Source organism: Artemia sp. Qi Xiang Cuo, chromosome 19, assembly GCF_049724085.1.
Source record: "Artemia sp. Qi Xiang Cuo chromosome 19, ASM4972408v1, whole genome shotgun sequence".
NCBI classification, from domain to species: domain Eukaryota; kingdom Metazoa; phylum Arthropoda; class Branchiopoda; order Anostraca; family Artemiidae; genus Artemia; species Artemia sp. Qi Xiang Cuo.
The window spans coordinates 29,221,985-29,335,775 of record NC_142812.1 but is presented as its reverse complement, the minus strand read 5'-3'; the positions used below and the strand labels follow the sequence as shown (position 1 = coordinate 29,335,775).

At 35.2% G+C, this 113,791-nt stretch overlaps 4 protein-coding genes across 7 annotated transcripts; 3 read left to right on the top strand and 1 right to left on the bottom strand.

The window, feature by feature from the left end:
* The first annotated feature begins 34,891 nt into the window (after positions 1–34,891).
* On the top strand, positions 34,892–35,491 carry LOC148940704 (uncharacterized). Its single transcript, XM_089105045.1, has one exon. The coding sequence runs from the start codon at positions 34,892–34,894 to the stop codon at positions 35,489–35,491; it is 600 nt and encodes a 199-aa protein (XP_088961171.1).
* A 718-nt stretch (positions 35,492–36,209) lies between these two features.
* Positions 36,210–54,693, top strand: LOC148940703 (vacuolar ATPase assembly protein VMA22-like). Of its 3 annotated transcripts, XM_089104724.1 has the most exons (3): positions 36,210–36,414; positions 48,115–48,329; positions 54,170–54,693. In XM_089104724.1, exons 2-3 carry the CDS (start codon positions 48,123–48,125, stop codon positions 54,614–54,616), a joined length of 654 nt encoding a protein of 217 aa, XP_088960850.1. In that variant the 5' UTR covers positions 36,210–36,414; positions 48,115–48,122; the 3' UTR covers positions 54,617–54,693. The 3 variants fall into 3 exon arrangements, with proteins under 3 accessions (XP_088960850.1, XP_088960849.1, XP_088960848.1); XM_089104723.1 differs by lacking the exon at positions 54,170–54,693 and having other exon boundaries at positions 36,223–36,414; positions 48,118–49,529; XM_089104722.1 differs by lacking the exon at positions 54,170–54,693 and having other exon boundaries at positions 36,225–36,414; positions 48,115–49,528.
* Positions 54,694–60,725: 6,032 nt separating this feature from the next.
* Positions 60,726–61,661, top strand: LOC148940702 (vacuolar ATPase assembly protein VMA22-like). Its single transcript, XM_089105228.1, has one exon. The coding sequence runs from the start codon at positions 60,740–60,742 to the stop codon at positions 61,181–61,183; it is 444 nt and encodes a 147-aa protein (XP_088961354.1). The 5' UTR covers positions 60,726–60,739; the 3' UTR covers positions 61,184–61,661.
* Positions 61,662–61,828: 167 nt separating this feature from the next.
* LOC148940701 (MSL complex subunit 3B-like) lies at positions 61,829–107,408 on the bottom strand. 2 transcript variants are annotated; one of them, XM_089105226.1, is made up of 11 exons: positions 107,293–107,408; positions 98,369–98,440; positions 95,579–95,676; positions 90,266–90,557; positions 87,884–88,017; positions 79,035–79,237; positions 71,380–71,509; positions 69,558–69,629; positions 68,146–68,258; positions 65,724–65,808; positions 61,829–63,020 (listed from the first exon to the last, which is right to left on the bottom strand). In XM_089105226.1, the coding sequence occupies exons 1-11, from the start codon at positions 107,371–107,373 to the stop codon at positions 62,966–62,968; spliced, it is 1,335 nt and encodes a 444-aa protein (XP_088961352.1). In that variant the 5' UTR covers positions 107,374–107,408; the 3' UTR covers positions 61,829–62,965. The 2 variants fall into 2 exon arrangements, with proteins under 2 accessions (XP_088961352.1, XP_088961353.1); XM_089105227.1 differs by lacking the exon at positions 65,724–65,808.
* Positions 107,409–113,791: the final 6,383 nt, after the last annotated feature.

Sequence of the window (113,791 nt, the reverse complement as noted above, 5' to 3'; positions counted from 1 at the left end):
CATAGCCCTCAGAACAAGGGTCGTAATTTATGTCCTTGGGGTATATAAGGTTTGTATGGAAAGTTTTGTCGTAGCTGCTTCCAAAAGGCTCATTCGATTGGAAATTGAGAGACTAGTGCCTTTTTTGAACGAGATCAGAGGGCAAATTTTGATATAGCCATTCTGTTCATCCCATCAGAAAGGTCTAGAAATTATGGTTGAGGATAACAAATTTCCCCAGACCTAAGGGCAATGGTTGTAAGTTACGCTATGGGGACATATAGGGTTCTTATAGAAAGTGTGGCCATATAAACCTCAGAGGGGGTTCATTGGATTGGCAATTGGACACTCTAGTGCTCAAAGTAATCAGAGGGTAAGTATCAGAGATCAGAGGGATCTAGTAAGAGTCAAAATGATCAGAGGGCAGCTACCCCCTCCACCCTACCCACACGTCGTATTGTCCTAAAGTGCGTCTACTAGAAATTTTGAGATACCCCTTCTATTCAAAATAGTCTCAATATCATATAACAAGACTTTTGGGGTTGAAACAGACCCCAGAGACTAGGGGCAAGGGTCATAGTTCATGCCCAGGGGGTATTTAAGGTTCTTATGGAAGGGATGGCTGTTTAACTTCAGAAGAGGCTCAATCTTTCTCTCTGAAAAAAACTATGTCAATATAAAACAAAAAAAATTAATCACAAAAACTTTTTGCACAAAATAAGTTTTTCCAAAAAAAAGTAAAGAACTCCATTAAACCAAAAATGAAAAAAGAATAGAATAAAATAATCTACCAAGCATACAACTACCATATATCCGTATCAATAAATAAATAAAACCCAAAACAAACAGAAATTAAAATAAGTCAAACACAAAACGAGCAGAAATTAACCTAAGTAGGGTTCTAAACTTTATGCTTTCTAAAAGCTAGAATATAATTTGTACTTTACTGAATTTTTTTTTTATTTTTTCACTTTTATAGAATGATTTTATCGTACAAAAAAATTATAAGGAAACTGATCTTATTCATTTCCATGAACTTGTTGCTGTTTGAGAAAGGGAAGAGCAACTAGCTGCTTTGCATTGAAAGATGTCAAATTTGAAGCAAAATTTGAAGCAAAATTTGGCTTATCAGGATCGTCAAAATGTTGAGGTTTGGCCAAGAAATGGCCTTTCAAATGGAGTTTTAAAAGTATTCTACTTTCGATAAGGGCAAGTCCACCTTTTTTTATACTTTAAAACAGCTTTGTCACGAAGTTGATTATATCGTGCCCAATTTGTTTTTGGCATTGAAGGTATATGAACCGTCTTCTGAGCTTATAGGATCACAGTTTTGATTCGGTCACCTTTGGGGAAGAAATTAAAGAAACAAAGAAACATGCATTCGTGATCTTTCTTGTGGTAAAAATGTTAAATTCTGTATTTTGGTATATGGGGCCTTGAAACTTATAAAGTAGGGTTATATCTGACACCACTCCGGCTAAGCACGCTGAATTTCTTTATATTGAATCGTCTGCCTATTTTGTTCAAAGTACTTTAGAGGTAATATACAGTAGCAAAAAGTCCTATACTCCATTGAAGATTATTTAGTTGTCGGTACAAATGGAATGCTCGATTATTTAGTTGTCGGTAAATTTTAGCCCATTTTCTCATATCATCCCAACAAAACCCAGGAAGCACTTCTGGTGCTAAGGAAGGGTCTTACCTGATGTTAGCACAAATTGTTTGGAAGCATAACATAATTTTTCAAACACAATAATAATACCTACAGACATAGAAGTAATATCTCTTTGTCAAGTTGAAACCGACCCAAGTAACAAAAAAATTATTTAGTCCACAGTTCTCACTGACAATTAATAAAATAACATAAGCGAAATGCTCGATTATTTAGTTGTCGGTAAATTTTAGCCCATTTTTTCATATCAACGCCATAAAACCCACATAGCACTTCCAGTGTCAAGGAAGGACCTCACTTGCTTTTTGCAAACTTGGTTTGGACGAATAGAATTCTTGTACAATCACAAATCTAATCCACCAAGTCAGACCCGTAGGATACACCTCGGTGCCTTTGCAATAAACCAAAGTTTAAAACTTATTCTCTAGGCCGCAGCTCTCACTAATAATTAGCAAAAAAACACAAGTGAAATACTCTATTCTTTAGTTGTCGGTAAATGTTATCCCATTTTTTCATATTACCCCAACAAAACCCAGGTAGCACTTCTGGTGCCAAGGAAGGGTCTTTCCTGCTCTGAGCAAAAATTAGTTCTCACTGACAGTTAGCAAAAAAAACACAAATGAAATGCTTGATTATTTAGTTGTCGGTAACTTTTAGCCCATTTTTTTAAATCATCCAAAAAAAACCCAGGATGTACTTTTGTTGTCAAGGAAGGGTATTTCCTGATTTTAGCAAAATTGGTTTGGAAGTATAACATAATTTTTCAAACCAAAAAACAATAGCCAAAGACAGAGCAGTAAGATACCTCTTGGTCAAGTTGCAACCGACCCAAGCGCCATTAATATTCTCTAGGCCGCAGTTCTCACTGACAGTTTGCAAAAAACCACAAATGAAATGCTGGATTATTTAGGTGTCGGTAAATTTTAGCCCATTTTCTCATATTGCCCCAACAAAACCCAGGTAGCACTAGTGGTAGCTCGATTATTAGGTAGCACTTAATGCCCAATTGCATTATTTTATCGTATCAAAAAATTATAAGGAAACTGATCGTATTCATTTTCATGAACTTGTTGCTGTTCGAGAAAGGGAAGAGCAACTAGCTGCTTTGCATTGAAAGATGTCAAATTTGAAGCAAAATTTGAAGCAAAATTTGGCTTGTCAGGAGCGTCAAAATGTTGAGGTTTGGCCAAGAAATGGCCTTTTAAATGAAGTTTCAAAGTATTCTACTTTCGATAAGGGCAAGTCCACCTTTTTTATACTTTAAAACAGCTTTGTCACGAAGTTGATTATATCGCGCCCAATTTTTTTGGCATCGATGGTATATGAGCCGTCTTCTGAGCTTATAGGATCACTGTTTTGATTTGGTCACCCTTGGGGAATAAATTAAAGAAACAAAGTAACATGCATTCAAGATCTTTCTTGTGGTAAAAATGTAAAATTCCGTATTATGGTGTATAGGGCATTGAAACTTATAAAGTAGGGTTATCAAATATGCTGAATATGATGCTGTAATTTTAATTAAGATAACCTGTTTGTGTCGATTTCACTCTTTCAGACATAGAACAAACTTTTACTGGCTCTTATCTTTTGATTGGTATCATTAAACTTAATTAGCCTTATATTTTTGCAATAAACTTGAATATTCAATTATCGGTTGAATCTATTGTTATCAAATTTTTTTTTATAGTTTTGATTATAGTTTTGATTACTATTCAGCCGTTTCACTTGGTACTTACAGCCCGTTGCCATGAGCAGTTTGATATAATGGAGACTGCGAGAAGTAATTTTCCAATATTCTTTTCATTTTGCTTTTAATTTTTAAAGATAAAAATAAATAATTTTGTATTTTATGCTAATGTTCTTCTATTGGTTCGTGTTATATGACAATTATTGGTTTGTATTTTATGACCATTCAATTTTTTGTTGACATGGCAACTAGCTCTCTGTTAAAAGGTAATTCTTTGTAGTTTTGCTTCAGATTAAAATACCAGTTACCTTAATAATGAATTTGCGTTTTGCCTTTGCCAAATAAATTTTTCAAGGGTATTTTCCAGCAGTATTTTTATCATGAAAAACAAAGACACGTTCCGAAGCAAAAATTTGGATTCAAAAGGGCTAAAACCCAAGCCTTTAAAAAAGCTGTTAAAAAAAGCCCTCTTAACATTAATTTTATTCTTTATTCCCCAACAAAAAAAATATTTGTCCCTGTTTTTGTTGAATACAAGAGGAATTTGGTTGTATTCACGAAGAGCCAAAGTCAAGGAGGTTTTTTCGTAGAGGCAACTGCACAACAAAATCTGATCTTTATTATCTATAACTTTGAAGCCAATCAATGAAAATAATTGCCTTGCTTTTTTTGCGAGAAGCCAGAAGTGAGCGGTGCCATCAGAGGGATCACATTCTCCTTTTGTACCACTGATAATATAGAAGTAAAACTACTGCATGGTACCGCACCGAAAATAGTGATTTAGCTAAAAATTAGAAGACAGAGGAGATGTCCGAAAAACCAGGTGTTGGAACCCTGGTCCCAGTTTGTTTAGATAAATGTCCCTCCCAGATTCCTTTCTTTTGGCCCCTTAATTATTTTCCTTCCCCGAATATTAAATATTAATTTTCCTTTTATTTTGTGACGCCATTTTGGGTACTTTTAATTGCGTAGTCGCTTAATAGACCACGAGGTAAGAAATTGCGCAGTTAGGGAGGTTGAATAGTAAGTTAGTAAGTCCTAGAATTGGCTGGAAGAATTAATTTACCACCCCGTACCCCATGTCGCAGTCATGCGGCTAGCGGAGCGGGCTGGGATAAAGAGTCTTTTTTTAAATCAGTTCTTATACAGCGTGAAGTGAATACAGTAAGACTTTTTTATACTATGTACTCTTTTAACTTTTCAGCCTTGGTCAAGTCTATAGAGATAGTTAGAAATCTTATCGGTAAACCTTGGCTTTTAAAAGTGGCCCTGGACCATCCGATCGCGCTAGTATATACGGAACCGTTGGAGTAACCGCGGAAATCCCACTATTTTGGGCCGACGAGGGATCTCCCCCTCCAGTAAGTGGCATAGCAACCCGTTTGCACCATTTTTGCCTTAAAAAGTGCTGACCCCCGTATTTTAATCCTCCAATACCAGGGGACAACTTTTTCCTAAGTCCTGACAATAGAAAATCCTTCACATTTCCAGCTCAGTGAGATGATGATCTTCTTAACTTTCTACTATCAATTCTAAGGGAAAAAAAACATGTACATTTTATTTTTGTTTGTTTTCAAGCTTAATCCTATCTTTGTTCGTTTTTTTACCGTGTCAGGACAGGATTATATTTTAAGAAGTGATATATTCTATAGAGCTTACTTTAAGCATTATTTATCCAGTTCTTTTCCCCATAATTAACTACAGCAATGAAACAATAGATCCCGCGATGGTTCCAAAAGCGCTTGTCCACTTAATGAACTTTTTGGAATAAGCAGATTTAGTTAATATTACCGTATTAAGAGTTATTTATTAACATTTAAAAATATGTATGTTTTATCTTATATAAAATTTGACTATAATAAATACATATCAACTTTATAATATTGCTGTTTCTTCGCTCCAATTTCTTTACTGTTTAAGTTCCACTGTTTTATTACTCTAAGGTTCAATTTCTTTGTAAATGAATGATTTATAACATATCAAGAGGTAGTTGTAATGCTAGTAATGCTATTCCTTTATCTGTGCCATAAAACATAGTAAATAAAACGAGACACTCAGTCCAATTTGATTAGACTTAATTAATGTTGATGAAAGCATCTACGGGCATAGGAAAAATGCCTTTTTTTCGATTCACGAATTTTTCTATTGATTATATAGCAATTCAATAAGAGCCATCTATTTTGTCAACTGTTATCGTCTTCCAAAGAGTCAAAAAGCAATATTGTATATGTTTTTTGTAGTAGGTCAACAGTAAGTGGCTTATTGACGTCAAACAATACAGCCTAAATGTATTACAAGGTATATTCAATTATGGTTAACATTTGCAGCAATTATAATTTTGAAGTCGCCCCATCCCCAAAACAAAGTTAATGTTAACTTTGGGGCTCTTAAAAATACGAGTTTTTCTTTGCCAAATATATCCGATAGGTCAAGAACTCATTCAGATTCAATACTAGCTGTAAGGATACTTACTTATTCAAGTTAATGCTCTCTAAATTGTTCACATAATTGCCCTAGTTCTAAAAGTTGGTTGTCAAACAAGTACAATACATGGCCATATTCAAAGATTCAATTTCTAGTTTGTGCTTATTTTTATTCTATGAACTATAGCCACTTTACTATTTAGTCTTTGTTGTCTATGGGTTACTTCAGAAACATTCTGCAAAATAAAATGTATATTTTGGGGAGAGATGGTTTAGGTTTCCATTAAAGCTCCGTCTTTGCCTAATTACAAGTATATGAAAACATCAGTAGTTAATTTTTTTGAGATAGTTATAGATTCGTTGCTTAGAATAAAGATCAATAGAAAATTTGAGAATAACTATGATTAAGAATATTCTGGTAATTGATTATCCTTCAAAACGAACCAAAAATTGTATTCTTTAAAACATTCGAATAACAAAAGTCCCATTGGAAAAAGCAAACTACCATAAAGAGGTTAAAGGTTTGTAACCGTAACCCTTTTCATTTGCAGGACCATCCCTGTTCATTTATGTTTTGATGACCGTTGTTTATTTCATTCAAAAATCCACTTCGTTATATTGCATTCAGACTTTTACCTTATACTATATTTAGTTTCTTATACTATTGAAGCGATTAATTAATTAATAACAATATTTTCAGGACATAGGGGTTCAGAAAGATCCTAGAAGATTACTGGAAAGAATGAATGAAGAACGAAATAATGCATAATAATGGCTGAAGGTTTTGAAGGAATGTAGTGAAATTTTATTATCGGAAATTTTATAAGTTGCACATTTTTTTAATAATGTCCTTTGCTTAGCAAAGGACTTTAAAGAAGCTGTGGCGTTTTTTTGGCCTTTTTATTATGTGTAAATCTCTATTTTAGTTTCGACTTATTAGGTTAAAGATGAACTTTCAAAACGGACAATCAAATTAGGTAATTATAGGTTCAAAGTAAATATATTTTTCATCTTAACAAAAGTAAATTCGTTCAATGAAATAGGTTGGTTTCATGCTTTGTAAAAGATGCAATCTATAAGGGTTATTTTTAAAATATAAATACTTTTTTGGAACACATTCAGATTAGGAATCATAGGTTGAAACAAATCAATTTAGTCCATATTTTGAGTTTTAATTCTGGTCACATTGTGGGAATTAAAAAGAAAATATATTTTTGTATATCCCCAGTATTTAATAAAATTTACATCTGACAAAAAATTTGTTGCATTCAATAGAAATAGCCTTTTTATAAGGTAATGACGTTGAATGCCAAATTAAATGTTCGAAAATAGGTGTTCCAAAAAAAAACAGAATATTTTTTTTTTGTCACGTACTTAATTTCTCTTAATATTATTCCTTTAAATTAAAAATACATAGTTGTGACTAATTAGGCAAAGCACAAAAGTTTTATCGTAATCTTACTACTCCAATCGGTATTTTCTGACTTACAAATATTCTCCGCACAATTTTTCTATATTTTTGTGTTAAAAAAATAAATTATTTATGAAGAAAATGAACAAGCAAGGACATGCTCTTTGGATAAAATTAACTTTAGAAACTAGTTGATAACAGCAACAATTAGCTATAAATCAGCTAAAACAGTATAATGATTCGAACCTACTGTTTTTATCTTATAAAATACCAAATTGCTAAAGTTAGCTTTAAAACAGCTGTGGCAAAGGATAAGTGAGGTTTTAGCTTCACAATTAAAATTTATAAATGACTCGTTTTTATTTTTATAAATGATTTTTCCATTTTATTAACTCTCAGAATAACAGAGCAAATCTTCTTTAACTAGGCTAGTACAAGAAATTCAACCATAGAAAACCATCTAAGATATTAAATGCCAAAATTGTGTGGAGAAGATTATAGTTGTAACGTTGACAATTTGAGAATAATTACGATTACAAATGTTCTGATAACTGATTCTCCTCTAAAACAAACCACGAATTTTATTGTTTAAAACCAACACGAATAACAAAAAGTCTTAATGGAAAAAACAAACTAGCATAAAAAGCTTAGAGGTTTGTAACTATGACTCTTTTCATTTACAGGACAATTCCGGTTCATTTATGTTTTGATAACCGTTGTTTATTTCATTCAAAAATCCACTTCGTTATATTGTATTCAGACTTTTACCTTATATTATATTTAGATTTTTTTTTACTTTATTCAAAATTACGATGACAAATATTTTGGTTTTAAAGCTCATTACTTCCACTTACAAAACTCAGTTTTCCCCTATTATATAATTTAATATCGTTATTAATACTTTATTTAGGGTTGTCCTAAAATAACAGATATTTCTCCTCCCTCAATATACCAATATTTACTAATAATTTGAGAACAAAGACCTACTTAAGGTTATAACAAAAATTGAACTTTTTTTAATTATCCGTTTTAGCCTTCAAGTATAACGTTTTTCACAATTCCTGCCACGCTGTAGCTTTTAAAAACGCAAGGACAGAAAGTAAGATTCAGTGAGCCTTGTAATAATCTTAGTCACCCCCCGCCTACGATTACTATTCATCTGAAACATCTCAAATAGGAAATTTAATCATGTGGCCCCATTGACGGCTCAGGTACTATACCTTCAAATTTTGGACTCCAAAACCACTTCACGTTATAATTTGGCGTCAGTAACCGGTCGATTTTATTGAATAAACAAATGAAAAGACAACTTTTTTCAACTGAAAGTAAAGAGCAAGGTTTAAACTTAAAATGAACAGAAGTTATTCCGTTACAGCCTCATCCTCTATCCTCGCTCTTTACTCTAAAAAGCAAGTTATTTAAAAATACTTCAAATTCAACAGCCCTTGTGTTCTATGACTCATTCCTAAAGGAACGAGTCATAGAGCGAAAACGAAAACTAACTAGCTTATAGAGCAAGGGTTGAGAAAGGAGCAGCTCCACTCATATTTAAAATGGCTCTTGTTTCTCTTAAGCTTAAAACTTGGTTTTATAAATGGAATTTCTGATTGTTTTCAAATTTTGACAAGAAACCCTTTCCCGCTTTCTGTGTAAAATTTGCCACAGAAATTTCCCTGAAGCTTACCATGAAAAATTATTCCCCCCGGAAGGGCTTCATACCGCTCAAGGACCCCCTTAGCACCAAAAAATACCGCTTCCCATTATAATTTTTTTCATATTCTGCAATAAGAAATACTATGTGAACGGTGGGCAAACTGCGTAACTTGTAGTTCCTTCTTCTGGTACTATAAGGGATCATTTCCTCCCCAAAGATAAATTATTGGACCTTTCTACTGTTTAAATCAAATTAATAATGCCAAATTTTGATCTGTCATTATATGGGTAAAAAGAGGCGCGGAACAATTGTTAGCTACCCTCCAATCTTTGGTTATTCTCAAAGGTCACTAATATTTGTGATTCACGATCAAACAAGCTCTCTTCTAATCTTCTCGGTTTGGTTTGCTATAATTGGGTAGGGGGAACGAAACCTATAAACTCGTATCTCATCTAGTAAAAAGTACAAAATTCAAGATTTTAGATAGAAAATAGGAGTGAAAAACTTCTACACTAAGGCTCTCTAATATGCTGAATATTAACGTGCTTTACATTTCGATGCTGTTTCCTCCTTTGTCAAAAATCAGGTGAATTTCATCAGGCCCTTAGAGTCTGAGGAATAAATTCTATTTTTTATTTTGATTGTTGTTGGACCGAGTCACTCTTTCCTTACAGATCACTAACACGAAATACTTGATATTTAAATACGTTCTAAGACCAGACTGGCTAAACTTGACATATGAAACTCAGAGAGGAAAGAAAATAATAAAATGAAAAATAAAATCAAAACAGGTGAGAAAACAAGGATTTTGTCAGCCAGTGGCAAACCATAATGACGAAGAAACAAGCAAATATTTCTACAAGGACCTCCTTCAAGTTGTCCTCAGTGCTAAACAAAAAAGAAAGAAGAAAAAAAACAACGAAAATCTAACCTTTCGAAGTTTACCCGACAACAACAAAACAGACACTCAAAGTGTCTATGGATTTGACAGTGGAAGAAGGCACAACCATGTATTTTATAAAATAATCTCTTATTTAAAATAAAGTGTTTATCGATTCAACGTTTCTTGTTATTTTTTTTTCTATATCAATGAGTACTAGATAGGAATGATACAAAACGCTAAGTAGAAACAGAGTTGAAGGTATAGAGTGAAAGGATATAAGGATAAAACAATAGCTCCAGAGGGAGCTTTTTAGAGGGTTAGAATCACCCCTTTCCAATGAATATAGCCATTTAAATCCGTTTTAACAAGAGCCCCGCTTGATATGAAACCAGTGATAAACAAAATTTCTTATTTGAACGAAAACCATCAAAAAATTTTAAATAAATGTCTTATACAATCTCCTTCCAAAAAATATAATTTATACATAAAGGAAACAAATATATTTGCAAATAAAATGTCTACTTTTATTTTTGTACATTCTACACCTTAGAAGTAGGTATTTATAAATCCTAAGTTGAAAAGACATCCATTTTTTAAAAAGGGGTTTATCTCTCACTGCCATCTTTATTTCAAAGTACTTACTCTACCACTGAATTCCAATAGATCCTTAATTATTCAATGCAAATGAACTTTTGCCATTGGTTTCATATTAGCTTATAGAACAAAAACCAGTTTTTTGACATGATGCCTATACGTGCCACATTTCGATAGAGTCGTTTTTGGTTTAGAATTGGCATGTCATCACCTTCGTATTAGCTGAAGAAAAAAAACAAGTCTTGTGACGTCAGCCCTTAAACATACCCCTTTTCGACAAGAATTCATTTTTGTTTCTATGCGGCCATGCCGCATCAAACCTGTTTCAAACATGCCACAAAGCGGCTGATCCTGTTTTCGACCGACCCAAATAAAAGTCAACTGAGTTTGATCAATTAACCCTGAAACAGTAATATTGAAAATCAAAGGAGAAATAATGCTTCCTTGTCTCAGCCCCCTACATAACTTAACATTATAATCACTAAACTGATTCTTCCACTTAATACGAATACGAGAGGAGCCATATCACTTTTTTAAAACCAAAACTACTGGTAGTGGGACATTATTCTTCAGAAGCGAAGTCATAGCCCAAGAATGGATAATTGAATCATACGCCGCCGCAAAATCTAACGCAAGCGTATAAACTCTATCCAATTGCTTACAAAAGGATATTATTCTTGAAAGGAGGGTATGAGCAACATCCATGCTTAGACCCTTGCGGAACCCAATTTGATTCAGGCCTTGGTTAAAAGAATCCAAATGCTTTAATAAAACTAACTCAAAAACTTTGCTAATCTGGCACGATATAGTAATCGGCCCGTGTTCTCCCATTGCCTTTCCTGTGCTCCTTAAGACCAGGTCTATCAAAATAATCCATATAAAGGGGGATAGAACACAACCCTGCTTAACTCCTGATTTAATACAAAACCAGCTGCTAACCTCATTTCCTACCTTAACCGCAGCAGTGTTTTTCTCGTACATAGTAATAATCACTTTAATGTATTTGTCTGGTATACCATACAAGGATAAAACCTTTACTAAAGCTCTTCTATCAACAGAATCGAACGCTTGCTCATAATCTACAAAACTGAGGAACAAAGGTGTTTGAAAACTCAGGCCCTTCTCAATTATTAACCTAAGAGTGAAAATTACGTCGACACATTCTCTATCTCTTCTAAAACCGCCCTGTTCTTGTCTTAAAACTTTGTCTACGGCATCTCTCAGTCTAAAAAGTATCATATTACTAAGTAATTTACTACCTACAGAGACCAGACTAATCCCTCGATAATTACCACACTCACTTTTATCACCTTTCTTATAAAGTGGCTTCATTAAGGTTTTCCTAAAATCGTTAGGTACTTCCCCTTTTTCAAAAATCATATTCACAATCTTAAGTGACTTATTTCTAACCTCAAAGCCACCATATTTAAGAAAGTCATTTACCACCCTATCAGCACCTGGAGCCTTATTATTTTTTAGTCCTTTTAGTACTGTCGCTAATTCCTCCTCACAAAACAGATCTTCCTTCACATCCAAGGTAGCACAAACTTTTCATTTTCCTCTATACCTCTTCCTTCAAATCTATTTCGGTTAAGCAAATTCTCAAAATGTTCGGCCCATCTCTCTTTAGTTTTTTCCTTATCGCTAATTGCGGCACCATTCCTATCTTTAACTGGGCCAAGTCAGCATTGACTACTCCCTCTCAATTTGTTAACATGCCAGTGCAATGTTTTACTATTATGCCGTTGTAAGGTTGCCCCTACTTAACAGGGCTAATAAATTTGGTAGCGTGATATAGACTGAGGCGTTGGATAAGAATCGGTACTCAGAATTCAGTGACAACTGATTTTATTTTAAAATGAAAAATATTCTAATTCTATCTGTTGGCTATTTCCAAACCTTTTCTAAGGTCAAAAGATCTACTTGTTCACATCCACCGATGTATACCGAAAAGAAAAAGATTAAGTTAATCCTAAGCTAACAAATGTTTCAACTTAAAAGGGTTGCACTTGAACAGCCAGTCAAGGCTTGAGTTCTGGGTTATAAAATCCTTTAGTTCAAGCTATTTTTGAGCTAAGCTAAGAATAACCGTACTTGGTTTTAATTCCAATTTTCATTAACCCAAACCAAGAGATTTTTTTATTATTTCTTGATAGGATTGTGTATTCCTTTGACCTTTATTAAGCTTTAATTTTTGCAGGGAAACTTAATTGAAAATATCTGGACATAAGGTTTAGAAATTCTTAAGCTGGTAATATTGTTCCCCTTTTTCCCCTGACCTTTCCTGTATAAACATTTAAGGTTACTTTTGAATAAACAAGCAGTACGGGTTAACGAAATGAAAGAGTGATAAAAAGGAAACGGTGTTCCTCTTCGTATAAACGTCTGAGGGTTGCACAAAAAGGGGGGGGGGGGTGTGAATTTATTTTAGTGTCCCATAATTACAATTTTGTATATAAAGTATTTAGAAAGTCAAGATAAGCCTCAAAGGACTCTAGGCTGAAAAAGGGAGAGCCCAAATGGCTACTATCTTTCCTTTCTTCTTGGTTGAGGTTTCCTTCTTTCTTTAAACTCTCAGTTATTCAAAGCTTAAATTTCTGGGACGAAATTTACTTTGGCTTATTCTAACCTTAAAATAATGCTGTTTTGTCCAGATGGTTCAAGCCTTGTTTAGGTGAAAATACGAAATGAAACTATAAGTCCTAAGATCATCAATTTCTCTTATATACGTATTAAAATCTTCGTTCAATTTCCGTAAAAATCTTCAATCTTCGTAAAATCTTCTCTTCGTTCAATTTCCAAAAAAAGACTACCCTGTTTCCGTTCCTCAATCTCTATTTTAAGTTCTATCTATTTTGTTCTTCTTTCCTGTCATTGGTCAGAGACCAGTTTGATGTCATCCTAATGATACTTCTTTGTTCAAAGATTGGTTTCCACTTTCTCTATTAAAAAACCTTGTTTTTTGGTCATGTGGTTCAAATCGCGTAATATACTTGTCGTTGACCCCTTGAGTTTGAAACGGCAGTCCGCTAGTTGTATTTGCATTTTATGGTCCTTGTTGACAAGGGTACAATTGTTCAAAATCCTTACACAAAGAAATTTAATACTTCGTTACTGCAAAAGTCATACTTTGCTATCTTTACAATTTATTCAGGTTATGATGGCTTTCCCACATTTTTACACCGTCTAGCTGCATCTTCCAGATCCTCGACAATTTTATCCATGGCTTCTATTTCACACCTTATTAGTTCATATTTTAACATTTCCTCCATTTTCTTTACATTCCTTTTGTTTTCGTATGATCTATCATTAATGTAATTCTTGTACAGGTCCTTTCTCCTTTCTATCAAACATAAAATTTTTTCACTAATATTATTAGCTGCAGTTCTAGCTTTCTTCCCTAAGACACCTTCAGCAACTTCATAAATTACTCTTCTAAAATTACTCCAACCATCTTCCACATTATCAAATTTTAAACTCTCAAGTTTAGCATTCAACTGTTCCTGGAAGGTTTCTCTCAAATTCTTATCCTGGAGTCTACCAACATCATAACTTCCCGGAAGGTAGTTACTCTTCCGATATTTCAGCTTTAAATTAGCCCTTGACACTACTAGATGGTGATCTTTACTCTTAACATCAATAACGGCACTCCTATATACCCTAGTATCTTGTATTGATCCTGCCAGTCTTCAGTTTACTATAATATAACCAAAAAGGTTTGCTGTCTTACCATCACGTGAACACCATGTTAACTTATGAGCCATTTTATGACCAAACACTATATTGGTTACAATTAGATTGTTATACCTACAAAATTGCAAAAGTCTGTATCCATTACTGTTTTCTGTTCCTACACCAAAATTACCTAGGCTAGGGTACCATCTATCCTTATTTCTACCCACCTGGGCGTTAAATTTCTTTATATCTCATTCTCGAATCAATAAAGTAAAATCGAAAACAGAATAAAAACAGTTAGAAAAGAAACAGAAACAGGACAAAAATAGTTATTATAAAAACAGAAACAGAATAGAACAGGTAAATAAAAAACAGGTCATCTGTTACTGTTCGAACAGAAAAGAAACAGGTATTTTAAAAACAGAACAGAAACAGAAAACAGAAACAGTGCCCATGCTTACTTACAACTGGTTTTGCATCCCATTTCCATCAACTTGAAGGTGCACTCTAGCTACCCAACTGCTGTTGGTAGAAAGAAAAACCATTTAAATATAACAACTTGTTCTTGGTGTTTTGTATTGGTAAAAAAGTTTAAACTATTATGTCTTTGAATAATACGGAAATTAAAACAGCAAAACAAGGATTCTAGTTTAGCATGAAGAACATTAAGCTTGGTTTAAACCAGAATATTTAATCTTTTAAAAATTACTAAAAAACAGAAGGTGAAAACTAAGCACAACATAAAGAAGAAGAAATAACAAAAGAAGAAGTTGATACAAAAGAAGGTGAAGGTGAATTAACAAAACGTAACAATGATCTAGGTTTAAAATAAAGAAAGTTAAAATTGGCTTCTTGCTATAAGTTTATCAAACAGGCAATAGGTCGTGTATGTTGCATCCTATTATCATCAACCTGAAAGTGACTCTAGTTACCCAATTGTTGATCTGAATAGAACAAAATCATTTAATTATATTAACATGCTCTTGTTGTTTGAATTGATAAAGCAAAATATAATACAACCATATTTTCACAGAGCAATGATTTTAGTCTAACATAAAGGCAATTAAACTTTGTTTAAAACGGAATATTAAATCTTTGAAAATTGTTTAAAAAAGATAGGTGGAAACTGAGATAAGCTTGAGTCAGTGCGAGTATATATAACTTTAGTTATTTAATGCCGTAGCTTAAATCCTCTGCTCATACCCCTTATATACATTCTCTTTCCAGCCTCATCTCAGTCTAGCAAGATTTTATTTTAACTTAATGAAAGGTAAACTTTTTCTTAGTAAAATATAATCAAACGGACAATAGTTCTTGTATCCTACTTCCAGTGTCGGCCTTTGGGGAGGGTAAGTGGTAAGACCATGCATGGCCCCGCACCTATTGGGGTCCTGTGCTACCATGGCCAAATATGTTATGAATCATAATCACACGAGTGATTCTGTGACTTCGCTAGGGGCCTCACAGAAAAGGCCGTAGAATGTAGGTCTGGGGTTTCCAAATATGTGGCCTCCCCTTATGTGGAGTGGGGTCAGCGGTTGTAAGACAGTCAAAACTCCCTAAAACTGTCAAAATCCGCCTTTGGTAGGGCCTTTTGGACATGGTTGCCAACTAAATATCCTTTTAGTTTGCTTCTTTAGTTAATTTAAAGTATCCCCACTCTGGGAATCCCTGTGGCACCCCAGCCCCCTTTTTTCTAATTTATAATCTCTGGTTTTTCCTTTACGTAATATTTTTCTCCCCGATGGATTAATTAGCCTATAGACTATTATACAGTTCAATGACTCTCCTTGAGTTAAACATATTTTTGAAACGACTGATTTGACGGGGATGATTTAGTTTGTATGGAAATCTTTTACGTCCTATTCTGGGAAGGCTGGGATTAGTTGGTCACATGGACCCTGTTGCGGGTGTTTTTTACCTTTTGTCTGCATATGATAGTTTTTAGTTCTGTCCTTTTGTATACTTTAATTTGATGAGAAGAAAGCTTATTCTTTCTAATTTGTCTTCTTTTGTTCGTTTAGATTGAGATAGGCTATCTAACTAGAGGGAGAGTTTCATTACAGGGAGTGTACTGTGATAGATATCTTTCCTGCGGGGAAAGAACAGTTTCCAGAAGATTCTTGAGCTTGTTGCCTGTGGGAAACAGAGTGACGTTTCGGGTCAATTAGAGTAGCACATATATACCACGGAATTACACTTGTCAAATCCCTACTGGTTATCGGAAATCGGCAATAGTGGAACCCATAAAATCCGTGGTGAGTTAGAGTTGATTGTCGTACCGATTTACATTAGTGGCATCAGAATGGCCCCTGGAAGCCCATTAGTGGCCGTTCAGACGCTGGATTCTGTCTCAGACTCTGTCCAAGTTTACTGCCCAGAATCGTTGAAAGTCCAAGGTATTTTCAGAAACAGGGAATTCATAATCATAATTGTCACCTAAATAGCTGTTTTCAGTTCTGAAAATGTTGCTTGATAGTTCCTATTTTCAGCTTTCAACCATTCTGAGCGGGAAACTTGTACAGAGTCTGAGATAGAATCTAGTATCTGAAGGCCCGCTTAGGCTTACGATTATTAATTGCAGAATAGTCTATGAGCGATTGTGTACCACTCAGCAACTATACTTTACTCTAGTGGAAGCCAGTAGGGGCACTGGGGTACAGTGCCATATACGCTGGCATTGCCAGAGCTGAATTTGTTGGCAGTTACTTAGCGGAGCTATCGAAGTACCGATAGTGAAATGAATACTTGTTTCCAAAGGTATGGGTGGATTTAGCCTATATAGTAGCCTATAAATATTGCGAGGGAAAATACAGAATTACACAATACACAATTGCTAATTAAAAATCTAACGAGCCTGGCTCTTCTTGGAAAAAAAAATTTTTTGAGTAGAACTATATTAAGCTTTTACTTTGATTTAAAATTTCTGTAGAAAAATATCGGAAATTAGGTAGGCTACCATTAGAAAGAGTAAAATTAATGATGGATGAATGCACAAGAGTAAAACGTTCCAGCTCTCTTAGGACAAAGAAACTGTGTAAACTAAATACAGGAAATTATAGGCTAAGAGTGGAATTAACAGGAAGTTCGCTTCCTGCAGTACCAACAAGGGATGATTAGACCCTAGATAGGGAAAAAACTAAAACACTCTCGAAAAGTATGGAAATAACGTCACCGATTGACAAAATTCTATTTCAATCTGCGAATAAAATAATTGATCCATACGTTGGAGGGAACTTTCGAACAAGCTCAAGAATAGAACGATCCCCAGTCCAAAATGGAGGGCAAGACCAGAATAGACTGCAAACGTAACAAAAGTTATTCCCAGATAGAGGATACCCAAATAGAGAAACAGAATTGAGAGTAGAGAGAATACAATCAGGGAATAGCAAACCAAACTTTGTTTGGCAAACAGTATGAGACAGTACCAAGAGGATACGGATGTAAGGAGGCCTTAATTTTGTGTAATTTCGTAACTCAATTTCAGTAAAACTTCGTATACCTTTTTTCTAATAGATCAGAAGTAAAACGACAATTTCGAATTAACTTGAAATCGAAAATAACTTCGCTTTGAGTAACTAGTCATAAATCTTGTAGTGACGTTTCTTTGTTCAAGTATCGAACGACTTTTGAACCCGTGATAAATATTTGAAGACCTAATTTACACCAGTTTTGGTATAAAACAAAGAGGAACGCAAGGCCCTGAAATACTGGAAAAAAACTACTTTTTAACAAAAAGTTGTTGATTGGCTAAAAGAGCAAAGGAAGGTCACTAAACAGATCAAGTAGAAAAATGAATATAACTTACAGATGAGAGACAAATCGGGGTAGTTTGCCTCGGAGCCACGAAATATGAGTAAGTGTTTTCTTTATAATTAGGATAAAAAGCTAACACAAAGTCTGTCTAGATTCCTCTTTGAGAATAAAATTGAGATAACAAATAACTTCTGAAAGATTTCAGCCACCTGGGCTAGATCAAGCCATATACTAAATAAATTTAATACTTACATTGGAGACATAAACTGATACTGGAGTCAAAGCATAAATTCCCATTGGAGGATTGTCAATATACTTTTAAAGGTTTTATTAATTAAAGGATGTGTAATGTAACTAAAATAGATTAGCATTAGAGAAATGCGCGCGAAAATAGCATAGGACTCTAGAAATTTCATTATATTTTGGTGATTTGGGTGTATAATTCGGTTAGAGTATATAAATTAACCAAGGCTTGGGCACTCTAGACAAAGTACAGCATTCTTAAGGATTATAATAGAAAAAAAATTAGTTTCGTCCCAGAAACTGAGACTTGTGAATAACCTAAGGTTTAGGTAAAAGAAAAACCCCTTAACCGTAAACAATACTTTAAAAAACTTTTGCCTCCTCCTTCCTGCTTAGTGACCCTTGGAACTTGCCTGGGGTTTATTAAAATCTTATATATAAGAAGATTGAAACTATAGGACAATAACAGTATTTCTCCCTTGTGTATTCTCTGACGTTTATACGAAAGGGGGACTCCATTTCTCTTTTTAGTCTCTCTTGCATTTTGTTGACCCGGGCCAGCTATTTATATAAAAGACATTCTTGATGTCTTACAGATAGGCCAGGAGAAAAGGGGTATTAAGTTCTCAGATTAAGAACTTCAATCTCTTCCCGTCGAGATAGATTCAATTTTCTCTGGTAAAGTTTGAGTTTCTCAAAGTTCCAAAGTGCATTAATCTCTTTCATAGGCAGCACGCTAGGACTGCCTAAGTAAGGAATGATGTGGGCACAATGTGTTTTTTTTTTCCCCATACCGGGGCACTTCGTATCGAAGAAGTTGTCGTAGAAAGTTTGAAAAGGGCTCATTCGACTGGAAATTGGAGTGGCTAGTGCCCTTTTTAAAAGTCGAAATTGATTGGAGGGCTACTAGCCCCCCTCCCCCGCCCATCATTCCCCCAAATACATCCAATTAAAATTTTGAGATAGCCATTTTTTTCAACGTAGTTGATTTCCAGATGGAAAATATCTTTTTGAGGAGGACACTCCCCCACAACCCTCGGAGCAAGGGGTTTAAGTTATGTCCTGGGGGCATATAAGGTTTTTATAGAAGGCGTTGTCGTAGAAACTTCAAAAGAGGCTCATTCGATGTAAAATTCAAAGGGCTAGTGCCCTTTTTAATAGTCGAAAGTGATTGGAGGGCAACTAGCCCCCCCCCCCCTCCCCAAGCCCATCATTTCCCCAAACACATCCAATCAAAATTTTAATATAGCCATTTTGTTCAGCGTAGTTGATCTCCAGATAGAAAATATCTTTTTGAGGAGGACACTCCCCCACAATCCTCGGGGCAAAGGTTTTAAGTTATGCCCTGGGGGCGTATAAGGTTTTTATAGAAGGAGTTGTCGTAGAAACTTCAAAAATGGCTCATTCGACTGGAAATTCAAACGGCCAGTGCCCGTTCTAATAATCGATAGGGATTGGAGGGCAACTAGCCCCCCCCCTTGCGCCCATCATTCCCCAAAACACATCCAGTCTAAATTATGAGATAGCCATTTTGTTCAGCGTAGCTGATTTCCAAATAGAAAATATGTTTTTGAGGAGGATACTCCCCTACAACCCTCGGGACAAGGGTTTTAAGTTATGCCCTGGGGGTATGTAAGTTTTTATAGAAGGTGTTGTCGTAGAAACTTCAAGACAGGCTCATTCGATTGGAAATTCGAAAGGGCTAGTACCCTTTTTAATACTCGAAAGTGTTTGGGGGACACCAAGCCCCCCCCCCCCCGCCCATCATTCCTCCAAACACATCCAATCAAAATTTTTAGATAGCAATTTTGTTCAGTGTAGTTGATTTTCAGATAAAAAATATGTTTTTGAGTAGGACACTCCCCCACAACCCTCGGGGCAAGGGTTTTAAGCTATGCCCTGGGGGCATATAAGGTTTATATAGAAGGTGTTGTCATAAAACTTCAAAAAAGGCTCATTAGATTGGAGGTTCAGAGGGCTAGTGCCCTTTTTAATAGTTAAAAGTTATTGGACGGTAACTTACCCCCCTCTCACGCCCACCATTTCCCCAAACACATCCAATCAAAATTTTGAGATAGCCAATTTGTTCAACGTAGTTTAAAGTTCTGGAAATTAGGTCTTTGAGGATGACAAACGCCTCACAGCCCTAAGGACAAGGATTGTAAGTTATGCCCTGGGGGTATATAAGGTTTATATAGAAAGCGTTGTCGTAGAAACTTCAAAAAGGGCTCATTCGATGGGAAATTGAATTGGCTTGTGCCCTTTGTAATAGTCGAAAGTAATTTGAAGGCAACTAACAACCCTTCCACGCCCATCCTTTCCCCATACAAATGAAATCAAAATTTTGAAATAGCCATTTTGTTCCACGCAGTTAAAGTTCAGGAAAGTATACCTTTGAGCAGGACACTCCCCTCACAGTCTTCAGAGCAAGGGTTATAAGTTATGCCCTGGGGCCATATAAGTTTTTATTAAAATCTTTATCTTAGAAACTTGAAAAGGGGCTCATTCGATTGGAAATTCAAAGGTCTAGTTCCCTTTTTAATATTCGAAAGTGATATGAGGGCAACTAGCCCCCCTCTCTCGCCCACCTTTTCCTCAAACACATCCTATCAAAATTTTTAGATAGCCATTTTGTTCAGTGTTGTGGATGTTCACATAGAAATTATGTTTTTGAGGAGGACACTCCCCTACAGCCCTCAAGGCAAGGGTTGCAAGCTATGCCCTTGGGGCATATAAGGTTTTTACTGAACGTGTCGTCGTAGAAACTTCAAAAAGGGCCCATTCGATTGGATATTGAAATGGCTAGTGCCCCATTTAATAGGCAAAAATAATTGGAAGGCAACTAACACCCCTTCTTCGAACACCATTTTCCCAAACATATCCAATGAAAATTTTTAGATAGCCATTTTGTTCCACAGAGTTTAAAGTTCAGGAAATTATACCTTTGAGCAGGATACTCCACCCACAGTCTTCAAGGCAAGGTTTATATATTATGCCCTGGGGACATATAAGGTTTTTATTGAAATGTGTGTCGTAGAAATTTGACAAAGGGCTCATTCAATTGGAAATAGAAAGGGCTAGTGCCCTTTTTAATAGTCGAAAGTGATTTGAGGGCAACTAACCCCCCTCTCACGCCCACCTTTTCCCGAAACACATCCAATCAACATGTTTAGATAGCCATTCTATTCAACGCAGTTGAAAGTTTTGAAAATTAGGTCTTTAAGAATGACAACCCATCCCCCCCACAACCCTCAGGGCAAAGTTTTTAAATTATGCCCTGTGAGAATTTAAGGTCTTTATTGAAAGCGATGTTGTAAAAACATCCAAAAGGGCTCATTCAATTGAAAATTGAAAGGGCTATTGCCCCTTTAATAGTCGAAACTGATTGAAGGGAAACTAACCCCCCTCTCACGCCCACCATTTCCCCAAACACATCCAATTAAAATTTCGAGATATCCATTTTGTTCAACGTATTCGAAAATTCTGGAAATTAGGTCTTTTAGGACGATAACCCCATCAGAGCTGTCAGTGCAAGGGTTTTAAGTTATGCCCTGGGGGCATATAAGGTTTATATAGAAAGTTGCTGTAGAAATTTCAAAAGGGTCTCATTTGATTGGAAATTGAAATTACCCTTTTTAATAGTCGAAAGTGAGTGGAGAGTAATTTACCCCCCTCTTATGCCCTCCATTTCCCCAAACACATTCAATCAAAGTTTAGATATAGCCATTTTGTTCAACGTTGAAAGTTCTGGAAATTATGTATTTAAGGATGACAAACCCCCCAGAGTCCCCTGGGCGAAGATTGTAAGTTGTGCCCTAGGGGCATATAAGGTTTTTAATGATATAGTTGGCGTAAAACCTTCAAAAGGTGCTCTTTCAATTGGAAATTTCGAGGGCTACTGCCCTTTTTAATAGTTGAAATTGGTTGGACGGTAACTAACCCCTCTCTCACGCCAACCATTCCCCCAAACACATCCAACCAAAGTTTTCATATAGTCATTTTGTTCAACGTAATAGAAAGTTCTGGAAATTAGGTCTGTGAGGATGACAACCCCCCAGCCCTCAGGGCGACGGTTGTAAGTTATCCCCTGGGGGCATTTAAGGTTTTTATTTAAAGCGTTGTCGTAGAAACTTCAAAAGGGCTCATTTAATTGGAAATTGAAAGGGCTAGTGCCTTTTTTAATAGTTGAAAGTGATGGGAGAAAGACTAACGCCCCTCTCACGCCCACCATTGTCCCAGACATATCCAATCAAAATTTTTACATAGCCATTTTGTTTAACGTAGTTGAAAGTTCTGGAAATTAGGTCTTAGAGGATGACAACCACCCTCACATCCCTTAGGGTAAAAGTTGTAATTTATACCCTGGGGGCATATAAGGTGTTTATAAGAAGAGTTGTCATAGAAACTCAAAAAGGGCTCGTTCGATTGGAAATCGAAAGGCTTAGTGCCCTTTTTAATAGTCGAAAGTAATTGGAAGGCTTGACATTTTTATAGCATTAATTAAAAAAAAAACTTTCCGAAAAATAAGTTTTTCAAAGAAAAGTAAAGGTCATTTTAAACTTAAGCTCAGTTGATACGAATACCTGTCAAAATTCAAGCTCAAAACGACCAGAATTGACTATTAAAGAATAAATGAAACCCAAAACGAACAGAAATTAAATAAACAATCATAGCAAAAAACATACAACAAGTAATAATATAAATGAATAAATAGATCTTAAAGCGAGTAGTGCTTGGATTGAATATGAAAATCAATCTTAAAACGAAAACAAATGTTTTGCTATTAAAGTATAAATGAAACTTAAAACGAACAGAAATTACATACACAATCAATGCGAACAAACATACAATATATATTAATGTAAATGAATAAATAAATCTTAAAACGATTGAAACTTAAAAATAATGTGCAAATCAAGTTTGAATCGAATAAAAATAACTACAAACAAGAGTTTGGGTATCGCCTCACTGCAGATGCCTAAAACCTACTGCGTCATTGGCGCTTTACTGAAAACAATTCTTTGAAATGTTTTCACTTTTGTAACTTTAAGAAATCAAAAATTAACTAAAATTTTAAGCAGTAAATATCAGCATATGTAAATTAAACTGACAATGCGCATTTTTTTCAGTAAATTCATTTGACTTTTTTTTTCAGTAAATTACAAACTATATTCTGGCTTTTAGAAAGCATAGGGGTTTTGAACCCTACTCATATTAATTTATGCTCGTTTTGAGTTTGACTCTAATATTTATTTTAATTTTGGTTCGTTTTGGGTTTCATTTATTTATTGATACTGATTTGGGGAAGTTGTAAGCTTGGTAGATTATATGATAGTCCGGACGCCAGGTGTTGAAAATGTGAATTATACCACGACGGAATGGGGCTGCTATGAGAATTAGCCTACCCTGCACCCTCTAAATTGACCATGCGGATTCAAAAATACCAATGGCACTCGCTTGCGAGTGGTGGAACACTCTGAAACTTGACATTTTATTATATTTTGGTGTTTCATGCAAGAAAATGCATGTTCCACAAAGTTTGAGGTGCAGTTTTCCACCTGATAGAAATGCCTAGAAGCCATAGAATGTTTTCATAACAAACTAACACGATTAGTTAGAAAAAATGGCAGAGTTAAAAAAAAATGGCAAAACTATATGAGTCTTGAACAGTCTTGGAAAGTATAAACAAAATCAAATTGAATATTAGATATATAATGATATTAATTGTTGAAAGATCCATCAGTTCTAGTTTTTTTTTCACTGTAATTTTTATTTTCATTTTCAATGCTGTAAGAACTGGAAAATAATAAAGTTGTAATATACGAGTAATTCGTTTTCAGTGAAGCACCAATGACGCAGAAGGCTTTAGGTTTTTACAGTTAAAGAAGGGGGCAGTATCCAAATTTTATTGTAGTGAAACTATATTTGTCTTGACCAATCTTCAAAAAAACTATCAAATTAAACTGAATATTTGATGCATAATGATATTAATTGCTAAAAGCTCATAAGTTCAAAATTTTACTGTAATTTTAATATTTATTTTCAATATTAAGTACAAAAGAAAACATTTGTAATATAATTCGTTTTCAGTTTTACTACTGCGCCAATGAAGCAGTAGGTTTTAGGCTTCTGCAGTAAGGGGAAACCCAAATTCTTGTTTATAGTTATTTTTATTCGATCCAAACTGGATTTACATATTATTTTTAAGTTTCACTCGTTTTAAGATTTATTTATTCATTTACATTAATATATTGTATGTTTGTTCGTACTGATTTTTTATGTGATTTCTGTTCGTTTTATGTTTCATTTATACTTTAATGGCAAACATTTGTTTTCATTTTACGATTGATTTTAATATACAAATTAAACATAACTCACTTTAAGGTCCGTTTATTACATTGTGTTATTGATTGTTGTATGTTTTTTGCTATAGTTGTTTGTTTAATTTCTGTTCGTTTTGGGTTTCATTTTTTTTTTAATGTTAATCTTTAGTTGTTTTAATTTTGAATTTTAACAAGTATTAGTATAAAATGAGCTTAAGTTTAAAATGGTCTTTACGTTCCTTTGAAAAACTTATTTGTCGGAAAGTTTTTTTTAATTAATTTTTGTTCGTTTTTGATTGCAAAAAGTTTCAAGTTTTTATGGCATGGAGGGGGGGTTACGTACTCTCCGATTATTCTTGACTTTGAAAAACAGATCTAGAACTTTCAATTTAAATCGAATGAGGCTTTTTTTCAAATTCTATACGATTACCTCTTTGATAAAAACCTTATATATGAACAATAGACAGCTTGCATAACTTGTGGACAGCGATTGACAACAATGAATGGATTGAAAAAACAGCTCCAATAAGGGGGTTTAGACCATTTCACTTACTGACACAAAGGGATCACGACTGTTTGGAATAGACCTTAATAGGATTTTGTGTGCCAAAGCAATTTTGTATCTATCACAGAGTATGTATTTTAACCTTAAAGTTGGGTAATTATAATGCGTCGTAGATTTCCTATGTGTTCTTCCCAAACAAAACCCCTTCCCATAATCTATAAACCCCCCTTAATAAGTTTATGCCCCAGGGCATAACTTAAAACGCCTACCTCTGGGCCCTGATGGGCTGTGTCGACACCGTAGTTTTTGTTATCAAAACTTTGAACTATTTTAACAAATGTCTATCTCAAAATTTTTATCTGATATATTTATGGCTCGGAGGAGGGGGGGGCTAGTTACCCTCCAATCTCTTTTGACTCTTAAAAAGTGAACAAGAACTTTCAATTTTCAGTCAAATGACCCCTCTCTATAGTTTATACGAGCATCCCTTCCATAAGAAATAACGGGAAGGATTCGGAGAATTCTTAAATTACAACCCTTGCCCTGAGGGCTGTGGGGGAGTTGTCATCCTCAAAGACCTAATTTCCAGAGCTTAAAACTACGTTTAATTAAATGGCTGTCTCAAAATTTTGATTGGATGTGTCTGGGGAAACGATGGGCGTCGGGGGGAGGGGGCTAGTTGCACTCCAATCACTTTCGACTATTAAAAACGGGTACTAGCCCTTTAATTTCCAATCGAATGAGCCTATTTTGAAGTTTCTACGACAACACCTTCTATAAAAAACCTTATATGCCCCCAGGGCATAACTTAAAACCCTTGCCCTGAGGGTTGTGGGGGAGTGTCCTCCTCAAAAATATATTTTCTATCTGGAAATCAACTACGCTGAACAAAATGGCTATCTGAAAATTTTGATTGGATGAGTTGTCGTAGGAACTTCGAAAAGGGCTCATTTGATTGAAAATAGAAAGGGCTGATGCCCTTTTTAATAGTCGAAAGTGATTGGAGGAAAAATAATCCCCGTTGCACGCCCACCCTCCCATTTGACTTTATGTTTAAAAATTAAATGTTGCCATAAGATTAAATCAAAATGCACTGTGTTAATGCTAATTCCCAATAAGGTATCTCAGCAGTATCCCAAGAACGACTGAGGGCTCAAACTTTTGGGGCTGCTTCTGCTCTTAAGATTTAACCAAATCAAAATAGCGTAAGTGTATCCAAGCTATCTAAGAAAGAAAACAGATTTTTTTTGCGAATGGTATCAAGTTTCCCATTTCAGGTCAACTAGACGAGGTATTAAACTAAATTAAACACTTCTATTTGTATCCAGATTTTTAAGAGGGTGTAAATAAACGAAACCCAAAACGAACAGAAATTGCAATAATTAACCGAGTCAAACTCAAAACGAGCAGAAATTAACATAAGTTGAGCTCAAAACCCCTATCCTTCCCAAGGCCAGAACATAATTTGCACTTTACTGAAAAAAATATAAATAAATGTGCATTGTCAGTTTAATATACAAGTGTATCCAAGCTATCTAAGAAAGAAAACAGATTTTTTTTTGCGAATGGTATCAAGTTTCCCATTTCAGGTCAACTAGACGAGGTATATGCCCCCAGGGCATAACTTAAAACTCTTGCCCTGAGGAGTGTGGGTGAGTTTCCTCCTCAAAAATATATTTTGTATCTGGAAATCAACTACGCTGAACAAAATGGTTATCTCAAAATTTTGATTGGATGTGTTTGGGGGAATGATGGGCGTGGGGGGGGGGGAGGGCGCTAGTTACACTCCAATCACTTTCGAGTATTAAAAAGGGCACTAGCCCTTTAATTTCCAATCGATTGAGCCTGTTTAGAAGTTTCTACGACAACGCCTTCTATAAAAACCTTATATGCCCCCAGGGCATAACTTAAAACCCTTGCCCTGAGGGTTGTGGGGGAGTGTCCTCCTCAAAAATATATTTTCTATTTGGAAATCAACTATGCTGAACAAAATGGCTATCTCAAAATTTTGATTGGATGTGTTTGGGGGACTGTTGGGCGTGGGGGAGGCAAATTGCCCTCCAATCATTTTCAACTATTAAAAATGGCACTAGAACTCTCGATTTCCAATCGAATGAGCCCCATTTGAAGTTTCTACGACGACCCCTTCCGTATGGAGTGCCTCTGGGAAAAAAAAATAATAATAAATAATAAAACATTGGAGCCGTATGGCCTTTACTATAGGCAACGCTACAGCGTTGCCTCTGAAAGATCGATGTGGATATATTGTATTATTTTTTTTGTTTTTGTTGTTTAGACAAGGGCACTTCGTATCGAAGGAGCTCTCATAGGTACTTCGAAAAGGGCTCATTTGATTAAAAATAAAAAGGCTTATGCTTTTTTATAGTCAAAAGTGATCGGAGGAAAACTAATCCCCCTTGCACGCCCACCCTCCCATTTGATTTTATGTTTAAAAACTAAATGTTGCCTTAAGATTAAATCAAAATGCACTGTGTTAATGCTAATTCCCAATAAGGTATCTCAGCAGTATCCCAAGAATGACTGAGGGCTCAAACTTTTGGGGCTGCTTCTGCTCTTAAGAAGCATAGCGTAAGTGTATCCAAGCTATCTAAGAAAGAAAACAGATTTTTTTTTTGCGAATGGTATCAAGTTTCCCATTTAAGGTCAACTAGACGAGGTATTAAACTAAATTAAACACTTCTATTTGTATCCAGATTTTTAAGAGGGTGTAAATAAACGAAACCCAAAACGAACAGAAATTGCAATAATTAACCGAGTCAAACTCAAAACGAGCAGAAATTAACATAAGTTGAGCTCAAAACCCCTATCCTTCCCAAGGCCAGAACATAATTTGCACTTTACTGAAAAAATACAAATAAATGTGCATTGTCAGTTTAATATACAAGTGTATCCAAGCTATCTAAGAAAGAAAACAGATTTTTTTTTGCGAATGGCATCAAGTTTCCCATTTCAGGTCAACTAGACGAGGTATTAAACTAAATTAAACACTTCTATTTGTATCCAGATTTTTAAGAGGGTGTAAATAAACGAAACCCAAAACGAACAGAAATTGCAATAATTAACCGAGTCAAACTCAAAACGAGCAGAAAATAACATAAATTGGGCTCAAAACCCCTATCCTTCCCAAGGCCAGAACATAATTTTTACTTTACTGAAAAAAATACAAATAAATGTGCATTGTCAGTTTAATATACATATACTGATATTTAGTAATCAATATCTTAATATTATTTGATTTATTAAAATTATAAAAGTAAAAACACTTATATTTTTTTTCTATAAAGGGCAAATTATGTTCTGGCCTAGGAAAGGCATAGGGGCTTTGAGCCTAACTTATATTAGTTTCTGCTGGTTTTGAGTTTGACTCGGTTATTTATTGTAATTTCTGCTCATTTTGGGTTTCATTTATTTATCGATGCTGATTTGTGTTAGATTCACGCTTGGTAGATTATTTGATTTTATTTTGCTCATTTTTGTTTAATAGAGTTCTTTATTTTCTTTGAAAAACTTATTTTGTGGAAAAAGTTTTTTTTAATTAATTTCAAGATAGAAGCATAAGAGCTTGGGTTAGTTTAAACAAATAATTTCAGATCTAATAAAAGGGTTATTCCTAGTTTCCGAGAGACAATAATTCGAAGCAAAGAATTTTAATTATCTTGGTACCCAAGTCTTGTCTAATTATTTAAGAGCAACACTTGCGATTAGAAGTATCGATAGCTTAAAACTAACTTAATCCTTTTATTTTCGGTAAACATTCGTGGATTGAACAACAGACCCACACCATATTAATCAACAGCCGACCTAGAAAAGGTGTTAGATGAATTCAGAATAATTGGAAATAGAACATTTTTCCTTTTATTCTATTTTATAATAAATATCAGTTGTCACTGGATTCTGATTACCGATATTACCAACGCCTCAGTTATAACACGCTACCAAGTTTTAGCCCTGATAAGTAGGGGCAATCTTACACGTAGGCTATAACTCATGAATAATATAAGAGTAGCTATTTATTAGATGAAAACACACGAAAATCTATTCAAACTCACGCCTCAGATACCAGGCAAAATTAAGGGGAGTCGCCAGTCAGAAATAAAACATATACTTGTCGAAGAAGTATACAATGAACAGACTACAAAAATGAATTAAACCGTTTGACTACGAGGAAACAACTTCAGTTTGCCCATGAAGCCGCTGGAGGAACTGTATTATCATCCGAACACACCTTCAGAAGTGGATACTTTCTTTTCAGAGTAGATCAAGCACTGCTGCCTATGCAGAAACGCTTTGAATAATTGCAACACTACTTCCAGTTCTTTGGATTTCTGTACGATATGCAGAAACCACGACAACTGAATAATGAAGATTAGCTAAAGTGCTGCATGAATTTGGACGTCTCCTTACCGAGTGGAGAAGCGCACAATTTGGATGTGACTGATTTGTGTACAGGAATAAAGATTTTTTTGAAACTATTCAAGATGACATAAAAACATCCAGTCAATGTCTCCAATATGTTTAGTCTGTTCTGGACACTTTTTCCGACATTGCTGTCGCCCTCAGAATTATAATGACAGTGCCTCTCATAGCTGCAAGTGTGGAGAGAAGATTTTCCTTGTTAAAGATAATAAAAAATCACTTGCGGTCAACATTGTCGCATGATTGGTCGTGTGGAGTGGCTCTGTTATCCATTGAAAAAGGCACTACAATTATCTTGGACTATGACAAAATAATAAACAAATTTGCCCCAGCGAAGCAAGAAAAGTAAATTTTCTTCTTTAGGGGAAAAAAATCAAGTAAAGTGGTAAGTCTCCTACGTTTTTTTAAATAATAAACGCATTTATTTTGTAGCGTTATACTTCCGTCCCTTGCGCGTGCTGAAGTGAATCCTAACTGATGTTCCATGACATATAATACAGTTCAGAAATATGTTGAACAAACTTAAACTTGAATGACGCTGCACGTACGCAATGCAAAGCCTTGATGCTTAAACCCGTCGAAGTGCCAATGAATGAACATTAATAACTAAACAGACTTATCTTAGAAAGTAAAAAGTTTGTGATGCAAGATATTTCCCATTGTAAAAAAAAAATAATATTACGTGCGTAATAACACTCACGTGTTGGAGTTTCACGTCATAAGTTAGCATTATAAAACGTTTATAATGCTAACGATTAAACATTATAAAACGATTAATTAAGCTAACTCAGTTAACTTTATATTTTACTTCTTTTACTGCAGCGTAGAAACGATTTTACATGTTTAATTTATTCATTTTTTATAACCCAAAATGTTGCAGCACAAGCTCTACTTTCAGCGTGAACAAAAACTTATAAACGAAACGACACACTTAGCAGCCAGCCTTTGTCGTTGCATGGTTATTTTCTGTTGTTTTGCTGAAACCAAAACGTTCTTGCTGAACCCTAGGAATCATATTGTAACCGCTTCTTCCGAAGGCTACACTATTATTTCTCCCGCTACAATATGACTACACCGTCAGGCCCCACGCAGTGGTGGCTTCACAAGGCCCCTTACACCAGTAAGGCGGACTTGGCATGTTTCTCTGAACTTGATAGTGTATTCTAGTTACCCAGTTGTTGGTTTGAATACAGTATAACCATTTAACTATAATTACATGATTTTTCTGTTTTGTATGTACAAAACAAAACATAAAACTATTATATTTTTGACTAAGACAGAAATTAACATAACAGAACAAAGATTTTAGTTTACCGTAAAGAAATGACAGTTACTTTTTTCAATAAATGAGAATAATGAGATTATCTTATAAGTTTGGAATATAGAGTAGGTAACAAAATAAACATGCATTGAATTCTAAATCAAATGGTATGTTTATTATTCAACTATCTCATTATGGTCCTATATTCCAAATAACCCATAAGCCTTCATGTTCACAACGCCAAGTCCCTAACACCGACATCTACAAGACAAACTCAATAAATTAATCCTTAGCTTTCATAGCATGCTTTCAAAGAACAGTTTTTAAACTATTACTATTAAGAGAATATAATGAACACAGGAAATGGCACCAATACTTGTTGAAATTTCTGTGATAAGATCACCTGTGATTACAACATCAATGCTTCTGGCCAAGACTCTAATTTATTCTAAATTCAGATTATATTTTTGTGCTCAACTTGCCTTTTGTAATATATAAACTTACTTTCTTGAAAAAGTTTCCGAATTCTTTCAATAAGTTTCTCCATTGTTACGTTTCTGTTGACGTAAAGTTGAGCAAATTTCAACGCTGCCTGATGCGTAATGTTTCTTACGTTTAATTAAAAAAATGTTTTCTACAAAACAAGTTTTTCAACAAAAAGTAAAGAAGTCCATCAAACCAAAAATTAACGAAAATAGAATCAAACAATCTACAATGCCCACAACTTCCACGAATAAGTATCTATAAATAAATGAAACCCAAAACAAATAAAAATTAAAGTAAATAATAGAGTCAAGCTCAAAACTAGCAAAAATTAATACGAGTAGGGCTCAAAACCCCTATATTTACTAAAACCTAGAACAAAATTTGTACTTTAATGAAAAAAAATCAGAAGAATTTACTGAAAAAATATGCATTGTCAGTTAACTATACATATGCTGATATTTATTCTTTAAAAAATGATTTCTTAAAGTTATAAAAGTGAAAACATTTAAAAGAATTTTTCAGTAAAGCATAAATTATATTCTGGCTTTTAGAAATCATAGGGATTTTGAACCCTACTCATGTTAATTTCTGCTCGTTTTAAGTTTGACTCTGTTATCTATTTTAACTTCTGTTCGTTTTGGGTTTCATTTATTTATTGATACTGATTTTTGGTAGTTGTATGCATGGTAGATTGTTTGATTCTATTTTCGTTCACTTTTGTTTGATGGAGTTCTTTACTTTTTGTTGAAAAACCTATTTTGTGGGAAAAGTTTTTTAAATTAATTTACGTTCGTTTTATGTTGACATAGTCTTTTTCAGGGAAAAAGAAAATAATAGTTTGAATCTTTCCGGCTTTCCTTTAAGAATCTATAGTTTAGCCTGCTTTTTATCGGCTGGAGAAACTTTTTCAGAAATTTCTAACAACATAAACTCTTTTCAAAATTATGACACAAATAGTAGTGTTTAATTTTTTATTTCTTCAGCTCATTTTACGAATGAGCTCTTTTAATACGTTGAACAAAATGGCTATCTCAAATTTTGATTGGAAGTGCTGGGAGAAACGATGGGCGTGGGGGGGGAAGGGTCATTTGCCCTCTGATCACTTTCGACTAATAAATACTGCACAAGTCCTCTCAATTTCCAATCGAATGAGACCTTTTTGAAGCTTCTACGAAAAAACTTTCTATAAAAACCTTATACGCCCCAAGGGCATAACTTAAGACCCTCTTCCTGAGGGCTATCGGGGGAGGGGCGTGTCATCCTCAAATTTCCAGACCTTTCAACTACGTTAAATAACATGGATATGTCAAAATGTTGATCGGAAATGTTTGGGGAAATGATGGGCGTGGGGGTGGGGGGGGACTATCCCTCCGGTTATTTTCGACTATTAAAAAGTACAATAGGCCTCTCAATTTCCAAAACAATTAGCCCTTTTTGAAGTTTTTAAGACAACGCTTCTTATAAAAACCTTTTATGCCCACAGGGCATAACTTACAACCTTAGCACTGAGAGTTGTGGGGGGTCATCATACTCAAAGACACAATTTTCAGACCCTTCAACTACCTTCAAAAAAATGGCTGTATGAAAATGTTGATCGGAAGAGTTTGGGGAAATGATGGAGGTGAGGGGGGGGGTGTATTCGTCCTCCGATTCCAGTTCCAATTTCCAGAACTTTTAACATAATGGCTATCTGAAAATTTTGATTGGGTGTGTTTGGGGAAATGGTGGGCGTGAGAGGGGGGTTAGTTACCCTCCAATCACTTTCGATTATTAAAAAGGGCACTAGCCCTCTAAATTTCCAATTGAATGAGCTCCTTTTGAAGTTTTTACGACAACGCTATCTAAAAAATCTTATATGCCCCGAGGGTATAACTTCAACCTTTGCCCTGGGGACTCTGGGGAGTTTTCGACTCTAAATTATATAATTTCTAAACTTTCAGCAGTGTTGAACAACCTGGCAACCTCAGAATCTTCACGAATCGGGTATAAGGCCATGACGAGTGTGAGAGGGGGGTGAGTTACTCTCCATCCACGGCCGGCTATCAAAGGGGGCATTAGAAATTTCAATTTTAGAACAAGCGAGCCTTTTTTAAAGTTTCTACGACAACACTTTCTATAAAAACCTTATATGCCCCTAGAGCATGATTTACAACCCTTGCCTTGAGGGCTCTGAGGGGGTTTTCATCCTCAAAGACCTAATTTCTATAACTTTCAACTACTTTGAACAAAATTGATATCTCAAAATTTTGATTGGATATGTTTGGGGAAAAGGTGGGCGTGAGAGGGGGGTTAGTCCTTTTTCAAGTTTTTATGACAAAGCTTTCAATAAAAACCTTACATACCTCCCAGGGTATAACTTATAACCCTTACCCTGAAGGCTGTTGGGGGAGTGTCCTGCTCAAAGATATAATTTCCAGAACTTTCAACTGCACTGAACAAAATGGCTATCTCAAAATTTTGATTGGATGTGTTTTGGGAAATGATGGGCGTGGAAGGGGTGTTAGTTGCCTTTCAATCACTTTCGACTATTAAAAAGGGGACTAGCCATATCAATTTCCAATCAAATGAGCCCTTTTTGAAGTTTCTACTACAACACTTTCTATAGAAACCTTATATGCCCCCAGGGCATAACTTAAAACCCTTGCGCTGAGGGCTGCGTGGGGGGGAGGGGTGTCATCCTAAAAGTCCAGAAATTTCCAGAAATTTTGGGGAGAAGGTGGGCGTGAGAGGAGGATAATTTGCACTCCAATCTCTTTCGACTATTAAAAAGGCACTAGCCCTTTGAATTTTCAATCGAATGAGCCTTTTTTGAAGTTTTTTACGACCACACTTTCTATAAAAACCTTAAATGCCCCCAGGGCATAACTTACAACCCTTGCCCTGAGGGCTGTGGGGGATTATCCTCCTTAAAAATATAATTTCTATCTAGAAATCAACTTGGCTGAACAAAATGGCTATCTCAAAATTATGAGGGGATGTGTTTGGGGAAGTGGCGGGTATGGAAGGGGGGTTAGTTACCTTCCAATGACTTTCGAATGTTAAAAGGGGCGCAAGCAGCTCGCATTTCAAATTGAAGAACCCATTATTGAAGTCTCTACTACATATCCGTCTAAACGAAGCGCCCTGGCCTAAGACCAAGAAAAAAAATAAAATAAAATATTACATTTTGGCAACACCATTCTTTACTTAGGCAGCGCTATTGCGCTGTCTGTGATACAGAGCGTAAATTCGGACCGCAAGCAAAATTTTTTGTTAGGAAGGATCTTGGGTAGATTTCTAGTGGGCTATATCATTTAGCTAAGATGAAAGTGAAAACGTCATTTGACGCCTTTTTTTTATACTCTTTCCTAATTCAAGAATCGCTTCTGGGGCTAGTTCCATCTTGAGCCCTTAAAGGGGCCCCAAAGGTATTTCATTTTTGCAACCACACAAAGAAGTTATCCACACTAGTTAAGCTATTCCAAAGTCGTTAAAAACATATCACTAGCTTATAAATAAGTTAATCAAGAGCAATATATTCCAAAAATGCTTATTTATAACAATTTAAACCTCATTTATTAGGCAACTCAAATATAAACCCTTTTCCTACCGTTTCAAGTTTCTCGAATGCCGTCGACAAAAATTGCGTTGGATTTTGCGATTCGAAACCTTGCCGTCCACAATTCAGGGTATATTCCAATTTAGGGTATATATCTGCACATTAGGGAGGTGGGGTGGGTAAATTTTAACGTTAATTTGCAGTTGTCCATATAATTTAGCTAGGATGAAAGTGAAAACATCATTTTATGTTTTTTTTTATGCTCTTTCATTATTCATATAAAAACCTTCGGGGCCCCTTTAAGGGATCAAGATTCAATTAGCCCCAGAAGCATTTATTGAATTATTAAATAGCACAAAAAGGCATGCCAGGAATATTGACAACTGAACAGATTCATACGATCAGACAGATCGTTGAGAAGACACTGGAATTCAGCAAGAAGGCTTACATAGCTTTCATTGACTTTTGTTCTGACACTGTTGACAGGCAGTCCCTTTGGCTAATCCTGAAAGCTGCGGGCTTACCAACAAAGATAGTCAGCCTCTTTAAAGAACTCTACACAAGCACAGAGGGCACCGTACTTGTTAACGGGAAGCTTTCTTCATCCTTCGCCATCAATGGTTTAAGGCAAGGATGCGCTGCTGCACCTGAGCTGTTTAACTGCGTTATCGACCACATTTTGAACGAGACAAACCGTGCCCACCCTTTTGGCATAGTTTATGCTTGGAGGACTTTGTCTGATGCTGACTTTGGTTGCAATGTAGCCGTCCTTAGCGAAAATATTCACCAACTTAAGTATGCGCTCGAGACGCTCTCCTCCGCTGCCTCCAGAGTTAGGTTGCAAATAAAATGGAAGAAAACGAAAACCATAATCATAAAAAAAACCGCATCGCCATCACCCTTATCTGTTGCGATAAACGGCCAAGCTATTGACTTGGTAAAACAGTTAGCGTATCTCGGGTGAACTATATCATCAAATGGTAAACTTGACGCTGAAATCTAAACCAGATCGGCCGAGGCAAACTCTGTATTCGGACGGCTCTTGAGAGCAGTCTTCCAGAAACCGCAAATTAGTCGCCTTATAAAAGCCCGTATCTACAACGCCACAGTCTCAAGCATCATGATGTACTCTTTTGATACATGGCCGATAACCCAGACAAGGCTAAGAAAGGTTAATGCCATCCAAACTCGACACCTGCGTTGAGTTGAAGACTTCAAATGGTATGACAAGATCCACAATACTGAGATCCTGTGTAGCATCAAGTTAGTGAAACTCTCCACTTAAGTAGAAGCTCGTTCTATTAGAGGTTAAAGCCTCGTTCTCTGCCTCCCCCCACCGCCCGCTGAAAGTAGAATATCGGAATAAAAGCCCTATAGTGTCATTACCCGTCATCGAGGCTGGCCGCGAACCTTATGGGATGATGTTCTAAATCAACGCTTCTTCAACCGCAACATCGACCCACATTAGGCCCTATCCCTAGCCCTGGACAGGGCTGCTTGGAGAAGACTGAGAGCGCTGTCAACCAGTTCCTTCTACGCTGACGACCCTGCTGAGCAAGAGCGTTATGTCAAGTAAGTCAAATATAAAAGGCATGAAATGATGTTTTCACTTTCATCTTAGCTAGATTAGCCCACTAGAAATATACTGACTCTTGAAGCTTCAGTAGTCGAAAAAAGGGAGGGGAGCGGGGGTGGCTTTATGGATTTAATTACTGAAAACGGTGACTTTCAGGGATTTTTCACCAGTCTTTTAAGGATTTTCATAAATATGAAGGGAAAAACAAACAAGAAAGCATTGATTTTAAAGAAAGAGGAATAAGTAAAATTCAATACTCTCAAACGGGATTTTCAGGGCTACTACGAGTTTAGCTGCATCCTAACCAGGGGGTATGTGCCACTACAATATTTATTTTGAAATGAAATAGGCTAAATGACCTAAGTCTATAAACTGTTTTCATTTTCTTATTTTTAGGCTATACAATTTTTGAGAATAGCCTATATGAACCCTGCTACCACGCATGATCCTGCCAGCCTCCTCAAAGTATCTGGATATAACCCTAAGTTCTATTCTAACAGTTAAAAAGGGTGGACATAGGCAAGTAACATGGCAATATCTTCCTAGAGAATGTTTTAGGCCTGGGTAAAGATTTACCAAATCATATTATTGAGTAACAACTAAAGTGAATATACCATTTGATGGCTTTTTTTATGCTGATTACGAATATAATAATCATTTCTATAAGAAATGAATTTTAGCCTCCCCTTATAATTGCCAATTCAGGGTATAGGCCTATATTTCTACATTAGGGGGTGGGGGGGGTGGGAGAAAAGTTTAAACTTACCTCCCCTTTACATAAGAAATAAAATTTGCCCCCCCCCCAAATGTAGATATATATACCCTGAATTGTCATATATAGGTGAGGGGGGGGGAGGGCTAAAATTAATTTCCGATAGAAATGATTATTATATTTGTAATCAGCATAAAAAAAGACATTGAATGGTATATTCACTTTAGTCATAACTCAATAATATGATTTGGTAAATATTTACCTAGGCCTGGATTCATTCCTTAAAATTTCATTGACCTTACTCAACTAATTTTCAAGATAGCAGGAAGCCCCTAAACTAGAATTTTAACATGTAGGCTATTATACTGGAAGTAACTTTAAAAATAAAATAGGTTGAAATTATCTGAATCCTATCAAGCAATTGTTTTATGATAAAGTTTAGCTCAGAATTAGGGTGTAAATATAGGGTTAGTCCAGTACATAAGGAACATGTTAAGGAATCAAATCTTACTTCATAATATGCAGAATAATCCTAGTTAACACATTTTGCAGGGGGAGAACCTTTATGTTGACTTCTTTCACTGTTATACAACTTTTTTTAAACAAAATTCTGGAAAATAAACATTTATTTTCTGTTTTCAAATAATCTATATCTGTAGTTAAACTTCATCAGTGACATTTACCAAAAACATACTAGTAGCCAAATACTGATAAATTAGGTTAATTTAAGTTAGTTTAGATTACTTAGGCCTACATGGCACTTAGGTGTTTGTTTATAAATGATTTTCATGAAATGGGTAGGCCTTCTAGTGTATTATATTGACTACACTGAAGAAGTGAAGTTAGGTTAATGATAATGAAATATATTACAATATGATGAAAATATACTACTACTACTACTACAAACAACTAACCACAGCACCAAGCCACCTGAGGCCAACACAGCTATATACACTCCTCCATCCCAATCTATTCAAAGCCTCCCTCTTTACATCCTCCCAGGAAGTTCCCATTTCCTTTAAATCTTTTGGTACTGGTGCATTATGCAGGCATGGCAAAGAAGTCAAGTTTGGTTAATGCTAATGAAATAAAATAGGATGAATATATAATACTTTAGAAACAGTTTTTAGCTATATATTTGCACATTAGGGGGGGGCAGGTGGGGGATAAAGCATAGCATATATTAAATACATAACCTAACCTAGGTACCTTTTCCTCCCTAAGCCCCAAAAAATAATTGTTTAAATATTGGAACTCATCAAGAAACCACAGCTTTGCAATCATTTATCTATAACAGTCTTTTGCAAATAGCCACTTTGACAGGTTTCATGACTGATTTCCTTTATACAGTGTACAGCAGTGCCTGCATAATGCACCAGCACCAAAATTTGTTTCTAAAATATTATATATTCATCCTATTTTATTTCATTAGCATTAACCAAACTTGACTTCTTTGTGATGCCTGCATAATACATCAGCACCAATCTTTTTTTATGATGTTCCTTCCACCTCAGACAAGGACAACCTGCTTTCCATTTAGCCCTAGACTTTTGGCCAAAAAGGACAATCTTTGGCAATCTGTCATCCTTCATCTGCACAATGTGCCCTAGCCATATCAACCTTTCTTTCATTATAGCCTTAGAAGCAGTATCGGACCACATTTTTTGTACAGTCTACTGTTTGAAATACAGTCAGGTCAGCCAGGTACCCTGAACAATCTGTAAGCAATTTCTCTGGAAAACATCTAGCAAATCTTCATCCACTTTTCAGAACACCCATGCTTCAGAACCATATTTGACCACCATCATTACTATAGCTTCAAATATTCTAATCTTGGTTTGCAGACTTATCTTCCTATTCTTCCAAGCTTTTTTTAACTGTGAAAAAAAACCTTTGAGTCTTGGTTTTTCTACTTTTAACATCTTCACTGCTCTCACTGTCTTTACTAATAATACTACCATACCAAGGTAAATGAAGCTGCCCACCTGATCAATCTTTTCATTACCCAATGTCAACTTTTCATCCTCACTTATTCCTAGCCTTAGTGACTTAGTCTTCTTAACATTAATTTTGTAACCTATTCTAGTACCTTGAACTTGCACAACCTTAAATTCCTTTCATTTTGCTCACACTTTCATCTAGGATGCTTAAATCATCAGCATTATCTAAGTCCAGGAGACTTTCCTCTCCATTTGATTCCATGGTCTTGCATTGCCTTTCCTGTGCTTCTTAAGACAAAGCCCATCAAAATAATCAATATAAAGGGGGATAGAACCTAACCCTGACTATCTTATTTTGTTGATTAGAAGTTAGTTATTTTTTTTAGATATTGTATGGATAGCATGCAGGCCCAGATAGAATTGGTGGAGGGTCTGGTATATTTCATTGTGATTAACCTAATCTCACTCCTTGGGTATGGCTGATATAATGTATAAGTACCTACAAATGTTTTATATTCAGTGTTTTAAATAAATTTTTTTTTAAAGTATTCTTGCTTCTCAAGGGGGGGGGTATTTATCCCTGTTCCTTCCTGCTTGTTTTCAGTGTTTAAATATAATATGGGGACTAGGACTCTTTATTTGATATGAAATAAAAAAACTTTTTACACAAAATAAGTTTTTCAAAGAAGAGTAAAGAACTCCATTAAACAAAAAATGAGCAAAAATAAAATCAAATAATCTACCAAGCATGAAACTAACATAAATCAGTATTGATAAATAAATGAAACCCAAAACAAACAGAAATTACAATAAATAACCAAGTCAGACTCAAAACAAGCAGAAATTAACATAAGTTGGGTGCAAAACCCCTACACCTTCCCAAGGCCAGAACAAAATTTTCACTTTTGTGATTTCTGTTCATTTTGGGTTTCATTTATTTATTGCTGCTGATTTGTGCTAGTTTCATGCTTGGTAAATTATTTGATTTTATTTTTGCTCATTTTTTGTTTAATGGAGTTCTTTACTTTTCTTTGAAAAAACTATTGTGTGGAAAAAGTTTTTTTTAATTAATTTCTGTTTGTTTTATATTGACATAGTCTTTTCAGGGAAAAAGAAAATGATACTTTAAATCTTTTTGTTTTTTTAAGTCTTTAGGGTTTGACTACCTATTTGTATGCTGGAGAAAAATTTTCAGCAATTTTTAACATCATCCACCCTTTTAAAAATCTGGACACAAATAATACTGTTTAATTTAGTTTCATACCTCCACTAGTTGACCTAAAATGGAAAACTTGATACCATTTGCAAAAAAAAAACTGTTTACTTTCTTTGATAGCTTGGATACACTTATGCTATTTTGATTTGGTTAAATTTTAAGAGCAGAAGTAGCCCCAAAAGTTTGAACAAAATACCCTTAGTCACTCTTGGGATACTGCTGAGATGCCTTATTGGGAATTAGCATTAACACTGGGCATTTTGATTTAATCTTAAGGAAATATTTAGTTTTTAAACATAATGGGCAATTGTGAGGGTGGGCATGGGCGGGGGATGAATTGCTCTCCAATCACTTTCAACTATTAAAAAGTGCATCAGCCCTTTCTATTTTCAAGCAAATGAGCCCTTTTTGAAGTTCCCATGACAACTCCTTTGTTTGTTGTTGTTTGGGGTTTGACATGTTCAACCAATAGGTGATATGCGTTTGTATCACTTGATTGTTCTGTGCCTTCTGTAATCACTAGCTTGCTTGGGTGTCACTTTGGTCAACATTCACTGAACCTGATCATGTATCACTTATCTTGCTATTGGTAGGGAGTAATTCACCTGCAGCAACTGCCTGCATTGAAAAACAGGAATCAAAATAATGCAACTGTGCTTTGTCATACAGCAATTAAAGTACATATACAACACAATTATAATAGATAATACATTTTTACATTATAACCTTTTGCATACCTCCATATATATAAATTTAATCAGTTAAAATATGAAAAGATAGATAAGGATAATAAAACAAATAAAATAGAAAAGGGATAACTCTAAATTAAAATAATATGGGAGGGGCCTCATGGTCACCAAAATTTAAATAATATGGACCCATCTACCATTTATCTTACTTATTATAGGGGTTAATCTCCATCAGCACCTGCCAACAAATATAAACAGGAACCAGAATGATACAAATACCATATCAAACAGCAAATACAAATTTTATACAAGTCAATTATAATAAATAATACATTTAATCTGTAATCTGTAACCTAGATCAAATTTTAAACAAATAAGGCAATTCTAAAAAAAAGAAACATGCAGGAAAAAAAAATTAGGGAATGAACCAAACCAGTAGTTTTAACCAAATTACTTAATAAGCTTGTGCTTAGTCAACCATGCCCAACCCAAGGGAAAACACTGGAGATATGGCTAGTCAATTGTTTGAGGAGGGGCCAACCTAGGTCTGGCCCTAGGTTGTATTGTAGCACCTTCTGGGCTAGGTACATACTCCTTTCCTTTATGTTTGCTTTTTGCTTTGCCAGGGCTACTGGTAACTGCTGACATGGTGGGAAGGCTTGAACCTTCTATGTTTAGGTTTTCAACTGAGTTATTCAGGCCATGGACTGTTTCTTTGAAAGTATGCAGTGCTATTTGAGAAACCAGCTTGCAAAGTGAAGTTATAATCTGGGTTAGATCAGAGATCAGCTTTGCAACACCTTCAAACATGGCCATGTACATCATGTTGAGATCCTCAGCTGTAGGTTGATTAGGAGTCAGTGGAGGGAAAGAGTCTGTGTGTTCTGTATGTTTAGGAAGTCCTTTCTTCAAGATCTCAGCAGCAGTCCTCATGGGGACATTATTGGTGAAAGAGTAAGTTACAATTGCTTTCTTCTCCATGAATACTGGGCACTCCACATATTCAGACTATGAAGATAGCATTTCTGTGATAACTGAGCAATGGCTTGGGAAACACGGTGGAAATTTGTAGGCAGTTTGAGGGAGGGCAAAGGGAGATCAATTTTGGGTTGAGGGGAGTGCCTAAAAATTTTAAACCTATGATCCACTAAAGACTTTATAACACTAAGCCCCTATGGAAATAAGAATCTATTCACGCATAAATAGCAAGGTAAATCAAATGACACTGTGTGGTACCATGGCATGAAATTGAGTATTTGCTATATCTCAGGAATGGCTTGGGGTATCAAGTTGAAACTTTTGGAACTACTAGGGGGTAAAGTGAATCTCGAATTGGGAGAGTGAAGAGGGCAGGAGGGGGGGGGGGTTGTCTAAAAATGTTCTCTGATCAACCTAAACTTTTTTGTATTATAGGCCCCTATGGGAATTGTCATATGTTCATAGTTAAGTAGCAATGCTAATCAACAGAAAGTATGGGTTGCCATGTGATAAAAGCAGTATATCTTCAATATTCTGTGAACAGCATAGGAATCAAGTTGAAGCTCTCAGGAAGTTGGGAGGGGCAGATGGGAGAGGGGCTATAAAGGTTCTTGTCTTAAGGATCTAAGGCTTTTGGCTTATTTTTTTTTACTGTTAGCCCTTGTGTGACTACAATGTATCCCTGGTTATATAGCAGTGTAGACTGAAAGATACAGTATATACCAAAGCTATCAAATTTGCAAATATGCATTATTTCAGGAATGGCTTAGGGGGGATTAAGTTGAAATTTTTTAGGGAGTGTTGGGGGCCAATTGAACCTTGAAATTTGAATTAGGGGAGGGAAAGAGGCTAATTGATTGAAAGCACCTATCTAGGTTATCTAAATAGCACATCTTCAACATCCAGGATTGACTTTTGTGGATTGAGGTGAAACTTTTTGAATGTGGGGGGATGATGCAGGGGGCTTTGCATTTGATGTTTACAGATAGGGGATGAGGTGGAAAGCAAATTTGTGCCTCCCATTATTTTGAATGTTTTGGCAATTAAACCCAGTGGAACTTCGAGTACATTCATTGGTGAAGCACCAAAACATTTTTTGCGATATTATCCAATGTTTATCTACAATAGCAATTTAATCTAAATTCTCAAAGTGTAATTTAATGTATAAAAATATTGTTTTGTTAAATCTATTCAACATCTAAAATTTTTTATAGAAATTTGGTTGTTATAGAACTTTTGGTTACTATGGGCTGTGGTTTGCTCTTTGCTATATGGCTAAAGCGGCTGAGAGGGATAGCACTAAAAATTTAGGACTGTAAACCTCATGTTAATGGTTTTGACACCGTAGATTTGCATGGTACCCTTTCAGGCTTCCCAGTATTTCCACTCCAGAAATTGCACCAAAAGATGCCATTTTTGGTGCAATATGGAATTTTATCATGGAGATATTGAGACAAATTTACAAAGAGCACATTGCTATGATCAAGAGCTTTAAAATTAGTCATTAAACATCTCTACGATGTTGAAATAGCCTGCTAATTCTGCTAGTCAGCGTGATTTATGAAACTTACTAGGGGGATGGGAGGGAGAGCATACAAGAGGGAAGATTGTAAATTTCGTCATTAAGGTACTCTTTTTATTCTTCCTGGTCTTTCCATTCAAGAAATGGTACCTAAAGTGCAGTTTCTAGGGGCCACACAACACTTTATGATGGTGTTGTTATTGTGATTAGATATACAAATTAGCTTTTAAATTGAGCCCTTAGGTAGCTCTCTATGAGGTTCCAGTGCTCTGTTAGCAGTGAAGAAGAAAAAAAAGAAAAACGCAAGGGCTTGCCTTGTATTGCATATCACTAAGATAACTAGCTCCAACACGACTACCTTACTTTGACCTAATAAATACTGGTACATAAATATGTGAGATGGTCTAATATCTGTGGCTGCATAAACAGAGGGGGTTCTTGTGGTTGTTTGTAAGAACTTCTTGAAATGTTTTAAATTTAGTCCTAAAATTGTACTTTATGAAGGCTTCAGAACCGTCCCTGCTATGGAAAAAAATGATCCTTTTCATTACCTCTAAAAAATGGTGATCAGGAGTAATGCTGTACCCTCCTGTTCTCCTGGGAGGATTCTTTCTTGAGGAAGAACCTAGATATTCCGTAAAATAAAGATTGAAAGCTTAAATAAACAGTGATAACAAAGAAAGGGAGGGAGGAAATAAAAGAGTACAGATACACAAGTTTTATAGGAAAGTTTGGCAGTATTTAATTTAATTAAAAAGAAATTAACAATCCTACTAAACATAAATTTGACCTAGAGGAAGTATGCGGTCACAAATCAATTATAGCTCTTATACCTGTTGGTGACAAGACGTTTGTGTATATAGATGGAATTGTGGCATTGGATTTCTCTGCTTCTGTCCAAACTCTGCTTCCGTCTTCTACTGCGAAAGTCTTTAATAAGAAGCAATATGGACTTGTGAAAGGTATTAAGAACGATTTGACCTTGCCCTATTCAAAATATGCCCAGGAGTACTTGAAGCCACCCGTCTGGGAAACTCCAACTCCATCAAAATCAGTTTTTGTGACGCACGGTTGCTGGAGCCTGCTCTTAAAGATGGTATTCGAGTAGAGTACAAAAACATTCGAGTCACATTATTCCATGACCTCCCAAGATGCTGCAACAATTGCCGATCACCAAGTCATCTTTCAGCTGCATGCAAAAGCCCAGTGAAGAAATACTTTCGATGTGCAGGTCCACTTGAGTCTACACGTGACTCCCCTCGTCAGTTACAATCTAAGTGTGCGAATTGTGGTGGACTTCATGTTTTGTTTAGCCGTTGTTGTCCCATATTACATAATATTGTTGACAGTAAAAAGAAGAACCCCGGTTCTAAATGACTACACTGGAAGTATCTGTAGTCTCATATAACATAAATGGCACTAAGGATAAAGACAATACTAGTGATTTTATGCTCTCAAATTATGATATTGTTTTCCTCGAGGAGCACCTGCTTATGGCTTCTTCTGTAAATTTCCTCCAGCGTAGTTAAAACCACGTTTGTTTAATCACAAATGCTTGAAGAACGAAGGGCCGACCCTCTGGTGGAATTGCCTGTTTAATAGATCTAAAGCTTTTAGTTTTATCCCAGCACGATATTTTTCAAATAATAATCTTTTGGCAGTTCGACTTGGAAACACTGTGCTAATTAACTCTTATCTTCCATGTAATAGAAATACTGTTGTTTCTCTAAATAGCTACGTCAAAGCTTGTAAGCAACTTCACGACCTACTAAACAATATCACTTCTAATGGACTGTGGCGGATTATCATTGGCGACATAAATTCACTTTTGGATAAAGACCTGCCCTATACGTTTGTGCATCATACAGGATCTACATCTAACCTTGATCATTCAAGTCAGTTAAGCGTGTTAAATCAAAATTTATTGATATCGATGTTATTTGCGCCCAAAATGTACGTCCTGATTCAAAAGAACCAATGTTCCATTTGCAGTTGCCTTTTCAGATGTGTTTGTGTGTTTCCATTGTACCGGATAGCTTCCTTTGTGGATTGGTTACATCAATTTTAAAGCATGGAAAGAATTCTGGAGATTGCAGCTCATGCTGCCCTGTTACTGTCACGTGTGCATTTAGTTAGATCTCTGAATATATACTTCTTCCAACTGTGACTGAAGATGCGATTTTTGGTGAAAATCATTTCGGTTTTGCTCAAGGAGTTAGTTGTGCCCATGCTCATAGGGCACTCGTGAGTATACTTTGCCAGGCTGCCGATAAAAATGAGCAGATTCATCTTTGTTTGCTAGATGTGTCTAAAGCTTTTGACAGTGTTGTTCACAGTCAAGCTCTTTATCACTTCTTGTAAATGGTTTTAACACTTCTCTTATTTTTGTTTTGAGGTACTGATATGGTAATGCATATTTGTGGTTAAAGTTGAAAGGGGTTAATGTCCAAGAGATTGTTCGTGTTCGATGCGGAGTACGCCAAGGAGGCGTGTTATCCCCTTATGTTTTTAAGCTTTGTATTGCTAGAGGGGAGTATACCCAATGGATAATATCTAAAAATTTCTATTCTATAGAATGTAAGAATAATATCCAACCATACTTAGTTATTGCCAATATTATCCAACTAGTTAGCTATCTGAAAAATCCTTTTAAGCAAATAAGAAATTATCCAACTAGTAAAATAATTAAAATTTAAAAGAAAAATAATTTTACCTTGCTAGTCAAATGTAAAAAATCATAAGGCCATCTTAACAACTCTAGCCAGGTAGATAATATTATTAATGTAATGCTTGTGATATATATCTAACTTGACCGAAAAGTAAATCCTGCCTGCAAACTAGTGGTAATAGCCAACTATTAAGACAATTTTTTCTCTTAGACATAGCATAAACATCTAACTTGGTGGATACCACTTTGTCCTAGCCCTTCTAATATTAATCCAACTAGGTAGTTAAGTAACTTCCTGCCTAGTTAAATATATATCAAAAGATTTAAGACTCAGCATTATCCACCTAATTAGATATTCTTGCTCTGCCTAAGAGAAACAATTTATCTGGCTAGTTAGATATTATCCCAAAACTGCATAGCCTAATGGAATTTACTTATCCTCCTAGTTGGATATATATCAGGTGTGTTAAGACTTGGTATTATCCACCTAGTTAGATGTTCATGCTGTGCCTAAGAGAAATAAATTATCTGGCTAGTTGGATATTAACCCCAAACTGCTTAGAGAATCTTCTTATCTGCCTAGTTGGATATATATTAGAAACACTAAGCAACATTATTATCCAACTAGGTAGATATTCTCTCTGCCTAAAAGAAACAATTTATCTGGCTAGTTGGATATTAACCCCAAACTGCTTAGAGAATCTTCTTATCTGCCTAGTTGGATATATATCAGAAACACTAAGCTACATTATTATCCACCTAGTTAGATATTCTTGATGTGCCTAAGAGAAACAATTTATCTGGCTAGTTGGATATTATCCCAAAACTGTATAATGGAATTTACTTATCCTTTTAGTTGGATATATATCAGGAGTGTTAAGACTTGGTATTATCCACCTAGTTAGATATTCATGCTATGCCTAGAGAAATGAATTATCTGGCTAGTTGGATATTAACCCCAAACTGCTTAGAGAATCTTCTTATCTGCCTAGTTGGATAGCCTATATATCAGAAACACTAAGCAACATTATTATCCAACTAGGTAGATATTCTTGCTGTGCCTAAGAGAAACAACTTATCTGGCTAGTTGGATATTAACCCTAAACTGCTTAGAGAATCTTCTTATCTACCAATTTGGATATATATCCAAAAGACTATGCTATGCTACTATCCAACTAGGTAGATATTCTGTATATTGCATAGACAGTCAAATATTCAGCTAAGTGGGTAAAGGTGCAAGAGTCTTAAAAATGTTATTATCTGTCTAGCATGATATTTTATCTTGATACTAAGTGTAGTTGGATATTATTTTTACATTCTATAGAATATTTTTTTTAAGAATATCCATTGGGCACCTTCCCTTGCTAGAGTGCTCTCTAAGATAGCTGATACTTGCTTTCTTGGTTTTTCTGATGTATCGTATATTGCTTACATGGATGACATCCTACTTATTAGTAGGAACAATTTGTTAATGTCTAAAATGGTGGATAATATGAGAAAAGGTTTTTTATATATTGGACTTAATTTAAATATGGAAAAGTGCGAGTATCTTTGTTTCAATGGTAATGCTACGAATTCTCCTTTGAAATGTAATTATTCTTCTATATGTTCAGCTGATAGCCTACGTTGGCTTGGCATTACTCTTTGTAATAATATGTTTTGTTTTCGTGTCAGCTGTTAGGGAAGCTATTTTGCTATTTTGTACCTTTCAGGTATTTACATTTTGCTTAGGAAGAATGACCTATCTAAATTAAGGAAATGCTATTATCGGTATTGCAAATTTTTGTTGTATCTTACGTTGTCATTTCGTAATCGCCGTATTATTAAAAAGTATAACGCACATGATATAATTAAAAAACGTCGTGATTTACATATAAATCTGTCTGCAAATGCCTATGAAAACCTGTCTCCTCACCATGGTCTCATTCGTTTGTTCTACTGATTTTTCTTTTTATTTGTCTATTTATTTAATTTAAGTGCTGTGTGTGTCTATTTTTTCTTTCCTTTTTCTATTTATTCCACTGTTTTTCACATTGTTTGTGCAGTGGGTTATATATAAATTATTATTATTATTATATTTTTTTTTTATTTTGGACTACCAGAGGTTGACACAAAAAAAACTCCATCTTTCCTGTTGTTATTCTTCTGTAGGGCAGTAAGGATGAGAATACAAGCTATAACCTACATAATTAGAATCTTAGATTTTCCTCCTACATCTAAGGGGAAATGGGTTATATCCCCCGTCTGAAAAAGCTGTCTGATAAATTTTTCATGAAATTTTTTCAGCAGGTAAGATGATGAAATGTGGTGTACTTTTGATGTTGAGAAAAGGTTCGCCGTTTTGTTCATCAACAATAAAATTGCAAAAAGAAGTAATAAACGCTACCGAAGAGCTGAAATATGAGGCTGAGCAACATATTGAAGATCAAGAAAGAATCTTAGCGTTAAGAAATAAGTCAGGATTAAGACACAACCATCATGCTATTGAGAAAGGACAATTTGTAAGCAGTCAAGATTTACCTTATTTCCATTCTGTTCGGTTTCAAAGGAGATTGGTAGCAAAATTTGGTGTAGATAGTGGTGTTAATATTGGAATTGCATGGGATACAAAAGAAGAGCTCAAAAGTAAACTTGAATATTGGTCACTTGCTGAGGAAGGCAGTGGAAAAGAATTGATAGAGAAAGCTTGGAAGGAACATAATGATAAGATAGCTGCATCCCTGGAAGAAGACAGGAAAATACAGAAAAGAGTCGCAAATAATAATAAAGAAAAGGAAAGTTTTTTGGATAGGTTGAGAAAAAAGAATGAACAACAAAGGACAGCTAGAGAGGAAAAAGAAAAGCTGATGGCCGAAGTCAGAGAACACTTTGGTTACAGTATAGATATTAGGAGTCCAGAGGCAAAAGCAATGCTGGAAGAGAAAGCAAAAGAACAGAAGAAACTTGTTAAAGAGGCCAAAAAGAAAGCTAAATTTGAAAAAGCAGTTGCTTTATCTACTTTGAAAGTATCACAGCAACAGCAGGAAAGTGAAAGTGTCACACCCAGCAAAGGAAAGAATGAATCTTAGTTTAGTATTTATAAGATAAATAAATAATTGAATCGTAATTTTAATTTAGTATTTATTTAGGTGATAAAACAAAAAAATCTTATTTGGCCTATTTTAGAGGAAATATTGACATTTCTAGGGGGGGGGGGCTGGAGGGAGTGAAGCTATCATTAATGCGAGTGATGAAAGAAAGGAGAAAAATTAAATCTTCTCTTCTCTTCATTGACACACTTTTGTGTTTTGAAACTAAAATGACTTTAGGCCTACACTGTCTTCTTTTTTAAGAAGTGTTGCTTTTTTTTTTTTTTTAATGCAATTATCTCAAGATTTTTATTTCTCGTTTACCGAGAATTACAAGAATCTTATCTCTTGTTTTTGGATAGATACTACCTCTATTCGTTTTACTGTATTAAATATGCTATCAAATCTTTATTTTTATGTTTCATTTCTATGGTAGGTTGTCCTTACAGCCCATCTTGAATCTAATTCTCATTCCACAATTGGCATCAAGTTATTGTGCCAAGCATCAATTGGCACAATTGGCATCTCTTTGTACAGGCCAATGAGCCTTTGAGGGATTAATAACATGTAATATTGTATGTGTATTTAATGAAGAATAAAACTTATCTTATCTTATGCTCATAAGCTCGTTTTCTCATTATAAAGTATCTGTCAGTGAAGTATACAGCCACTTGCAAGGAGAAATTGCCCTAGTTGCTACTCTAGAAAAGTTAGGCCCTGCAACTGATCAATGAAGTGGGTTGTAGAGATCAACTTTTTGTCATTCAAGGCTTAAAAGAATTATGAATGCAATTTTTTCAAGTTCAATTTCACGCATACCACCAGATCCAAACTGCTGTTCTAAGGCATGTATTTGGCTTATTATCAGACTATCTAGTGTGGTGAAGTAAAGAGTGAATCTTCTGAATAGAAACTTAAGCTCTAAAAACGAAAGTTTTATAACATTGGATGGATAGCTACGTATGCTCAAAGCTAAATCGTCATAACAAGATTAGGAAACTTGCAAAAATGTGTTGCGCTCAAGCAATAATTACAAGTATAAAAAACTTCGTTTACGTTTGTTTTTGATAAATATGGCTTCGTTAACAATTGTTCCTGATTGTTTAAGTACATAGGGATTTACGAAATTTAGAATATCTGGAAATAACTGGTCCTCTGAAAATTTCCTGTATAATGGTGATGCTCTTGACAGCTTCAAAGGTAATGGTATTAATCATCATTAATAATGCCGCACATGAGAACATGTCTTTGAATTTTGATAATCTGGAAACAAACTTTTGTTAGATTTGTATTTGCTCTCCTCCCCCTCATTCAGAATTCGAGGTCCACTTGGCTCTCCAACATCCCCTAAAATTTTCATCTCAATCCTCCGAGTGACTTCTAGATGGAAAATCTTGACATTTTTTTTTTTTTCAAACAAACAACAAAAATCATTCCACAAATAAGTTTGCCAATCCTACAAAGACTCCATGGCTTTCAAAGAGGAGGATAACGAAACGAAATATTTAAACATGAAACATCTAAACAGATACTATTTAAAACATTCAGTCATGAAAAAGACAGGGGGAGAAACAGAGAGAGTTCATTTAAAATTAACGAACCTACAACTCAAATCAGGCAGAACAGCACTCTGTCACGATCCACAGACTCAGCATTTTTTTTTTTTTTTTTTCGTACTGGCATTATTCCAGTTCAAACAATTTTCGACATTCTAACATTTTGCGTTAGGACCTATTTCCTCTGGGACTTTCTTGGTCATGGAGGCATAACTTTCAATTATTCTGGTCAAAACGGCTGTTATGAAATTTTGTTTCCGTGTCATAGGGGTGGGGGTGTAAAGGGGATCCTTGGGCGCATAAACTATAGAAGGTTTGGAAGCTCACAGACCCAATTATCTTTTCCAAACACGAATATTTGAATTCTTTGCAGAATTCTTGTTTTAACAAGATCTAAAATGCCAATCTCTTCTGCTAAAAGGTACTTGTGAAGAATGGGCCAGTTACATTATCTTGGACTTTTCCCCCATGAGGTATGTGGATCGTGACATACCCAAACACATTTTGCTCGAAATATTTGGAGCAAAACGGTTTTCTTAGATTTTGATTCAACGCCACGGGGGCTAAGGAGTTGCATGGAACAAAAAATTACGTGGGATAATGGTTGCACTCCAATTGCTTTCGACCCTTAGAAACTACATTATAACTTTTAACTCTTGATTGAATTAGCCATCTACCAAGTTTTTACGATCACAAATTCTATATGAAGGGATCAGAGAAAAAAGACTGTATGATAGCAACATTGCTCTTTTACGATGTCAAGGTTAGTGATTGACTCTGATTCTACTCGGTTTCTTTGTTTTGTAGAAAATATTTAGGGGCACCGAAATCATAAATGAATAAAATTAAAGAGTAATGTAGAGTCTCAAACGGGATCATGTAATTTCTCTTTTAAATTGTTAGGTAGAAGTGGAGAAGCCAGTGATTTATTTCCAAGGGGCACCGCACCTTGAAGGAGGAGTGGGGAATGGGGTCGGGAGCTGATCGCCAGCTAATAATTGAAAAATTTGTTATTGCATTATTATTAATCTATTTCCACTCAAGAAAAGCAAAATACAAAGTGAAAAAAAAATGAAACTCAACTCACTTCAACAGAAAAATCACAATATTCTATCAGTAATTATATTTAATGATACCAATTGTGAATTGTATAGTTCTTCTTCCAACAACTGAGAAGGGATCTGTAATATAGTTCTTCTTGAACATGCTACTGCGGGAGACGCAAATGGAACTTGTCATATCTATAAAAGGCACTTCGCATGGCCTTCTTTTCCGTTACCGTGAAATTTTTCTAGAAGAGTCATAGCTAGCAAATTAAGGTTTATAGTTGTGGAGCATTAGTAATACGGAGAAGCAAGAAACGGCTAAGACACTTCTTGTTGGAAACCCGATATCCGAAGGTGGGAACAGTAGTGGCGACTCAGAGATGAGATTCTGCCCTTCATTGTGGCTAAAATAGGGTTATTAAGAGCTTTCTCTACCTTGACGCACAACTTTCTTAACATGCACTATTTCCTTAGAAGGACGAGAGCCTGAGGGAAAGGGACGAGGATAATACCCATGAGCTTACGATAGTATACTCAGGCGATATGATAGACCACGTTACACTGTGTTAAATAGTTTGAGCAAATTGAACCCATGAATGCCAGACTCAGAGGCTCACATCAAGCAGTCCTTGAACGAGATGCTCGTCACTTTTGGCTGGAACAACACGAAGATTCGCAATGACGAGTTGAATATGTCCCTGTCCTGAATACATATTAGAAAATGTGTAACTATAAGGATATTTTGGTTTGGGGTATTTTATTTGCATTTTTGGTCACAAGAGAAAAATGCTTATTTTAGTTCAATTGCTATTTTATTACAACAAAAAAGAAAACAAATGGGTTTGGGCTTTTAACGAATAATGTACAATTTTTTTAATATTTTCTCAAAAATACGGTTTGGTAAAAATATTATACTTTAAAAAATGGAAGTTATAAAATACCCCCCCCCCCCTAATGAGTAAAATTCATCAAAAGAACATATAAGACAGGTCAATGGTCACATTCAAACCAAAAATAAATATTTAAAATTCTAATGTTATATGAAGCAGAGCGATGGGTTATATCTAGCAAAAGGGCAGCAGGACTTGCCATAATCAATTGTTCTTAGACAAATCTACATATAATCCGCCATTTACTTTCAACTTAAAACTTATTCTGGCCGAAAAGAAATTTTTGAGCCTTAAAAGTGTAAATTTACTGTATTAAGAACAGCGAAAGAAAAAGGAGGGGCTCTAACTTCCTAGGTTGAGGGGCCAAGGAGCTGACGCTTTGTATCAGCTAAATTTAATGATGTCAGCTAAATTCGGCTAAATCTAATGATGTAGCTTTTTATTCTCAAGCTCTTTCCATTTCTAAACTAAATCTTGACACTATGGCACCATCACTTCCCACACTCAAGCTTTATGTGAATAAAGTTTGCTGGACTCGAGATATCATTCTAAATTAGTGTTTGTTTCACTAAAAAATTGTCCTTTGTAATAAAAAAATGTACAAGGATTTTATGCTGAATTTCTCAAAGGAAGAGCTATATTCTCCCAAGTCAAGGGCCCCAGGAGGCCGAAAATTCCAATACTAGGGCATGCCATACGAGGGGGTACTCAAAAGAAACCGAACTTATATTGTGGAGAGTGGACTTACTGTAGAACTGGTTTCTCGTTGTTAGGAGCGCGTAGAGCTACTTTTCATTAGTCAGTGTGCCAACTGCTGTCACTGTAGAAGGTTGCGTTCTGTAACGAATTTAATGAGTATAGTTTTTTAAGTGCTTAGCTTTATTGAGTTTCCTACAGACTAATCAGCAATCCGATGTTGAAAATAAGGCTATAATAAACAATCTGATTAGTTTTTCCGATGTTGCAGCAGGGGCAAATGCGAAGACATTACTGTGGTCTAATTTTGAGTCTGGCAGACTTCTGAAACGCACTGGTCAAAAATCCTTTAGACCAGTATTATAGAAGTTTTGACAAGTTTTATAACAACTTAAAAGACATGCTTAAGATTCGGCAAACGCGTGCTAATGAGGACTACCCCTCTATATGCTACTTAAACCCTAGCCAAGTCCCATCTTATTGCCATGATATTTTAAGAAGTAATGAAATTTAAATCCGCAAAAAAAAAAAATGGGGAGTGGGCGTTATCCCGTCTATCGAAGTATTAGAAGTACTTCTAGTACTAGAATTCTCTGAGCCACCATAACAATTTCCTGTAGGTCTAGGGCAAGGATTTTCCTTGGAGATGGTTGACAAGACTGAAGAGACCACGTTTTAAGCATAAAAAAAAAGATTCTGCTACCATGAAAATTTCAAACTTTTGATAATTAGTTGATGAGTACACATAAAAACAACTGGGTTCAACTTTATTAGACTCATGGGCGTAGGGAGGGGGGCAGCTGCCCCCCCCCCTAGACCTTCAAATTTACATTTGATATGGCTGAAAAAGCAGATGGTTTGGAAAAAGCAGTTGATAAAACTCCATCACAATATCGACTGCCCCCCCTAGACAATATGCTGCCTACGCCCATGATTAGACTATTGGTGCTTGATAAATAGTTGACCATCTTTAACACTAAATTAATTCCTTTTGTAACTGAAAACATAATATAAACTCTTTAGAGACCAGGTGCCAATATACCAAATATTTTACTAGATTGCTATGTATCTGTTTCAACTTTCAGGACATGAATGCTGACGCTGAGCTTAATTTGCTGTCTTTCGAAATATTGCGCCTAATGGACGAGTATATCACGCTTCAAAAAAATCTGGAGAGTCGAATGAACCACGGATACCTTCATTTAACCAAAGCACGCTACATAATGGGAGAGAAACATTTGTCCTCAACTCAAATTCCATACAATGAACTTACTGCTACAACAAAATCCTTTAGAGATTCGAATGAAGATGGAACTGCTTTTAGGATCGGTGATGAAAACACAAAAAGCGGGATTCAAAATATCATTAAAAGACCTATTAATTGGTTTGGGCTTCTAACCCCTCAGAGTTTAAAATCCGCCGACGATTCTTTTTCAAAAAGTATTCAACTGGCTGGAGATTTAGCATCTTTATCTGTGAAGCTACAGAAGTCAATTCAAAACTACGAAGAACTTCTGGAGAAGCAAGCGTAATTGAAGAAAATCATGAATATTTACCAAGCCACATTCCAAATACAGTAGTAAGAGCAATTTGAAAAAAAGAAATGGTTCTTGCAGTTTCCATGTAAAGTTAAGTTGAACATTAAAGTACATGTTTCCCTTATTATTTAGTTTAGCTCTTAGAGTAATATAGCACTGGCCAGTTTATATACGAGTTTTAAGAGAAGAACAGTGCGGTTTTAGGAAGGGTAGAGGATGTGTATAGGACCGCTTTTTAGGAAGGGTAGAGGACCAAATATTCACTCTTATGTTAATAATTGAGAAGTACCTGTGTTATCAAACACCTTTGGTCATCAGTTTTTTTCATTATGAGCAAGAGTCTGATTCAGCTAGTAGAAGAGCTCTACTGAGGGTCTTATTCTTGTAAGGTATACCAGTCAAATAGATTAAAATGATTAGTGCTACGTATGAGAATAACACTGCTGCAGGTACTTTACAGGAACAGTAGTACTAAACTGGAGAGTTTAAGATTTGAGAATGTAGAAGATAGATTGAATAATTTTAGAAAAATAGTTTGTGAAGTTGCTAATGGTATCTTAGGGAAGAATGCTAATAACGCAGCTGGGAATATTAGTAAAAATGCTTTATGTTCAATAGCGAAGAGGGGGGGCCTGCCAAGGCCACAGAAGAGGAGCCTTCCACAGTTGAAAAAAGTTTCGAAGAATAGGAAGATAGTCTTCGAACCAAGAATAGAAATTGGAAGCTACAGTGATGACAGTGGTAATGTTTGAAGATCTTTGAATATGTACTTCTTCCAACTGTGACTGAAAATGCGATTTTTGGTGAAAATCATTTCGGTTTTGCTCAAGGAGTTAGTTGTGCCCATGCTCATAGGGCACTCGTGAGTATACTTTGCCAGGCTGCCGATAAAAATGAGCAGATTCATCTTTGTTTGCTAGATGTGTCTAAAGCTTTTGACAGTATTATCCATAGTCAAGCTCTTTATTCGCTTCTTGTAAATGGTGTTAACACTTCTGTTATTTTTGTTTTGAGGTATTGGTATAGTAATACCTATTTACGGTTAAAGTTGACGGTTAAAGAGAATATTCGTGTTCGATGCGGAGTACGCCAAGGAGGCGTGTTATCCCCTTATGTTTTTAAGCTTTGTATTGCTAGAGGGGAGTATACCCAATGGATAATATCTAAAAATTTCTATTCTATAGAATGTAAGAATAATATCCAACCATACTTAGTTATTGCCAATATTATCCAACTAGTTAGCTATCTGAAAAATCCTTTTAAGCAAATAAGAAATTATCCAACTAGGAAAATAATTAAAATTTAAAAGAAAAAAAGTTTTATCTTGCTAGCCAAATACAATAAAGCATAAGAGCCAACTTAGTATCTCTAACTAGTTTGATAATACTTTAACTTAATGTTTCTGATATATTGGCTATCTAACTAGACAGATAAGTAAATTCTTCATGCAAACTAGTGATAGGCCTAATATCCAACTAGTCAGACAATTTTTTTTCTTAGACATAGCATGAACATCTAACTTGGTTGATAACACTTTTTCCTAGCCCTTCTGATATTAATCCAATTAGGTAGTTAAGTAACTTCCTGCCTAGTTAAATATATATCAGAAAATCTAAGACTAAGCATTATCCACCTAGTTGGATATTCTTGCTTTGCCTAAGAGAAACAATTTATCTGGCTAGTTAGATATTATCCCAAAACTGCATAGCCTAATGGAATTTACTTATCCTCCTAGTTGGATATATATCAGGAGTGTTAAGACTTGGTATTATCCACCTAGTTAGATGTTCATGCTCTGCCTAAGAGAAATGAATTATCTGGCTAGTTGGATATCTGGCTAGTTGCGCTCAAGCAATAATTACAAGTATAAAAAACTTCGTTTACGTTTGTTTTTGATAAATATGGCTTCGTTAACAATTGTTCCTGATTGTTTAAGTACATAGGGATTTACGAAATTTAGAATATCTGGAAATAACTGGTCCTCTGAAAATTTCCTGTATAATGGTGATGCTCTTGACAGCTTCAAAGGTAATGGTATTAATCATCATTAATAATGCCGCACATGAGAACATGTCTTTGAATTTTGATAATCTGGAAACAAACTTTTGTTAGATTTGTATTTGCTCTCCTCCCCCTCATTCAGAATTCGAGGTCCACTTGGCTCTCCAACATCCCCTAAAATTTTCATCTCAATCCTCCGAGTGACTTCTAGATGGAAAATCTTGACATTTTTTTTTTTCAAACAAACAACAAAAATCATTCCACAAATAAGTTTGCCAATCCTACAAAGACTCCATGGCTTTCAAAGAGGAGGATAACGAAACTAAATATTTAAACATGAAACATCTAAACAGATACTATTTAAAACATTCAGTCATGAAAAAGACAGGGGGAGAAACAGAGAGAGTTCATTTAAAATTAACGAACCTACAACTCAAATCAGGCAGAACAGCACTCTGTCACGATCCACAGAATCAGCATTTTTTTTTTTTTTTCTTGTACTGGCATTATTCCAGTTCAAACAATTTTCGACATGCTAACATTTTGCGTTAGGACCTATTTCCTCTGGGACTTTCTTGGTCATGGAGGCATAACTTTCAATTATTCTGGTCAAAACGGCTGTTATGAAATTTTGTTTCCGTGTCATAGGGGTGGGGGTGTAAAGGGGATCCTTGGGCGCATAAACTATAGAAGGTTTGGAAGCTCACAGACCCAATTATCTTTTCCAAACACGAATATTTGAATTCTTTGCAGAATTCTTGTTTTAACAAGATCTAAAATGCCAATCTCTTCTGCTAAAAGGTACTTGTGAAGAATGGGCCAGTTACATTATCTTGGACTTTTCTCCCATGAGGTATGTGGATCGTGACATACCCAAACACATTTTGCTCGAAATATTTGGAGCAAAACGGTTTTCTTAGATTTTGATTCAACGCCACGGGGGCTAAGGAGTTGCATGGAACAAAAAATTACGTGGGATAATGGTTGCACTCCAATTGCTTTCGACCCTTAGAAACTACATTATAACTTTTAACTCTTGATTGAATTAGCCATCTACCAAGTTTTTACGACCACAAATTCTATATGAAGGGGTCAGAGAAAAAAGACTGTATGATAGCAACATTGCTCTTTTACGATGTCAAGGTTAGTGATTGACTCTGATTCTACTCGGTTTCTTTGTTTTGTAGAAAATATTTAGGGGCACCGAAATCATAAATGAATAAAATTAAAGAGTAATGTAGAGTCTCAAACGGGATCATGTAATTTCTCTTTTAAATTGTTAGGTAGAAGTGGAGAAGCCAGTGATTTATTTCCAAGGGGCACCGCACCTTGAAGGAGGAGTGGGGAATGGGGTCGGGAGCTGATCGCCAGCTAATAATTGAAAAATTTGTTATTGCATTATTATTAATCTATTTCCACTCAAGAAAAGCAAAATACAAAAGACAAAGTGAAAAAAAAATGAAACTCAACTCACTTCAACAGAAAAATCACAATATTCTATCAGTAATTATATTTAATGATACCAATTGTGAATTGTATAGTTCTTCTTCCAACAACTGAGAAGGGATCTGTAATATAATTCTTCTTGAACATGCTACTGCGGGAGACGCAAATGGAACTTGTCATATCTATAAAAGGCACTTCGCATGGCCTTCTTTTCCGTTACCGTGAAATTTTTCTAGAAGAGTCATAGCTAGCAAATTAAGGTTTATAGTTGTGGAGCATTAGTAATACGGAGAAGCAAGAAACGGCTAAGACACTTCTTGTTGGAAACCCGATATCCGAAGGTGGGAACAGTAGTGGCGACTCAGAGATGAGATTCTGCCCTTCATTGTGGCTAAAATAGGGTTATTAAGAGCTTTCTCTACCTTGACGCACAACTTTCTTAACATGCACTATTTCCTTAGAAGGACGAGAGCCTGAGGGAAAGGGACGAGGATAATACCCATGAGCTTACGATAGTATACTCAGGCGATATGATAGACCACGTTACACTGTGTTAAATAGTTTGAGCAAATTGAACCCATGAATGCCAGACTCAGAGGCTCACATCAAGCAGTCCTTGAACGAGATGCTCGTCACTTTTGGCTGGAACAACACGAAGATTCGCAATGACGAGTTGAATATGTCCCTGTCCTGAATACATATTAGAAAATGTGTAACTATAAGGATATTTTGGTTTGGGGTATTTTATTTGCATTTTTGGTCACAAGAGAAAAATGCTTATTTTAGTTCAATTGCTATTTTATTACAACAAAAAAGAAAACAAATGGGTTTGGGCTTTTAACGAATAATGTACAATTTTGTTAATATTTTCTCAAAAATACGGTTTGGTAAAATTCTTATACTTTCAACACTGGAATTTATACAATACCCCCCCCCCCCATAATGAGTAAAATTCATCAAAAGAACATATAAGACAGGTCAATGGTCACATTCAAACCAAAAATAAATATTTAAAATTCTAATGTTATATGAAGCAGAGCGATGGGTTATATCTAGCAAAAGGGCAGCAGGACTTGCCATAATCAATTGTTCTTAGACAAATCTACATATAATCCGCCATTTACTTTCAACTTAAAACTTATTCTGGCCGAAAAGAAATTTTTGAGCCTTAAAAGTGTAAATTTACTGTATTAAGAACAGCGAAAGAAAAAGGAGGGGCTCTAACTTCCTAGGTTGAGGGGCCAAGGAGCTGACGCTTTGTATCAGCTAAATTTAATGATGTCAGCTAAATTCGGCTAAATCTAATGATGTAGCTTTTTATTCTCAAGCTCTTTCCATTTCTAAACTAAATCTTGACACTATGGCACCATCACTTCCCACACTCAAGCTTTATGTGAATAAAGTTTGCTGGACTCGAGATATCATTCTAAATTAGTGTTTGTTTCACTAAAAAATTGTCCTTTGTAATAAAAAAAATGTACAAGGATTTTATGCTGAATTTCTCAAAGGAAGAGCTATATTCTCCCAAGTCAAGGGCCCCAGGAGGCCGAAAATTCCAATACTAGGGCATGCCATACGAAGGGGTACTCAAAAGAAACCGAACTTATATTGTGGAGAGTGGACTTACTGTAGAACTGGTTTCTCGTTGTTAGGAGCGCGTAGAGCTACTTTTCATTAGTCAGTGTGCCAACTGCTGTCACTGTAGAAGGTTGCGTTCTGTAACGAATTTAATGAGTATAGTTTTTTAAGTGCTTAGCTTTATTGAGTTTCCTACAGACTAATCAGCAATCCGATGTTGAAAATAAGGCTATAATAAACAATCTGATTAGTTTTTCCGATGTTGCAGCAGGGGCAAATGCGAAGACATTACTGTGGTCTAATTTTGAGTCTGGCAGACTTCTGAAACGCACTGGTCAAAAATCCTTTAGACCAGTATTATAGAAGTTTTGACAAGTTTTATAACAACTTAAAAGACATGCTTAAGATTCGGCAAACGCGTGCTAATGAGGACTACCCCTCTATATGCTACTTAAACCCTAGCCAAGTCCCATCTTATTGCCATGCTATTTTAAGAAGGAATGAAATTTAAATCCGCAAAAAAAAAAAAAAAATGGGGAGTGGGCGTTATCCCGTCTATCGAAGTATTAGAAGTACTTCTAGTACTAGAATTCTCTGAGCCACCATAACAATTTCCTGTAGGTCTAGGGCAAGGATTTTCCTTGGAGATGGTTGACAAGACTGAAGAGAACACGTTTTAAGCATAAAAAAAAGATTCTGCTACCATGAAAATTTCAAACTTTTGATAATTAGTTGATGAGTACACATAAAAACAACTGGGTTCAACTTTATTAGACTCATGGGCATTGGGAGGGGGGGCAGCGGCCCCCCTCCCATATAAATTAAATTTTGCAATATATTTTGATTAAAAATCATTTGTTTTGGAAAAAGCTTTTTATAAAACTCCATCACAATATCAACTGCCCCCCCCCTAAACAGCATGCTGCCTACGCCCATGATTAGACTATTGGTGCTTGATAAATAGTTGACCATCTTTAACACTAAATTAATTCCTTTTGTAACTGAAAACATAATATAAACTCTTTAGAGACCAGGTGCCAATATACCAAATATTTTACTAGATTGCTATGTATCTGTTTCAACTTTCAGGACATGAATGCTGACGCTGAGCTTAATTTGCTGTCTTTCGAAATATTGCGCCTAATGGACGAGTATATCACGCTTCAAAAAAATCTGGAGAGTCGAATGAACCACGGATACCTTCATTTAACCAAAGCACGCTACATAATGGGAGAGAAACATTTGTCCTCAACTCAAATTCCATACAATGAACTTACTGCTACAACAAAATCCTTTAGAGATTCGAATGAAGATGGAACTGCTTTTAGGATCGGTGATGAAAACACAAAAAGCGGGATTCAAAATATCATTAAAAGACCTATTAATTGGTTTGGGCTTCTAACCCCTCAGAGTTTAAAATCCGCCGACGATTCTTTTTCAAAAAGTATTCAACTGGCTGGAGATTTAGCATCTTTATCTGTGAAGCTACAGAAGTCAATTCAAAACTACGAAGAACTTCTGGAGAAGCAAGCGTAATTGAAGAAAATCATGAATATTTACCAAGCCACATTCCAAATACAGTAGTAAGAGCAATTTGAAAAAAAGAAATGGTTCATGCAGTTTCCATGTAAAGTTAAGTTGAACATTAAAGTACATGTTTCCCTTATTATTTAGTTTAGCTCTTAGAGTAATATAGCAATGGCCAGTTTATATACGAGTTTTAAGAGAAGAACAGTGCGGTTTTAGGAAGGGTAGAGGATGTGTATAGGACCGCTTTTTAGGAAGGGTAGAGGACCAAATATTCACTCTTATGTTAATAATTGAGAAGTACCTGTGTTATCAAACACCTTTGGTCATCAGTTTTTTTCATTATGAGCAAGAGTCTGATTCAGCTAGTAGAAGAGCTCTAGTGAGGGTCTTATCCTTGTATGGTATACCAGTCAAATAGATTAAAATGAATAGTGCTACGTATGAGAATAACACTGCTGCAGGTACTTTACAGGAACAGTAGTACTAAACTGGAGAGTTTAAGATTTGAGAATGTAGAAGATAGATTGAATAATTTTAGGAGAAAAATTGTGAAGTTGCTAATGGTATCTTAGGGAAGAATGCTAATAACGCAGCTAGGAATATTAGTGAAAATGCTTTATGTTCAATAGCGAAGAGGGGGAGCCTGCCAAGGCCACAGAAGAGGAGCCTTCCACAGTTGAAAAAAGTTTCGAAGAATAGGAAGATAGTCTTCGAACCAAGAATAGAAATTGGAAGCTACAGTGATGACAGTGGTAATGTATGGTTCAGAAGCGTGGGTGCTTCAAAAATGGAGGAGAATTTGCTAGATGTTTTGTAGAGACATTGCCTACGGGTTGTTTTGGGTACCGGACTGACTGACCGTTTCTCAAACTGTAAGCTGTACAAAAAATGTGGCTCAATCTCTCTTTCTAAGGCTATAATGATATAAAGGATGAGATTGCTAGGACACGTCCTGCAGATGAAGGATGACAGATTGTCAAACATTGTCCTTGTCAGCCAGCCATCTAGGGGCTAACAGAAAGCAGGTAGTCCCCGAATGTGGTGGGAGGATGTCATAAGGAAAAATTTAAGGGAAATAGGAACTTCTTGGAAGGGTGTAAAGAGGATGGCTTTGAATAGATTGGGATGGAGGGGGAGCGTGCGTAGTTGTGTTAGCCTCAGGCAGCTTGGTGCTGAAGTGAGTTGTTAGTAGTAGTAGTATATTTATCTGTACTGTTTTTTTTTTATTGAAAACTGTGCTATCTATGCCTTTTTCAATTTTACAGTAGTGTAAAAAATAAAACAAAATCAATATCTCCATCAGAAATGCCAATACTTAAAAGTGAATGGAGGTTTATTGGTAGTTGATGGATTCGAGTACCTATATTTTTACTTCAACACTAAATAACAAGTATTTAATGAAAGTTACGCTTAGAATATCCTGGTATTTCAATTTTGTACTTAAGTAGTACTTGAATTACAATGAATTGAAATACTTCAAAACATTGAATTTAAAAAGGATTTAATCTTCTTAAGTCAAAATCTTACAATATTCTGATTATAACAATTAAAACGTGTGTTGTTTTTTTCTGATTATAACAATGCAAAACAGGAAATAATAAAATTTAATTTTGTCGCACAAAATTAAAGACAAGCAGCAAATACAAAATTTAGTTTACTAACAAAAAATAAAAAATCATAACTCTCTTAAGAACTCTGAACTTCGGCATAGCTTTTTCGCCATTGCGTTAAAACATAAACACAACTCATACCAAATGTCTAACTTAGCGATTGTAGTACAAGTTCCCTTCAGATCCTTTCTTCGTTCACTTTACTTAGCAAACTCGTTTGACTTGATATGTACCTGTAGAAAAGAAAAGAGTTTAAAGCTCTTAAGATAAAAATTGGACCAAATGAGGCAAAATTAACACTTTATTAGTACTTGATACTTCATAATCAGACGGGTGATAAGGATCTTGTTCACCTCTTACTTTTTGATAAGAACTGAAGGAGCTTGAGGTTTCATTTCTTTGACGTACATGATGAAGAAGCTAGGTTTGCCGAAAACATTAAGCAGCTGGGATTTTGGGACTATGAAGCAAGGGGATAAGTTTTTTCGAATGTCATAGAATATAGGGAGAGATTATACGGCGTGAAAGTAGGTAAAGCGTTATTCCTATTTTGAAATAAAATGTTATTGATATTATTTGTACTTTTAGTGTTTAGGGTTATTTAGTGTTTGCTGTTTACTTTTTGTAGCCATGGAGCATGAGGCTTCTGTTCTAAATAAAGCTATTTATCTATCTATCATTGTCGTATATCTGCCACTACTTCACTGTAAGATTGATTTTATGCGTGGTGGCAGCAATGGTTGCGAGAGACGAAGGGAGGGCCAGTAAAAGTTCAACCTTGATAGAGTAGACCCATTGCTGAAAGGACTTTTCGAACAATAAGCAAGTTGAAAAAATGACTAAAAAGTTCAAAGCTTGTAGCTAAATCTCTTCTTTCAATAGATATCCTAAAATTTCAAAGACTACAGAATTTCAGAGTTTAGTTTTTTGTTTGGTATTATGATCCACAGAGATATCCAGAGTTGTGACAGCAATTGTATTTTATGCCTCTCTACCAAACTAAGATAGAATGCAAACTTTTCTTTTCGAACAGGGTTCTTAATCGCGGGTTTACTTTAGTATTCATGGTGTCAGAAGAAACATGTATGCTCAGAAGATAGATAAATTGCAAAGCATGCTTTTTGGTATCATGATCTAAAGAGATATCCAAAACTTTGATATTTTTTCAAGATAAACACACCTGAAATATCTCTCTTTCTACACCAGAGTGATACCAGAAGCCCTTTTTTGCGATATATCCAAATCTACAGAGAAATGGAGTATTGATCTAGGTTCCCTTTTAGAGAATCCTCATTTTTATAGAAATACCACTTCCAGTACTAACAGCTCATGAGACTAGTCCTTGAAGCCACGACAAATTTTAACAGGGTGGAGATGGACGTAATTATACGCGATAGTGGTGATTTTTTTTTTTTTTTTTTTGCTGCGCGCCTCCGAAAACTGATCAGTGGCTTTCGTTCTATGTTCTGCAATCCTTCGGTTATTTTTTCAAAAATTTTGAAAACCAAATTTATATCAGTTCTCGTCGGAATTACTTTTTTTTTCTAATGTACAGTTCTTGAAATCCACAATTCCTTCTCAGCTTCATTAGCAGGACCAAATATCGGACAAAATAAAGACGAGACATCAAGCTTAACTTCCCTCAAGTATTCTTTTGATCCGAATAATCGAAAGTGACATCTTAAACTGTCTGAGGACTGAACTGATTCGACAAATTAGGGAATTCCCTTGAACCATATGTCTATGCCTGCTTTGTAAGACCTCAAGAAAATCCGATACGACGTCTTATACCAAGTCTGGATTTCCTGGTCTTATAACCTGTGTTCCACTTCTTTTACTATAGCTCTTTTCTTAATTGCTGTAATTTTTGCTTTATTGAATCAGAATAAAATCGAGACGCGTAACTAGAAATACAGACTCAAACACTTCCATCAAAAGCTTTGACAGACTTATATTTGTCATGTATAAAAAAAAAGCTTGTTTACACGGTATGTAGCCAGCATTCAATGCTTAGCAATAATTATTGGTCCTGCACCACTAAAAACTCTTACTGCTCCATTCAACTATTTAGAGCCTGTATATTTACAATGCCAATGACATGAATTTACTATTTATTTAAAGATAAAGTTATTAACACATAATATGGTCTATATACAATGAAACAATTTTACAACAGTGCAGTTTTTGTAGTAATCCCTTATATTCATAAATCTATCTATTAAGAAAAGGGAGATTTCAAAATTATAGCCTATGAATCTGTTTAAAATATAACAAGAACGGTCATTAAGCTCCAAGCCTATAAATCTGTCAAGCTAAACAAATATTTTCGAAATTCTAACCTAGAATTTTGATGAGCAAGGAGAAAAGACAATCAAAGCTATGAAAGCCACTTCCGCCCTTAATAGAATTCCTAATCCACCACCGCGCACTGCCAGGGTTGACTGGTGATTTGTGTACGAATTCAGCGATTTATTTACTATTTGATTATTTTCCTTTGTCAGCGTCAAAAACAGGCTGTTTTTTTTATTTATCCCAAATGCGGTTAATTATATTTAGAATAGCTGACAATACTTGTGCTTTCAGTATTAAGGCTTTTTTGTTAAGAAGAAACTGTAGATTGACACAATTACGTTAAGTTAGACATGCGTCTTCATTTTTTCGCAGGTTTTGAACTTCGATTTCTATTTCATTAGTATCAAAAGCTGGAATTTTCAGGTTCTTCCCATGTTTCCCTGTATTTTATATATATATTCAATCGTCGCGATTTTGTTGGTGGTACGAATCAGCCCCTTCTGGAATAAATCCATTAGCACATTCTTCTATGCCCCTCCATGGGGTAGTCGACCGAGATCTATATAATGTTTTTTTCTATGGTGATATTTCTTAACGATTTTTTTCACTTTTTACATTAGAAAAGGAAAAAACACTGTACTTACTCTAGTAAAGCTTCAGAATAGCTCTTCACAACAATCCACTTTTCTTCTGATAATCCCATGTCTGAGAATATTTCTGGCATTATCGCTAAACAAAAGAAGAACAAAACAGATAATGATATGGCTAATCAACATTCCCAAGCAAGAACTACCAGGGGGACCCCGATTAAAAAAAAAGGTCCTCTAAAATTGGGCCCAAAAAACAGGCAACACTTTCTTTCAATTAGATCGAAACTCGAATCTTTGTTGGGTTAAAGGGGACCACAAATTTTCGTTGGAAGGGGGAGGGTGTAAGAGGACCCGGAAACGCACCAAAAATTTGTCATCACTGATTAGTTTGAAACTTATAGTCAAAAGTTCCTGAGTCAAGGGGAAGCTAATGTAATAAAAAATTAAATTGGGGCGTGGTCCCCCAAAATTGAGCGGCCGGAACTTTTTTTCTGATCGATTTCAAGAACGTAGCTCCTGGCCAACTAGACGGTAATTTGCAAGATTAAGTTTCGGCTTGTTCTTCAATACTTGCGGCAAAAAAAACAAAACAAATTCTTCCCGATTGGTTTGGAACTTCCATGGATCGTTTCCTGGAATATTCTTGAAATATGCTTTAGATTAGCTTTGCTCAAATGGGCTGCAGTAGTTTGAATTTACTTACTACGCAAAACTGAACTTACTCCTCATCCCCAGTCCTAAATCTTAACTAATAATAAAAAGCAATGTAATAAGTATTCCAGACATAATTTTTATTTAAAGAATTTAAATAATTAATAATGATAAAAATTGAAAGTTAATTTCGGCAGTATCAACTCGTGAAGCCGGAAACTTAAAGGATATGTAAATAGAGCGCAGTAGACCTTAACGAATACAAAGCACTTTGAACTTTGATTTTATCGATATTTGACCCCTGAAACTAAGCCAACAAATCTTGTATTCTCCGGTTGGCTTAAACTTACACGACATGAAGACAGGGATGATGGGATCTCAATGAAGACAAAATCTATTGAAACAACTCCCTAAACTTTAAAGGCCGTGACGTGATTTACGGCTTACTGAAAACAAAATGTATTTTGAACATTTCGTCTTTTACAATTTTAGCATTGAAAAACCAAAAAGCTGATTGTTCCAGAAATTACTATCGTTACGTATTAACAGTTAGTCTGTTTAATCTTGATTATTATGGTGATTTTCTTCTTCTTTTTTTGTCGACGTTACGACACACAAAAATCACAATGTTCAGAATATCGTTTCTTTGAACATTGTTTTATATACATAATATGAACGAACTTATCGTTTTCAATAAACGATAAGGCCTATTCCCTAAACATAGATGACCAGGAGTCAAAAGAGATACAGTCTACATTTAAGTGCAAAGTTGAGGGTGGGAGTGTTAGAGGAGACACAGGCCATAGGACCATCCAGGTGTGGAGATTGTAATTTTTGCATGATTCTGATCTCAGTAAGGTATCACATGTTAACTACTTGAAAAATATTTACTTCAAGGTTTTGATTTTACATATCTGCGTTGCACGATTAGCCTTGTATTTGTAATCAACGGGATCAGAAACCCTAAATACCATTTTGGGTGAGAGTCAAACACTATCCCTGAAAACTTATTTCTCTACACTTTAGAACACTTCGCTTGCAAATTCTTTGCGATAAAAACAAACGACATTTGTGAAATATGTGACATATCGTGTATCCTTCATAATGAAATCGAACAGCATTTGTGAAATATGCATCCAATTCTTTTTGATTTAGGATATTCATACTTCAATTCACACCAAAGCCGGTCAAAGACAAAGCAAGCGCACTGATGACCAAAGAGCGTCAGAGAGGAGTTTAAACCCTGCTGCACAAAGAGGATCCGAAACAGACCGTACGCAGTCTTCACCCAAAGGAATTCCTAGATGGAAGACATGCACTATTTGCCATTCGAGCTTGGAAAAAGTACGCACTTGTTACCACAATAAAAGTATTCCCTCAGCATACCCACTGCTGCCTAAAGGAAGTCGTAGGCGAAAGTGTACGCACTATTAACCAGGGCGATAGGGACAAAGCAAAAGGAAGCTGAAGATAGAACGTATGCATATTATTGACCACAAGGGTTAAAAACCAGATCTTACGTTGTGTTTACCAAAGGATTTCAAATATGAAGCGTGCGCACTGATTACCAGAGGTTTAGAGACGGAATGTAAGTGCTGTTGACCGAGGGAAGTCAGAGACAGAGCAAACGCACTGTGTAGATGACTGGGCTGGAAACGAAGCATACGTACTTTTGACCATAGAAAGTGAAAACAGAAAAAGACCTTATTAATCAAGAAAGGTCGGAAGAGAAGCCCTTGCCCTATCCAAACATTTTTACTGATGAATCACATTACTTAATACTAGAAAACTACAAACTTTAAAAAAATCAGACAAATTCACCTACCTAAGAGCCGTATAAGGTGAGTGACACCATAAATAAGACATGGATATACCGGTTTTTGAGTATATGCGGTTTCTGGAACCAAAGACCAATTATTCACATCTTCAAGAAGTTTGCTGAAACAAGATTTTTAATATTAGGATAAGGAGATCTAAATAGAATCACTAGCCACAACAACGAATTTTATCACAATTAGTGGAATATAAAATCAAATGATTTATAGTGACCCTACCACTAAAAATAGAAACATCAGCCACCAGCAATGAACTGCTCATATTACTAACTTTTTTTTTCAATAAAGACAATAGTGTCCCGTTGTTTCCAGTCGTCGAAACCATTATGCTAACCGCCCGAGATTAGGATTCCGGCTTTAATACTAGGTCTTTTTATATATCAAATATCTATTCAAATTTCTATATTAAGAATTCTATATCAAATGATAAAACTAACAATAAAACAAAAACACTTCACATTACCTCTGCAAGCCTTTAAGGTCAGGAAATACTACAGGAAAAAAAAATTAAGAATGAAAAAACCCTGTCACCCGTCATTCGACAAATACAAAAAAAGCCGAGTAATATGCATAGCAATAAAACCTTCATTTTGTATATTTTACCCTGACCCGAAGACATCTTCTCTCATCGGAAGAAACTGAATAAGGATAATAATGAAACAACACTATACTTGTATATATATAAAAAAAGAAAACCAGTAAACCAAACAATTTTTTACTATTTTTGAAGATAAGAAGCGAGCAACATTATCAAGCCAAATCAGTTAGAGGATTCACCTCAATACAATGTACCGTAACAGGATTGGAATCTGAAATTACAGGTCAAATTAGAGCAATTTGAACACGTTATTTGTTTTATGAAGGTGATAGGTAGAATGGTTTCAAACAAATAACGGAGTACATCTAAGTGCCTTGGAGACATGGTTAAGTAGTTGAAGAAAAATGGAATATATACTTGAAATAGAACATTTGAAATCGTTTTTTTAAAGAAAAAGAAACAGTTAGGGTTCATACAATCCCACAGTAACTGACACAGTAAGACTGAATTAAACAAAAATATAGGATTTTCAGAATCGATCCAAGGAAACTACACTCAAGCTATATTGAACAATATTTTATGGGAGGTCTAGTCAAGTGGTTAGCATGCTATACTTGAAATCATTTGTCCGTAGAGTCGACGCAGCTCTAAATGGGTACTTGGAGAAATCTGACGAAGATAAACAGGAAGGGTGGATAAAAGCACAATATGGTTGGCCCCCCGCCCCCACTGCACTTCCTGACTGAAGGGCCATGAAACGGAGATCAGTACCACCGGTAGGAGTCACATGCCGCATTCTTTACCTGTACCTATTGGTGATATAGCTATAATATTGGTAGTATAGGTAATAAAATATGAGCTTACCATTCTCCAAGTGCCGTTAATGCTGAAAGACGAGGGTCGTGAAGAATATGATTATTTTCCTGGAGGCTTCCACTAAAATTAATGAAAAGAACTAAATAACGCGAAGTTACTTGGTTATCGCAAGCGTTTACTGGTTATAATTAATATTAGTTTATAATAAAAATAACATTTGAAATCCAGACAAAAAATTGAAATCGTATGAAACATGGGGCCCTATTGACCTGAAAAAAAAATCATTAGTATCACCAGCTCCAGATTATATACATTCTTTGCATCTACAATTGCTTTTTTCTTAAAAAACAAAAAATGAAAATGCTGTATTTTTGGCTCATCAAATCCCACATAGACAGTTGTTCTGGGTTTGATCTACTTAATATTTCCGATAATATAAAACCTATCTCATTGTCATAAAACAATGCAACTCGCAATTTTTATTCCTTCATTTAGTGTCCTAGATTAATCATGACTCTATGCCAAACGAGAACGGCCTGTGATTTTCCTTGATCTGTTAAATATAAACAAATGATAGCAAATGCAAGTTTATAATTGGCATTTTAGGTTTCAAAATTTAGAAGAGCATTTTTCTTTTCAATACAAATATAATTATTTAAACAGTTTGGTGTGACTTATACGTCAGATTTACCACAGGTTAAAATGGAGTCTCAATTAAGTTTGAGAGAAATCACCCCACCGATTCCTAATATTTGAAATGTTATGTGCGTAATACTTCTGATCATGCTTGCCCCATAGGAAAGAACGAAACCTAACCCATAGTAGCCTAAAATTTAAAAACGCGTCTTGAAAATACTGTCAAGTCAGGAAAAATCACAATTTGAAGCTGATTCGGGAGTGAAAGACACGACACCCTTTTTTAAATTGATGTATTTTTCATTGCGATCTGACGCCATTTTTGAAGGGTTTCAGGCTATTTTTCGAAATTCTTATAAATCTGGAGAAAAATTCACTATAAGAACAAGTCGTAATCGCTACTCCCCGTTGCATAAACTCCACAAGCAATATATCTTTTTGGTCATAAAACAGGTGGCAATAGTGACATAATCTTGTAGTTTTTGAAAGTTTGTTTAAAATTTCGCATTTTCCATTGTTGTTCCTGAAGGACGAGTTTCAGAATTTCTGTTAGTAATATTCAACGCAATGTTTAAGTTATACAATGAAAAACCAATTCTAACAGAAGTTACCATAAATAAGAGAGGGGTTGTCACCTGTCACAAAGGTCATTTGGACATTAATGAAAAAAAAGAAGACTAATCAAGATTTCAGGAAAACAACATTAATCTAAACACATTTTTGACCATTAATTTTGTCTTACTATTTCAAAAACACCCTTGTTTTCTTCAATATTTTCTTCCTTTTAAATCCATCCATTGCTAATGCATAGGAACAAACTCAATTGGAGAAACAAACTTTCAATATGAGCAATTCATTCAAAATTTTTTTTGGTTTCCTGAGGCAAAAGAGACTTTCGGCGTAAAATCAAAAATGGAATAGTCCAGCAAAAGTCAAGCGTTATGTTACGTATTTTGACGGTTCTCTTTCAAAATGAACCTGGTCCATTTTCTGGTATCAGAGTACCGACGCACATTAGATAGCAACCAAGCTCGAGAATTTACATCAAAATTAAAAATAAATGATTGAATTAAAGCAATAATCAAGAAAATTTCCCAATTTCAATTAGAATTTCAATTAAACCTCACTAGAATAGTGGTCTCTGGAGCAAAATCAGAAGCATTAGAAACGAAAGTAGACGTTTAGGATTCTAAAAGAAAAGTTAGAAGCATTAATAAAGATAAGAAAATCTAACCTGAAACTTTTACTACCGCTTTTCAGTTTCATAGGAACTGTGTTTCTTTTTGCCAAGGGCCCGACGTTTGACACCAGCGATTCCTTTTTCCTCTTCTTTAACAGATTACTTATGGGCATTGTGTCTTGATCTAATGAAACAAAAATGATGCAATGATATTATAAGTTTACTACACCAATGAATCCTAGTGCCTTATAGGAGAAATGACGTCTGGAATTAATCTCCACTCCACATAGAAAGCATTAAATTTGTAGATGAGTTATGTTTATGTTTCGGCAAATCTCAGAAACAAAATCCGTTTGTTAAGATCAAACTTTCGAGTAATTAAATTTATTTTGTCTTTAGCAGTCATACTTCTAGGCTGTTTTTCTTAGCAGTCATGAGCAATAGAAGTCGAGTGTTCGACTGAACCTAGGTAAAACAGTTTTCAGATTTATTTTGACTATAATCTTAGCAAACAAATATATTTTTTACTGCCGATATCATAGCCACATTTAACAGCTTTTTCAGATTTATTTTGACTAAGATCTTAGCAAAAAAATATATCTTTTACTGCCGATATCATAGCCACATTTAATAGCTTTTTCAGATTTATTTTGACTATAATCTTAGCAAACAAATATATCTTTTACTAATTTTTTTCATATATGAGTTGATATGCATAAAGAACTTTAGAAAGGCTGGGTTTGTGCGTGGGTGCCTTTCTTTCCACTTTCAACCATATGCCGTTAGATATACAATGAATAAGGCTAACAAAGCATCGTAGTTTGTCAAAAACAGTAAAATTGATGGGAACTAGGATTATTCTTAGAGTCCCCAAAGCTTAGCTGGAACCTATCCGACTTTCGACTCAAGTTTCATCTGGATTAAATTCGTAATGGGGACAAATTGACTAGTTTTTCTAATATATCCACTAAACTACTGGAGTAACGTAGTACCGACAGTGGAAGTTTACCCCTTGATTCTATCTTATTGAAAGAACATTAAGAAATGCATAGGGCATACTGCCGATATCATAGCCACATTTAATAGCTTTGATGATTATCAGTAGTTTTCACAAAGAACAGCTGCATTCCACTATAAATTACAAATTTAAATACAGAAGCAAGGATAAATGTTCGCGTTGTGGAGAATTTTCAATATGATATATACAGTATGATATACAATGTTGTAGTTGGCTTGCATTGAATATTAACTTGTTCGTTGCGTCATTGGTACTTTTTGTATAGACTTGTTGCATAGCACTGTATAATTGACTATATTGATCATATGTGATGCTGACTATATGCACTAATAAAATACATAGCCATAAGCTAATACATTTTCACCTAAGATAAAAAGAGCAAGAGGACAAGTATTTTATATGACAAATGAGATATTCAAATATGTAATACATGTTGAAACGCCACTAATGAGTAAAAAAAAATAAAATGGATTATTGTAAAAACGATTGAAGAAAAAACGATTTTACCTATAGTAAAAAAGCGATATAATCGAAAAGGTAAGCTAATCTAAAATTTTAACCCTAGAAAACTCTTTCCCCAGTTCAGTTTTACAAGAACCTTTTTGTCTTAACAACCAATTTTCCATTTACCGCTTTTTGCTCTAACCACCTTTTCCCCCATAGCTATTTTTGTGCGAAGTTCAAGAAAAGTAACATAAATTATGCATTAAATTCAAACGACTAATCCAAAATTTGGTACGTAAAAAGTGACCATTACCAACAATTAATTAAAAAAACTTTTTCCACGAAGTAAGTTTTTCAAAGAAAAGTAAAGAACTCCATTAAACCAAAGTTGAGCAAAAATAAAATCAAATAATCTGCCAAGCGTGGAAATACCACAAATCAGCATCGATAAATAAATGAAACCCAAAACGAACAGAAATTACAATAAATAACCGAGTCAAACTCAAAACGAGCAGAAATTAACATAAGCTGGGTTCAAAACCCCTATGGCTTCCCAAAGCCTAAGCATAATTTACACTTTACTGAAAAAATATAAACGTTTTTACTTTCATGCCTTTAATAAATCAAATAATATTAACATTTTGATTGCTAAATATCAGTATATGTATATTAAGCTGACAATGTACATTCATTTGTATTATTTTCCGTAAAGTGCAAATTATGTTCTGGCCTTGGGAAGGCATAGGGGTTTTGAGCCCTACTCATTGATTTTAGTAGATTAATTCCTACTCATTGATTCATTGGTAGATTATTTGATTTTATTTTTTGCTCATTTTTGTTAAATAGAGTTCTTTACTTTTCTTTGAAAAACTTATTTTGTGGAAAATATTTTTTTTAATTAATTTCTGTTTGTTTTATAGTCTTTTCAGGGAAAAAGAAAATAATACTTTAAATCTTTTCTTTTTTTTACGACTTTATAGTTTGGCCTGCTATTTGTAAGCTGGAGCAAAAAATTCCAGCAATTTTTAACAACATACACCCTTTTAAAAATCTGGACACAAATATAAGTGTTTAATTTAGTTTCATACCTCCTCTACTTGACCAGAAATAGAAAACTTGATACCATTCACAAAAAAAAATCGGTTTACTTTCTTTGATAGCTTGGATACACTTATACTATTTTGATTTGGTTAAATTTTAAGAGCAGAAGTAGCCCCGAAAGTTTGAACATAATGCCCTCAGTCGTTCTTGGGATACTGCTGAGATGCCTTATTGGGAATTAGCTTTAACACAGTGCATTTTGATTTAATCTTAAGGCAACATTTAGGTTTTAAACATAATGGGCAAATGGGAGGGTGGGCGTGGGAGGGGGACTAGTTGCCCTCCAATCACTTTCGACTATTTAAAAGGGCATTATCCCTTTCTATTTTCAATCGAATGAGCCCTTCTCGAAGTTCCTACGACAACTCCTTCGATACTAAGTGCACTGGTCTAAACAACAACAAAAAAATAATAATACACTGTACCCAAATCGATCTTTACTATAAAAATGTCAAGCCTTCCAATCACTTTCGCCAATTAAAAAGGGCACTAGCCCTTTCAATTTCCAATTGAATGAGTCCGTTTTGAGTTTTTGCGACAACGCTTTTTATAAACACCTTATATGCCCCCAGGGCATAAATTACAACCCTTGCCCTAAGGGCTGTGAGGGGTTTGTCATCCTCAAAGACCTTATTTCCAGAACTTTCAACTACGTTTAACAAAACGGCTATCTCCAAATTTTGATTTGATGTGTTTGGGGAAATGGTGGGTGTGAGAAAGGGATTAGTTGCCCTTCAATCACTTTCGACTATTAAAAAGGGCACTAGCCCTTTCAATTTCCAATAAAATGAGCTCTTTTGAAGTTTCTACGACAATACTTTCTATAAGAAATCCTTATATTCCCCCAGGTCATAACTTACAACCTTTGCTCTGAGGGTTGTGGAGGGGGGAGGGTTGTCATCCTCAAAGACCTAATTTCCAGATTTTTCAACTACGTTGAACGAAATGAACATCTAAAAATTTTGATTGGATGTGTTTGGGAAAATGGTGGGTGTGAGAGGGGGGTGAGTGCACCTTCAATAGATTTCGACTATTCAAAAGGCCTTTACACGTTTCAATTTCCAATAAAATTAGTCCTTTCTGAACTTTCTGCAGCAGCTTTCTCTATAAAAACTTCATGTACCCCCAGGGCGTAGATTACGACTTTTGTCTTGAGGGCTGTGGGGGGGGGGGAGGTTGTCATACTCAAAGACCTAATTTCCAAAAATTTCAACTAAGTAGAAAAATGGCAACTACGTAGAATGAATTGAAGTTATCAAGTATTTTGCAGTAGGTTGCATCAAGACATGGCTAATTGTAGACAGAGAAAATCTCAAAATTTTTATTGTATGTGTTTGGGGAAATGGTGGGCGTGAGAGGGGGATTAGTTGCCCTTCAATTACTTTCGACTACTAAAAAGGGCACTAGCCATTTTAATTTCCAATCGAATAAGCCATTTTTGAAGTTTCTACGACAACGCTTTCAATAAAAACCTTATATGCCCCCAGGGCATAGCTTACAACCCTTGCCCTGAGTGTTGTGGGGAGGGGGGGAGTGTCATCCTTAAAGATCTAATTTCCAAAACTTTCAACTACGTTGAACAAAATGGCTATCTAAAAATTTTGATTGGATGTGTTTGAGGAAAAGGTGGACGTAAGAGGAGGGTTAGTTGCCTTCCAATCACTTTAGACTATTAAAAAAGGCACTATCCCTTTGAATTTCCAATCGAATGCACCCTTTTTCAAGTGTCTACGACAAAACTTTCAATAAAAACCTTATATGCCCCCAGGGCATACCTTATAACCCTTGCCCTGAAGACTGTGGGGGGGGAGGGTCCCGCTCAAAGGTATAATTTTCAGAACTTTCAACTACGTTGAACAAAATGGTTATCTCACAATTTTGATCGGATGTGTTTGGGGAAATGGTGGGCGTGGAAGGGGTGTTAGTTGCCTTCCAATCGCATTCGACTATTAAAAAGGGCACTAGCCCTTTGGATTTCCAATCGAATGAGCCTTTTTGAAGTTTCTACGACAACACTTTCTATACAGACTTTATATGCCCCCAGGGCATAACTTGCAACCCTTGCCCTAAGGGCTGTGGGGAAGTTTCCTCCTGAAAAACGTAATTTATATCTGGAAATCAACTACGCTGAACAAAATGACTATCTCAAAATTTTGATTGGACGTGTTTCGAGAAATGGTGGGCATGGATGGGGTGTTAGTTGCCTTCCGATCACTTTTGACTATTAAAAAGGGCTCAAGTCACTCCAATTTAAAATTGAATGAGCTCTTTTCGAAGTTTCTACGACAACTTCTTGGATACAAAGTGCCCTGTTCTAAAGGAAAGAAAATAATAATACATTGGGCCAACATCGTTCTTATACGCCCCAGGGCATAACTTAAAACCCTTGCTCTAAGGGCTGTGGGGGAGTGTCCTCCTCAAAAATATAATTTCTATCTGCAAATCAACTACGCTGAACAAAATGGCTAACTCAAAATTTTGATTAGATGTGTTTGGGGAAATGGTGGGCTTGGAAGGGGTGTTAGTTGCCTTCCAATCACTTTCGACTATTGAAAAGGGCACTAGCCGTTCCAATTTCCAATCGAGTGAGCCCTTTTAGAAGTTCCTACGACAACTCCTTCGATACGAAGTGCCCAGGTATGGAAACCAAAAAAAAAATCAATAACACATTGTGCCAACATCGTTCTTTACTTAGGCAGCGCTATTGCGCTGCCTAGGAAAACAGAAACTCTTACGCCGAATCTGATTTTTATGCTGATACGGCATACGTCAAATTAATTAACTATAATATACCCATCGACAGTTACTAGCATAAGAAATGTGTCAGTTTTCAGAAAAAGGGAAAGAAAACTTAAAAAAAATGGTATGACCCCGTTGAAAATCTCATCGTCTTGTTTATAACACTTGAAAATTCTTAGACGGAGGTTTTAAACCCCTGTCTAAAAAAAACAGAATATTTCCTATTTCATGAGGACGATGGTTCAATATGGGCAATATTTTTTTCTTTTGTTTGACAGTATTGAGCCAGTGGTCAGAGAGTGCGTGAGAGGGTATATTCAAACGTAAACTTAGAAGTTTAATACCATTTTCAACTAGTACAAAAGACGGGCCACAGAAAAATTCCAAGTTTTGCCATTTTGAGTAAACAAACAAGAATTTTGGCCTGACTAGGGTTAAAGCGCTATCGAGTAAGCATTTTGAGATGGCTGATAAATTTAGAATTACTAAAACGCTATTTATATAGCCTTCCAGTTTTAGAGACCATACTACCCTAAGGCGGCATATTTTTATCCTATACATGAGGGGGTCTGCTGTCCCCCTCAATCCCTGACTCTTTAAGTCTTTGAGAATATTCCTTCACGGTATACCATAACTTTTCTTGCCCATAAAATTTTAACTTACTTTACACTTTAGATTCTCCTGTGCCTTCATAGGGGCTTAGGATAGCGAAAAAGAGTCACCGGTCATCTCTCATCGCCACAATCCGCCAAAAATCCTCCTATTCGGGTTGAAGTGTAGCATTGAAACTTGTGAGCTAGACTCGGTATCGTCGTCGTAGGTTTTTTTTTCCGGTGTCCTCTTCTTTTTGTGCTCCGTGGCTACAGCTGGAAACGACCTTTGGTAGTTGAGTTTCGGGTATGCAAATTCCGTGCCCAAGGTACCTTTACCCCTGGTATTTGATCAATTCAATACAGTGGTTTCGACGTCTTCTGTCGCACAGTAGTGTTCGTTACTTTTTGGATGAAAATTCCTTAGTATTCAGTGACGATGAAACAAGATATGGAACTGGAGTGACCGTAGTCATTTAAGATATCTGGCAAAATCACTGTTAAGTCGGAAACCCGTGAGCATCCATGTTGTGACTGCTCGATTCCACGAGAAGCATGCTAAAATGACTCTGTCTGCATATTATACAGCCAATAACGAAGCCATAGATGTCCAAAAACTGAGATTCAATATTGAACTGAACTCCATTCTTGATAATGTAACATAAGACATTTTCTATGTCACGGGGAAATCCAATGCGAAGATTCGCAACTTTACAGATCACTCTGTCGAAGTCCTGGGCACTCATGATCTTGGGGAATAAAACGAAAATAAAGAGTTGCTTATAGAAATGGTTCTGTGCAATTGGGTAGTTGGTGGTACTCCCTTCGGCCATAAAGACATACAAACGCACTCCTGGACTTCATCTGGTGGATATGCAAAAAACCTAATCGACACTCCCTGATAAGCAAGAAGAGAGACGCCCCTGTGCGATGTGCGCGCATTTAGAAGCGCTGAAATCTTTTCTAAACTTCCCCTACGTTTGCCAAAACGGGGTTGAGCTGCCGACACCAAAAACAAGTGACGACAACCAGACATGGCCCTGCGATTGCGAAAAACTGAATGACCTAGAAATTAGGTCACAGTTTGCTGTAAAATCTACCAACAGGTTCAAAGCCTTTGGCTTACTCAGCACTGGCGGATCCAGGAGGGGGGGGGCCCTCAAGAATTTATCTGGTGCCCTCTTTCCCTGTTTTTTTTACTTTTATTTTTCACTCTTTTTGAACAAATTTCTCAATTTGTTCAATTACTGGCACATTTGTCACCCCCCCCAGATTTTGCTCATTGGCGCAATAGGTGACATCCCCCCCCAATATTTTGCTAGATCCGCCCCTGCGACTTCGAGATGAAAATCCGGAGGCAGTTTGTATTGCTATCAGACTTCCTTATAACGATGTAGACAATGAAGCAGGTAGCCTGAAAAGGTGTCTGAAGGAAGGAGGGATCTCCGTAGAGTCGTAGGAACTGATCGAGAAGATGATATAACAGACCTAAAAAAAAAATGCTTCCAATACTTTGTCCACTAATGCAACCCAAACCTGCAACCCAAAAAAGACTGAAGGATCTGCTACACGGGGATATTCTCGGCGAGTATACTCCATCACCAACGAGATAGTTGGAAAACATTCAAACACAGATGGATCCATCAAATATGAGACTGGATCCTTACTTATCCTGACAAAGTGAACGAAGCCTCAGTGAGACATTTCAAAAAGTTACTAAATAGACCGCTTCCTGTTGATTCTCCAGATATGCCAGACACGTCATTTCTAAACCTTTAAATTTTTACTTAATACATATTTACATAATGATTTATTACCTTCAGCGTCTGCACTTTCCCAATGTATCTCCTGCTTTAATTGCAGAGGACATTCTTCATAATAACCATTTGCTATTGCTGCTGGTTCAAGCGATTTGAAAGTCTCCCATTGGTAATCCTCTTCTTTATATAGTAAAGATGTTTCTAGTGTGAAGTCAAACATTATCCTCATATTGTCAATAAATTCTTTACATAAGTTAACCCTATAAGAAATATAGTGTATTACGGTAATCACCTGGCAAAAAAAAAAAAAAAAAAAAAAAAAAAAAAAAAAAAAAACTGTCTTCCTACTTTAGTAACTGAAATAAATGAGCACTTGAACAAGGTCTAGACCCTACTCATCCATCCAGTTCCCCAGGACAAAACAGTATAACCAATCCGACAGTCCGAAAATCAACTCCAAAATAGAGCAAAATCAGCATCAATAAGCATACGTCTATGTTCCAAAACCAAGCTATAGCACCTTAAATCTACAAAAAGATTATATTCCCAAGGTGATCACCATATATTGGGGCTCGTCAGATGAAAACTCATTGCCTAAATGGGTTTCGGCGCTTAAATTTCATTACCCAAGCAATTGAGCGCGCCATGCCATAATCTGGCATACCCCTATATAGTACCACCAATGGAATAAACATAAACAAAATCCAAAACATCCAAAAAATAAAAATATATACCTCAGAAATATTTTTTCCAATATTCTTAACCAACCTTCAAATAACACTGAGAGCCGAACTTCAACCGATTTAAATACAAACAAATAAATACCACTAGTCCTCCACCCGGAACAATTTCACTTTCACTCAAATTCTAAGAATTAAATTCCGAATATTCCACCATAATCTTTACCACAGGTGTCACAATCCAACCCTCAACAACCGGGAAGATAAACCAATTCCGTCAACAAGTTACCGTAAAATATCATTCAAGATATCTTGATAACTTTTATTATACTTATGTAAAAGCTGATTATACTTAAAACAAAGCTTTTTAAATTGCCAAGCAAGTTTATTGGCTGAAAAACCTCTTATGATTAGCTTCTTGCTAAGTAACATACATCTATTTCTAAAATCGATGTAATTAGTAAAAATTCTTGCATATCTAAATAGTTGGTGAAAATACGATGAATATGTTATATTTGAATAAATATTACTTTTTGGAAATGAAAAATTAACTATTTCAAAATTAATATCGTCTGTTTTATTATATATTTTAAAATTTATTGTATTATTAGGTACCAAATTAATCTCTAAATCTAGAAAATGGTCATATTTGCCATTTCTATTACTGGATTCCAGCTTTAACTCTGGTGGATATATTTGAATTGCAATCTCTAAAAAATTTGAACAATTTATCACCAGAAGGTCATCTAAATATCTTTTATTATTTGAGAGCAAATACTTTATATTACTTGGATTCATTTTATCCGTCATACAATCATATTCTAAAAAATTTAGAAATCGGTCCGCTATAACTGGACTGGCATTACACCATATAGGAATTCCATTACATTGATAATATTGATTGCCGTTAAATTTTATATAAGTATTAAATAGAACAAATTCTAGTAGATCAAAAATCATATCTAGGCTATAACATCTTGAGCTAGTTGTACTATTAAAATAATTAGTTCATCTTGCCTTCTTATTATACACATCCATTTTTAAAAACGGCAAATTAGACAAAAGAAAAGCTTTCTTAATAATCTTTTTTAAATTTATAAATACTAAATTAATGGGTAAATTTGTATATAATGTAGTGAAATCAAACGAGTCCACTCTTTTGGCTGAAACTGAAGCAAGAGAGTCTATTACTTGCTGCGAATTATTAACACTCCAGTATGGATTAAACTTAGAATTTTTTTTAATTCCCGAACAATATGCCTCAAACTTATTTTTAATTTCTCCTAAAATACACGACAAGTTAGGAGCCACAACTCTGGTCGGGCACCTTGCTGCCCCCACAAAAAAGCGTGGTTTCGTGGGATTTTTATGAAATTTTGCCGTCCAATATAAAAACGGAAAATTTTTATCATTATCATCAACCTTAATATTAAATTTTTTTTAAAGTATATCCTCTATTCCAATCAATAGACTATTATTAACATCTTGAACCTGTTTATATGTATTTGTTGTACTAAGCTCCTTTGTTAAAACATCACAATAAAGCTTCTGACAAATTATTGCAAAATTATTATTCGCTTTATCAATGGGTACCATTACAAAATCCCTCTTTATATTATCAATTGCTTGTTTTATCTTAGAATTATAAAAAACAACATCATTATCATGCTTATTTGTCCTCTTTTATATCTTATTTCTAACGTTATTAATAATGAAATTATTCCGATTCTGGAAACATTTTTTATTAATTTTCTCTTTTTTGCACCATTTATCAATAAATATTTCGAGATTATTATTTAACACTCTAAGCATATTCGAGGGTTTTAGATGATTTGATAGACGGAATTTAGCCCCCATTATCATTATATTTTGCAATTCAATTTGCTTAATTATTGTTAAATCACCTGTAATAATATGTTCGTAAGTTGGATTAACAAACGATAACAATTGGTCACACTTACAAATAGGTTTCCAATTACTATCCGTGTCAAAGTTCCTAAGTATTAAATTATAATTAAAAATCATTTTTTCTATCGTTTTTGAAAATTTATATGTTATAATCGGATTATTCTTATACTTCAAATTACTAGGAAGGGCCTGTTTTACATCAGCCTGGTTTAAAATTCCAGGTAAATTTATAACCTCTATTTGTTTACTTATAAAATTTGTAGGAAGATATAATCTATTTTCCTTATTAACAGTCTTATCTGACTTTTTATCATTTGAATTTCCTTTAGTTCTATCTAGAATATATACTGTATCAAAAATCAGTTTAATTTTTGAGTTAAATGGTTTTTTATTATTTACATTCCAAAACAATTTTATTAAATTATTTTTTGATAACTTATTTAAACATTTTATTATGCTAGCCATACCATTATACTCAAATAGTTTGCACAATTCTTTCAAATAGATTTCTAAATCTATATTCTTTTTTCTATCATTTTTCCTATGCCCTCTTCATTGATTTTTACGTTTAGCGGGATGATTAAAAGAAGGATGGTCCATTAAACCATTTATACAATTAACAACAACATTAGACATGTCTCCATATTTAGCCACTCGATCATTCAACCCGAACGGATAAGCAGTACCGAGGGTATGGATCCAATAGTCTTCACGTTTACGTAAATTTATATTTTTCTCTTCTTTAGTTAGATTACTTAATTCCAAATTTTCTAAAATCGTAATGGTTAAATCAGTTAAAGCACAGGTACCATTATTACAATATTTTACTAGATAGCTATTCGTTTTTTTACCATTAATTGTGCTTTTGCGCCCCAAAAATCTCTCATATATGCTATTAATACTTTCCCCCACATATTGTACGCCACAAATTTTACACTCCAACAAATAGATGATATTATTTGTTTTACAATTTACCCTACCCCGAAATAAACAATGAAACTTTTTATTATATAAAGTGCTTTGTACCATAGCCCTTGGGGTTAATTTGTCTCGTAAGATAAAACAACGACCAGTACACCTACCAATATCCGTTAGACAGATTTGAATCTTAATATAATTCGAATTTAACATTAAAAACAAGGTAAAAAACCAAAAACGACAAACAAAGCAAAATCCAAATCATATCCAAAAATCAAGCGTATTTCCATTAATCATAACAACGAAACACAACCCATAACGAAAAATAAAATGACTTCCCAGAACAATTATCCGTCTCAGGTTAAAACCTGGATCAGGGTTAAGGTCTGTCGGGGAAAAAATTTTTTTTTAACAATTCCTCCACCAGCACTAGATCCAACCTGAAAATATATAGTGTATTACGGTAATCACCTGGCAAAAAAAAAAAAAAAAAAAAAAAAAAAAAAAAAAACTGTCTTCCTACTTTAGTAGCTGAAATAAATGAGCACTTGAACAAGGTCTAGACCCTACTCATCCATCCAGTTCCCCAGGACAAAACAGTATAACCAATCCGTCAGTCCGAAAATCAAGTCCAAAATAGAGCAAAATCAGCATCAATAAGCATACGTCTATGTTCCAAAACCAAGCTATAGCACCTTAAATCTACAAAAAGATTATATTCCCAAGGTGATCACCATATATCGGGGCTCGTCAGATGAAAACTCATTGCCTAAATGGGTTTCGGCGCTTAAATTTCATTACCCAGGCAATTGAGCGCGCCATGCCATAATCTGGCATACCCCTATATAGTACCACCAATGGAATAAACATAAACAAAATCCAAAACATCCGAAAAATAAAAATATATACCTCAGAAAATTTTTTTCCAACATTCTTAACCAACCTTCAAATAACACTGAGAGCCGAACTTCAACCGATTTAAATACAAACAAATAAATACCACTAGTCCTCCACCCGGAACAATTTCACTTTCACTCAAATTCTAAGAATTAAATTCCGAATATTCCACCATAATCTTTACCACAGGTGTCACAATCCAACCCTCAACAACCGGGAAGATAAACCAATTCCGTCAACAAGTTACCGTAAAATATTCAAGATATCTTGATAACTTTTATTATACTTATGTAAAAGCTGATTATACTTAAAACAAAGCTTTTTAAATTGCCAAGCAAGTTTATTGGCGGAAAAACCTCTTATGATTAGCTTCTTGCTAAGTAACATACATCTATTTCTAAAATAGATTTAATTAGTACAAATTCTTTCATATCTAAATAGTTGGGAAAAATACGATGAATATGTTATATTTGAATGAATATTACTTTTTTGAAATGGAAAATTAACTATTTCAAAATTAAAATCGTCTGTTTTATTATATATTTTAAAATTTATTGTATTATTAGGTACCACATTAATCTCTAAATCTAGAAAATGGTCAAATAATAATAAAAATTAGGTGCGCATCAATTTCAAAGACAGAAATGATGTATCGAATACTAGCAACAATATTAATTTTACAAGTATATTTGCCATAGCGAACATTTCTGCATAAACATAGACGATAATTATCTTTAAAACTAACTATTTTTTAACATTCGACACCACTTATTCAGTTTCCCTTTGCGTAATAGACATATTTCAATACCTTTTAAGGCACAGGCTATAGATATAGTTAGATAAATATCTTGTTTGTCTCTGAATAATAGCATAATTAGGCATTTTCTGTTGTTTCTGTAAAAAAATTTCATATATGATTGCAATTCTCCAAATTCCTCACGGTAAAAAACATCCTTTTGATTTATTCTATTTCAAAACTGGCATTTTCGTCTGACTACATTTGTAAAGACAAGAATATAATGTTTTTTCCCTTCGATTTCCTAAAGGTAGCTCGGAGGAGGTAGAACACAACAGCAGACGCTACTTTCCCTCGGCTTACGAACTTATGGGGGGGGGAGAAAACTTGGCTACTGTCACTAGTACTAATAATACTACTAATGCACCAAATCAAAAGAGTTTAAGTGCATCCACGTTATCAAAATGGCCAAGATGTATCATCTCAGTGAGGAACAGGATATTAAGTTAAAACTTTCAGGGAAAGTTGAGAGGGATGTAGCAAAATAAAAGAACACTAAGCGCATCCAGATTATTAAAAGGGTGTCAGTGCGAAATCCAAAGAAAAACTCAGGGTATTACGTTGGACCTTCAGGGTATGTTTTTGGGGAAACTAAACTAAATCAAAAGACACTATGTGCATCCAATTTTATCGAAATGGATTATCTGCGATATCTAAGGAAGAGCTGAGGGTATTAAGTTAAAATTGTCAAGACATCTTAAGCAAGGAACTGAATTAAATCAAAATGCTCTGTGTGTATCCAAGTTTGTCAAAAGAGGGTGTCTGTGATATCCCAAGAAAGGTCAAGGGAATTAGGTTGAAACTTTCACGGCATGTGAAGGGAGTAGCTGATTAATATTTGTCTATACTCAAGGTTATATCATGATGGGGTCTAGAATTTCGTCGATCCTAAAGACCCCTGACGATTATGCAGAATTTCCACCCATACATTAGAATATCTTTCCCCGTTCCCATCAATCCAAAATATTAGAGTACAACTGTTATAAAAAATTATTGCAAAATATTGTCCAACATATAAAGAGTAAGCCAAAATCTAGATTCTTATAGAGAAAAATACTCTTTTTCTTAATCAATGAAAAAGACTATATAAATTAAAAATGATCAGAAATTAATTTTAAAAAACTTTTCCACAAAAGAAGTTGTTCAAATAAAAGTAGAGCTACGTTCATCCAAAGATGAACAGAAATCTAGTCCAATATTTTTCTAGCTTGAAACTTCCATAAATCACCAATGACACCCAAAAGAAACAGAAATTACAATAAATAGCCAAGTTAAACTGAAAACGAGCAAAAACTACCACGAAGAGGAATTGGGCTAACACCCCTTGTACCTTCTAAAGACCAGAACATAATTTGCAGTGTACTGAAAACTAAATACATTCTAAACCTTTTCTCTTTCATAACTTTAAGAAGTCCAAAATTATTAAGATTTTCTGGAATGAACATCAGTACACATATTAAACTGTCATTTAACATTCTTTAGTTTTTCTCATTAATCTTGACTATGATGGTGACTTTCTTTTTCTTTTTTTAATGTTATGAGAAATAAAAACACATAGCTCGAAGTAAAGATTGTTCTCAGTGGAGTGCAAATTATTTTCTGGTCTTTAGAAGGCACGGGGGGCGTCCATCCTACTCCTCTTAGTTTCTGCAATTTTTTAGTTTGACCCGGTTATTTATTGTAATTTCTGTGTGTTTTGGGTTTCTTTTATTTATTGATGGTGGTTTATGGTAGTTTTATGCTTCAAAAATTATTTGAATTTATTTCTGGTCATCTTTGGTTTAACGTAGCTCTTTACTTTTCTTTGAAAAACTTCTTTTGTGGAAAGTTTTTTTTTCAAATTAATATCTGAAAAAAAACTTCTTTTTTCTCTGATTGTAAAATTATAAGGCTGTAAATATGGACAACTAGCCCTTAACGAGAACAAAAAAATAATAATAATGTTGTGGCTATTCGTGACACTCAAAATGGGCATATATCAGGATGGCTTCGATCCCATATGAAACCAAAAGTTCAGAAAATTTTCAATCTTCAATGATTGAAAATCTTCCTCTCCATCCCAAACCCAAACCCGAATACCCAAATACAAAAATATTATAATATTATTCATACTTTATTGCACACAACTATGACTGACCAAAGATTTTGATTGGATTTTGAAATTTTGCCTGACGTTTGAATTGTAATTCAACATTTTAGTTCTTAAGAAGAATAGTTGAAAAAAGTGATATTAAAAGAATTCCTAGAGTTAACCCAAATAGAATTATTTTGATTAAAAAACGAAAAAAATTGTAAAACTAATCAAAAAATAAAAAAAACTTCCAAAAAAAGTTTTTTAGAAGAAATCTAATGAGAGATGTTGAGCGTTAAAGCGATAATGGTACTCTAATCCTTATTGGATTTAAGGGGGCAGCAACCTCACTTTTCTTCGGGGTAATTTATTCATTTTACAGTATTTTGAATTCATAATTTATTTTGACTTTTGTTGATTTTTGGTTTTATTTTTTCGTTCAAACTAATTTCTGTGCGCTTTCAGTTTGGCTTATTCGATGACTTTATTTCTCCTTATATTGAGTTTTAATATCATACAAAACTTTCCTTGGAAAAACTTTTTGAAAACGTTTTTTAAGCACAGCTATTAAAAACAAGAGCTTTTTCATTATCAAAGAGTTAACACAAACAAATAAGACAAGAAAAGAGATAAAAAATTGAAAGTAAAACACTTACACTGAACAAAACTAACCCTACGAACTAAGATGCAAAAAATTTGGTCACAGTATACACACAATATTAGTAAAACAGTACAAGTTCTTTAACAATTGCATTTTTCTTAGAGATACTATTTAATAACAGCTCTTTATGCTAAAGGATAAATTACGTTTAAAAAAAGAAAAAAAATACAAACCTTCAAACGCATGCACTGTTTTAAACCACAACGTTTCGAGAAACATTGTACTCATTTAGGTATATTCCATATAACTTATTAAATTTGAGAATGTATTTTTTTCTATCGAAAATAAAGAGCGAATTAAAACCTAAAACGAGCTTAAAAATTAGCTTATGCAGACCTAAAAATTATCTTATGCAAGATGCAACGCTTAAATTAAACAGAAATTACTACAAATGAAGACTTAATACCCAAAACAAACAAAATTACAATAACGACAGTGTTGCTACCCTTAAAATTTCCCAAAATTATAGAATCATTACTGTTACTGAAAACTAAATGTAATTGCTGAAATCTTAAATTTCATTTAGCTTTCTGTCTAATTTGAGAAGGATGGATTTAAAAGGAAGGAAATTATGAATAGAATAAGGATTCTTTTCGAAAAATTAAAGCAATTTTAATTGTCTCAATTATTTATGTCACACCATCAAATATATGTAGAAAAAAAAGTAAAGAGCGATGCTAAAGCCTAAAACGATTTTTTTTTGCCGTATCTTCAACAGCCCAAAATCATATAAGAATACTACGTTTCGGCATTAAAACTTTATACCTCGCCTCGAAGACCTAATAAATTATCGTCGTAATTAAAACTAATCATCGTTCGTCTTCTATTTTTTACTCCACTTCAAATTTGTTTTTTTGCAACTTAGCTTATTTTGGGCTACGAATGATTTAGCAGTTCTTCGTTCGTTTAATCGAGTTCATCTTAATTTTTCATTAAGTTCTCTAGAGTTAGTTGGGATAAATTGAGATGTATTACCTTTCTAAAATAGTGAGGTCTTTTGGTCCAGTTCTCGTTTTATCCGGAGTCTTAATGATTAGATTCACTGCAAAATTCTTCAAAAATGATTCTAGAATTACGATGACATTAGGCGAGGCAGGCAATTTACAAATCTGGAATGAGATTAATATTTTAATTTGACACACGCACATTGTAGACAGCATTTTGTTTATTCTTCTTTCATACTGACATAAAGTTCCAAAAATTCTATTCAAGTGAAAAAAAAACAAAAAAAAATTCCGCTTCTTAAACAAACATGAGCCAAAAAAATTATTAAGTTCCTAAACGATGTCAAAGAGGGACATAAAATTCATCTTTTCAGCCACTGACAACTTAGAAAATTACGCTTTTTGTTATAGGAAGAGTACTTGAGGCAGACCTCTCCTCTTAAATAGTATGATTTTCATCTATTTTAAGTTTCAATCTCACCCTTTACTTCCATTTTACAAGCTGTTATAACCTAACTTATTGTCGTTTTTGACAAATAAAGGCTATGCTTCACAAGGCCAAGGTGTAAGAACGGAGATTGGAAGGTTTTCCGGACAGCTCTACTGATATTGTCTGTGCTGTTTATTAACAACATAAACTGAAAAAATGATCCAGCTATTTGAAATAGAAAAACAAAGAAAAAAAAAACTAATGAACCGTATCAAGAAATTTGAGTGATGCGAAAAAAAAATTGAAAAACAAAAAGCAAACAATCCCAAGTCTATTTACTATCTGTTAAATTAACAGAGCCTAAAGTTTTGTCACATACAATACTGGGATCCATACATGCCACAATTATTATTTGGATAGAGAAGAGCAGAAGTGCACCCGTTTTGACTATTTTTAGCCGTAATAAATGACTAGGTATCTGTTTTACGAGTCAAATAGTCTTTTCTGATTTATTCAGAGCACCAGATAAGAAATTTTTGTTATTTTTTGGGTAGATGCATTTTCTTTGACAATTTTTACGGCACCAACCTGTTGAAACTTAGGGCTTGACGCGATAAAAGACAACCATTTATCATTGTTTTTCCCTGGGATTGTGTCTGTTGAACTTCCTCCTAAGGATTCAACAGACAGGTTTTCAAGGATAGTCTCTCTCAGGAGACTATTCCAAAAGCAGCGCGGGGTAGGGCATCCTACTAAACTATTCTTAAGCTATTAGTGCGAGTTGTCTCCTCTTGTAAATAAGGTGACCGTACTATGCTTTCGGCTCGTCACTAGATAAATATTTAATAAACCTACGTCCGGAGCTACAGACATTTGGAACTGCAACGTTGCTTCGAAGGTTTACCAGCTTTAGAGATGGGTCGAAATTTTTTAGGAGCCCGTATTGGTACTACAATACGTAGGCAAAGTAGACAAGAATATTGCACTACATCTTCTTCAGCTTCTAAAAATGAACAGATTCAATAGTTTCAATTTTTTCACCTGTGCAAAATTCATTATTATATCAAAACGCGTTTTTTTTTAGAATAACGACTATGGCAGCGTAAAGTCAAATGCAAGATCTTTATGTTCTTAATTTAGTCGATATTGTCTATCAAACAACCCATTTTTTAATTGTAATATTAGAACCCATTTTTTTTTATTATAAAAGCAATTTTGATTTTAAATCGTCTGCGATCTAAGTAGGGCCATTCTTAGCAGAGGGGAATCACCACCATTTTAATTGGGGGGGGGGGGAGAGGAGTCCATATCCGGATAGTCAGATAGTCATTGGGCATAATAATTTTTTCTCTACATTATTGGGGGGCGACTGCCCCCCTCCCCCAAACGAAATCCTTGATTTTTAAAATTTATTTCAAAGAGGAGACGAGATAATTTTAAGAAAAAACACATTTTCATCTAATATTGCAAAACGGAAAGGACAATAATTGGTTGGGCTAAATTTTTTCCAGAGTCTAAACTTGAGAACATAACTTAAGTCTGCGGATCAAGTGTTCTTGGTACTACCAAATGGTCAAACCTTTTCGCGCCAGGCTAAGAGATGGCCTTTACTCTTTCTAAATATAATCATTTCTCCAAGTAATTTACCTATTTTATACTTTTCAAATAAAACAGAAGCATATCAAACTTGACCTTTTAGTAATAAAAAAAATTCGTCTCATCTACTGGCTTGGGTCAAGATTCTAACATAACTGCTTTTATTCATTTATGGTTAAAACAAATACAGATACGGATATTACTAAGGCTCTTCTTACACACATTAGTTTCTAGTATTTTTTTTTGCTTTTTATGGAATCACAAGAGAAACTTAACATGCGCCAAGGTTAATACCAGTTTGGACTTAGGTCTATTTTGTAGGTTTATCCGTTCAAAAATATATTTTAAAAAAAAGAACGCAGAATGGAAAAAAAGTACATATCTCACCTTTGTATGCTTTTTAACCAAAACCTTGTCTTCGTCGAGCTTTTTATACAGATTGCTGGGGAGCTTCAAACGTAGTTCTTTTCTTGTTTGCCTCTTCCTCTGCGATTTAGCACTACGAACTGTTTTTAACTCCGTTTTTGAAGAAACAGGCGATGCAGCAGTAAATGATTCCGTTTCAGAATATGTTTGCTCGGAATTTGCAATTGTAGATGCGCTAGATTTTATCCTTGAAGCGAGATTGCTGCCTTCTTCTTCACTTATAGAGGCTTCAGCACGGTGCATTATCTCATACCTTTAACAAAAATAACACTGGTCAACGAGAAGGAACTTTTTTTCTTTAACACGAATAAAAATAATAGATCCCGGGAGTGTTTTACATGCCAATTCCAAATATCATTTCAGTTTTTTTCTCTATCAGGCGGGAGTATTTTTATGGTACTCATTTAAATCTTTTATATTTGCAGTAGAATAACTGTAATTTACCTAAAAAGTGGTAGATATTGATTTTCGGGCATATTTTGCATTTGTAACATATTTCATCTTCGTCCGACTGTAGTCATCCAACATGTTAGAACTCCCCTTGCCTTGGTACCTTTTTTCCATAGTAGAAATTCACTGATGAAATTGCACTTTTTGTTTATTGTTGATAGACCTACGATTTTTCGGGAAATTAATTAAAAAAAACTTTTTCCACAAAATAAGTTTTTCAAAGAAAAGTAAAGAACTCCATTAAACAAAAAATGAGCAAAAATAAAATCAAATAATCTACCAAGCGTGAAACTATCACAAATCAGCATCGGTAAATAAATGGAACCCAAAACAAACAGAAATTACAATAAATAACCGAGTCAAACTCAAAACAAGCAGAAATTAACATAAGTTGGCCACAAAACCTCTATGCCTTCCCATGACAAGAACAAAATTTGCACTTTAGTGAAAAAATACAAATGAATGTGCGTTGTCAGTTTAATATACATATAGTGACATTTAGTAATCAAAATTTTAATATTATTTGATTTATTAAAGTTATAAAAGTAAAAACATTTTTATTTTTTTCAGTAAAGTGCAAATTTTGTTCTGATCTGGGGAAGGCATAGGGCTTTGCGCCCAACTTATGTTAATTTCTGCTCGTTTTGAGTTTGACTCGGTTATTTATTGTAATTTCTTTTCGTTTTGGGTTTCATTTATCTACCGATGCTGATTTGTGGTAGTTTCACGCTTGGTAGATTATTTGATTTTATTTTTGCTCATTTTTTGTTTAATGGAGTTCTTTTCTTGGAAAACTTAATTTGTTAAGAAAACTTATTTTGAGGAAAAAGTTTTTTTTAATTAATTTCTGTTCGTTTTGTATTGACATAGTCTATTCAGGGAAAAAGGAAATAACAATTTAAATATTTTGGTTTTTTAAGACTTTATAGTTTGGCCTTCTATTTGTATGCTGGAGAAAAATTTTCAGCAATTTTTAACAACATACACCCTTTTAAAAATCTGGACACAAATAGTACTGTTTAATTTAGCTTCATACCTCCTCTAGTTGACCTGACATGGAAAACTTGATACCATTCGCAAAAAAATCGGTTTACTTTCTTTGATAGCTTGGATACACTTACGCTATTTTGATTTGGTTAAGTTTTAACAGGAGAAGTAGCCCCGAAAGTTTGAACATAATACACTCAGTCGTTCTTGGGATACTGCTGAGATGCCTTATTGGGAATTAGCATTGTCACAGTGAATTTTGATTTAATTATAAGGCAACATTTAGTTTTTAAACATGATGTGCAAACGGGAGGAGGGGAGTGAAAGGGGGATTAGTTACCCTCCAATCACTTTTGACAATTAAAAAGGGCATCTGTCCTTTCTAATTTCAATCGAATGAGCCCCTTTCAAAGTTCCCGCGACAAATCTCTCGATACGAAGTGCCCTGGTCTAAGCCACAACAACAACAAAAAATATTACAAATCACTTTCAAATATTAAAAAGGGTACTAAGCCTTTGCATTTCAAATCGAATGAGCCCTTTTTCAAGTTTCTACGACAACTATTTCAATAAAAACGTTATATGCCCCCAGGGCATAACTTATAACCCTTGCCCTGAGGGTTGTGGGAGTGTCTCTTCCTCAAAAACATATGTTCTAGGGATAAATCAACTATGCGGATCAAAATGGCTATTTCAAAGTTTTTATCGGATGTGGCATGGGAACTGATGGGCGTGGGGGGGGGGGCGATTTTCCCACACATACGATTTAACTATTAAAAAAGGCAGTATTCCTTTTAATTTCCAAAAAAAATAGTCTGTTTTTAATTTTAAGAGGCACTGTCTTCTATTAAGTACTTATATACCCCCAGGGCATAAATTAAAACCTGCCGGAAGGGTCGTGGGGGTGTGTCGTCCTCAAAAACATATTTTCTGTTTTGAAATAAATTACGCTCAACAATATTACGATCTCAAAATTTTGATTGGATGTGTTTGGGGGAACGATGGGCGTGGGGGGAGGTTAGTTGCCCTCTAATCACTTTCGACTATTAAAAAGGGTACTAGCCTTTTGAATTTCCAATCAAATGAGCCTGTTTTGAAGTTTCTACGACAGCGCCTTCTATAACTTATATGCCTTAAGGGCACAGCTAGTCACCTTTTTTCTTTGGTTTTCAGCAGAGTGACCTCAAAAAGAATGTTTTTTCTAGCTGGGTAACAACGGCGGGGGAAACTAAGCTAGCTCAAAATTTAGGTAGGATGGATTTGGGGGACTGATGGGCGTGGGGGGGGGGGGCGAGTTGCCCTCCAATCATTTTCGACTATAAAAAAGCTACTAGGCACTCCAATTTCCAATCGAGAGCCCTTTTCGAAGTTTCTACGACATCTCCTTCGATACGAAGTGCCCGGGTATGGAGAAAAAAAAACACATTGTGCCCACATCGTTCTTTACTTAGGCAGCGCTAGCGCGCTGCCTATGAAAGTGTAAGTGGGAGTCCAAGAAGGGAATCTTTAAATACATACCAGATCCCATAGCTTTATACGAATGAAGAAGATCAGCCACTATGTCAAGATACTTTCGCCTTAACGGTTTCCAAGAAAGTGGCAACATAACTTGTTGAAAGACTGCCAGCCTGCTTTTTCCAGGGGAGTTAACACTCCTTCAAAATGTTCATAGGCTATTAATACCGTTTTTTTGGTCCTATAAAAATCCCTTCTTTCAGGTTAGAATTACCGACTTTGGATAATTTCTGCAAAAGAATCCTTCAAAAACTTTATCCATAGCTTCTACGAAGTTTTTCCTAACTTCAGATTTAATGTACAATGGAGGTAAATATATTTTTTAGGATTCACTAAAGGACATAAAGACACATTTTTTTTATCAGGCATAACAGATTCACGTATAGGTCATAATTTTCCAACGTAATGAAACTTCTTATCTCTACTATTTCATTCGTACAGAAAACAGAAAGATTTGGTGAGCCCAAGCTGCAGAACAGGCAATAAAGCAATTATCTTTAAGTAACTATAAATATTCTATTATACTTTTCACATTGGATCTTCTCTAAAATTAGCTTCATATTCTCATATGCCTCTTTCATATCAGCCGTATGCGCTACAGGATTTGATGGAAATTAGCTGAAAACATAGCAGGGCAGTCTTCAAACTAACTTTAGAAGAGTATATGAACAGTTGCCACTCATCTAGCTGGTGATGCTGTCCAGGGAATCCATAACAGAACAAATATTTTTACAAAATAGGATACTATATTTTTCAGAAGTCTTTGAAAACACCATGACGGCTATGATATATGCATATTCTTATATCTTTCTGAAATAGATTCCTGTCTTTGAGTCTGGAAGTTAAAACTTCACCTCCCAATTTAGATAGCTTTAAACCCGGTTCAGATCATTCACGTCTTGTTGAGTGGGAAATGGTATTTCTGAAGAACAGCTTCTTTCATCACAAGAACGATAATTTTTAGGATCATACTCCATTTAAACTAGATCAGAATCAATGTTAGGTTAGAGCTTAAGGCCATATCTGCATATACTGATACAGGGATAACTTCATAATGTGAGATAGAGCATATTACAGATGGCAAATTCAGATACTTAATTAAATATGTATTTTAGTTGCTGTTCACTTTATATTTATCAAACAAAATAATAATCACTAAAATGATCTTTCGGTTCTCTCCAAATCATGAAAATCACAAATAGCGTATGATGTATACCATCCCTTCATCCAGTCAATAGTCTAATACAATTTACATTATACGCTTCTAAACAAAAAGGAAAGAAGTATGTCACCATTAATATTTACGCTAATGAGCTCACACTTACCTGAATCCTGACACATCCCAGCGCCAGAACAGGTCTGATTAGTTTAAAACATAAGTAAATCTGCGTATTGTTACCTGTCAGTGCTTCAGCATAATATTATGTATAACATCCTAAAATACAGCTCGAATAAAATTGTTGCATATTAGGCAAAACTTTCCTGTAACAGGCTGACGAGAATGCTAAACCAGATTTTACAAAATAGCTGAAATAAAACTAATGGAAAAAGGAGAAAAAAAATATAAATCTAATGGAAAAATTATGACTATAGATAAAAAAAAATGTAGGAAAGTCAATGATCAGACTTCTTGTAAAGAAAACCTTGTCGCCCAGTGCAATGAATAAGGAAACTAACCAATTTTTTTGGTGGTTCGTGAACAATCGAATTCATTTCGGGATTCAAAAAACAATGTGTGCTAAAACTGGGAAACAAGGAATTACACTCTTTCCTCTTATTCTTTAAATATCGGTCCTATCTCACTATTGATACACAATTTAAATCCGTAATTCAAACAAAATTAATTTACAGAACTACATTTTATTAAAGCAAAATTTATTTTAGCATGTCTGTTTAAAAATCGGTTTTTAATTTCCAAAACACGACGGTTTGATTTCGATAAAAATTCAACATTCCAGCATCCTCCCTGGGGAAATGGCTTGACGGCAAACATTATGGTGTTTCGTTTACAAGAGGGGACAAACTGCACCGTAACTGAAATAAGTACAAAAAAGACTGCAAAATATGAAATAGGAAAACTAAGTATGTGGCACAAGGGTAAGTCAAGGTATCTGGGGGGGGGGGGGGGGAGCGGCTTGGAGTGTATTCAAACTGGTATGAAATATAAAAATTGGCAATATTGGCTCAAGAAGCCCCTTCTAAACATACATAACTTTGCATATAACTCCCTTAGACTGGACAGTCAGTTGAAAAAAATACGTATGCATTAAGACAGCCACAAATTCAAGTCAGGTTAAAAAATTCAAGCCGTAAAAAACATACTTGGCATTTTCCTGTGTTGACCTAGTTTCATTTCTACCGATATCTGACCCTTGAAAGCCTATAAACTTCTCGAAGACCCACAAGCAAGGAATATCGACCTGAAAACCAGAGTAAAACTTAGATTATCCAAAATCTTAACAATTTAACTGCACTAACATTACAAATCAAGATGTAAACATGAAAAAAAAACAAGATGTAAACTTGCGCGAGAGAAACATTAAATGTGACTTTCTTGGGTTTCAAAATGGGGGTTTTTAAACTTGTAATTAGCAGTTTTTTTTATCAAGACAAATAGATTGGCTGTCACATAATTTCAGACAGACAGAGTACGACAAATCATAGCAAGATGAGGTGATAGCTACAGACAAAAGAAGCGAAGTGCAAATATTTCAGTCAAAAACTCTGCTCACCCTTCCTCAAAACCAAAAGACAAATATACAAACCTCAAAAACAAACAAGTGCTGAATCCCCTTATCATTTGACCACTACATCAAACTTTCTTCAAACATTTACCTATACAGCTTTTTTTTAAAAGCTAATTTATGTCTCAAGGATTCGAAGCATCTCAATTTTCACTGGGTTCAGAACTAAACAGAGCATTGTAAATATGGCTAGATTCTCCTAGTATATCTGGAAGGGCGATTTTTAGTGGATACATTTCTTGATTTCAACTGCTCCTATAAAAATTGTATGAGAACTTTTGCGGGGGCAATAAAAGAAACGTTTTCAAACGAGCCAAATCTTCTGGATTATCATAAACATACTGTGCTAAGATATTTAAATTTGTTAATACTCTTCGCAATTTTTCACTCCCTTCTGGAATGTAGGGTAAAAGGACGATTTTCTTTTTATCACCCTTCAAAGGGATACTGTCATTTGAATAGTCCAGGATTAATGCGTCTTTTTCTTCCTCTTTTATTCTACAACAGATTGTAGCAACTTAATCAGTTCTGAGTTCTTTGATTTGTAAACATATTTACAACAAAAATTGACTACAACACAATCTCCCTTATAAGGCTCCATGTCCTGGAAGGGAAAGGGGAGAAAAAACACCAACAGAAAAATATAAAGAAAACCCAGCATTCAGCCGTTCACCGTAACAATCCCAAAATCACAATCTAGGCAGGGAAGTAGCGCATGATTCCACCAACTCAATCAAACATCCAACCCAATCTAAAGATATCAACTCCAAGGAAAACTAGGGAAAACTTAATTATTAAGTAGAAATTCTCTATAATACTTTTCATAAGATACCAGGAGTCGCAGTTTCGTGCAGACTCTGGAACCATGTTTCATATCATGCTGCAAGCTGCCAGAAGGTTGAAGTCAGAACGCATTTAGGGAGTATGATATATTTTTCTTGTAATAATGAGTATACTGCAAGACAAATATAACATAAGATATATTTCAACCAAAAATAACAAAAACCATTCTATAAATACAATCACAAATCCCGAAAAAGGCTCCACAGCCTACAAAGGAGAGGCATTATGAAAAAAAAAGCTTTTGAACTTTGAACTATTAGAGCATTAGACATTTAAATTCATACTATGTAAAACATTAACTCATATAAAAAAGAGAAAAGAAAAAAAGAGACAGAATGAGAGGGAGAGAGAGGTCATTTAAATATGACAAAACCTACAAGTCAAATCAGGTAATGCGGGATTCCACACATTGTAAAAAGATAGCAATAACAATAATAAATAAAAAAATAAGATATACATATGTAACATTTTACAGATTATAATTAACCTTTAAAATCAAGCACCATACGTTTTGAAGGTGCTGAAGGAAATTCCGAGACTATGTAAGCTTCAGAACACAATTGTAGCATCCAATCAACTAAGGATACTACCACTCCTCTTTTTACACAGGGAGTCCCGTTGGATAAATAATACAGGCATCTATTATTAGGTGTTATTAAATTAACCTAGTCAATTATTTGCTTATATACGATCTATAAAAACCAAGCTTATACTATCCTAGTGCTAGTACATCCACCTCATGAAGTTTCTTTGGAAACTGTGGGTGTCACTGTTGTGTTTCATGCTTTTCTTCATTTCAAGAACGTAGCTACAAACTAGTAAAGAGCAGACTATGGCTCTTTGTAATCAAAACTTACAAAACACTTTTCAATGAAACTGTCTCATGAGGAAAATTTCCCAAATGACCCTAATTTGAAACAGTCACAGACCCCAGCCTTGAAAAAGGAAAATCTCATATTTCCATAGGTGGCCATGATGTGTCTTCTTGTTTTCTTTAAAGTTTAAGTAGGTTATTGGAAGATTAAAGAAATATTGCTTAGGCCACGTTCCAGAGCTAAGTTTGACGTTTCTGAGTTTTTTATAGATTCTTCTTGATGGGACCAGACTAAAATGACATATAGTACAAAAATGGTAGATTATGGTGCCATTCCTAAAGCAAGAAGGCTAAAAAATATAGGAAGTTCACCATCGTCAAAAATCATTAACAGGATGATTATGGTCCATTATCATGGTGGTAGCAAAAACTGCAACCTAGTAAAAAGTAAACGACAGCTAAAAGTAACTAGAACTTATAAAACATGTTTTCAAAGAAACTGTTTAGTGAGAGACTGAGTTTAGAGACTGTAAGAAAAGTTTCTCTTTTAACATTATTAAAAATTGGTACTTCCCACCAAGATTCAACCAAACAATTTATAATTCAAAAAACTAATTGTATTTTACTTGTGCATCTACATTAGACCTAATATATTGAAATATTAAAAAATACTAACAGAACTAGAATTTAATACAAGAGGAAAACACTTACATTTTCTGGTTTAATAAAATACTGTATTGTTCGCTTTTGATTTTCATCTTTGCAATGGCGAAATTGAAGTATCTAAAAAAAGAAAAACATAGTGCACAGAACAGTTATACACCAAATGAATCTAACTAAGACTTATTTTACCTTGCCTTCAGTCTTACTTACTTAAACAAGACTTGCTGTAAAAACTTGGTAAAGCTTCTACAGGTAAAAAAATTTATTCCTTTGTAATCAACAATTTTAAAAACACCATAAGTTTTTGTTTGTGTAACATGTAAAAACTTGGAAAATAGACTTCGGCCATATTGTTAAGTTACGCCACGTTTTAAAATATGTACTTCTGCTTAAATATCTTACTTCTGCTTGCTCCTAAGCAATACCAGCCCGTCTGTCCCTCCAAGCGATAGTCTCAGCCAACCTAGCAGTCAAAGATCTGAAGCAGGTATTCTTAAAGATGAGCCTTTCAGCTCCTCAAAAATCGAAGTGCACTTAAAATGCTAAAAAATAATAAAGCTGCTGGGATCTGTGACTTAAGCTCTAAGCCGCTAAAACTTACAAGCAATACAGTGCTCCTGTTTCTCCTCACCCTGTTCTCTATAGTCTGGCAAACAGAGATAATTCCCGAAGATTGGCGGAAGAGTGTCATTTACCCCTTTTGGAAGATGAAAGGGTCCAGAAGCGACTGCTCGAATTACCTTGGAATAACTCTGTTGTGAGTCCCCGGAAAACTCTTCGCAATGGTCCTCCCGAATCAATGTCGGAATATCATTCACAGAATTTGGCGACCAGAGCAAGCTGGTTTTATGTCAGACCGTTCAACTATCAATACGATTTTCACGATTAGACAGATAATAGAAAAATCCACAGCATCTCAGTGGATTCTAGAATCGAGTTGACCCCCTAAAAAATACTGCAGACTCTTCAAAGCCCTATACCATGGTACAGGAAGTTGTGTACAAGATAATGGCCGGTGCAGCCCGTTCTTCCAAATAACGACAGGAGTACGTCAAGGATGTGCAGTGGCTCCAGAGCTCTTCATTGTCATCATAGAGCACGTTATGACAAAGACCAATTCCCATCTCAGTTTTGGGCTCAAGTTTGGAGATCGCGTGTCTCATATGGTGATTTTGCTGACAACTTGGCCATCCTGGCGGACTCCGTGGATCAGTTGCTGGAAGCGCTTCAAATCATAACAAAAAAGGCCGCCAAAGTGAGACTGCAGATAAACTGGAATAAAACAAAATTATGGCATAGTCCCATCTTCTCCTCTTGTCAACTCTCCAGTTAGCCTGGAAAGATCAACTAGCATCAAAGTTGTCCAAAGGTTCACCTACCTGAGCTCCACAATTTCTACAGCAATCAAGGACATCCAAAGCATCTTCTACCATGGGGAGGTTGAACTGTCACCTTTGGTGAAAACCAAATATCAATTGTTCGACTATACTACGAATTTTCAACGCCCTCGTTGGCTCTATGATGCCGAATGATGCCTGCGTGCTGACACATGGCATGCATCAGCTACAACCCTAAAGGTAATTGATATATTCCAGTCAAAGAGCCAGAGATGGATCAAAGATGTGCAGTGTTTGACTTCTTGAGTAACGAGAAGCTGCTGCAGCTCACCAAGTAGTCTTGGTTTTAGACCCAATTAGCCAAGCGTACCTCGCGATGATTTGGACACCTACTTTGAATGCCCTGCATTTACCAGCAAAGACGATATTTCACTTTAACCCTATAAAAGCCAGTTGGAAGCGACCTCGCGACCAACCAAAGAAACAATGGTCAATGGTTTGAAATGAGTCTAGCATATTTTTTAGACCAATTTAATCAGATATAACAGAGGAAAATATCAAAAGTAGCAGTTTGCATTTAAATAAAATTATATTATGAAATTTTTCAGGAATTATTCTAGTTTCAGTTGACAAATCAGATTTCTTCTTAGTGTCCCCCAAAAATGTTTGTATTTTACATAACAATATCTACATGCTTCTTATAACGGTAAAAATCCTATTTTGATATTTGTACGCAGGAAGATATTAATAACATCTGCTATTACAGAGTTATAAAAAAATGCAGTTTTTTGTAAAAAATTGATTTTGTTTTTAAAATTACTTTTGTTAATTATGAAAGGTTTTTACATACATCAATTCCCTGTTCAAATGGGGCATTAAACAGTTCTCTATGATTTTACAGTGCCCCACCAGCTGCACTGGAAAAAAACGGAAAGAAAAAAACAAACCTGCTGTCAATGCGGAACATTGTGGTTGCAGCCACTTTTCTTGATTTTCGAACCAATATATTTTCCTTGTTTTTAAGCCAAGGGACAGTTAGTTTCATTTATAGGGATATTAGACGATACGGTTCTAATAGTGTGCTTCGTTTTTAGATCTGAGTCTGGTTTTAGGAGTACATCAGTGTCAGGGGAGGAGGAAGACATAAAAAAAGAAGTTTTTTGCACTAAAGAATGCATGTAGGGCGTCAAATGAAAGATTACATTCTTTCTGGACTTTGAAACAACATTTTATAGTGACAAATGAATTATAAAATCTTGGGTGGAGGGACGAAAATCATGCAAATACCCCAAAACAGCATCAAAATAACATATAAACTGCATAAATAATGATAAAGTAAATTTAAACATCAATTAAAATCTATGCAAGCATCCATACATTTGGAGGATAAATGATCCTTGGAAGGGAGAGAGAATGGGGAGTTATATGTGGAAAGCTCTATTTTCAGAGTTACTTACTGCATATGCTGAAGCTTAGAATTAGTTAAAAACTGAAAGTAAAATCTTTTCTTAAAACAGCAGCTGAAATAAATGCATAGAAAAGAAACTAAAAACATTGAGCCAAAAAGAATTAAACTTGGATAATGAATGAGACTTTTGATATTTTGTTTTTTATACAGTCAATTCACAACTGACTTTACACTGCTGCATCTTACAGGCATTCTAATTTCGCTTTTACACATTTATAAAACAGTTTTTTTTTTTTATGTTCTCTTTATTAGAACAAAATTTATACATCTACCAAGGGATTTGCTCATAGGATTGTAAAAAATTACTCAGAAATATTACAGCACTGTCCATGTCTTTAGTATATACTACTGCAAGTGAGTTATTGTTGAGGGAATAAACACGATGAGCCAGCACATGCACACTACCCTTAAATGATTACATTGTTGTATTTGACAATGCAATCATTGTCCTAACCAGTGTAGAACCCAAGATTTTTTTTTTCTACACAGTGTAGGAGGAAAAAACCCAATCTTTGGATGTGATAGATGCAAATCTAGTGTCAGAAAAATTTACTTGAGTAGTCTCCTTTGACAAGAATAAAAATTCTTTTTTGTTGTCCCTACCTGCCAAAAACTCATTGCATCTTCCATGCACTTTTGCATGACAATAAGCATGCAGTCTAGTGTTGGGACCTCTTATTTCTATAATGAGTTCTTTAATTGTCCTTTCACAACACTGAATCTAAACAGTATTAACCCTTATTGCTTGTCCCAAGCCATTCTGAAATCTCAGGCAGACAACCTTGTTGAGATCCTCATAAAAATTACCTTTCAAGTTTGTTGCTGAGATGTATAATACTGTACATAAGTATGCCACCAAAATAATCAATTATAACATGAAAATTGGGTGCAACAATGCCTTTGTTGATGGTATGTAGAACAATTTCACTGTAGTCTATAATAAAGAACAATACATATGATTTGAAGAAGAATAAACAAATTTGGACAGCAATATAGGGGGAAATGTTGAGGCTTCAATGCAAAATATTCTTCCAATTTCTCCCCAAGACCTATAAGTATATTAAATGATTTCCAATATAAATCTGGATCCTGCCTCAACTGACAAGCTTTGTTTGTCAGAAGTGTTCTCATTTTAATATTTTTTTTCTCACTGAAAATCAAGTAGATATGCTTCTACCAGTGCATTCATAAGTTAATTACTCTATCATAAGTTTTATAATTATTAGTTGTTGTAATTGTTTATAATAAGTTGTCATAGCTTATAGTAATATAGCATCATAAGTTGTCATAAATTAATTATTCTATAGGATATTAAAGCATTTGAATCACAGGAGTATAGGCAGGAAAATATTGAAGCTGTAACTTCAATAGTAGTGCTTGCGATGCCCCTCCTCAATCGCTGCTTAGCAAATTACATGTCTGTAAATGTATGGGTAAATAAGAGTAGTCATTTCCAGTAAGCCAAATCAACCCATTGTGTCTGTTTTCACAAATATTCCACAATGACACAAAAATTTGCTTTTGAACTAATCCTACAACTGCTAGAGAATTTTGGCAAAAATGTGAAAATCATTTCTGAATTTACAGCCAACACTTCAAACCTACAGCAACAGTCTGTGTATGTTAAAGACTCAGCTAATCAACAACAATAGTGCACCTAAGGAATTGATGAAATGATTTAAAGTACTCCCCTACAAATGATACTCAGCAAATGATTTAAAATACTTTTTTGGACTCTAACGCCCAGACAGAAAAACTAGAATAGGAACAAAAGGAAGAGAATCTGATTATTTACATCTTGAGTCTTAGGTCCCTAGTAGATGAGACATTGGAATAAAATAGCTATGACTGTAAAAGAAGATGGTAATAAAGAGGGTAAAAATAGTCACAGATATATGAGACATTAGATTAGTGACATAAAATATTCAAGGACAAAAACCTACCAATCTAATAATAATTAGTGGTTTGATTATGATATTATTGGCCTTATTGAAATTTGGTTAGGACCAACTGTTAACCTTTTTATTCCAGGTTATAAAGTGATTAGATATGATGAGAAAATGTTGAGAATTTTCCATAATTTTGGAGGTGTAGAAGTATGTGGGAAGTTAAAATCATTTATCAGTGTTTCAAATAAGTGTCATTTTAGGAACAGCAGGCTACATGTATATACCCATGATATTTCATATAAGTCTAAGATACTTGGCTATCACTATATCAAGATATTTGTAAACTGGGAATGATTTTCTAGGTGCTTATTTAATTGTAAGTGGTCATTTTAATGCATAGCCTATACTTCTATAACATCAGAGTTTACATGCAATTTTCTTTTAGAACAGGATTTATTGTCTATAACTCTGCTTACAAGATCCCCAGATGCAGCCAAGATAAAAGTAGGAAGGTTAATTAATAGGGTAAGAAGCCTGTTGTGCTCAGAAATGAAACTGGGCTAGCTATTACAAATGATCATTTTGGCACTAATAAAAGTTGTGGTGAGTTCACATGCTTAAGCAGGAAAAAGTTTGGTACTACTGATTATTTTTTGGTTGGTAATAGACTTGCAACAGAAATAATGAACAATGGTCAGGGTTCTGACCATTGTCCAATTAGTTTCCCAATTAGATCTCTTAATTTAATAGTATATACAGATAATTCAAATGATTTTGCTGTGTTCCATGGTAGTTGATATTTGATAGGTTTGATACAAATTTAAAAAGTTTTTCATGCCTTCAGAATGAGTGGTGTGGTGACAAGTACTGCAAAAGGGGGAAAGCTGATCACCATGAGAAAATTGCAAAGGCTCAAAAATAAACTACAAAATCTCACTAAACAACTCTATTCAAACTTTGAGTCCAAGGTTGTGGATGATAGCAACAGAAAACCCAAAAAGGTTCTGGAACTGTGTATCTAGTTAGTGGTGATCATAGTAGACATTAAATAAAGAAGCTGGAGAAATCTGATGGCATGGAAGTTACTGACCCACAAGAAATTTCTCAATTATTCAACCAACAATTTGCTTCATTGTTTACCAATGAACCTGATGGTCCTCTCCCCAACAGTCCAGCATATGGTGTACCAAACCTTATGCCACCTATCAAGGTTTCTCCAGGGTACATCATGAAGCAACTTGACATGCTATATGTCAACAAGTCAGCAGGGCTGGATAACATCCACCTAAGGCTCCTAAAAGGACTGGCTAATGAGATCTTAACTCCACTATGTCAAAAATGTCAGAAGTCCCTCTACTCAAAGACTGTGCTTTTGGATTGGAAGAGCTCTCACATTACACATAATATTCAAGAAAGGTGACAAAACAAATGCAGAGAATTATCTGCCAATCAGCTTAACCTTAGCTGCAGCAAAAACCCTGGAATGCAGTTTGAATGCCAAAATTCTGACACATCTTCTGTCCAACAGTATACTGTCACCAGACCAGCATGACTTCCTTCCAGGAAAGTCAGTGGAGACCAACTTACTTGAAACTTACAATATCATTGCTGACCTCCTGGAGAGAGGAGTGCCTGTTGACCTTGCCAAAGCATTTGACAAGGAGCCCCACATGTGCCTTAGGGCCAAAATATCAGCAGTTGACATCCACACTGATGTAGTAGAATGGGTGATGAATTTCCTGACAAACCAAGAGCAGCAGGGCTGCTCTTGTTAGACCAAGAGCACCAACTTTTCACCAATAATGGTAATAAAGTATTCCCTAAACCAATGTGATGTTGTCAGTGGAGTTCCTCAGGGTACCATCCTAGGCCCCCCCTCTTCCTCATTTACAAACTTTACACTGATGACTGATTATCACACTTTACAGTGATAACTCTAAGCTTTTTGGACCAGCCATTCAACAATGCCTGCAATCAGACCTCCAGAGAATCCAGAACTGGACCAGCAAATGGCTACTCAAGTTCAACATCAATAAATGCAGTTTCCTCCATTTTGGCAATGACAAACCTCACCACCAGCATACCATGCATGACCAGAAGTTGCAGTCTGATATTCAGCTACAAACCAGTCATGAAGGACAAGACTTGGGAGCACTTGTTGATGTGCAACTGAAGTTCCATGGGCATTGGCAACAAGTGGTGTCAAAAGCTTACTCAAGTCTAGGCCTGCTGAAATGCACAATCACCAGCTGCTCCTGTACTGTCCTCCTGAGACTTTACAAGGCTATTGTTATGCCATTCTTGGATTTTGGAACCAGTCTGATCTCCCTCTCCTACAAGCATGATACCACAATAACTGAAGGAATTCAAGGATGCTCAACCAAATGCATCGTGGATCTGCAAAATATGCTGTATGATAAGAGACTGAAGCACCTAAAACTACCAACACTGGTCTTCAGAAATTGCATGTGTGATATGATATTGACATACAAATATAATAGAGAACCAAACAACACCCTCCTCACAAAACATACAAGTCAACACAACACTTGCAGAAGCTAGCAAAGCAAAGAGTGAAGACCAGAATGCACCAAAACCTTTTTACCAAGCATATTTCCAACAACTGGAACAACCTTCAAGATGAAACTATGACTGTACCTACTAGTGCCTTCTTTAAGTCAAGACTTGACAAAGAATGGAACAACAGGCCATGGAACACTCTATCCTTCTCAGCTGCCAACTAATGTAACATCACTGGGGCCATAACACAGTGATATTCCAAATTACCAGGGCTGATGCAGAGCTGAACAGATCCAGCATTGTCATTATATTGCTCCAAAGTGCAAATTATGGTAATTAAGGTACTGCTATAGCCTTTTCATGTTGTTCAAATATATTTCTGGATAGATCTCTAACTTGGTTTAGAGGTCAGAAAAATAATTAAGAAAAGTACAAAATCCAACAAGTGTAACATTCAGCCAGCCTATTTTATTTACCAGCTGAAAATCACCCTGGTTTTGTCTTCTCTTTTTTATGTACATAATGTGTCACCTCAAGACAAAATTATTGACTGTATTTCAAGTCTTTGTAGGTCATGTCAGTAAGCTGTAGGCCTAGTCACATTATCCTCCTTGCCAAGATAAGTGATGGACAGTAGGCTATTTGATGCTTCTGCAGACATGATAAATAAGGGACATGATAGAGGCCTTTAATGGTTTTTTTTGTTGCCCTTTCCCAAACTAAGGTCAATATCTACCAAATCATATTATTGAGTTAGGAATAAAGTGAATACACCATTTGATGGCTTTTTTTATGCTGATTACAAATATAATAAGCATTTCTATCGGAAATGAATTTCAGCACCCCCCCCCCTATATAGGCTATACCTAACCTAACCCTGAATTGGCATATATAGGGGGGGGGGCTGAAATTCGGTAAAGTTATACAAAATCATAATATTGACTTAGGACTAAATTTAATACACAATTTGATGCCTTTTTTAAACTGATTTTGAATATAATTATAATCTATATCACAAATGAATTTCAGCCCCCCCCCCCTCTATCTGCTACGCCTAACCTAACCCTTAATTGGCATATATAGGGGGGGGGGGGGTGAAATTAATTTACGATAGAAATGCTTATTATATTTGTAATCAGCATAAAAAAGGCATTAAAAGGTGTATTCACTTTAGTCCTAACTATATGATATAATATGATTTTGATTTAGAATTTTACCTGAAATTAATTTCCAATAGAGATCCTTATTATATTCGTAATCAGCATAAAAAAGGCATTGAATGGTGTATTCACTTTATTCCTAACTCAATAATATGATTTGGTAGATATTGACCCAAACTAATTCAAGAGATGTTAATTAATCTTATTGACTGAGCATGTGACACACATTCCAAACTAGCCTATAGCCTTGGTTGAACTAGTCACTTGTACAGCTTGTTAATGATAGTTGAAGACATAGTAGTCTCCAATCAAAAAACCTACCTGGTTTCTGAAACATAAGTAATCTTGATACAAAGTAATAGGCTGGGCTATATCTGGCCTAATCAGGATGGAGGGAGTGAGATCCAAGTGACAGCAGTGATCACTAGGCTATATTTCCAAATATCAACAAATGGGAGCACAATGACATATTATTATTACCCTTATTGAATGTGGAATTTATATTTCTCTGGTCTGTTTAGCATAAATCCTAGATCTGTAAGCAAAATTAAGCCTCAATTCACTATAGGCCTATAATCTCAAAATAAAAAGGGCTCACCTGTCCAGACAAGGATTGGCTGTCTCCACAAGTAAAAACGACACATTCTTCAAGTTGAAACTTAGGTGTACTCCAGTGCATGATTTTTATGAAATCCACCGTGCAAGACTTTTGTATTTAATGCTAAATAAAGCCTCGTTTTCAAGGCAGTGTCTTCTAATACCGACGGGCTCACAGCTTCGTATTGTGTTTTCAGATCTCCAGGCTCTACTGAATAACGTTTTCAGCCATCGTGTTCTCTCTCGTGATTCCTCGGGTTGCCGCATATAGACCTTATTCGTTTTTCCGCCTGAATTGCACCGCTGCGCGAAAATCGGCCATATTGTTGGTAGGTTTGTTGTGCAAACATGGAATTTCCTGAAATTCAGAAGGCACTGGTGAGTTAATTTTGTTGATAATCTTGTTAATAGCAAGGCTGTACATCACCTGCATTCTGGATTGATTTTTCTTGAGCTTGGGTAGTAGGTTTAGCCTGTACTAGGCTATATCTTTGCCCAGCCAATCATGGACTCCAACTTGAAAATTACATTTATTTAGGTGCCAAAACAGGCAAAGAAGTAAACAAAAGTGACACAGAAAGATCCGCCATAGTCTCTACAATGATTTTACCATGTTTATTACCTAAGAACTTGGGTTGACTTTCCAGTTTTTAAGGAAAATTTGACCCTTAGAAATTAACATTGTGAATCAGTACCAATATCACTTAGGCTAGATTCTGCTACAAAGGTGATGATGATTTGATGGTTTTGGGGTCAGTGCCCTTCTAGAAATTCCTCTCTGTCCAGCCAGTTTAATATTTTGTGTTCCAACTGCACAGGCATCATGTGGTAATATTTTGGTAAATTTTTCCATTCATGGAATATTGAGATAGCTAAGAAATAGACCTACATCTCCATTTAGAATTTCATGCTGAATCCAAATATAATAATCTTCAACTAATAGTTTGCTGCAAAGGATCACATTTTATAAATTTAGGCGAAGGATATTGTCAGTTTGTTTCCTTGCTTATTTGCCAGTAGATAAAATAATTGGATAGTCAAAAATATTATTTTATGGTGCAAAGTGCTGGAAAATCTTCAAACTTCCTACTAAAATGTGTATTTTTTTCATTTGCATCTCAGATTTCTTTGTAGGACAGCAAATAATTTTAAAATAAATATTATGCCCACCTCCTTGGTGATGCCCCTGCCCCTGACTATGTCCCTGGTCCTTGCTTTTACCAATAACTAGATTTTGAATATATGAATACAAAAAAATTATTTACTTATAGAATATAAGCTATTCAAAATTTATTTTGAAATTGAATTCAAATTAATTATTCAATTAATTAAGTTAATTTTATTTAATGAATTCAATGTGAAATTAATTTTGATTAATCGATTACCAGAATTGATTTTTGTTCCATGAACATATTGGATCCAATGAAAAGTACAAGCGAGTTTTGCAGAGCGAGCACATATTAATGAAAAATTCAGTTATGTTTGTGTTGTGACTGAGAATTTATGAGTTGACCTAGCTGAGACGGGTGCCAGTTGAGGGTTTGAGGAGCTGAGGATCCCCCTCCCTCAGTTTCTGTCTCTAGAACAGAATCAAAATATGTTTTTTGGAACATTAATTAACTTTGGAGGGTTGCAGGGGACACCTTTGGTGCCCCCACAACTCAGCGCCCAGGGCAGCTGCCCCCTTTGCCCCCCTAGTTCTGGCCCTGGTTTTGGTCAGCTATCAGGGAGATTTAAGTCCATTCCCAGTAATTCAGCACATGGTAATAGTCCTCCTCCTCTCCTGAAAATGGACCTTGATCCTAATCTGTTTTTCTCCTACTTGTCCGTCAGCAGCAGGATAGCTGCATTTTTTCTAACTTGTCCTCAGGCTACACCAAACACAATATTATAAATTTGTTTTTTTTGAACTATGGCCTCTAGTGTCTGATCTCAGATCTCCAAAAAAAAGTTTGCTGTATGTCTGTCCCCCACAAGCATCTCAGAGTTCCTAAAAACATAATTTAAAGTAGTGGCATGTTTAGGGGGGCCAGGGGCCTGGCCCCCCTGAACTTTCCCCAGATTTTCCCAACCCGTCCCCTCAAGTTTTATTTATTTTTTATTATTCTGGTGCTGGTGCCCCCCCCCCTCAACCACTGATTTAAAGCAGCCCATAGCAGTTTTACTCTTCCAACACACTCAGAACTTTATAAAGTCATTTCATACCCAAAAATCATACTCAAATCTCCTCAGTTTAACTGGTTAGGCCTATGTCTATTTGAAGAACAAGTCAGTAAAAAATTTGTCAACTCTAATTTTCTCATATTTTTTAGGGCCAGTGGTGCAGAGATCTTGACATTGTCCCACTTATCTCAGACACTCTTATTGAATATTATTACAAAGCTTCAAATTCAGCCAGCCAGCAACTCAAGAGAAGCTACAGCTTTTTGGTAGAGCAATATATTGACCTGGAAACCGTTCATATTTTAGAAGTGGAAGGACTTTTTGGACATAAAGGGTTAGTGATAAAAGGGAGTTGCTATCGCAGTTTTAAAAAGAGAAACAAGCCACATTCAATCAAAGTCTCTTTTATGTGACAGTCAGATTATCAACAGTGCTTGTTCATGCATTGTTGGACGTGTTTTTTGAAATCACCTGGTGTTTATCTTGACAATTACCAGTTTGATGCAAAGTCTGAAGTACAAAGAAATCACGGACTCCCTGAGCTGCACCAAGATGCCTCAACAGTGGAATTACATGAGAAAGCGGGATCTTGAGCCACAAAAGGTGATGGACATCGACATTTGCCAAGTTCAGGAAGGAGGACTGTCAACTCCAATAACAGTGCAGCTGTATGACCCGTGGGTCAGTAAAGATGATTGTCTCAGTCTGAGATTGTGAGTTGTGCAACTTAGTTCTTCCCTTAGCCCGGCTGTATCTGAATTTTCAGGTAGGACAGAGTTTCTGTTACATAATCTTTGTTTATTTTTGTTAATGGTTTTTTATAAAGGTAAATCTGATTCACTAAAACAATTTTATTTTACTCTCAGAAACAATAACTTATGTTTAAAAATTATATTTTCAAATGTAAGCTGTACCTGGACTTGGGATCCTGAGATGGCTCTCATGTGAACATTTCGATGATGACAAAAACCCTTTTCTCTGCTCTTCCTTTGGGCATCTGTCTGGGCTTTGAACTGGGGACTGCAGTAGCTGAGCTGTTCCATGCGTGAAGCATGCTGTGAGTTGCTGTTTTGACTTGCATCTCAAAAGTTTTGCTTCAGGACTACCAGGACACATGCAAAGGAATAAGACAACAGATAACAAGTTCCAATACAGCAAACGGGGTTGTCATACATGTTTATCTAAGGTTTTACATGGCAGTCAGGGTTGCAGTGGTCAGTCGCGGATATTCGGGGGGGGCTCGGGGTGATCACCCGTGGTCTGAAATCGGGTAAAGTTTGTCATAAATGCCCTAAACTTTTAAATTGTTACAATCCAAAGGGGGCAACAGCGTTCTTGTAATGACTTAAATTGATTAGTCCAGAATGTTTGAAAAGCCTGGAAATTATCATCAGTTGTGTAACTAAGGATGGGTTGTTAAATTGTACCAGATGAATTTTCTTTTTATTGGTTTTTTAATAGAGACTTGAAAATGCATTTTAAACAGAAAAATTAAGCTATTTGTCCCTGACAGGACAATTCATTAGCAATCTTCACCATCCAATGTTCATCAAAATAGTATAGTTGGCACAGAAGATTAGGTCCTGTAGGCGGGAGGCATTAAGGAGCCAAAGATTAATTACTTGTTCATAGAAAAAAAAATGTATTCTTTAGTTGTAAATACAAAAATGTAGTGCTTCATGCCATAAAATACTTTTCTATCCTTGACTATTCACCAACTTCATTATGAGCAGAAAAAAAAATAGAAAATGACATTTCTAACTAGACATTTTCTTAAAACTTAGACTCTTTGCACAACACTAGTTTCAAGATAATTTAATCCTCAAAGATAGGTGTAAAAGAAGTAAATATATGGAATAGTACACTTTTTAGTTATACATGGTTCTAAAATTTCCGCTGCTTTGCGGCAGAAAGCACTGCTTTCAAACCATCTTCTCGCCCAAAATAGATATATTTACCACTTCAAACCTCAAAATTTTCTGCACAGATTTGACTTATTCTGCACATTTTCGTCGTCCCTTCCTAAGGTCCAAAGGAATTAGGATGACCTTGCCTATAATTAAAATTGCTCAAGACAAGGACGCACTTTTTACTTCTCCCCCCCCATCCTTTCATCGCAAATCTCTGATCCGTCAATAAAATTAATACCATTTTTGGTTTTTTGACACCTCAATTATGTAGACTGCGAGGCGCCCCCCCCCGGAAACGAAATCCTGGCTATGCTGCTGGCTCTCTCATTTCCAGATTGATGCAAGCACTTTAAGTTTGAAGCCCAAAGCATGCTAAAACTTGTATTTCTGTGTTAAGTAGACCTTTAAAAAAGGATTTTCTTGCAGATATTTTGAAAGACAGCATCAAAAGAGGAGAATATTCCCAGGCCAAGCTTGTTCAGAATAGATTATTGGAATGCCCAGTGCTGTCAACATTGACCAACCATTTACAAGTAGATGATCCTACTTGTAGTATTATAACCAATCTCAGTGCTGTAACCAGTGCATTGTTCAAGGCTGCTGAGTTTCCTGATTTTCCTGTCTATGAGCGTACAGGTAGTTACATGTTGACAAATACTGATCCAAAACAGCAGCAAGTGATAGACTCCTTAAGAGGGTCAGCATCAGAAGCCATAGAAATTGAAAAAAAATTCTTGCAGACAGGCTGAAAGTGAAACGTGGTCCCATGCACGTAAGTTTAGACTTACCTCCAGCAAATTCGGCTTGGTGGTGAAAAGGGTCACTCCTTGGCGCAAAAAATCAGTTTCGTCAAACTTTGCAGATCGAAATTTGGATAGAAACCCAGCTGTAAAGCGGGGCAGGACGCATGAAGCTACTGCTGTTTGAATTTACAAAAAAAAACGATGAAAAAAAGAGGGAGGGATGTTGTGGTTATGGACTGTGGGATTTTGATATCAGCTGAGTACTGGCTTGCCACGTCTCCTGATAGACGTGCGTTTGACACATGCGAGAGACCCACATGGCATTATTGAATTCAAGTGACAATATATTCTTTGAGACAAAACTGAGGAACAGTTTTTAGCTGAATGCCCATACCTCACATGCTTAAGAAAAGACCAACACTATTATTATCAGATCCAAGGGCAACTTGGCATTACTGGACTATCATGTTGTGACTTTGTATTATGGACAAAAAATGTTATAATAATACAAAGTATACCTTTTGATAATATTTTTTGGGAAAATGAAGTCAAAACTCTGACTGATTTCTATTTCCAACATTATCTGGAATACTTGTCTGAGCTTCTGTAATTTGAGGCCCTTTGATTAATGTGATACACCTTTTCAACGCAGACAGAAATCATGAAAGATAACCCCTCACAGCTACCAGTTACTGAAAAAAATTTCTTTTCAAAAACGTTTGAGTTGAGGTTCGCGACGCTGATTGGTTAACGCTCAATTTTCAGTAACGGTCCATGTTGCAGAAGCAACACTTCTGAAAAGTCAAAGTAATGTATTTTGAGTTCCTTTGATTTTTGTGATTCAGAATTCCTTTGATTTATGTGATTATGAGTTCCTGCGAATAAAAGCATTCTTTTTTTAACCTATTTATATATATAAAAAACCTAACTAAAATCTGTCTTTCATCAAAAATTCGGCCACTAGTCAAATCCGTTTTCTTTAATTTGGCTGGGTACTTTATTTTCCATACAAATTGATAAATTATTCTTGTTATTTCCTTTAATGTTGTTTTATTTGGTAGAGAAACTGTTGCAGAATACCAAATTATAGGGCATACAGAAATAATTACATACGGATCCTTCTGTTGTATAGTTAGACTTCAGTTGTTTCCATAAGAAATTGCCTTATTTACAATGCTTCTAATTTCATTCCAATTTAATGTCTGCGTTTTCTTCCAACTGTTGTTGAAAACTGTTCCAAGTACTTTGGTTTCTTTTTTGGTTGGTACACCATGCACGAAATCTCTATACTCATCTATGAGGCTTGAACTCTCAGATTTTGCTTTATTTATTTTTACCTTGAAAATCAAGGAGGCACACTTGTGCCTCTAAAGACGAGACCCACCACTATGTTAAGCGATTTCTGGTCCTCGCGGCCGCAGAGAGACAGCAGTGATCGCATTTTGTAGCCCAAGCTCCAACTAAGACACTAGCAGAATTTCACCTCCTTCGACTTGATCTTCCTGGGTAAAAGTGGGCCGGAAGTTTTGACCCTTCGACCACAGCCCCCCTTTAACGTTTTCTGATTGGGTTGAAGTTCAGATGTTAAGCAGTTCTCGGGCCAGGGATCTGTTACTCAATATTTCACGTCATCCCGATTACTCCGTGCCTGGTTCCCAAAAAATAAATAGCGCACCTTATTTGC

Coding starts and splice junctions, on each gene's coding strand:
- LOC148940704 (XM_089105045.1), top strand. CDS start 34,892: ATGCCAGGAATATTGACAACTGAACAGATTCATACGATCAGACAGATC.
- LOC148940703 (XM_089104723.1), top strand. CDS start 48,123: ATGATGAAATGTGGTGTACTTTTGATGTTGAGAAAAGGTTCGCCGTTT.
- LOC148940702 (XM_089105228.1), top strand. CDS start 60,740: ATGAATGCTGACGCTGAGCTTAATTTGCTGTCTTTCGAAATATTGCGC.
- LOC148940701 (XM_089105226.1), bottom strand. CDS start 107,373: ATGCACTGGAGTACACCTAAGTTTCAACTTGAAGAATGTGTCGTTTTT. Junction 71,510..79,034: donor GGAAAGTGCAGACGCTGAAG/GTAATAAATCAT, acceptor TTGTTTCATTAG/ATCAAGACACAATGCCCATA. Junction 68,259..69,557: donor TTAACGGCACTTGGAGAATG/GTAAGCTCATAT, acceptor ATCTTGTTTCAG/CAAACTTCTTGAAGATGTGA.